A 144,179-nucleotide genomic window follows, 5' to 3' on the forward strand; every position below is an offset into this window, starting at 1 on the left:
CCAATAAAAATTATAAGAAAAAAAAAGCACAGTGAAAAATAAGAATGAAGTAGATTTCTACTGCAAAAAAGGATTGTGCTGGGAATCTGGTCAGAGCACTTCCCAGATGGCCAGTGTACTATGTTACAGCCTCAGGCTAGGCTAATTTTGCACACTGATGGAATAACCAACCCCCATGTATTCAGATTTCAAGACTTCCAGTAGGACTTTCTGCACACAAAAATAATCTATTCCATCTGCACTGATGCTCCAGATTGTTAAACTTTCTCACTGTTTCTGTTTCAAAACTAGATTGTAAATTATTTAGGGCCAGAGATTGTATAATTAGGTACCAACTTTGTTTCAGATGCTAGGCTAGTGCTGAGGAGACACTGTCCCTCTTTCATGGAATTTGCAATCTAGTGGCAGAGAAATATACAACCTAACAATCGCAGAAGTGTATAATTACAAATAGGGAGACATACTATGAAGGAAAAGCAAAGAGTGTGATGAACATTTAAGGGCGTAGGGGGCTGATCTAGTCTAAGATACCCTGAGGAAATAACCTTGAATGACAGTCTGAAGTTTAAAGGAGATAATTTGTTAATGGAATAGGTGGGTGGTAGAATGTCTCCTAGGCACAGAGTACAGCATGTGCAAAAGTCCTAAGGAGGTGCATTCAAATAACTAAAAGAAGCCACCATGATTGCAGCTGAGAGAGAGAAGGAAGGGGATGAGTAGGCAGGGCCCAGACCCTATGTTAAGGATTTTGGTCTTTATCCTAAGGCTAATGGGAAATCACTGGAAGAGTGGAGGAGAAATATAATCATACATGAATTTTTATAAGATCCTTTTGGCTGTGGCACGGTGTACAGACTAGAAGAGGACAGGAATGGATGAAGGTAGATCAGTTAGGTGGAGAGATGATGATAGCAGTGGCAAATCCAGATTTTGTGTGGCCTGAAGCTTATATACGATTTTGGGGGCTCCTTAAGAAAAAGAATAGCAATTATAAATACAAAACTAGATACAAAAGTGTATATTTATTTAGACTGAGAAAAGAAATCACAATGTTATAAACTATTAAAAGTTGAGAACTATTACAAATAATGCAAAATGTAAAAATAACAAAATATTTTTATTAATAAACTGTCAGGCATGCCTCTCCAAACTTTTTTCCCAAATTTTATGGCTATGTACTCTTTAATCGACTCTTCATATGACCATGGTTTGTAATATTTTCTATAGAGAGAATATGAAGATAATTTACTTTTTCTCTAGCATGGTTGATCAGTATTTGTTTTTTTATTATTAATAGCTCAGAAATATTTTTTTCATCCTTGTAGTTCATTATTTGTGTGTGTGCGTGTGTGAAATTTCAGGAGCTCTATCAAATATTTTTAGATGGGCATTTCAAATTGCACCGTTACTGATCTTAGATATTCCTTGCATTGAAGGCACTAATTTAGTCATCAGTGCACTCACTGCAATCACATATTATGAGTTTATATGAATTTCACTGATGTCAGTTTGAGGTCAAATCAGAAAAAACTTTAAATATTTTTAAATGAATTTGTATGATTCACTTCTCTTTACAAATTATCAAACGATTCAAGAGCCTATTTATTACTTTTATTTGCAATTTGTCTCTTCCTCTTAGTCTGCCCTTAAAGAGTACGTGTGAAGGGAAACAAACAGTTGCCTCAGTTTTCTACCTGGAGGCACATCCTGAACCAGGGAGCCAGAAAAAAGGTCCCATGCAGAACAAAATTGAGTTGAAGAGAGAAAGATTACAGTTAAGGGGGGGGCTGAAGTAGCTGGAACTTGTGGGGCAATGTTCCAAAGAGGAGGCTATGTAGGTGCAAAGCTTCATAAATCTGGGTAGATATCTTTGGGAGATATTGTTGAACACAAAGATGCACATGCCTAGGGTGAAGACACCATAAGGTAATGCAATGAATGACCAAGGATATATAATAATTCCCAGAGGAGCTGGAAATGTTTGAGATCCAACCAGCCAGAAGGGAAAGTCTTTCTTGATCACAAGGAGCATTCAGTAGAGAACCCAGAAAGGTTATACTTTTGTAGTAGAGCTAAACTATCATGCGTGAAAAGTACTGTATGCCTACGATGACAAAGTTTAAATACAAGTCTCAAAGTGTCAAGCTGATCTGCTAGAAACTTAACTGCCAAAATAAGGCCCCATACTCTTTAAGGGAAGACTACAAAATCTAGATACTCGACAACATGAAATTTACAATGGCCTGGATCCAATTTAAAAAAAATTACTGGGCTTCCCTGGTGGCTCAGTGGTTGAGAATCCACCTGCCAATGCAGGCGACACAGGTTCGAGCCCTGGTCTGGGAAGATCCCTCATGCTGCGAAGCAACTAAGCTCGTGCACCACAACTACTGAAGCCCATGAGCCTAGAGCCCGTGCTCCACAACAAGAGAAGCCACCGCAATGAGAAGCCAGTGCACCACAACAAAGAGCCCCCGCTCTCTGCAACTAGAGAAAGCCCAGGTGCAGCAACGAAGACTCAACGCAGCCAAAAATAAATAAATAAATTTATTTTAAAAAAAAATTACTACACAGGCCCCCAAACAGGAAAATGTGACCCATAACCAAAAGAAAAACCAGGCAGCAAAAACAGATAATAAATGACGAGATGAAGGAATTAGCAGATCAGTGTGTTAAAACACCTATTATAACCATATGTCATAATAGAGTTTAAACAGATCTGGACATCCTGCAGAACATCATATCCATCCATTACATTGATGACATCATGCTGATCAGGCAGGATGAACAAGAGGCATCTAACATGCTGGAATCTTTCATATGACACGTGCTCCAGAGGGTAGGAGAGAGACCTTATAAAAATTCAGGGACTTGGCACTTCAGTAGAGGATCTTAGGGGTCCAGTGTTATGTCAGGACATTGCCTCCAAAGTGAAAACAAATCGCTGCTTCTTGCATTTCTTATTGCAGAAACGGAGGCACAGTGCTTGGTAGACCTTTCGGTGTTCATAAGCAACCCATTCTACCTAGGAGTACTGCTCCAGCCCATATACTGAGTGACAGGAAAGGATACCAGATTTGAGTGGAGCCTGGAGCAGAAAAGCACTCTGTAGCAGGCAGGCCTGGTTACATAATCTGTAGGGCCCTCCGTGAAATAAAAATGTGGGGCCCTTTGTTAAAAAAGCAGGAAAAAAGTGCCACTGAAAGTGGTAAAATATAAAGTTTTTCATTAAAAAATATTGAATTACTTACAAAATGCAATGGGTGTTATAGTGATACATGAATAACACTGTAATCTTACAAGCTGCAGAGAAACTTTTGGTGTTATAATTTATGTAATACAATAAATAATGATTATTAATGTGATATCTTGATTGATTATATAATTTTTCTGGCTTGCTTTCCTATTAATTCATTTTGTAGGCCTATAAATTCACAATTTCCTACAAATTCATTTCAAAATCAGAATGTGTATTTTTAGCAACTTCATTTTCAATTGATATAACTAAAAGTGATCTCGTGACTCTCAGCAAATGCCTGATTGCAAATAATTTTTAATTTTGAGGAGGATCTTCTGATATAACTGTTACTGGAGCTGTTAAGAGTATTTTATAAGGGTGTATAACAGTGGGATAAACTTTTGACAGATTATTTCAAAATACAAATTTTAGCACAGGTAGAGCTGATGATTGTGGAACAGTTTTTCTAAAAACATTTAAATCTCTCTACAGATCAGTTTTATTTAGATATGAATTTAATTTCAATGTAAATCATAAATTATTATAATTTTGCAATTGTAAAATTGTAACTGGTGTAATAGTTACATTGTAATATTTCCTCCAACATTTCCTGTAACTTGTGAAGGGCCTACAAGAAACTTCAGATGGCTTCAAGTTTTTATATAATTTGGAGTGCCTGTTTTTGCATTCTAACACTGCATCTTCAATTATAAGAAAAAGTTAAAAATTTAAGTTGTTTTCATCATTACTAATTGGTTTATCTGGAGCTACATTTAAAAATAGTGTTCTTTTCCATCCAATGCATTGATCTTTAATTTCTTTCTAAGACTGTGGAAATTTGATTTGCCGCATTGCAGAAGTTTTCAAAACCAGAGACTCAACTCAGTGAAGAATTCTAATAATTTTCTGATATGCTTTATTTCAATATCCATATGTGTGCTGATATTTTATAATAATTTACTAACAAAATGTAATGCCTGAAAACTGGCAGTTCCTGTCCCAGATCTCAAAGATTTGTGCAAACATCACAAAGATGGCATTCAGGAAACAGATGGGCAAGCTGGATCCCCACAGCAGGTCCCAGCACCAGTTTTAAGTAGAAAACCTTTCTTTCTTACTGCTGTTGGCCACCACTGCTGCTTTTCCACTATTCTCTCTACAGTTGATGCCACCAAGCTGGGTTCTGGTCTCTGCCTGCCCACCTGGGGGCCCTGAGGCTCCCTGGACTGCCTGGAGGTACGCACATGTGACAATTTCTTAGTGCTTGGCTGCTGCCTGCTCTACCCCCCAGTCCTGGCTCATCTCTACTGCTCCTGCACACCTTCCATTGTCCCACTGGACTTCATTTACAAAACACAAGTTCAAAGAAAATATTGTTAATAACTTCAAGATGATGACAACAAAGCATTAAGCCAAGTGTGGGGACATTCTGAAAGTGCAGCTCTGTACAAGTGCAGAGGTCACATCTTGAAGTCCATCCTGGTGGCAGGTCCAACCTGTGATGCAGGTAGCCCTTCTGCTTAGGGCATACCTGCAAGCAGACCCTATGGCATTCCAGATGTCAGTGGTGGGAACAGATGGAATGTGAAACACACTCCAACAGGAAAAAATCACAATACAGACCCCTGTGGTTTTGGAGCAAGGTCATGATACCTATAGCAGGAATCACGCATCTTTTGAAAAACAGCTCCTAATGTACTGAGCCCTGAGAGAGATGGGACTCTTGACCATGAGGCATTAAATGATGATGCTACCTGGATTATCCATCACCAGTTGGGTCCTCTAGGATTCCCAAGTCATAAAGTTGGTCAGGATCAGCAGTAGTTCTATAGAAGATGAAACGGTACACCTGGAACCAAGCATGAACAAGACCAGAGGGCACAAGCAAGTGCATGAAGAGATAGCTCAGACTCTCACTCATCATGGTTGCCCCTTACTCCTATCTCAGCTCACACCTGGGGGACTATAGACCAGTTGAAAGAGGAGGAGAAAGTCTGAGCTTTGTTTAAGAATAGAACAGCTTGGTATATGGGTGCAAAGTGGAAGTGGTTGATGGTTGTATTACAGCCTCACTCAGCTTGGCCTTGAATGACAGTGGTGAGAGAAAACCATCTTAATGGGCAGAGCTGACCCTCCAGTTTGTGTAGAAAGAAGTGACCTGAGATTAGAATATATATGGACTCACTGGCAGTGGTGAATGGCCTCTGCTGGCTGGTCACGACCCTGGAAGGAAAATGACTGGGAGATTGGAGATGGGGAGTTCTGGTGTGGAGGCACAGGGATAGACATGTAGGAATAGGCACAAAGTGTGAAGATCTTAGTATGATGTGTGTACGTCCACCAGAAAGCATTCACATGGAAGAGGCACTAAACAATGAATTAGACAAAGCAGTTGAGGCCATTGATGTTAGTCCGCCCTTGTCAGTGGCTACCTAAGACACCTCACTTACTCTCAAAGAATGTCACTTGAATATGGGTGAGAGATCAGAAGTTCAGTTCCCAGCTGATATGCATTGAGCAATCACAACTATTTCTACTCTTGCAAAGGAAAGGTTATATAATCTGTCACTTTGAAATATAGTATAATAATTAATTATTAAGCAGTAGTCAAATAAGATCTCCAAAGTTCCTCTAAGCACTCAAATTTTATGACTTAAATGTCATTCAACATTAATAGCTCTTATTTATTGACTGTCTACTATGGATTACTATGTATTTCCCAAGGTCTAAGGTTTGGTGGCTTTTTAAAGTATGAAAATCCCCTTTTTACCTCTTATCCCAACTTTTGGGATTGAAAAATATGATTCTTCATGTATAGTTATTAAATTGAAAATAGAGATTGTATTGCATTCCAGGGATATAAATAAATTGTAACCAGCAATTAATTTTGAGAGTGAGCTTCTATGAGAAGCTGAAACCCAGCAACGACCTTGTGCATTTCTCCTGTGACTCGAGAATGAGTAATCCCTGAAGGATTAGAGTAAAAGGTTAACTGCTAGATTTTACAAATCGGCCATTCCAAGAATAGTCATAACTTTCATCATAGCAATTTCGTCTTTATGTGTGTTTGCACACGCTGAAAAAAATTATCAATAATGTTGAGAGTCTTAAGGTAGTTTTATTTTTTTAAATAGAATATCATTTATTAAATGGGATAGTAGGGAAAATACTCATAATAAAATGTTGAGCAAGAAAACAATATACAAAATCCATCTTACATAGGTTAAGGTAGTTTTAAATGACAGGTGACAGAAGGTTATTGGCAAGACCCTGATACAGGTTTGGAAATAACTGAAATGTTCATGGTCTGTATCTTGTACACAGATTTATATAAATTATATTCTACAGATTATAGTAAATTGTACTCAACTTAGAGATAGATGCTTCTTAGCTCCTTGTAAATATAATGCAATATTGGACCATATATCTGATACAAATAATATAATTATTTAAATATTAAAACTAAAGTTCCAAACAAATTAAAATGCTGATTATTATTAGTAGCATAGTTAACCGTAGTACATTTACTTTAAGCTATTAATTAGTCGTGATCAGTTTGAAATCATATTCTGTCAGGCCAGTGGTTCCCTCTCATATCCAATTAGTTGGCTTCAGACCTTTAGGGAACTCATTGGGGACCATCCCATCACCGGGCAGCAGTAATGTAGGGTTCAAAAATGGGCTGCTCTTTGCCAACACCTCTTCTAGGACTCTGTTTAATGGAACTCACTTTTCTTAGGAAAGTAGGTAATTGGTTGATCTTTTCTCTAGTTTTCATATTATTCATTCAGTTAATTAATTCAACAAATATTTATTGAGTACATATAATGTGCTAGCATCTGTTCTAGGTGGTGGGCATACATCAGTGAACAAAGGAGACAAAAATTCCTGCCTTCAGGAGTTTATATTTTAGTGGCAGAAGACAGAGAATAAAATAAATCCATAGATGGCATAATATGTTGGAAGGTGGTGAGTGTCATGGAAGAAAAGAGAACAAGGAGGGGGAAGAAGGGAATACTGGGGGTTAGGGAGCTGCAATTTTAAATAGGGTGGTTAGGAAGAATCCACTGAGAAGATGACATTTTATTTTTTTTTTTTTAATTTATTTATTTATTGGCTGAGTTGGGTCTTTGTTGCTGTGCGCAGGCTTTCTCTAGTTGCAGCAAGGGGGGGCTACTCTTCATTGCGGTGCGTGGGCTTCTCATTGCAGTGGCTTCTCTTGTTGTAGAGCACGGGTTCAGTAGTTGTGGCGCACGGGCTTAGTTGCTCTGCGGCATGTGGGATTTTCTCAGACCAGGACTCGAACCCATGTCCCCTGCATTGGCAGGCGGATTCTTAACCACTGCGCCACCAGGGAAGCCCTAAAGATAACATTTAAACAGAGACCTCAGCTGGTGAGAGAAGAGTCACGTGGATATCTGGGCCAAGATCATTCCAACAAGGGCAAAGGACTTTGAATCTGCTTTCCTTGTTAGTTTTTATTTTGCCAATGTTCTGTCCTCAGGTGATTTGGTAATGATGGGTAACAGGAGATGATTTTGGAGTTTGATTAATTTAGAAATGTTGACTGTCAATGACCTACTGTTTTCCCTGGCCTCTTTCACCATCCATTTCAGCTAACTTTGAGTTTCTTTACAGGTCCTGATAGTGATACCCGAGATGTGAATTGTGCTGAAGACTAGTAGTTATCACATCTCTTACTAGAGATAGAGAGAAAGAGCTGGGAAGTCAACTAAGAAAAGAGATCCAATTTCAGCGTTTCCCTTTGTTTAAGTCCTGCTTGTTGCAAAGTTTGACATCTGAAGGAAGGATTTCAGGACTGTATTCAATGCTGGAGACAACAGAAATAAAACCCAAACCTCAAAAAACAAAACAACAATAAAATAACAAATAATTCCATTCCTTCTACTGCATACATTTAAAAGTTAAATGGATACAGTAGTAGTTAACACAGTTACAAAACCATAAAATACTATTTCTAGTATAATTTTAAATTCTGGATACGTAAAGGAAAAGTTATAAAACTTCTGCTTCCCTTATAAGTAACTCCAGTTTCTAAAAGGGTCCTATTGGTCTCACGTTTACATGTATTTTGGTGGTGATGCCAAGGGACACCAGGTTTCTACAGGCTCTATTATGAAAGTGCCTTGAAAAGTAAAAAGTGTGTTGAACAAAAAGTACCACCGTTGTTCACTAGGTGCTCTGCTGTTCCTTTAAAAAATACGGCAAGTATTTAATAGCATTAGGAGATAGACAAATATATACGCATCTGTACTGAAAGCCAGACACTTTAAGCTTTAAAGAAAGTTCACTTTATTCTTTGTAAATTGGCAGTTATTCAGCCTCTCTGTGCTTCAGCCCCCTCATCTGAAAAGTGAGGAAAAAATAGTACTTACCTTTGTAACTATATGGTGACATATGTGAGCTAGACATATTGTGGTGATCATTTTGCAACATATACAAATATCGAATCATTATGTTGTACTCCTGAGACTAATATAATGTTATAGGTCAATTATGCCTCAATAAAAAAGTTGTGCTTACTGCTTTATAGGGTTAAAGTGAGAATTAAATGAGATAATTCATGCAAAGAACTCAGAACAGTGCCTGGCACACAAAAAGTGCTCAAAAACATTGACAATTATTACTAAATTCACAAAAATATCTACAGTGGAGGGGCACCCAGTTCTTCCATTGAGGTGCAGGGTAAAGATACATCTCTTAGGATATCAGGTAAACTTTTGATTTTACTGATAGAGTCAGCTGCATCAATTTATTAGTTTTGCCTTCTCATGACACGTATTAAATCCTCATTCTCTGTTAGGTCTTGCGCCAGGGCATTAGTTGATTTTAATCCAGTACTTGATCTTTCACCGAAGGAAAAAAGTTCACAGCGTTATTAAATCTCAAGTATATGCCAGGTCTTCAGAAAAGTTACTGTCAGAAACTAAACTAAGAAAGCCTTTAAAGGCGCCCAGATTAGGTGGGAAGGTGAGAAGGGCTGGGCATTGTGCCCGGAGTAGGTGAAGGAGGGAGCTCCCGGCCTCGGCCGATTGATGGGCGCTTAGAACCGGCACTATTTCGAGCCGGTGGCTGAATAGGATGCTACAGCTGCCCTCTTTTTGAGTTAATCACGTTCATAAACGTGAAGGTGGCAGCAGCCAGAGCGCCCTTCCCCCTCCGGGCTAAAGGCTTCATCCTGATTCGTTCTGGCCACATCCTGCTCCTGGACGCTCTTCAGAGATCGCTCCCGGGCGTAGGCTGGCCTCACCTGCTGCAGGTGTCCTCAGTTATCGAGCGGCGTGGCCGCCGCCCTATCCTCCCCACCCGGGGCCGAAGGGCGGCGCCGCGCGTGCAGACCCGGGGGCAGGTCGGGCGCTTGGGGTATCCGGAGGCCGCTGGCGCTGCGCCCGGCCCAGGACACCCCCGGTGGGGCCGAGGCCGCGCCTCCTCCCGGAACTGGCCGGCGCGGCGTGGCGCCGCGGGAGGAACGGCGGGAGGAGCGGCGGGAGCCATGGAGGTCCTGCCCGCCGGCGGGGGCCGGACGGGGCTCCCGCAGCCTGAGGTGAGGCTGGAGGACGCGGGCCCCAGAGCGCCCCTGGTTGTAAACCTGCGAGGGGCGCCCCCGGCGGAGCGAGCGCGGGGCTCCCGGGACTCCTGGGAAGGCGAGGAGGACCCGGAGCCCGGCGAGCCTCGGGGCAGCTGCACGGCGTCCCTGGTGAGCGGGTTGCTCACCGAGCTGTACAGCTGCACGGAGGAGGAGGAGGCGGCCGGCGGGGGCCGCGGGCCCTGGGGCCGCCAGCGGCGCCGAGACAGCCTCGACAGCTCCACGGAGGCCTCGGGCTCCGACGTGTTCGTGGGCGGCCGCGGCGGCGCCGGCGACTCCCGTGTGCTACAGGAGCTGCAGGAGCGGCCTAGCCAGCGGCACCAGATGCAGTACCTGTGGCAGAAAGGTGAGGACCGGGGGAGGGGGTTCCCGGGAGCTTCCCGGAGCCGCGCCCCCGCTGGGACAGTCCGCGCTCTCCGGCTCACCAGCGCGCACCTGTGCTGATGGGCCGTGCGACCAGATGTTAAGTTTGGGACGTCTCCTTTGACCTGGCACGGCTGGCCACAGTGTCACGGATTCATGACTAAGTTCTTATTGTACCCCCATCCCTTCTCGAGTTGTCGAGTGAACATCAGTTATCGGAATGGTACCAACGGGCCTCCCGCCTCCCCCCGTCCCCCACCCTCCTTGTGTTTGTGGAGGCCCAAGGGGAGAGGCAGTCCAGGTTCTAATTTCACCAGAACAGCTGTTAAGACAGGTTTGGAGTTTCCGATTTGTCTATCTGAAGTTATCTAGAGGGCCCTGGGAGAGAATAGAGGCGACTCTTGGGGCTGGTTTAAAAAAAAAACAAACAAAATCCACTTTTAAAAATTTTATTTTACATCCACCTTCCTTGGCCACACCACTGGGAGAGTGTTTAACTAGTGAGGCAGAATAATTCAGTAATGCAGTTTCTAAGCAGAACGTGTGAAATCCATTTCTCAGAACGTCTGGTTTCAAGAAGCTCACGAGGTGGATTTTTTGGGTGGAGGATTAGTGGAGGGCCCTAGGGCGTTGTCATTATCACAGCATTTAACTACCAGTACCTTCAGTTGGAGACGTCGATCCCAAAAGGGCCTTGGCTTTCGGGGGAGAGGCTAATTTGGTTTCTTTTGTTATCAGACTCTGATGCTCTGTCCTAATTGAGATTTTTTTTCCCTCAACTGTTCATAATAGATTTCCTTTCAGGCACTGACACAGTTATTACAGTTGTCTTTTTGTATAGATATATCAAGACCTCAATTTACAAAATGAAGTCAGGTGTGGAAAAACATGCTAAGCCACCATAACGTTTCTTGAGTTAATGTCCTTGTGGTAAATTACCAGGAAAGGGAGGAACAAGAATACTATGGATGGGTCTCCTGTCTCCTATTTGTAAAGTCAGTCCAGCTGGTGCGGGGATGGGGTGGGGTCGGGGGGTGGAACCTAACTAGAAAAGGAATAAATTTCCCTGCTTTCTGAAATCTGTGTAAACAGCTTTCAGCTTCCTCTTTTGGCTTCCTGGTGAGGATTTTTTTCCCAGCTGATTGTTACAAATGGCTTCCACCTTCCCCCCTCCCCCCGCCTGGGACTTTAGCTGGAGTTGTGCTGTTTAATTTTATACAATTATTTGGCTGTTCTCAGGGTGTTTATGCCAAGAGTTCTGCAGGGCAATAGTTCTTTCAGAATCCAACAGAATCAATTTTGAAGACGTATGATTTGGCTTTCTGTTTTTTACAAGGTTACTTACTTTTCATTACGGAGAGAATTTTGTGGATTAGGGATTTCCTTTTGGAAGAGGAAATTTGGCAAGCTAAAGTTTAAGGAAGACGTCACAGCACAGCTTTGGAAATACAGATTTCAAATAAGTGACCACTCTACTAATCATTCATCAGACCTGTAAGAGTCAGTTTTGCCCAAGTCTCGGTCTTTCTGCATGGTTAGCTATCTGCTAATCTCCTCTTTCCTTGTAGTCGACCCTATTAGAATGTACATGATGCCATATTATGATAGCCCTACACGCGCAAACACACACATATGTCCCTTTTCCTTCATCGATAAACATCATTAGAGTACTAAGAATAAGGAATCAGGTAATGGAAACAGCCGTCTACTTAAATCATTTTACAGCTTATTAGGTTATTCGATTTTTTTCAGGGTCAAAAAATATCCCTCCTAACATAATATGTAGTTAAGACTCTATAATGCAGATAACCTGTGTATTAATTTGCGCTTCCCTCTGATAGGGATTTCGTTGTAGCACCTATTTAGATATTCAGCATGCGTGGGTTGTTTATTTATGTGAGGCACCAAAATGGTTTCTCAGGAAATCTAGGCACTCTTTTCGCTGTTGTCATTAAGGGCCGTGAACTTTGGAGTTAGAAAGCTTGAGTTAATATCCTGCCACTGTTCCTTACTAGTTGTGTGACCTTGGGCAAGCTCTTTAACCTCTCTGAGTCTCATTTTCCTCACCTACAAATAGAGATAATACTACTACTTCATAGTCAGGCAGAGAAAAAAAAATTATGTCACTTATATGTGGAATCTAAAAAAATAATACAAATAAATTTATTTACAAAACAGTAACAGACACACACAGAAAACAAACTGATGGTTACCAAAGGGGAAAGGGGGTGGGGAGGGATAAATTAAGAGTATGGGATTAACAGATATGCACTACTATATATAAAATAGATAAACAGCAAGGATTTACTCTATAGCACAGGGAACTATATTCAGTATCTTGTAATAACCTATAATGGAAAAGAATCTAAAAATATATATAACTGAACCACTTTGCTGTATACCTGAAACTAATACAATATTGTATTACAATACAATACGATATTACAGTTACAATACAATATTGTAAATCAGCTATACTTCAGTAAAAGAAAATGCTACTACTTCATAGGGCTGTAGTGAGAGTTATGTAAGTTAATGGGTGTGAAGTGCTCAATAAATGTTAGATATTGTTTTTATTATTATATACACTGGAATTCCTTAAAGAGGAAATTGTTCAGTTTGTCAGTTGATGATCTCATTTTTCCTCATTTATTGAACACTGTGTTAGGAGCTATGGCTGATGCTGTGGGACATAATAAAGATAAAGGAGACCTTATTTCTGTCTTCCAGATATTTATATACCAGCAGGTGTTGCTGTAAAAGACATTTTCAAGTTCAACTCTGAAGATTTTTCCTACATTGGACAGTACATATCATTCAGAAAATCATAGAGCTCTAGGTATCTGAAGAGTCACCGAAAATGACTCTTTTGTGGAAGGAAAGTGTAATTTGAATATAAGATGATGATATCCCTATCCCTTTTGTTTCTGTTAATAGAGGGAAAAACTTTAAACATTCGAATTTGCTCTATTTGAAGGAATCTGGGATTGAAGAGTCTCTGGTGTCTTCTTGTTGCTCGATTCCATGTTTAATCATCCTCAGAACCCAAATGTTTTCAGTTAACCTAAGTGTGTTCTTACTTCTCATTATATCTCACCACATTTGAACTCAAGGTGAGAGAAATAGCTGGCTGTTGTTTTCTTCTTAACAGTAATTCCTTATTCTTACTTTAGTGCTCTTTATGTTAATGTTTATAAAGGCTATTCACATCTGTTTTTCAGAATAATCTTGTAGAATTTGAGACTTGGAGCACTGCCTTGCCTGAGATCACACAGATAAGTGGATTGATCCAAAGGCAGTTCTTTTTAACTCAAGGTCAAATGCATTTTCCATAATGAGGTCAATCCAGTATGACGGCTGTTAAAGCAACCCTCACCCACTTCTCTGACACAGACCCCGACAGTTCACTTCCTGTGATATCTGGAATGTTTTTCTTACTTTTGCACACTTCTTTTGTTCTCTTCTGATCCTCTCTAGTTTCTCCAAATCCCTTTGAAAATGAGTAGATCCAAACCCCACACAGGACCCCTAACGAGGGCCTAGCCTGTGCCACGCCGAGTGGAAGGCTTTGCCTGCCTGACAGGTCACAGTATGGTGACTAATGAAGTACGACATTAGTCATACTAATATGCAGTATGACAAACGAAACTCCCCAATTGTAATGATTATTCATATAGATGTTGTGGTCACTTCTGATTCCCAAGTCTTTTTTCATTTGTAGAAAAACTGCTGTTGAGAATATTAGTTTTATAGATGCGAACTGTCTTTTACTTATCTGTTTGAAGGACATATTTTCTACCATATTTGAAAATGAAATGTTGTAGTCAATGTCAAGCTATGGGAAGACTGTATATTTAAAACAAAACCATTATCACTACATTTATCTATATTAGAAAATGTGGTAATATTACTTTGATCATTTACAGAAGTGAGTGCTTTTAAAAAACATTTGTTAACAGCTGTTAGATTTATCATTGATTTAACAGACTAAAGATTCTTTTTCTGTAAGCTTACCGCCTGAGCACTTTAATGATAGAAAAAATACATGCCAATTTTAAGGCAATGAACCAAATTTGAAACCAGAGCTGGATATCATAAGAGTCTTTGCTTACATGTTACAAGTAGCCTCAAGAATAAAATTATCGTACAGTCTTTGCATGGACAGGGCAAGAAATATTAATAGATGAGTGACTTATTTCATCAGAATCTTTCAGCTGAATGTTTACATGTAATCCTGGGTGAGAATCCAGGATTACTTGGTTTAAATGGATGTTCCAGAGATTTATCTCATGATTGGTATCACATTGGAATTTGTATTCCTCTCAGGGTATTTATTGTTCTATTTTCCTTTTTCTTTACTGATAGACACAAATGAACTGAAGATGATCCTTCGAGAGCTAAAGTACAGGATTGGCATTCAATCGGCGAAATTACTTCGGCAGCTGAAGCAGAAAGATAGGCTTGTGCACAAAGTACAGAGGAACTGCGATGTTGTGACGGCGTGCCTGCAGGCTGTGTCTCAGAAGAGAAGTAAGTGCTGGATTGGGGTAAGCCCTTTTGCCACGTGGGACCGGAATGTTAGTGAAGCCACGTCAGTAGTCATTATGCTTTTGAATATATGTATTGAGAAGTTTTAAATGGAAGTCTATACCTTCAGAACTAAGAACGATGAACAACTCAGACAGCTTCCTATATTTTTCAGTTAAAATGTATATTACATGTCTGATGTTACAATGTAGTTAGTTTTATTATTATAGATTTGAGGTAGCACTTCACTTTGACAATGGTTATTTTTGCCTGATGCTACATAATGACTAAAATCTTTATTTTTAAAACAGCAGCAAAGAGACACAACCTAAAAGGCATGTCTCTACTTTCTTATGCTGTGTTGCTCTAATAAGTGAATTAAACAATTGATTTAAAAGAAGGAGACTCTTGGAACAGGATCTTACAACTTGCTCTGAAATCCGAAAAGGACAACATAGTTTAACAAATTAAAACCTGTCTCGTGGGTAATCCATTCATAAGTAAGAGATGCATGGTTTATTAACTGAGTTAAAAACAAAATATTAACTTATTAATCCATGTTAGATACTGGATATAAAAGTTTGTGAATTGATTTTTTAATTCTCCATGCAAGAGTTTTATGTTTTATTCTGCTAATGTTTCCCTATTTTTGTTTTTTATTTTTTATTAACATGCAGCGTTGCAGAACAGTATGTTCAGGTATGGTAAACAGAGGCACGATAATGTGTTTTGACAGAATGCCCGTGGCAGCTTTTTAGGTGCATGTGAAAGTTGCCTTTTCTTTTTCCTTTACCCTGTCACATTTTGTATGTAAAGTGACACTTACTAGAGTTTTTCTTTTTTTTAAATTCCAAATGAAGATGTGTCTGTTTTCATAAAACAATTTTTAGGGCTTGATTAGCTTCAGATAATAAAATTAATGACTTAAATTCCACTCTTATGTTATTAAAAGAAAATACTGTTTTCTTCCTCTCCTTTTATTATATCACTGTTATCCGCAAATTATTATTATGCTGTTTACTGAGGAAAGTTTCAACCTAATGTGTATTAAACGGAATACTTCTTTATTGTTATAATGATGTAATAGTCCATGCAAGAAGCAGGAATATAATTGAGTAGACTGGTTTTGAATAGGGTGTTCCGCAGAGCCAGACACTTGTCTGAAATAGATAGAGGAGGAGGGTAGAGATATATAGATATACGTGTACATATATAGATATACATGTATACCATATAGTACATGTATATCTATATATGTGTATGTATACAAAAAGTTGTCATGTGTTATAAGTATTTGATATTTTCCCACGGATTCTGGTTGATTCACTAGTGTCCAGTAAAAATGGTATTATTTTCCCTTTTTATTTTGAAATGTTTTGATTTTTCTCTTCTCAGTTGTGTTTTCATCTTCCCATTATTATTGTTTGTACCAGAAGTTAAAAGCACAAAGTGGCAAATGCATGGATTTGGATGTGTGGGAAAGTATAAGGGGGGGCGTTGGAGCCAGTGTCAGGAGACAGAGAGGAATGTTGGGCTAGCACAGGATCACAGGCTGGTAAGTACCAGAGTCTGATAATCATTTAGAGTTTCACTTTGCTTGACTGATGAAAGGACTGGCTTTTATGTCTTTTTAGAAAAATGTGTCCACACGCCCCCAATTTAATTTGTGGATTTGTGGGTGCAGCATTCCTATGTATTTTAGATTTTTGTCTCTTTAAGTCCAGAGTTTTGCATGTCAGAGAATCTGGGGTTAATGGCTCCTTTCCTTGGATTTCAGTTCTCACCTGGGTAATAAGACTATTAAATGGAACAGAATTTTTTGTTGAATTAAGAAATAACAGTGTATTAGAATTATCATTCTCATCATGTGATAAAGTGTTATGATGTAGACATTGTTAGAAATTTGACTAAATGGTTATTTATCCATTTGAGAACTCCAGAGGTTAGATTTTTTAAAAAATTAATTAACTAATTAATTTTTGGCTGCATTGGGTCTTCGTTGTTGCGCACGGGCTTTCTGTAGTTGTGGCGAGCTGGGGCTACTCTTCGATGCGGTGCACGGGCTTCTCATTTTCGTGGCTTCTTGTTGCAGAGCACGGGCTCTAGGCGCGTGGGCTTCAGCAGTTGTGGCACATGGGCTCAGTAGTTGTGGCTCGCGGGCTCTAGCACGCAGGCTCAGTAGTTGTGACATGGGCTTAGTTGCTCCACGGCATGTGAGACCTTCCCGGACCAGGTCTCGAACCCGTGTCCCCTGCATTGGCAGGCGGATTCTTAACCACTGCACCACCAGAGAAGCCCCAGAGGTTAGATGTTTAGTGACTAAATGCCTGATTCCAGTACTTACCCATTTGTCCTCTTTCCTCAAAGTCAACTAATAACAAATATGTTTAATTAGATTAGTCACTGAACTTTCAGTTTAGTAGTGACTGTCAGTGATGCATTGCAATACAGCATATGTGTTGAATTGTTTGCATTTAATGTGCAAAAGTCAGATAACCCCTATTTTCCCCTCCATATGGATTCAGTGCTTATGATTCTTTCTATAAGTGACTTTTCGCCTTTTACAACATGCTGTAGAATTAAACAATTGTTTTTACATATACATGAAATATTTTTATTGTTGTTAGTTTTACAAAAACAGGGTCATATTATAGAATTAAACAATTTTAATCTTTTATTAAAATGGATTATTTCCTGTTGATACACCGAAGGGGATATATTGATTTTGAAATAAGAATCACAAGTGGATGATGAATCAGAAAGTGTGGATTATGAACCAAAATGACTAGATCATTTCTATTTCTAACACAGGTGATGTAACTGCTTAGACTTTTTGATTTTCTACACCAAGCCTTATGGTAGAATCCCTTTATTTTCAAACGGGTGAGAATAAGAGCAGGATCAATATTTGCCTTATAGCACAGCAGATTTTTCCCCTAAATTTTACCGTTTATCTAAGGGTAACCATAGTATAACCACTTCAATATTAATCTTAAAATTAATAATAAGAATAGTATCAGCAGCTACTCTTCACTGAGTATGTGCTTTATGCGAAAGTGTTGGTTTTATCTCTCATAGCAATTCCAAAAGTATATTGTCTTTAGGCACATTTTATTGGGAAATTGAGATTCAGAAAGTTTAGGTAATTTGCCTAGTGGTTGAGAAGGAATTTGAAGATAGGTATCTCAAAACTTCACTCTTTGGACCGTAAACATAAGAGGGGTCTGCTTTTTCTTAGCAATTAGATTGATACTTCTCTAATACTGGATTACTGTTGGAGCAATAAGAAATTTGTCACATACGAAGGATATAATACAGAGTTTCAGGTTTATTAGAATATACTGCTTTAGCGCAGTTTGCACGTGAAGTAAATATCTTTTCTTGGCCAGCTGGATTATGGAACAAATGTAGTGTGGTGTGCAGGAAAATCTACCCAAAGGCATTAAGATGATGGGAAGAATAAGGTGAATATTTGGCCGGGAGTTTGATTCTGATGATAAGATTTTTAAGTAGTTTGCTTATCCCGTGGTTTAACTATTTTTCCTGAAAACAGAAGGGAGGCCATCTTAATGATCAGCATTGCCTAGTTCTACAGTTTTCTGCATTGGTATATTAAATGTTTGTTCTGCTGGTTGAGTTTGTGAAAGGTGTTATAGGTCAAGTGATTGATCTAGATGATTCCAATCTAGTGGTGATTGGAAAACTGTGAAAAGAGAAAAGCATGAAAAAAACGTGAATGTAAATGGAAGTATTATCTTTATTTTAGCCTGGTCTCTAAGTACAGGAATTTTAGGCAGCTTATAGACTCATTTTATTAATGTGTCCACCCTGGCATCCTGATAATGTAATTAAATCTTGCTATCATAAATGCCTGGTAGAGACTGATACTTTTGTCAAATAGTGAGTGGCCTTTGTTCTTCTTTTTCTATGGGTCTCTTCTCTACAGTAGTACCTTGTCCTCTGCGGCAGAAGAAGGAATTTGTGTGACGCTGAGTTTGGTATCACTGACATTCAACATTTTCCACTAAGAAACAATTCTCATTGTTTTTTAAAAAATTATAAAAAGTAATGCACCTAACCAGCCATCTACTCCTAGGTATTTACCCAAGAGAATTGGAGATGTATATCCCCACAAAAATTGGTACATGAATGTTCATAGCAGTTTTTTTTTTAATAATAGCCAAAAAATGGTAACCTGAATGTCTGTCAATGGATGAATGGATAGACAAATGTGATACATCCATATGATGGAATATTATTCAGCCAGAAACAGGAATGAAGTTACTAATTCATGTTACAACATGGATGACCCTTGAAAACATGATGCTAAGTGAAAGAAGCAGGCACAAAAGTCCACATACTTTATGATTCTATTTGAAATGTTCAGAATAGACAAATCCATAGAAATAGAAAGTAAATTAGTCATTGCCAGGGCTTGCGGGTAGGGAGAATAGGAAATGACTGCTAATGGCATGGGTTTCTTGCTGGGGTGATGAAAATGTTGTGCTGTCAGATAGTGGTGATGGTTGCACAATTCTGTGAATATACTAAAAATCACTAAATTGTACAGTTTAAAAGGGTGAATTTTATGGTATGTGAATTATATCTCAACAAAAAGTGTTAAAATATAATAATAAGGAAACTTTGGAAAATACAGAAGTGTAAAAAGAAGAGGAAAAACCATTTTCTAAAGACAGTCTCTTAATGTTTTTGAATTTTTATTCAAGTGGTTTTTTAATATGAAGTTTTTCCAGGTCGGTATACTGTATAATATTTCTGTATCCTGCCTTTTTCATGTAACATATTATAAGCTGGTGCCATTGGCATAAATTATCATAAACATAATTTTGAATGATTAATGCACTACTTTTCAGTCTACCATTTTATTTTGTCACCACATTGTAATAGTGACGAATCTCCTTTCAGCTGTGAGTACAGAAACACAACTCAAACTGATTTAAGCAATAAAGGAAATTGATGGGCTTACATAATTAAAAGTCCAAGGATGTGCCTTCAGGTGTAGCTAAATCAGGTAAATAGAGGTGCTCAGAGAGTATCTTTAAGAATATGACTTCATCTCTTAGCTGTGCTTTCCTCTGTATTGGACAACACCAAAATGGCCAACAGCAGCTCCAAATCAGCAAACTTACCAAAAAGAACATCTTTTTCCGTAGCTCCAGAAAGTCCCATAATTTACTTTCCTTGACCTAGTTGGGTCACGTGCTTACTAAGACTCAACCCTTTTTTTAATGTATGTAAGAAGGGGTTAAGGTGATAAGTGCCATAGGGGAAAAAAAAAACCAACGGGAAAAGGCAGATTTGGAGCGGCCAACAATTGGTGTTTGTGTTGTCAGTCCTTTAAATTTTAACTCTTCTGGTGAGTGTTTTAGTGGCTGCGTGATTTTCATTTTCATTTTGCTGATTACTAACGTGGTTCAGCACCTCTTCATGTGTTTACTGGCTAATTGTCTCCTAAGAAAAGGATTGTCTCCTTTTTCTTATAGATTTGTAGGAATTCTTTATGTATTCTGAATATGAGTCTTTGTCCGATACATGTGATGCAAATACCTTCTCCCACTTTTTTGGCTTGCATTTTCACTCTCTTAAGAGTGTCATCTAGAGGGCATCTATGAACATTCCATTGGGAGTCATCCTTTCCTATCAGGCATCTCACCTGCTGCTTTGTGTATTTGGTCAGATTTCTGGCATGTTTCGTTTCCTGTTGTTTAGTAAAGGTGCTTGTTCCTGGGATGTACCAAACCAGGTGATTTTTCTTTGTTTTGATTTTTTCCTTTTGATTTAATATACTGAGAAAGAAATGGGGCTGTCAAGATCAATTTTAGGAGTGGTGTGTGTATTAAATGGTTATTCACTCTGGAACACAAGGACAGGATTGTAATAAAAGGAGATGGAACAGTTTAAAAAAAAAAGAGTGTCATTTGATGAACAAGAATTCTTAGTTTTTATGTAGTCCAATTTACTAGTCTTTTAGCTTCTTGCAGGACCAGCTTCACGGGCATGTGATCTGTGCAGTCACGTGGGGCCCATGCTCATTAGGGCCCTACAATTGGTTTAATGCTCTGCTGTTGCTTTTCTTAGTGATTTTTGAACAAGGGGTCCCACAGGTTAGGTAACCAGTCCTGCCGTTATAGCTGGTGCTTTCTGTTCTCCCATTATATTTTCAGGAAGCTTTATTGTTTTGTTTTCAGATCAAAAGCCACCTAAAATTGATTCATTTTGTTCACATGAAATGAGAAAGGAGTCAAATTTCATTTTTGTCCAGAAAAAAAAATTCATTTTTGTCCATGTGGACATCTAATTGACTCAGCACGGTTTATCAGAGACCATCCTTTTACCACTGCTCTGTGGTGCGATTTTTATATAAATTTCTACATGTGTGTGGGTCTATTTGGGGTCTCTTATCCTATTTTATTGTTTTATTTGTCTATCCTTGAGCCAATGCAACACTGTCTTAATTACTGCACTTTTTTTTTTTTTTGCGGTACGCGGGCCTCTCACTGTTGTGGCCTCTCCCGTGGCGGAGCACAGGCTCCGGATGCGCAGGCTCAGCGGCCGTGGCTCACGGGCCTAGCCGCTCCGCGGCATGTGGGATCTTCCCGGACCGGGGCACGAACCCGTGTTCCCTGCATCGGCAGGCAGACTCTCAACCACTGCGCCACCAGGGAAGCCCTAATTACTGCACTTTATAATAACTCTTACTCTCTGATAGTGTAGGTTCTTACATCTTGTTCTTCTTCAGGACTGTTTTGCTTATTATTGGCTTTTAGGGGAGAATTGACATCTTTACAATGTTGGGTCCTCCAATCCATAACTATGGTATTTAAAATTATTATTCAAATTTATTTGAATAATATTTTACAGTTGTCTATGAAGAGGTCTTACATATCTTTTACTATATTTATTCTTAGGTAATTGAGTTTTCTTGATGCTATTTTAAATTGGTATCTTTTAAGAAATTCATTTTCTATTTGTTTCTAGTACATAGAAGTATGATTGTTATCTGCATATTGGTACTATATCCAGTAATCTTACTTTTTCTTTTGTTGATTCTAATACTTTATCTGTAAAATCATTTTTCTAAGTATATAATCTTTATCATCTGTGAATACTGTCAGTTTTATGGATTTCTTTACCATCCTTTCATTTATTTTTCTCGTCTTATGTACTGGCTAGGATCTCCGGTTTAATCTTGAATAGAAGTAGTGAAAATAAGATGAGAATTTTTGTCTCATGTAAAACCTCAGAAGGAAAGTTTTCTTTTTATCATTTCACCATTAAGTACAATGTTTGCTGAAAGTTTTCTGTAGAAATCCTTTATCAAATTAAGAAAATTCTCTTGTCCAATTTGCTAAGATGCTGAATTTTATCACATACTTTATTGCTGTATTGAGATAATCTGTTGAATATATTTTTGTTGAATGTTAAAACAACTTTGTTTTCTTGAAAAAATCCTACCTAGGTCATGATATATATAGATATATATATATATATACACACACATATATACACACGAATATATACACATATATACACACACACAATATGTATATGTACATACATACATATATACATTGCTAGATTTGATTTGCTAATATTTTGTTTATGATTTTTTATGGCTATGTTCATGAGTGAGATTAGCTTATAATTTTCCTTTCTTGTAATGCTCTTGTCAAGTTTTGGGAGTCTCATAAAAGAAGTTACAGAGTACCCTCTTTTTCTATTCTTTGGAAGAGATTGTATAAGACTGGAATTATATCTTTCATAAACGTTTGGTAGAATTCACTGGTAAAATATTTGGGCCTGAAGTTTCCTTCATAGGAAGGTTTTAAATTATGACAACTTAAAAAATTATAGGATTATTTGTATTTTCTATTTCTTTTTATATCATCTTTGGTAAATTACATACAATTTGCCCATTTCACGTAAATTTTCACATTTATAGGCATAAAAATTTTAATATTTTTTTGGTTCCTTTAGTGTTCCACAATATTAAAACAATATCACTGATTTAAATAGAAATTCACTTACTATTTAAGATATCTATTATAGAATGCATCACCATAAAGAAGAGTATTCTAATACATGTATATATATTAAAACAATAAGTGAAATCTACGTATGATATCTACCTATGAAGATTGAGTAATAAATATTACTGGCACATTAGAAGCCCTTGTGTGTTCCTCCCTGGCTGAAATCTCCTTTCTCCCCTGCGTTTGTGTTAATTATTCCCTTGCGTCTCTTTATAGTTTTTCTGCCTCTTGTACATATCCCTAAACAACATATAGTTTTGAAAAGCTGAGTAGCAAGCCCATGCCTAGTTGTGTAGGGAAAGGGTAATGTTGCTGCCTCTGTTAGAGAAAAGCTCTCAAAAGGTAAACCAAACCGTTTCTGGGTCACAGTCTGATGTTGGGTTCCTCAGAGAATTCACAGGAGCCCCTTCTGGGGGAGTCAGAGGGCAGGTCCTGTGGCATCTGCCAGGGCTGTGTTTTGGACCAGTTGATGAATGATCAGCTAAGCTGGAGGAGTGGACTGCTGCTTAGTTTTGATTTGAAGCTCGCCAACATGACCTTGCTCTTTCTCTCAGAAGTAGGTCCAAGCAGAACACTTCTGTGGGCATGGAGGGGAGTGGAGAACAGGCACTTTATCAGCACACTGTGAGATAAACAAGCACAGATGAGAATCTGGACCAGCTCACCTGGGCATTCTCTCTTCGAGTTAGAAAGAGGGTCCAATAGCAGGAAGCATCTTGTGTTGACTGCAGTCAACACAACTGTTGCCGGTTGTGCCCTGTCTGATGCAAACCCATGATCTTGGGATCTCTCTTCACTTTCAGCCTGGAGGCTCTCTCTTTCTCCTGTGTTGGATCTGTTACTTCCTGTGTCCTGTGTTTTCTTCTTTCTTTCTTTCTTTTTTTCTAAATATCATTGCCCGCATCTCCTTGAGGAAGGGCGCCTGTGAGGTAAATTTTTTGGAAATTGTGCAGGAATGAAAATATCTTTATTATATCCTTTAATTGGCATTTCTATACCTGTTTTATTGCCTTTATTGTTTTATTGCTTTCATTGTTGGTCTAGAGAAGTCTAGAGTCTTTCTGATTCCTTACCCTTTGTACTGGACTGTTTGTTTTTCCTCTTTGAAAGCTTGTGGGATCTTTCTTTGTTCTTGGTCTTCTGGAATTCACGATCATGTTGCTTGGTGTGGGTCTGTTTTAACCCACTGTGCCTGGGTCTCGACGGGCTCTTTTGATCAGACAACTATGTCTTTCAGTTCTGAAAAATTTATGTGAATTAATTCTTTGATGCTTTTCCTCTCTCCTTTTATTTTTTCCTTTTTCCTCTTTCTGGAATTCTATTGTTTGGCTGTCAGAACGTCTGGACTAGTTCTGTAATATTCTTGTCTTATTTTTATATCTGTTTGTTTTCTTTTTTTTGCTTTACTTACTCAGAGATTATCGCAACTTTATTTCCCACTCCTGTTACTGAGACCTCTTTTTTAAGTTGTTAGTTGAATATTTCATTCATATATATGGTATTCTGTTCTTATTTCATAGATGCAATCTATTTCCTTATTGCTCTAAGGATATTAATGATAGAGACTAAAACAGACAAACAGAAAATAACAATTTAGAGGAAATAGATTATCCAGGGAGGAAAGAAACGTTCAAAATGCTGTTATAATTCAAGCCTTTCCCCGGATATCCGGTGATCCTTGACTGTCTGCTCATAAGTGTGAGAATCTAAAAGAATGAGTTGAACTCTGAGCTCGCCCAATAGAGCTTGTGGACTTTGAGCTTTACTGGAGTGTCATCTGGATGGGCTCTTTCTTATAGGGCCCCCAGGTCAGTGTCTCCAGGTTTTTCTTGTGGAGCTGGTCAGAGTCCTCAGGGAAGAGTCCTCTGACTTCCTGCCCGGATGGTGAAGGTCTGTGGAGCTAAGAGCTGGGTCTCTGCATTCAGTATTCAGTGTGCATATGGTCACTGGATTCCCTCTGTTTTAGGTTGTCCTAAAACAGCTGGTTGCTGGACAGCTGGTTGTCCAGCAACTCTCTGTTTTACCCCTTTTCAGAAATGAAACCTTCAGTCTTTGGCAGGGATGGAAGAGGAGTAATTGTCCAGCCTCATGAAGTAGAGGAGAGGATATAGGGATCCAACTGCTTCTCAACAGCTTTCTCCCAGTTCTCCTTATGAAGCCTGGCTGCCTGTCTCTGAGTCTTTTGTGGAATATGTGGTGTAATAGAGGTTGGATTTCCACTTTCCCGTGTGATTTTGGGATTTGGCTTTCTAGGACCTGCTAAGTCAATTTCTACTTGTCCATATGTTTTTTCATCTTCAAAATTCTATTGCTGTTGTCTCTGATGCTTTTTTTTTTTTTTTACTTCTTGGTCCTTGTGGGTTATGATAAACAAAAATCTCTTAACTGTATTTTTAGTGTGATTTTGGTGGGGACCAAAATTAGATGGGATTATTTTTGAATCTTCCTTCTTAACCCAGATGTATGTATTCCTTTTGCATAAGCTCATTTGTTTTGCTGGATGGAAAGAAATTAGTATTTTTTCAGCTTTATTGAGATATAATTGACATATAAACAAGTCAGCATTTAGATTAAGGTGGACGTGCCTTAACTTTGGAACTTGGTTGCAGAGTTGTGACTTTTGGTATAAATTAAATTTGTTAATATTGATAACAGATTTAGGTTTGTTTTGATATATAATTAGCAGTGTTGTCTGCCCTAAAGTAAGACTCTGACTAGGTGAAAGAAATTGGATTATTATTGCTTACAACATATTTTAGCAACAGTTTCCTCTCATTTCCTTTAAACTCTTAGTGTCTTGCAGCTGAGTTGTTTTTTTTATTTTGTCATAATTTACTTATTCTTATCCTTACTGCAAATTTGTGAAATATTTGAAAGTACTGTATAGCTTTTGAACCTCTAACTTCTGAGAGATTCTTTTTTTTTTTAAATAAATTTATTTATTTATTTTTGGCTGCGTTGGGTCTTCGTTGCTGCTCACCGGCTTTCTCTAGTTGCGGTGAGTGGGGCTACTTTTTGTTGCAATGCGTGGGCTTCTCATTGTGGTGGCTTCTCTTGTTGCGGAGCATGGGTTCTAGGTGCACAGGCTTTAGTACTTGTGGCATGTGGGCTCAGTAGCTGTGGCTTGCGGGCTCTAGAGTGCAGGCTCAGTAGTTGTGGCACTTGGGGCTTAGTTGCTCCGCGGCATGTGGGATCTTCCTGGACCAGGGCTGGAACCCGTGTCCCCTGCATTGGCAGGCGGATTCTTAAACACTGCACCACCAGGGAAGCCCCTGAGAGATTCTTGTGGCTTTGGAAAAAAAACAGTAGCTGTTTCTTGTGCACATTACAGAGAGAACTGGTTTTTAGAGAAAAACATCTGAATCTCAAAGTCATAGTAATTTCGAGCTAGAAGAGAACTTAAATCTGATTTCTGTTTACTCCCAACCTTAGGGCTGGGCAAAGTGAGGTGGAAGAGTTAAGAGTGTTGCCGAATATAATCTGCAAAACAAAAAACAAAAAACGAAAAACCGAATCACTATGATGTACACCTAAATCTAATGCAGTATTGTAAATCAACTATACTTCAGTTAAAAACAAAACATTGCGGGAACTCACTCTACTGGTTGGTGACACAGTCAGGGCTCCCCTGGTTGGTGGTGCCCTTGCTATCAGTTGTGACAAAAGAAAACTGTATATACAGCCAGCAGGGGGAGTTCTCTTTCTCTTTTAAGCTTTCCTAAGAACTGTGTTAAATTTACATTCTCTGTATTGTCACAGCTTGAATCCTGGTTCTGCCACTTCCTCAAGGTGCAGTCTCATGTAAGTTCTTTGACATCCCTGTGCTTCATTTTCCTCATCAGTTAAAAAAGGGACATGGGGGCTTCCCTGGTGGCGCAGTGGTTGAGAGTCCGCCTGCTGATGCAGGGGACACGGGTTCATGGCCCGGTCCGGGAAGATCCCACATGCTGCGGAGCAGCTGGGCCCGTGAGCCATGGCCGCTGAGCCTGTGCGTCCGGAGCCTGTGCTCCGCAACAGGAGAGGCCACAGCGGTGAGAGGCCCGCGTACCGCAAAAAAAAAAAAAAAAGGGGCATGATGATAATACCCATTTCATAGGGTGGTTATGAGAACTGAGTGAAATTATATAAAATGCTTATAGAACAGTGTCTGGCCATATTACTTACTATTATTGCCATTATTTCTACTGCGGGGAGGTTTAGAGGCTGCCCTTTCTACCAGCATTTGGATACTTGCCTTTTGAAGGCAGTTGAGAAGGTTGGAGTTTGGGTTCCTCACATTTAAAAAAATTGATGGGATGGGATTGTTTGAGGAGGAGATATTAGATGATCATAATTAGGGATTTTAGACTTCTTTAGCTCTTTGGGAAAGGATGGCTTACTCTTGTCCAATAACATGCAAGGAGATTGCTCCTCTTTTATGTGATTCAGTTGAAAAGATGATAAGTAAACACATTATATCTGAAAGTAGGCAACTGCCTGTGTGTACAAGGACAGTAGGGTCCAAGGTGAGAATCATCCAAATCCTCCTTGAAGCACTTCAAAAAAGAACTAGAACAAGAAGAATGACAGGAATGTGCTACGTAGCTAAGGGTAGGTGGGCTGGGGAAATATTCCAGGCAGAGATAATGGCGCAGAGGCTGCGAGGACATCTGGTACTTAGGATACTTTTAGTAATCTAGTTATTTCTGGATATAAAATTAGAGCTAGAGGGAACCTCAGAATTCTTCTGGTGTAACTGCCTCTTGAACATAGAACACTAGTGTCTGTGAACTGCCTTCTCAACTAGATTGAAAGCTGTTTGAGGATATGGCTATTTGAAAATAACTACTTGATAAGTGAACATTTAGTACATAATACTAACCAATAATGAGAGTGCAGCCTTATCTCTACGTGAGGATGAAGTGAGTAGGGAAAATTAGATGATATCACTCTCGTTAGAAAGAAAGTTTGAAAATGTATATACCAGGCAGCAGGAAAATAGCAAAGACAGATAATTCAGCTGTGTTGTCTTTATAGAATATGTCCTTAACAGCATTGTAAAATTTTACCTACTCAGTTCTAAATATGGATCTGACCTATCTCCCTCCCCAGACTGCAGGACCTTTTTTTTCCTACCTGCTTCTTGGCATTTCTGTCATGATTTTACTTTCAAGGTCATTGAACAATAATGTAATCTTTTTTTCTGGGGAGGGCATGAACAAGTAGATGTTTATAATGGACTCTGTATAGAAATATATTTTAATATCTTATGTTGGAAGAGAATTGTTTCTAATGAATGCTCATCGTTGCCCATGCCTAGTCTTTTAGATGGAGCTCTTTTTCGGTCTCATCCAGTATTGCCTTCTCAACACCATTTGCAAAAAGGAATGTTCCAGGACATGGTTACTAAGGCAACATCAAAGTTTGCTCTTTGGCCTGCAATCTCTTCCGTAAGGTTTCTGCTGTGTATGAAAGTTGCTGTAGCTGGGTGTCTTGGTTTTTTTGTGTCTAGTTCCTCCAGCTAAAGGTGGAGATCTTCTCCTCACATCTTACTGCCACTACCCAGGATTGCCAGCAGAGGGCAGGCTTGCTCCTTTCCCTGATCTGGGACCTGCACTGCCTTCTTCCGGCCCAGTCTGTCGCCTCTGATATCCAGCAGTTTTCTGATTTGTCAGATCACACAGTTTCTAGAATCAGTTATAATATAATTAAAAACTAGTGGAAAAGAGACACAAACGTCATTCTTGTTTTCTCCATACATCTTGATTCTTTGGGGCAGATGTCTTTTAGCCCACGTTGGTGGCCCTCTCTGAGCTTTTTCTGCCCATATTCTCCCAGGATGATGCACTGAAGGTATAAGGGACTCAACCCTCAACGCTTGTAATGTGAGGAGGTTGTGGTCTTCATGTTGTTGTGGCCTCTCCCGTTGTGGAGCACAGACTCCGGACGCGCAGGCTCAGCGGTCATGGCTCACGGGCCCAGCCGCTCCGCGGCATGTGGGATCTTCCCGGACCGGGGCACGAACCCGTGTCCCCTGTATCGGCAGGCGGACTCTCAACCACTGTGCCACCAGGTAAGCCCTGGAGGAGGATTCTTAATAGGTCGTTAAGGAGGCTTCTCAAGCTTGATTCCCACATCGGGGTCCACAATGTTGCAGCGTTCCTACAAAAAGACACAGATTTACATGGAGCTAAAGTCTATACACATCCATATTAATATATTTTTTTGTTGTTATTCATGGAAAGATGTGATAATAATAATTCTCCTTTTTAGAGGAGGAACTAAATTTGCAAACAGTATTGGACTGTGAGTTCAGGAGTCCTGGATTCTGTTTCTGATGTTTCTGGATTTTCTGCAAATCATCTTGCTAGCCTTTGTTCACCAGTTTGTAAAAACAGTATTCTTCTTGGGGACTTACTGGTGACTTTTCTTCAGGGTGTCTCATTGAAGAAAATACATTTTCTCTTTCAAGTTTTAGTCGTTGTATTTGAGAGTGGGGAGGATTCACCCCACATCAGAAAAACATGACAAATTTCCCAGGGAAATGACCATCTCTCTCTGCCCTCCCAGCCTGACCATTAAAAAAAAATTTAGTTGCAATCAATTCATCCCTTTATATGAGTGAAAGTGAAAGTTGAACAATGAGTAGAAGGCATCCTCATTATAGTCGTTGCTAATAATTAACCCACCTGTGGGAAGACCAGTGGCATGTGAAATTCGCTCCACTTGTGTTGACCCGTCGCCTTCAGCATCCAGTGGTATCCATGTCCTTGCCACGGATGGCTGGGACCAGGCTCTCTTAAACTTTCCCATTAAGTTAATGCTCTTTGCACTTGAATTTCAGTCTGTGTTTTACTTGAAACCATATCCAGAGGGGTGTCAGTGCTGTGACTATAGTTAGGGAATGTGAGCCTTAGAATGAGTAAATGACCTGAGTTTTCCCAGTAAATCAACCTAATTCTCCTCTCAATTCATAGAATCATGAAATTTGAGCTCCTTGGGGATCATCTAGTCCAACACACTCATTTTACAGATAAGGAAATTGGAGGCTCAGAAGCGCTAATAAGATGGTTGTAACTACCTCACATCCATTAGGATGGCTGCTATTAAAAAAAAAAAAAAACCCAGAAAATAAGTGTTGGCAAGAATGTGTGAAAAATTGAAACCTGTGTACACTTTTGGAGGGAAAGTAAAATGGTGCTGCTGCTATGGAAAATGGTATGACTGTTCCCCCCCAAATTAAAAATAGAATTACCATGAGATCCAGCGTTCTTCTGGGTATACAGTCGCCTCTAGGTGTCTGCAGCATGTGGTTCCAGGACCAGCTGTGGATACCAAAATCCACAGATGCTCAAGTTGCTCTGTATCTACAGCTCCACATCTGTGGAATCAATCAACTGCAGATCGTGTAGAACTGTAGTATTCATTGAAAAAATCTGTGTATAAGTGGACCAGCACAGTTCAAACCCATGTTGTTCAAGGGTCAACTGTATACCCCAAAGAATTGAAAATAGGGTCTGGAAAAGGTATCTGTACATCCACGTTTATACCAACATTATTCGCAATAGCGAAAAGGTGGAAGCACCCCAAGTGTCTATTGATGGATGAATGGATAAACAAAATGTGGTTTATACATATGGTGGAATCTTTTTTAAAAAATTTATTTATTTTTGGCTGGAGTATAGTTGCTTTACACTGCTGTGTCAGTTTCTCCTGTACAGCAAAGTGAATCAGCCATACGTATACATATATCCCCTCTTTTTTTGGATTTCCTTCCCATTTAGGTCACCATAGAGCACCGAGTAGAGTTCCCTCTGCTGTACGGTAGGTTCTCATTAGTTATCTGTTTTATACATAGTAGTGTATATATGTCAATCCCAATCTCCCAATTCATCCATACGTTTGAGAGTGGTATCCATACATTTGTTCTCTACGTCTGTGTCTCTATTTCTGCTTTGCAAATAAGTACATCTATACCATTTTTCTAGATTCCACATATATGCGTTAATATACCTTTTTTTCTCTTTCTGACTTACTTCACTCTGTATGACAGTCTCTAGGTCCATCTGTGTCTCTGCAGGTGATACAATTTCATTCCTTTTTATGGCTGAGAAATATTCCTTTGTATATATGTACCGCGTCTTCTTCATCCATTCCATTCCATGTTGATGGACATTTAGTTTGCTTCCATGTCCTGGCTATTGTAAATAGTGCTGCAGTGAACATCGGTGCGCATGTATCTTTTTGAATTATGGTTTTCTCAGGGTATATGCCCAGGAGTGGGATTGCTGGGTCATATGGTAGTTCTAGTTTTAGATTTTTAAGGAACCTTCATATTGTTCTCCATAGTGGCTGTATCAATTTACATTCCCACCAATAGTGTAAGAGGGTTCCCATTTCTCCACACCCTCTCCAGCATTTATTGTTTGTAGATTTTTTGATGATGGCCATTCTGACTGGTGTGAGGTGATACCTCACTGTAGCTTTCTTTTTTTGATTGTTCACATTTATCGTATTTGGCCTCACCCATTTCTCAACATTTAGGACTAGTGTTTTGTTTTTTTTAAATTAATTTTTATTAGAGTATGGTTGCCTCATTGTAGTTTGGATTTGCATTTCTCTAATAATTAGTGATGTTGAGCATTTTTTCATGTGTTTGTTGGCCACCTGTATGTCTTCTTTGGAGAAATGTCTATTTAGGTCTTCTGCCCATTTTTGGATTGGGTTGTTTGTTCTTTTGATATTGAGCTGCATGAGCTGCTTGTATATTTTGGAGATTAATCCCTTGTCAGTTGCTTCGTTTGCAAATATTTTCTCCCATTCTCAGGGTTGTCTTTTCGTCTTGTTTATGGGTTCCTTTGCTGTGCAAAAGCTTTTAAGTTTCATTAGGCCCTATTTGTTTATTTTTATTTCCATTTCTCTAGGAGGTGGGTCAAAAAAGATCTTGCTGCGATTTATGTCAAAGGGTGTTCTGCCTATGTTTTCCTCTAAGAGTATTATACTGTCTGGCCTTACATTTAGGTCTTTAATCCATTTTGAGTTTATTTTTGTGTGTGGTGTTAAGGAGTATTCTAATTTCAATCTGTTACATGTAACCATCCAGTTTTCCCAACACCACTTATTGAAGAGACTGTCTTTTCTCCATTGTATATTCTTGACATAGGGTAGAATCTTATTCCTGCTTGAAAAGGAAGGAAATTCTGACATGCTACAACATGGATGAACCTTGAGGACAGTATGCTAGGTGAAATAATCCAGTCACAAAAAGACAGATAGGTACCCCTTATATGAGGCACCTAGAATCGTGAAATTCATAGAGACAGAAAGTAGAATGGTGGTTGCCAGGGGCCTGGAGGAGGGAGGATGGGGAATTGTTTAATGGATTACAGAGTTTCAGTTTGGGAAGATGAAGAGTTCTGGAGATTGGTTGCACAACAGTTCAACGCTACTGGACTACACGCTAAAAATGGTTAAGATGGTAAATTTTATGATACGTGTATTTTACCACCCGCCCCCCCCGCCCCTCACCAAAAGAGCTTATGTCCACATGGACAGTCGGTGTTTCATTTACTCTCAACTATTCTGTGCTTGTCCTAATATGCCATTAATGATATTCTTTCCACAAAATTAATCATGCATCAGACGCTAAAGCATCCTTCCCCCAACCGGTTTGTCACTGCCCAGAAAAATAATTTTCACTGTTGATGTGTGGATGCTGTTCGACTCTCCATCCTCCTCTCTTCAAATCACACCTTCCCACTCTGTGCTCCAGGCAGGATGCATTACAGGTGGTACTTAAAGTTCACCGCATTCTCTCTTGCCACATGCTCTTTGCTTTGGTACTCTTTTCTCTGCTGTATGGTAACCTCTACTTTTAGGATTCAGCTGAGGCATCATTCCCTCTGGAAAGTACTTTTGACCCCAGAGTCTGAATCTGGTGCTTCCTCTGGTCAGGCTTGTCCTGGCCACGTGGAATTGTCCTGCTCTGTTTCCCGGTCTGCATCTCACGCTGGACTGTGCCTTACTTACTCGATGTTCCCAGTGTCTAGCACACCGCTTGCACAGGGTAGGGGCTCAGAAACCTTTGCCGGAAGATGAACTGTGTCTTGGAAGATACTGCTGTAAGAGAGACGTATTCAAAACTGCCCAACACCAATCGCTGATCTGCAACTCTCCGGCTTTTTTTTAAAGTTCATTTTGAATCATTGTGGTAAAATACATGCAACATAAACTTTGCCATCTTAACCATGTTTAAGAGCATAGTTCATTGGTATTAAGTAGAGTCATATTGCTGTGCAACCGTCACCACCATCCATCTCCAGAAGTCTTCATCTTGCAAAACGGTAACTCTGCACCCCTTAAACAATGACTCCCCATTCCTCTCTCTCCTCAGTCCCTGGCAACCACCATTGGGTATGTGTCCTTTTGTGACGTGCTTATTTCATTCAGCATAATGTCCTCAGGGTTCATCTATGTAGTAGTAGCATGTGTCAGAATTGCCTTCATTTTTAAGGCTGAATAATATGCCACCATATGTATGTACCACATTTATGCATTCATCCATTGATGGACCCTTGGTTTGCTTCCACCCCTTGGCTATTGTGAATAATGCTGCTGTGAACATGGGGTAGCTCTGACTTCTTAAGCATGACAGGTCTGTCTTTGTGCCATCCATACAGCACCACATAAAAAACACACCTTTTAGACCCTGAATTCTTACATCCTCCATCCTGAACCATTTTTCTCCATCCATCTGCTTTCTGTCCTCTTCCAGTCTCCCCAGCGTTGACCTTGTGACTTGTTTTCTTCACTTAGAACTGCGTCTGTGATTTCTGTCTGGGTTCATACACAACCCCTTGTCTGTGGTTTCAGATCAGTCATGTTACAGGTCCAGTCGGAAGACTTGCTTCTCTACCTCGTGGAGTTTGGGATCTCCTGACAGAATGTCTCCCCCTCCTCCTACCCCTCTACTTTCTCCACCCCACCAGGCTTTTCTCTTCCGCTTTGCCACCTATTCCCATTGGAGAAGGGAGGCTCCACTGGCAGCAGCCCTCCCATGCTCTGTTTGGTGTGAAGCCCCCCTTCCTTACCCTTGGCCCCTACTGCTCCCCCTTCCCCCATTTCCCATGATTGCAAGGCCTTGGAGAAATGAAAAGTGACCTCTTGAACTAAAGACAATTGCAAGATATAGCCACCACTCCCAACAGCCCTTGTTAGTAGATTGGGTGGGAGAGTGCCTAGTTTCACATCTGTCCTGACTGGGGCCATCCTACTTCTCCCCTGTCACGTGCTGTCTGTCCCCGCAGCACTGTCTTTTTGTTTTTTTTTAAATTTTTGTTGGAGTACAGTTGATTTGCAATGTTGTGTTAGTTTCAGGTGTACAGCAAAGTGAATTAGTTATACATATACATATAGCCACTCTTTTTTAGATTCTTTTCCCATAAGGGCCATTACACAGTGTTGAGTAGAGTTCCTTGTGCTATATAGCAGGTTCTTATTAGTTATCTATTTTATATATAGTAATGTGGATGGACCTAGAGATTGTCATACTGAGTGAAGTAAGTCAGACACAGAAAGACAAATATCATATGATATCGCTTATATATGGAATCTAAAAAAAGGGTTCAAATGAACTTGTTTACAAAACAGAAGTAGAGTCATGGATGTCAAAAACGAACTTATGGTTACCAGGGGATAAGGGGGGGGAGGGATAAATTGGGGGGATTGGGACTGACATATAAGCACTGTCTTTTCACTCTAAACCTGGACACTTAGGTTGCTCCCATTGGAGTGAATGTATTTTTTGCGAATTAGTGTTTCTGTTTTATTCAGATATATACTCAGGAGTGGAATTGCTGAGTAATGTGGTAGTTCTATTTTTAGTTTTTTGAGAATCCTCCACAGTGGCTGCACCAGCTTACATTACCACCAACAGTGTACGAGGGTTCCCTTTGCTCCAAATCTTTGCCAACATTTGTTATTTGTGTTCTTTTTGATGATAGCCATTCTGACCAGTTGTACACCAGATTTTGTAATGCAACTGTTGGACATACAGCAAGGAAGCATCTGAAGCGTTGACTCACTGCATCAAATCTTTAACATCAGTGAGTGGTTAATGAGATTTTTCTGCTATCTGTGATATTGTGCAAGAGTTTTTCAAACACTTTTTTTTTTTAAATTAAAAAAAATTTTTTTTTGTGTGTGTGGTACGCGGGCCTCTCACTGTTGTGGCCTCTCCTGTTGCAGAGCACGGGCTCCAGACACACAGGCTCAGCGGCCATGGCTCATGGGCCCAGCCGCTCCGCGTCATGTGGGATCCTCCCGGACCGGGGCACGAACCCGCGTCCCCTGCATTGGCAGGCGGACTCTCAACCACTGCGCCACCAGGGAAGCCCTCAAACACATTTTTAAAAGTCGAGGCAACTTAGTTTGAATCATCTCGAATGTTATCCTAACTCCGAGACACAGTGATTGTGACAGCTGGCCCCTGCACAAGAGGGAACACAGCAATGGCACAAAAATTATTCGAGACTGATTATACCCCAAGTCCTCATCATTTAACATTTTCTCTCTATGGAGAGGGTCTTTGGTTTGTTGCTTTCTCAACTAATGAACCAGCTTCCTATCTCCTGAAAATTATTTTCAGAGACAAATCATATCTGCAGTCTCTTGGGGGAACTTCAAGGTGGCCCAGATTTTTCCTGGATGAGTTATAGGGTGGGTTGATGCAGAAAGAATTGCCCCATGAGGTCTCCACCAAGCCCCATCTCACTGTGGGTTCTAATGAACTCCTGCATGCCCTGCCACGTATCCTATAGGACACAACTGGTCTTCTGTAATCCTTACCTAAGAGCTTCACTCATTTGCTCTGGCATCATGGAATCTTTCTGTTTACCTGGCAGTGCTGGACTGACCCCGTTGATGCTGCTTCTCTATCATCTCTACCAGTATCTTGTTTGTTTTAGTAGGTAAATAATAAATGGGGAGTTTGAGGAAATTATGGATGTTTCATTCACTTGGTAACATAAATGAGGCTGTGAACAAGTCTCCTTCCAGAACTTCCAAAGTGTTTTTGATCCTGCTCAGATCAAAAATATCTGGCTATATTTTATTGGCTTGGTGTGGCTTTGCAGTGAGATAGACCTGGGTTCAAATCCCAACTCTACCACTTATTAGTTATATGGCCTTGGGAAACTTATTTAACCTCTTTGTTTTTTCCTTCTTTTTTTCCTTCTTTCCTTCAAGAATAAAAAACAAAAATCAGAAAAGCACAAGGAAAAATACAATAAATTCCCATACTCCCACCACTCAGAATTAACTATTTATATTTGATTATATCTTCTTGCCCCCCCCCAAATGCTTAGGAAAAAATTACCCTGATAATATATGAGTGCACTCTCCTTTTACTCCCCATTTCTTGGGGAATAATGTTTACCTTGTTGGGTTAAAATGACATAAGATAATTAAACACCTAGCCCAGTGCCTGATCCATAGCAGACAGCTGGTACATGGTAGTTGTTACTTATTTTTCTCCTCCCATGCTTACTTTTCTCTTGGTGCATCTCCATTAGAAAATTTAGTACTGGAAAATTGACAAACTTAGAAAAATTATTTTTTTGACAAACTCTTTCTCCTTCTAGGGTGTATTTGTAACCCCTCAACCCCAACTCGAGGAATTGATGTTGATACATGTAGAAATGGATAGAATACACCATACAACTTATTTATATGGCAACTAATAAAAATACATTGAAAGACCAGAACTTTCTGATGAATGATGGACTACATTTGGGAAATCCTTTAAAACAAAATGAACCAAATTTTAGAAAACTGCATGCATTATTTTAAAAAGCTGTAATATTGGAGGAATAGAAAGATTGAGAAGAAAATTGCTTACTTAAACTCTGCTGTGAAAGATTGATTTCTTCCCTGTAGTGATCTTGCAAAGCAAGAGGCTGTTGGGTAATTGATGCTGGGGCTTTATTAATTTATGAAGAGCAGGGAAGGATTAGCTTGTCTGCACTGAAGTGAATTCTCCCCAAGTAACATGTTTGAAAAAAAATCAAGATGATGAGAAATGTGAACAGTTTGTCAATTTAAATGGATGTTCCCTTTTATGGGCTTCCTAGACTGGTTTCACACTAAAATATCTGCCCAAATGGAAGGTAACATAATTAAAGTGCAAGATGCTTGAGTGACCAGGTGGCATCATTTATAATCTACAACAATGTTGATGTATAAGCTTAAAATATTTTTCCTTTAAAAAATATTCTGAGTGCCTTTAATACTATATATTAATGGCACAATAAGTCATTTACTATAAGAACTTACTCTAAGACAGACAGCATAAGTGCTTTCTCTGTATCATTCGATCCTTAGAATAACCCTTAAGAAGTAGATAGTTTTCCCATTTTATGGATGAGGAAACTGAGATAATTAACTTACCCAAGTTTAGATAGTTACTGAGTGGTGGAACCAGGTTTCAAATCCAGGTAGCTGGTTCTAGAGTCTGATTTTAGCTGCTATACTATGCTGACTGCCATTATATCTAGAATTTCAAGAGCGTCTTTCACCCAATGAGTAGAGCAACTGTGTGATATTTGAGCATCTTATATTTTGGAAACTTGTCAGGGAGACTAAGAATAGTGATTGTGGATTTTTTTGGGGTACATTGCATAAATGTCAGTCAAAATAACTTTTCATAAACACATCTGCTTATTTCTCTTGTAGTTGAATGAAAAGCCCTTTTTTTTTTTTTAAAAAAGCCCTTTTTTAATGAGTGGGAGGGTCTAGCTCTCTTCTTGATGTGATGAGTTTATGATGTTATTGTTCATGTTCATGTGCTGAGTGTCGAAAGTGTATGAGCCCCATGCTGGCTGCAGGCAGGGAAGGGGAGAGATCCAACAATGAAGAAGTCTTAGTCCTGGTGCTCAAAGCAGTTTATGATCTATTGAGAAGCCTATAAACAATTCAAGGGCATGGATGAATCAGACGTGGGGGTGGGAGAAGTGTGGCATCTGAAATACAGGTTTTAATATGGGTACCATTTAAAAATGTCCAGTCAGCAAGATCCCAACCTGATACTCTTTGTGTCATAGATGCAATTAAAAAATTTTACTGGGCTTCCCTGGTGGCGCAGTGGTTGAGAGTCCGCCTGCCGATGCAGGGGACATGGGTTCGTGCCCCAGTCTGGGAAGATCCCACATGCCGCGGAGCGGCTGGGCCCGTGAGCCATGGCCGCTGAGCCTGCGCGTCCAGAGCCTGTGCTCCGCAACGGGAGAGGCCACAGCAGTGAGAGGCCTGCATACCGCAAAAAAAAAAAGAAAAAAATTTTTACTGAGTCCCTACTGTATTTCAGGCCCTGTGAAAGAAAATTATTCTGTATTTTCCTAAAATACACTGTGGTACTTAGTTTTCAAGTATTAGGAAGGTTTAAAGTTTAGAGAAACCAGGGTTAACTTTATTTAGCCATAATCTATTCCCTCCTTAGGAGCTGGTGTATCTGATTGATGCTGGTGTTAGGCCAGAGTGACATACTGCCAAGTGACACTCTGTGGTAAGGTGGGACTAAAGATGGTGGTAATTCAAGGTGCCAGCGCTGCTATTTTAAGTACATGAATATATAATAGGCCACACTCGTATTGTTTCTCGAAGAGAAGGAGTACATCGGAAGTATATTTATTAAAAGCATCTGCTTTCTTAGGAGTTTTTCTCTAGTACCAAAACTTTAAGTTGACTTGCAAAAACTAGAACACATATATGACCGTTTTTAAGACTACACTGGTGAATTCCTGTATCTATGGAGGTAAAGATAAAAGTGGATGTAAGTCACCCGATATGCTACCCTTTGAAATGCTGAGGCCTGTATTGGCTGACATACCATAAAATTTCTCTTACCTCCAAGTACCTGTCACCCGTATAATTCAGGAGACACGCATTTTCCTTTTAATGTAGTTCTTAAGATGATTTGCAGTTCCTTTCTAACACGTGTCCTGGACTCTCAGACAATGAGAATAATAATATGTAAGATTTTTAGTAAATACATAAAAATTCAGTTTGTTCAGAATTCTTTTTCTTTTGCGGTACGCGGGCCTCTCACTGTTGCGGCCTCTCCTGTTGCGGAGCACAGGCTCCGGACGCGCAGGCTCAGCGGCCATGGCTCACGGGCCCAGCCGCTCCGCGGCATGTGGGATCTTCCCAGACCGGGGCACGAACCCGCGTCCCCTGCATCGGCAGGCGGACTCTCAACCTCTGCGCCACCAGGGAAGCGCCAGAATTCTCTTTTTAAGGAAAGAAAGTATAATGGTACATTTTAAAAAATATCCTTAATAAGGATTGAAGCCAACTGGATCTCTTCTGCTTAAACTTCAGTTTACCTGAAACTATAACAATCCAAACTGTATTCTCCCAGCATTATAGTTGGTCAGGATTTGTATTGGATTGAGGAAATCTTACAGAGTAAGAGACCTGAATATCAGTTCAGTTGCTTTCAGAGAATCATAGTGTTGGAAGCTGTTTTACTGATACTGATGCTTGAACCTCACCTCGTTTTAAATGTCCTTTCACAGCACTCCTGACTGCTGGGCTTGCAGTCTTTGCCTGAGAACTCCAAAGAAGGGACATTTATGATCTCTTGAGGCCCTTTTACGACAGTTATAGTGTCCTTAAATTTTGATGTCTGCCTCTCTATAACCCCATTTAGCAGTTCTGGTTTTGCACTTTGGAGTGAACATGAAGCTGACCTCAGTTTTCCTCCCATTGAGTGAGGGCACCAGGGTAAGAAGGCAAAAGAGGAGCATCTGGTGAGGACCTCAGTGGGGCTGTTCTGGCCAGGCAGACTTTCCCTGTGGGTCAGGTCCTGATCCTGTGCTTGGCAGACTTCTGGATAGACTGCGAGCGGGGCCATTTTAACCTTTATCTTGTACGATTATCAACAAACACTAAGGAGGACACCCCAGTGCACATGTATTGAGTGCCTGCTTTGTACCACTACTGTGTTAGAATCTTGACTTTCATTATGCCACCTAATTTTCACAAGTACTCAGGTAAGTATTGTTAATTCTCAAGATGAGGAAACTGAAGCGCAGAAATTTTAAGTAACTTGCCCAAGGGCATAGAGCTAGTAAGTATGGACGTTGGCATTCTAATCTTGGTCTCCCCGCCACATGGGCAGGCCCTTTCTGATACACCACATTGCCTCCTGAGGCCTTATCTGGTGCAGCTTTTACGAGCTCCCTCATCAGTTCACATGTTCTACAGTCTTCTCTTCTGAATGAATCCATCTGGGAGATCTAAGGCTCCCAGGCCAGCCAAGCCAACATTCATGTTAATTCGAATCTCTCTCCTCTTGCTGACACCTCTCTAGTCTTACCATCAAAGTTAAGCATATTATTTTCAAAGGTATCACCTTTTTTTCTCACTAGGAACATATATTTCTAAGCCAAACTGATCTGCATCAATAGGTATGAGAAACCTCTCCTTTCATATCCCCCAACTGGGTCAAAAAGGATCTCAGAATGGCTTAATATAAAGATTGGGAAATCTTAGCTAAATAGTCATTTGTGACCAGGTTGAACAATGATGTCATCTTCTAAAGTGATGGGTCTCAGTCTTCGAGACTGAGATCCACTCCTGATGTGCAAGTAAAGGGCTGAATGTCATAATTATGAGAAGAACACAGATGAGCTTGGTCTTTGGCCTGCTTTCAGGTGAAATTTAATAGTTCCATAAAATGAAGCCCTGGGAAAACACTGGAATGTATGATACCTAGGAGGAGGTAGAGATAATGGTATCCCTCCAAGTACTTGCATAGTATTTAATTAATTAATTTTTAATTGAATTATCGTTGATGTACAATGTTTATAAGGTACAGATGTACAATATAGTGGTTCACAATTTTTAAAGGTTATACTCCATTTATAATTATTGTGTTTGCTATAATCACACTCCCTGACTTCAGACTATACTATAAAGCTACAGTAAACAAAACAGTATGGTGCTGGGAAAACTGGACAGCTACATGTAAAACAATGAAATTAGAACATTCTCTAACATTATGTACAAAAATAAAGCCTAAATGTAAGACTGGATACCATAAATCTCCTAGGGGAAAACGTAGGTAGAACACTTTTTGACAAAAATCGTAGCAATATTTTTTTTGCATGGTATTTTATTTTTTATTTTTTTTTACGTTTTTATGGGAATATAATTGCTTTACAGTGATGTGTTAGTTTCTGCTTTATAACAAAGTGAATCTGTTATACATATACATATATCCCCATATCTCTTCCCTCTTGCATCTCCCTCCCTCCTACCCTCCTTATCCCACCCTTCTAGCTGGTCACAAAGCACCGAGCTGATCTCCCTGTGCTATGCGACTGCTTCCCACTAGCTAGCTATCTATTTCACATTTGGTAGTGTATATATGTCCATAAATACACTACCACTCTCTCACTTTGTCCTAGTTTACCCTTCCCCCTCCCTGTGTCCTCAAGTCCATTCTCTAGTAGGTCTGTGTCTTTATTCCCATCTTGCCCCTAGGTTCTTCATGACCATTTTTTTTTCTTTTTTAGATTCCATATATATGTGTTAGCATATGGTATTTGTTTTTCTCTTTCTGACTTACTTCACTCTGTATGACAGACTCTAGGTCCATCCACCTCACTACAAATAACTCAATTTCGTTCTTTTTATGGCTGAGTAATATTCCATTGTATATATGTGCCACATCTTCTTTATCCTTTCATCTCTTGATGGACACTTAGGTTGCTTCCATGTCCTGGCTATTGTAAATAGAGCTGCAATGAACATTGTGGTACATGACTCTTTTTTTTTTTTTTTTTTTGCGGTACGCGGGCCTCTCACTGTTGTGGTCTCTCCCATTGCAGAGCACAGGCTCCGGACGCGCAGGCTCAGTGGCCATGGCTCACGGGCCCAGCCACTCTGTGGCATGTGGGATCCTCCCAGACTGGGGCACGAACCCGTGTCCCCTGCATTGGCAGGCAGACTCTCAACCACTGCGCCACCAGGGAAGCCCCATGACTCTTTTTGAATTATGGTTTTCTCAGGGTATATGCCCAGTAGTGGGATTGCTGTGTCATATGGTAGTTCTATTTTTAGTCTTTTAAGGACCCTCCATACTGTTCTCCATAGTGACTGTATCAATTTACATTCCCACCAACAGTGTATGAGGGTTCCCTTTTCTCCACACCCTCTCCAGCATTTATTGTTTGTACATTTTTTGTTGATGGCCATTCTGACTGGTGTGAGATGATGTCGCATTGTAGTTTTGATTTTGCATAGTATTTCAAATGAACCTTTCACACTGTCCTATCACTACACACTTTGTCTGTCCCTCAGTAAACTGTAAGCTTCTTGAGGGTAGAGAACATACTGAATTAATAATTTTATTCCCCACAGGCCATAGCACAATGCCTTTCCCACAGCAGTTGAGGAATAAATGTTTATTTCACTAATGAATGAATGAATAAACGAAGTAGGAAGATGTCTTGTATGGGCAACATAAACCTACCTCAAGTGGTGCTGAATCAGTTTCAGTTATTCTGAAGCAAGAAAATACTTCCTAGAAAATAGAAAATCTTGGGTTAGCTATGCATCTGAAGTTACATGGACCTGGATGCAGGGTTTTACGTGTATTTCCACTATGGTACTGTGAAATGGGACTTCACTCCAGCTAGGAGTTAAATCTTTATATTAGATAAGTTTTGAATTTGAAACTTTCTGGCCTGTAAATAAAACCGGTTATTCTTAAAATACTTCGTCCAAAATATTTGAGTGTGCTTGAGTGGTTTTGGTTTTGAAAATATCTCATTAAAATGAATGGTCCTGAGAAAGCATAAGCAGGGACTATTAGGAGGTAGAAGACGGTGCTGAGTGTGATTCGGTGTTGGAATGTCAAAGCTTCTCTGTTCCACGCTGGACAGCATCCTTTCTCTGTGATAAGCAAAATACAAAAGCTACACCTGATTGTCTTCAAGGATGCCTGTATTTAAGTAGAGAAATAGGTTTTTATGACTAAGAAGGGAAACCATACAAAAAGAAAACAAAATGTCCCATGTACGTCATGTGATGTGTCAGATAATTTTAAGGTTTTTCCTTTCCCCTTTGTTTCTTCCTGCTGTCCCGCTTCTGTCTCTTTCATGAGGGAAAGTGGTTATGATGCTCGTCTCCATGAGCTCATAGTTTTGTGGGCTCCGTCCTGGATAATGAGTTGAAGGAACTGCTTATTAAGGCCCTACTCTTAAGTAGTTCTGAGGAGAGTGTTAGCTTCTTATGTGACTGATCACAGTTTACCATCCATTTAGGAGATATTACTTTTCCTATTTAGGAGTTGCTCACAGACCTTCAGAAATTGTGGGGAGAGCAGAGAGGAGAAGAGTGACTTTTATGCCACCAGACCACCACCCTTTTCATTAGCACAAGTGCCAAGACGTACCATCTCCAGCCCGATGGGAAACAGTGCTGGGCCTGATGTTCGGTACAATCTCTTCTGATCCTTTAAGACTTGTGGGTTGGAGAACAGCTGCCAGGGGCCTCTGAAGCCGTGAGGATGAGTTCCAGGCTCACCTCCTCAGAGCAGACCAGCTCCCTGTGTTTTTTCTCTCTTTGCTGCAGAGAGAGCTTTTTCCGGAGCTTTTTCTCTCGGTAACTGTCACCATTGGCTCTGTTCAGTCCCTGAAGATAAACACATAGGCCCTTTGTATTTTAAGATTTTACTGTTAGGGCTTCCCTGGTGGCGCAGTGGTTGAGAGTCCGCCTGCCAATGCAGGGGACACCGGTTCGTGCCCTGGTCCGGGAAGATCTCACATGCCGTGGAGCGGCTAGGCCCGTGAGCCATGGCTGCTGAGCCTGCGCATCCGGAGCCTGTGCTCCGCAACGGGAGAGGCCACAACAGTAAGAGGCCCGTGTACCGCAAAAAAAAAAAGAAAAAAAAAAAACCAACGATTTTACTGTTAAACGAAAGTAACATCATTGGGAAACCATAGGAATACCAGACCTGATTCCTTTCTGGAAGCCCCGTGGGACATAGCTTTTATTTATGCTGGACTTGCTTTTTCTTTTGGCTTGTCCCCTTTCTCCATTAAAGGAGTAGTTTGCTCTCAAGGAAGCCTCACTGCCAGCAGATAAGCCTGAAGATGCAGGGGTAGCTGAATGACCCCTACTTCCTTGTTTTGGCCTGGGAGCTTAGATCTCTGGGGATGTACCATGGGTATTGGACTCTCTGAGACATTCAGAGTATTTCCTCAAAGCACTCATTTTCTTTAGCAAGCCAGTAACAGATTCTCATCCGATGTGAAGTTTTCCTTTTCCCAAACTCAGCTTAAATCATAACTGCTCTGGACCATGCCAAGGTACGATTTGCCCAAATGTGAATTCATTGGTATTATTTGATTAGTAAAAATCACTCAGTGAAGAGTGATGGTAAGTTGGCTTTGGCTGGAAATCTCACCAGCTGAGATCCTCAAGCAGAGCTCATGCTGGCATTGTTTCCTCTGCAGGTTGACTTCAGATGACTTCTTTTGCTTTTGGAAAACAATAGTCCAGACACGAATAAGAAACTATGAGTCATACAATAAATATAATGCTAGGCTTGTGCCATGGCTGTTTTTAGAGCATTGTATTTTAGTGCTAAATTATCTGTTTGCTACGAAAGTTGGCAGTCTTGGCTTTCCTCTCCAATGTAAACAAAATAATATTATTTAATTCCTTCATTATGTATTGCTTTAATAGTAGAAACTTAAATTTTTTTGTATGAGTTTCAACTTCTATGTAGTTTAGCATGGGAAGTTTTCAAGAAAGCATTTTTTTTAAGTCAGTTTTTCCTTGTAATAAATCTGAGTGAAAGAGAATTTTTATCTTGAAAGTAAACAAGCCCCTGTCACTAATAGTAAGAAAAATGCTGTAACTGAAGAATTTCAGAGACAGGCCTTTTTGTCAGCCATGACACATCTGGGTGGGTTGGCAATCTAGGGTCTAGCTTCAGCTTTGGCAGCCCAGAAATTTGATTTCTTCAGCTCACTGAGAGTTGAGCAAACTCAGGGATATTGACCACTGTTAACTGGTCAGCGTGTCCTCTCCTCAGCGGCAGTGTCTATGGGAAGCCAAATGACAATCAAAAGTTTGCTTGGTGAGCAGGGAGTCCGAGCCAAAGGGGGTAGGATGGTCTGAGTGGTGGATGTCAGCCAGGCCTGTACGTCCTCCTTTCTACCCCAGAGGCAGTGTTGTAAAGCAGAGCCCATTGCTCCTCCTCTTGGCCGGCGAGGCTGTCTTTCCTGCTGGCCCACTGCTAAAACTGAGCATGAACAGCCTTTTTTGTTAAAAGAGAACATGAACCCTCTATGGTTTGAGAAGATGAGAGCTCTGGAAGACGATACTGTGCATGCACTTACCACCTTGGTCTGGATTTTCCCTCTCCTTCCAGTTTTCTTCCTTTAACTATGGGTGTTCATCACCATCTTCACCCAGGGGTCTGTGTTGCCCTCTAAACAACTGTCCAAAGCCAAACATCAGATATCTTTCAATTATCGTTCTCAGGCCAGAGCAGTCAAGGGACATCTTATTAAAATTAAGAGAAAGCTGAAGGAGAACAAACATGTACTGAAACTATAAGCATCGGGCTGAATAAGTGTAGATTTCTGTATCTGAGATTGGTGTGAAATGTTGGGAAATCTAAGCCAAACAGTTCATCACAGCCAGGCTCAATAATGATTTTATCTTCTAAAGTGATGAGGCAGACTACTGCCTGTTTCAAGGCATCTTTATCTCAGTCAGGTGGGCATGACTGAATAGCTTCTATATCCCTATCAGCTGGCTTTACTTCTGCAGATGACAAATGTCATTTTAACAGATTTTTATATGTGAAATGTATATTTCATGCTTAGTGTTATATCATTTCTGACATTGTCCTCAAATTCTGAGGGCAATTCACAAAGTCCAGAATGTGCTGATTACAAAATAAGTGTGCCAGAGTCACGTGAAGGACTTCTTTTTTAGTTCTTTCAGAATATCATAAGAAATGCATTTTTTAAAAAGTTAATACTTTCAATCAATAGCAGCCATTGTTTTTTTAAAATTTATTTATTTATATGTAAGTATAGTTGATTTACAATGTTGCATTAGTTTCTGGTGTACAACAAAGTAATTCAGTTATATATACATACATATAAAATATTCTTTTTCATATTCTTTTCTATTATGGTTTATTACAGGATATTGATTATAGTTCCCTGTGCTATACAGTAGGACCTTATTGTTTATCTGTTTTATATATAATAGTTTGTATCTGCTAATCCCAAACTCCTAATTTATCCCTCCCCCACCTCCTTTTCCCTTTGGTAACCATAAGTTTGTTTTCTTCCTTTTCCCTCTGGTAACCATAAGTTTGTTTTCTATGTCTGTGAGTCTGTTTCTGTTTCATAAATAAGTTCATAAGTTCATTTGTGTCATGTTTTAGATTCCACATATGAATGGTATCATATGATATTTGTCTTTCTGACTTACTTCACTTAGTATGATAGTCTGTAGGTCCATCCATGTTGCTGCAAATGGCAAAAATTTCATTCTTTTTTATGGATGAATAGTATTCCATTGTATATATGTCACATCTTCTTTATCCATTCATCTGTCGATTAGCAGTCATTGTTTTTGATGCTCAAAGTGTTCCATCTTTGGCCAATAGTATCCTATTTGTGTGGCTCTCATGTCTTTTCTTTTTTTGGTACGCGGGCCTCTCACTGTTATGGCCTCTCCTGTTGCGGAGCACAGGCTCCGGACGCGTAGGCTCAGCGGCCATGGCTCACGGGCCCAGCTGCTCCACGGCATGTGGGATCTTCCCGGACCGGGGCACGAACCCGTGTCCCCTGCATCGGCAGGCGGACTCTCAACCACTGAGCCACCAGGGAAGCCCCTCTCATGTCTTTTTGACATGACCCCATTAGTCTTGGAGCACGTCCTTCCTTCCTGAATTCATCAATATATTTCAGGCTCATCTTGTACTTTTTCTGGCCCAGAACTGGAATCAGTTGCACCTCAAAGGAGCCCTGGTTCCTTTTAGTGGGGAACGGTTTTTAGAGACCACATCCTGAGTGCTGGGTGTGTTCACTGCTGCTGGGTTGTCCTTAGTTCTAAACCTATTCAGTGGCTTTATATGTATTTTTGAAAAGAAAAAAGATGAGTTCATACTATTATTTCCATTTAAAATATACTCTTGCAGGATTAAAAAAAACTTAATTTCTTTGGTTGCACACCTGTATTTTCTGTTACACTGAAAACATCTTGGTTTCTTTTGACCTTAACATATTTATTTTTTCATTAAGAAAACATGTAGACTTTAATATTCAAGTAAGAAATTCACAGAAAATATCATATAACTGCTTAGTTAACATACCAAAAAAAGTTCAACTGCACTACTAATAAAAAATGCCAATAAAAACAACAAAATGACAGTTCTCTTTATCAAAGCAGCAAGTGTTTAAATGATAATACTGAGAGCTGTTGAAGATGGAGGATGAAAATGTGTCAATCAGAGACTAAACTGGTATAATCCTTTAAGATTTAATTTAGCAATATATGTCATATAGATGATTATGCCTTTAGATCCAATAACCCCACTGTGGAAATTCATTTTAGGTGTTCAAAAACCTGGTAAAGCTTAGTCAACAAAGATATCCATCACAACATTACTTAGTGGAACATTTAAAATCACCCCAAATTAGCAGACTGATTATGATGTTAACATAATTATTTATTTAGGTTATCCTATAGTGTACATAAGAATTAAGAAATAACACCAATATTATTAATAACAGTAATGCTACTGAATGACATTTAAGATTTCTTTGCAGCTCTTCTTGCCCTTGGAGTCTATACCACCATTGATATACAGGCATAACACTACACTCTAAAACAACTTACTCATCTTTTCTGTGTTCATATGCCATCAACAGGATTTCTAGTTAGGTTCATTTGTTTCCATTCATTTTCAAATTTTAGGTTTTTCTTTTTGCTTGATTTATTAATATTAGTAATATAAGATGTTATTCCAGAGTCAAAACTACATAAGGCACATCTAGAGAAATCTGTTTTCTATTCCTCTCTCTTCTACATTGTTCCCTTCCACATAAATACTTTTTAGTTGTTTTTAATCCATCTGGTGTGCCTTCTCTAAATATTAGCATATACAAATATCTTTGTATTTCCCTCCATATGCTTTCCTTTCTTATGACTTATTCATCTTTATGATTAATATCCACTGGTGAATGTCGTAATGTCATAGTTTAAGAATGATTTTAAAAAAAAGTAATTATCACTAACCATTCTGCCTACTGAAGTCTCTGGCTGGAGAGACGGGGGAAGCACTTAAAAAAAACAACCCTGCTTTTAATGGAACACTTTTATCTTGAAGTCTACTCTTCCAAAAGAAACAACCATTATTATAATAACTATTATATTATAGATTTAATTAATGTACAAAGTGTATATTAATAGTAATATATAATAATAATTTTAACGTGCTTCCTATGCCTCTCTAAGATGCCAAGAAAAAGAGTTTAACACAATTTGGGATGAAGCTGGTGCTTCACCTTCCACCAGCGTTCCCGCCGCGCTGCTAGATTCTTCCTGCGGTCTGTTGACCGACTTTTGCAAGACTGCTCCGCTGAGGTGGGCACTTGCATCTCGCTGGCGTTCTGCACCTGAGACTCGCTCCCTTGGGTGCTCCCTCCTGCACCTCCCAGATCTTGGGAGAGGCACGGAAATCTGTCACTGCTTCTAGTCCCCGGGCGCAGTTGCCCAGCCTCCTGCTCCTGGGCTCCGGGTCTCTGCGGCTGCCCAGCACAGGTGCCGCAAGCTGGCGGGGCGCTCGGGAGCTAAGGCAGCCCCGCCTGCGCACGGTGATGCCGGGATTGGGGGCGGGAGCGTTGCCTCCGTCTCCGCGCGCTCGCTCGCTCCCGCCCTCCTCCCCGCCCCAAGTCCTCTCCTGCCTCAGCCTTGCAGGCTCCGCACTGCAGATCCCTGCCGGCCGCCCCGCGCTTGGCGGCTCCCGCGGTGCTCCGCAGGGTCCCTTGACCCCCGAGCACTTTTGCTGCTTTCGAGAGACCCTTGACTAACCGGTCTTGCCGAGCCCCACGCGTGCGAAGCCGCTGCGCCGGCGGGACAGCGAGGACCCAGGCGGACGGCGGCCGCACGGGAGCCCAGGGCGCTCTCGAATGCGGCAGGACAAGCTGACCGGCTCCCTTAGGCGCGGAGGGAGATGCCTGAAACGGCAGGGCGGCGGCGGCGGCAGCGGCGGCGGCAGCGGCGGCGGCGGCGTGGGCACCATCCTGAGCAATGTGCTCAAGAAACGCAGCTGCATTTCCCGGACCGCGCCCCGGCTGCTCTGCACCCTGGAGCCGGGTGAGGAGCCGGGGAGGCAGATGGGGCACTGGAAAGTAGCGTGGCGCCCCCGGAGCTGGTGCCTCTGCCTCAGCCGAACTCCGCGTAGGCCAGGGAACAGCCGCCGGCCGCCCGGTGCTGGGTACCGCGGCTGGGCGCAGGCGGGGCTGGGTCGGCCTGGGAGGGAAGAGAGCGGACCGAGGCCTGGGCGGGGGCAGCGGCCTCCCACGGCGCGGAGGACTGGCTGCTCCCACCGGCTGCCCGTGCGCCCCCATCCCCACCGCCTGTGTGCGGTCCAGCTCTGCTTGTGCCGGGAGCTGCTGGCGAGCGATGCGCTCGGTTTTCTCCGAGTGGTGGGAAAGTGTTGGCGGCTACCCGGGCTATCAGAGGCCGAGCAACCAGTTGTGCGTCGGACCCACAAGAAGCCACACCTTGAAAGAGGTGTGTGAGGCAGGAGAAAGGCACAGGTCTGATGCTTGTTGTCAGAGGAGGAGGCAGTGACCGCGAAGGAAAAAATCGGGTGCATTTTCTTGAGGGTCCCTGCTTCGTGAGTGCCGGAATCGTCTCACGTGGACCCTCTAATTTGTGTGTCCGGGTGGAAAGCGGGCAGGAAACACTCCTGCAAAGTAGAGATTCTTTCTATAGGTAAAGACTGAGAGTTCTCCTGGCTGTGCTAGGCTAGGCCTTTTCTGCTGTCAGCCTGTGTTTACACATCCCTGCTTCTCCAGGCTGCATAACTCCGCGCTTGCTCCACCACCCGGCATCCCTCCGCAGGGTTTTATGAGGCCGGCCCTGGCGCGCGGGCCCCTGGACATAAGGCTTTCTGGCTAGGGGTAGCCGCAGAGGGAGCCGGCTGTACTCGCACCCGTGCGTAGCGCACACTTGTCCCTGGAGTGGCACCAGCTGGCTTCCAGGTGGGTTTGTCTTCCCCCAACCCCACCCCATCCCGCCTCCCAGCGCCTTTGGGGACCTGCTGTCTTGAGGCTGCAGGGGAGAATCTGTCGAGGCACTGAACCTCAAAGGGTGGAACACGTCGCTGCCTTTCCGAACCTCGTGGTTTCTTTGTTTTTCTCCCCAAGGAAGTGTCTAGTTGCAGAGACTGTAGTAGTTATTCACCGTCTTCCTTTAGCCTTAAAAAAAGAAACCTCCTTCCCACGTTAAAAATGTTTTGTATTTCTGAATCCGGAACAGCCAGTGATTACCAGATGAAACATAAACCTTCTCCCCTCCCTTATTCAATTAGAAGAAAAGAGGTGGAAATGACCTGATTTCAGCTTTTGCCTGCAGGCAGCGAATGATCAATTCCAGTTAAATCCTGTGACTCATTTTTGATAGTGAGAAAATAGTTGTGATTTTGACTAACCCCAGCCGGGTTTCAGCTCGGCAAGGCGATCGGCATCGTGCCCAGCAGGTGCTTCTGAAAAAAGTCAAGGGAGCATATTCGGTCATACATGCAAGGAATCCGAGGCTTTTAGGTCGGTTGAAATAGGAGCGTGGGACCGAATTTCCTGGTCTTTGTTATAATAAAGCAAACGTCATGACTATACGCTCCTCCATTCAGCACCCTGTGTATGGACAGCAACCTCACAAAGAGGTCCGTTTTATCGTGTCTTAAATCATGCGCGCCAGCTGGAGGCACTCTTGTGGTCTTTGTATCATTGTGCTGCACTGAGGCAGGACTTAATTTAAACCATCTCAGAGAATTGGGAATCCGTCGGGGTACTTAATATACCTTCGAAGAAGGAAATCTTATCTATCTAGGCAGAGTATGGTTTTGGCCCTGAAACTCTGAAGAGAATGATCAGGGCATTGGTTGGATGCCTGGGATTCTGTATCACACACAGCTTGACTTTAGAAATCTAGGACCCAACTCATGTATACACAGTATTCTTCTAGGACTCCAAGAAGGACATCTTCATACTGTCACGGGCTTGGGCAAATCAGACACATCTCTTTTCAGCTTCTTGACTCCATATATGTTTTTTAAAAGACACCCACATAGCACAGGGAGATCAGCTCGGTGCTTTGTGACCACCTAGAGGGGTGGGATAGGAAGGGTGGGAGGGAGGGAGACGCAAGAGGGAAGAGATATGAGGATATATGTATATGTATAGCTGATTCACTTTGTTATAAAGCAGAAACTAACACACCATTGTAAAGCAATTATACTCCAATAAAGATGTTAAAAAAATTGTCATGGAATTTCACCTCAGTAATAAAAAAGCCCAATATGAATATAGCGTATAATCTTTATATATTCTCCTATTTATTTACTTCTATTCCATAGATTTGGGATTTGAGTCAAAGAAGTTTAAAGTTGTAGATAACTTGGAATTAGAGTTCAGTTATATTTTTAGCTTGGAGCCTATAATTAAATGTGTAAACTTATCTTTAATGAATAAGTCTATCATGACAGAATTTAAAAATACATGAAAATTGCTAAATAGTCTTGTTAAAATGGATTATTCCACAAGTGGGAAGGCAGTGACATTATTTTTATAACTTTTGATATTTCACTGAAGTTTCCTTAATAGACTTAGTCCATGCAAGTGTCCTAGAAAACAAATTCTGTAAGTAGAGAATTCTCTTCCTAAGTTTCATAAATATTAATTATACTGTGCTAAGTGATTTACAGTTAATTATTGCAACAACTAACTGAGATAGACGTTATCCTCATTTTAAGGATAAAGAATTGAGACTGAGACAGGTTAAATAATTTGTTTGACTCTAGGAACCAAAGGTGAATTAAAGTGTGCATGACTCCAAGCCTGTGGTGTCATTTTTTTGTTTTTGCACTACTCCAGACAGCGGTGAAACCACCATTCTATGTGATAAGCTTCATTCTATTACCATAGGACATTTTTCTATCTTAATAATCAGTATTCTTTTTCTTTTAACAAAATTGACTACAATTTAGTAAAAATAAATGTTTTAAAAATTTTATGATGACTCAGTAGAATCAGGTTAATTTTTACTTTTATTTTTGATGTAACTTATTTTTCCCCCAAATAACAGTTATTTATGTATTTTTCTTTTAGGAGTTGACACAAAGTTGAAGTTCACTCTTGAGCCATCTTTAGGTCAAAATGGTTTTCAGCAGGTAATTTTATTTTTGGTTTTGAAAATAGCTTTATTTTGGGGCACCTACAGGGTACACTGAGGTATATTCTCAAAGTGGGAAAATTAACATGTGCTTGGATGTGCCTAAGAAGATGAGTCAGTTTTTAAAATTATAGATAAAATAACTTGTGAAGCTATAAGTGACTTGGATTTATACTTGCAGTGAAAATTTTTGCACTTTTTTTTAATGGTTCAAGTGTGAAAAAGAATTTAAAAACCAAACGCTGTTATTCTGAATCTGTAACACATGTTTTGATTTCAGAGTTCCCAGCCTTTGTGTGTGTACTGCAATTGGATCACGGGTGTGTTAAGGGTACCTGAGTGGGGGACCTTGGGGCAGTCATAGCCCCTAGACCAGTCATATCTGGCTGAAGGAAGCTCTGAATGTTTACCCCAGTGTTCTGTATACATTTTCTCGTGCTCTACGAACGTCAAGATGGGGAAAAGTTGAAAAGTGCTTAACCAGGTCCATATTTTCACTTTGACAGCTTTTCTTCTTTGTTTCTAGTGGTATGATGCGCTCAAAGCGGTTGCCAGACTATCGACCGGAATACCAAAGGAATGGAGGAGAAAGGTGAGGCGGATTTGTATGGCTAAAATACAAAAGGACCATCACTTTGTCCCTCTTGAAAGTGTCTGGAATGTCAGAAAGGATATTCTAGATTTAGTCATTTGAAATCTGTCTCTCTTCATTATTCATTAATTCAGTAAGTATTTAATGATTATCCATTCTATGCCAGGTACTGTTCTGATGGGTAATGGGGATACAGCAGTGGAAAAAAAAAACAGCAGACCAAAATTTTTGTCCTCATGGAGCTTACAATGCATATAATATAAAGTAGGTCAGATGATGCTAAGTGCCATGCATAAAAATAAAGCAGAGAAAGGAATCAGGAGAGAGGGGAATGGAGGTAAGGAGGTAGCATTTTAAATGGCAAGGTGACATTTGAATAGGGCCCTTAAAGAGGTGAGCCATTGACCACGTAGCTACCTGGTGGGAGAGTACTCCAAACAGTGAAACACCCTCAGCTGAGAGCATCACTGAGGAGTATGCAAGCAAAAGCAAGAGGCCAGGGTGGCTGAAGCACAGTGAATAAAAGGGAAAGCAATGGGGGGGAGGGTCATAGAGGTAATATGATGACCTTAGGGGAATGGCAGCTCATATAGGACCTTACAGGTCCTAGTAGGACTTTTGCCCAATGTGAGATGAGAAGCATTGGGAAGTTTTGAGGAGGAGAATAACATGATATGACTTATATTTTAAATGGACCACTCTGGCTACTAACTTGAGAATATGAAGGACAAGGGCAGCAGCGGAGAGACCAGTAGGAGACTTGAGATAATTCAGGCAAGAGATGGATCAGGGTTGTGGTAGTGTAGATGGAGAGAAGGTCAGATTCTAGATATATTTTGAAGGCTGGGTTGACTTGAATTCCTACTGGATTGAATAAAAAATGTAAGAGGGATGTCAATGACTTCAAGATTGACCTGAGCTACTGGAAGGGTAGAGTTACTATTTTCCCAGAGAGGGGACAAGCAAGTGTGTGTGTTTGTGTGTATGTCTGTATAGTTGGGGTGGCGGTGGATTAGACAGTTGGTTTTGGATATGTTAAGGTTGAGATGCCTATTAGATGTCTAAGTTGAAGATGTCAAGTGAGCATTTTGACATATGATCCTGATGCTTAAGAGAGAAGTATGGCTGGAGATATTAATCAGTGTTATTCCTGCTAAATTATGTTCAAATACCAAAACTTGTATTGCCATCTTATTAATTCATAAATGTAGTCTTTGTTTCCTTTTTTAAAAAATTTTATTGAAGTATAGTTGATTTTCAGTGTTGTGTTAATTACTGCTACACAGCAAAGTGATTCAGTTATACATATATATACATTCTTTTTTATATCCTTTTCCATTATGCTTTATCACAGAATATTGAATATAGTTCCCTGTGCTATACAGTAGGACCTTGTTGTTTATCCATTCTATATATAATAGCTTGCATCTACTAATCCCAACTCCTAATCTATCCTTCCCCCACCCCCTTCCTTTTTGGCAACAACAATTCCCATTCCTTTTTTTTTTTTTTTTTTTTTTTTTTTTTTTTTTTTTTGCGCGGGCCTCTCCCGTTGCGGAGCGCAGGCTCCGGACGCGCAGGCTCAATGGCCATGGCTCACGGGCCCAGCCGCTCCGCGGCACGTGGGATCCTCCCGGACCGGGGCACGAACCCGCGTCCCCCGCATCGGCAGGCGGACTCTCAACCACTGCGCCACCAGGGAAGCCCCCCATTCCTTTTTTTAAATTTAATTTTTATTATATATTGGGGTATAGTTAATTTACAATGCTGTGTTAGCTTCAGGTGTACAGCAAAGTGATTCAGTTATACATATACATATAGCCATTCCATTTCAGATTCTCTTCCCATATAGGTCACCACAGAATATTGAGTAGAGTTCCTTGTGCTATACAGTAGGTCCTTATTGATTATCTTTTTTATATATAGTAGTGTGTATATGTTAATCCCAAACTCCTAATTTATCCCCCCACCCCACATTTCCCCTTTGGTAACCGTAAGTTTGTTTTCGAAGTCTGTGAGTCTCTTTCTGTTTTGTAAATAAATTCATTTGTATTATAAACCAGGTCTTAATACTCCTAGAATCTGAACATTTTGGTTCCTCAAACTGCACATTAGAAATAGCATTATGAAACAGCTTTTCCAGATAAGGTAATGAAAGGAGTAAAAATATCCAGTGATTCCTTTAAATAAGTTATTCATTATAGGAACCCATCTGTCAGTTTTTTGTGTGTGTGAGAGAGGGATGATTTAAAGGCAGAAGCCACTTTATGGTAAAAACAGGCCCATACTCCACGGATGACCAGGGAGCTCTTGCCCAAGCATAGAGCGCCATCCAGAGCCAGGTATAACAAGCTCATAAGCTAATTTAGCTATTCCAATGAACTGAAAGAAAATTTGAAATGTTTTCGTTTTCTTAACAATATCCCTAATGGCTGGATCATTGCTTGGTACATAGCAGGAACTCAACAATATTAATTGAAAGAATAAATGAAAGCCCCTCATTGGTACAGTTTAGTACAGCAAACTTTTCAGTGAGGTTCTTAGAGATTTCTACATGTAGGCTATATCTGTTCTAGTAACAGCTCTCATTTTCTTATTGGATGCAATCATTATTTCCTAATAAAGAAAGATGAAGTTATGTATTTTACTTTAGCATTCTTTTTTATTAATATTTTAGGTTTGGTTGACCTTGGCAGATCATTATTTGCACAGTATAGCCATTGATTGGGACAAAACCATGCGCTTCACTTTCAATGAAAGGAGTAATCCTGATGACGACTCGATGGGAATTCAGATAGTCAAGGTAATGCCCCTAAGTTTGGCTTATTGTCCTAATTTAGAAGAAAGATTCTAAGAGCCAGATGTTTCCTGGACAGAGGATCAAGCCTTATGGATTGAATGTCCGTGTATTTCCTGCTTCCTAATTTCATTAGTTAACAGCTTTTTTTTTTTCTTTTTGCGGTACGCGGGCCTCTCACTGTTGTGGCCCCTCCCGTCGCGGAGCACAGGCTCCGGACCCGCAGGCGCAGCGGCCACGGCCCAAGGGCCCAGCCGCTCTGCGGCCTGTGGGATCCTCCCCGACCAGGGCACAAACCCGTGTCCACTGCATCGGCAGGCGGACTCCCAACCACTGCACCGCCAGGGAAGCCCAGTTAACAGCTTTTTAACGGGGAACTTGATGATGCCTTGTCCTCATAAATTTGTATGTTGCTAGTAAGAAGAAAATGTTTCCATTCGTATTCAACTTATTTATTTTGCTCACATGATAGGAAATTGAAATTCCTTTTTTCTTTAGCATGGGTCAGTGCTTTTAACTGGATTTTAATGTAAAAGTCACTGAGAAATTTAAAGTTAAATCTATTTCATATTAGAATAATTGGGTACTTATTAGGATTTTGATCATTTCTTAACTGTCATTTTATGAAGATAGTTAGATTGACTGATGGGTTTACTTTAAACCAGATGGTCAAATGCTCAAGCCAGCTGTGGTTCACCTACCTGGATTATTACAGTTGATTAGAGCCTGGCACCGAAAGCCAAGGATGCTGGTTTGATTTAATCCCATTATTATTCTCTTACATAAGCCTCTAGCACATGCTTTTTATTTTATATGAGTACATTACGTGTGATGCTAAACTGAGGTTTTAAAAGGAAAGTTGTTTCATCTAAATTTCGGTCACCAGAAGTTGGCTAATGTTTTGGCAGATTTGAAGATATGTTTTTCAGGAGGAGGTCCTAACTAAAATGAGCTATTTTCTCATCTAACTTGGTCTGTTTCAAGCATATAATATAAAAAAGGAACTTTTATATTGTATGCTTGAAAAGCCTTTGCATTGTCCACATTTGAGCTGTTTATTTGGAATTTAGGTGTATGTTTCCCAGAGATGAAGTATTCCATATTTGAAATATTTTTTTTCTATTTAAGTTGTGAATTAAGGCAATGCACATTTTATAACAATCATGTTATTAAGAGAAGTTTTTTTCTCATTGAAATGAATGATATGTCAGTAAAATGACTTCAGCTTCTGAAAATCATAGTCTCTGTTGGGTAATTAAATTATAGATATTGACCTCATTAAATATTAAAGCACAGTAAATGTTTCTGCCTCTTTTATACAAATTTATAAAACAACTTGGAGAGAATGGTTTTTCTGTCTCTTTACAGTACTGGTTACATTTTTTTATTCTTTTCATTTGGTTCCTTAATACTATTTGGAGTTTTGATAGCTAAATATTATATCATTTTTTATAGAAAGAAATAATGTTAGCATCTATCATACATGTGTAAAAATGACTTGTTTTATTTGAGATGTATGATTAAAATAAACTGTCAATTTATTTGGAATTATAATGCAATATTAATTCTGAGTCCCTTTTTGTGTTAACTCTGGAAATACTTGTGGTAGAAAGTTTGCCTGACTGAAATTCCTCTTGAAAATGCCTCAGCATATTAGAAAACTAAAAAAAAAAAAAGTTTTGGTCCATGTGTTTAAGTTGCATATACATATACATTTTTGAAAACTAAAATCCATGTTGATACTCTGACTCTACTGAATGCTGAGGCAGAGAAAAAACTAAAGTTTTTTTTTTTTAGAGAGCTTAAGGAGGTATTTAAAAAAATGTTGTTTCCCTGTCATTTTAGGATCTTCACCGCACAGGCTGCAGTTCTTACTGTGGCCAGGAGGCTGAGCAGGACAGGGTTGTGTTGAAGCGGGTTCTGCTGGCCTACGCCCGATGGAACAAGAATGTCGGGTATTGCCAAGGCTTTAACATCCTGGCTGCACTAATTCTGGAAGTGGTGGAAGGCAACGAAGGCGATGCTCTGAAAGTGAGTATCAGGCTCTGAAGAAGGCAACTAAAATTCTTCAGAGAGTGAAATACTGGAGCTATAACTTCTCTTCCCTGGTGCTCCACCTCCTTCCAGGGTATTGACTACACTTTTCTTATTATCCATGACACCATTTCTCCCAGGTTAAAGCCTAGTCACATGACAGACTTATGTAGCTGCCAAATTTGAGGAGAATGATTATGTTTTTAGTCTCACTTATGAGACATCATATTTTTTAAATTTAATTTTATTCTTTTAACATCTTTATTGGAGTATAATTGCTTTACAATGGTGTGTTAGTTTCTGTTGTATAACAAAGTGAATCAGCTATACATATACATATATCCCCGTGTCTCCTCCCTCTTGCGTCTCCCTCCCACCCTCCCTAGGTCCCACCCTCCCTAGGTCCCACCCCTCTAGGTGGTCACAAAGCGCCGAGCTGATCTCCCTGTGCTATGTGGCTGCTTCCCACTAGCTATCTGTTTTACATTTGGTAGTATGTCCATGCCACTCTCTCACTTTGTCCCAGCTCACCCTTCCCCTCCCCGTGTCCTCAAGTCCATTCTCTACGTCTGCGTCTTTATTCCTTTCCTGCCCCTAGGTTCTTCCGAACCATTTTATTTTAATTCCATGTATATGTGTTAGCATACGGTATTTGTTTTTCTCTTTCTGACTGACTTCACTCTGTATGACAGACTCTAGGTCCATCCACCTCACTACAACTAACTCAATTTCATTTCTTTTTAGAGACGTCATATTTAAAGCAAGCTAAATACTAACTGTATTGATTTTCCAGAGGTGCCTAACAAATTAGTTGCTTCAAACAGCCAACGTGTATTACCTCACAGTTTCTTTGAGTCAGGAATCTGGGTGCAGCTTAGCTGGCTCAGAGTCACATCATTGTGGCATTCAAACTCTCGGCTGGGGCTTTAGTCTCATCCGAAGGCTCGATTGAGTAGGGAGAGCACGCACTTTCAAGTTCATTCATGTGGTTGTTGGTAGGATTTCATTCATCACAGATTGTTGGACTGAGAGCCTCAGTTTTTCTGCTGGCTGTTGTTCTTTGCTATGTGGACCTCTCCATTGTACAACATGGTGGCCAGGGTCCCTCAGAATGAACGAGAGAGTAAAAGAGAATGACAAGTCAGAAGAAATTACATTACAGATCTGTAGCCTAATATCAGAAGTGACATTCCATCATTTTTGCGATGTTTTTTTTTAACATCTTTATTGGAGTATAATTGCTTTACAATGGTGTGTTAGTTTCTTCTTTATAACAAAGTGAATCGGCTATACATATACATATATCCCCATATCTCCTCCCTCTTGCGTCTCCCTCCCACCCTCCCTATTTTATTTATTTATGTATTTATGTATTTATTTATTTATTTTGACTGCATTGGTTTTTTTTTTTAACGTTTTTATTGGAGTATAATTGCTTTACAATGATGTGTTAGTTTCTGCTTTATAACGTAGTGAATCAGTTACACATATACATATATCCCCATATATCTCCCTTTTGTGTCTCCCTCCCTCCCACCCTCCCTATCCCACCCTTCTATCTGGTCACAAAGCACTGAGCTGATCTCCCTGTGCTATGGGACTGCTTCCCACTAGCTATCTATTTTACATTTGGTAGTGTATATATGCCATATATACACTACCACTCTCACTTTGTCCCAGCATACCCTTCCCTCTCCCCATGTCCTCCTCAAGTCCATTCTCTAGTAGGCCTGCATCTTTATTCCCGTCTTGCCCCTAGGTTCTTCATGACCATTTTTTGTTTGTTTGTTTGTTTTAGATTCCATATATATGTGTTAGCATATGGTATTTGTTTTTCTCTTTCTGACTTATTCACTCTGTATGACAGACTCTAGGTCCATCCACCTCACTACAAATAACTCAATTTCATTTCTTTTTATGGCTGAATAATATTCCATTGTATATATGTGCCACATCTTCTTTATCCAGTCATCTGTCGATGGACACTTAGGTTGCTTCCAAGTCCTGGCTATTGTAAATAGAGCTGCAATGAACATTGTGGTACATGACTCTTTTTGAATTATGGTTTTCTCAGGGTATATGCCCAGTAATGGGATTGCTGGGTCATATGGTAGCTCTGTTTTTAGTTTTTTAAGGAACCTCCATACTGTTCTCCATAGTGGCTGTATCAATTTACATTCCCACCAACAGTGCAAGAGGGTTCCCTTTTCTCCACACCCTCTCCAGCATTTATTGTTTGTAGATTTTTTGATGATAGCCATTCTGACCGGTGTGAGATGATATCGCATTGTAGTTTTGATTTGCATTTCTTTAATGATTAATGATGTTGAGCATTCTTTCATGTGTTTGTTGGCAGTTGTATATCTTCTTTGGAGAAATGTCTATTTAGATCTTCGGCCCTTTTTTGGATTGGGTTGTTTGTTTTTTTGATACTGAGCTGCATGAGCTGCTTGCAAATTTTGGAGATTAATCCTCTGTTAGTTGCTTCATTTGCAAATATTTTCTCCCATTCTGAGGGTTGTCCTTTTGTCTTGTTTATGGTTTCACTTCTTGTGCAAAAGCTTTTAAGTCTCATTAGGTCCCATTTGTTTATTTTTATTTCCATTTCTCTAGGAGGTGGATCAAAAAGGATCTTGCTGTGGTTTATGTCATAGAGTGTTCTGCCTATGTTTTCCTCTGAGAGTTTGATAGTGTCTGGCCTTACATTTAGGACTTCAATCCATTTTGAGTTTATTTTTGTGTATGGTGTTAGGGAGTGTTCTAATTTCATTCTTTTACATGTAGCTGTCCACTTTTCCCAGAACCACTTATTGAAGAGACTATCTTTTCTCCATTGTATATTCTTTCCTCCTTTATCAAAAAGAAGATGACCATATGTGCATGGGTTTATCTCTGGGCTTTCTGTCCTGTTCCATTGATCTGTATTTTTGTTTTTGTGCCAGTACCATACTGTCTTGATTACTGTAGCTTTGTAGTATAGTCTGAAGTCCGGGAGCCTGATTCCTCCAGCTCCGTTTTTCTTTCTCAAGATTGCTGTGGCTATTCAGGGTCTTTTGTGTTTGCATACAAATTGTGCAATTTTTTGTTCTAGTTCTGTGAGAAATGTCATTGGTAGTTTGATAGGGATTGCATTGAATCTGTAGATTGCTTTGGGTAGTAGAGTCATTTTCACAGTGTTGATTCTTCCAATCCAGGAACACGGTATATCTCTCCATCTATTTGTTTCATCTTTAATTTCTGTCATCAGTGTTTTATAATTTTCTGCATACAGATCTTTTGTCTCCTTAGGTAGGTTTATTCTTAGGTATTTTATTCTTTTTGTTGCAATGGTAAATGGGAGTGTTTTCTTAATTTCACTTTCAGAATTTTCATCATTAGTGTATAGGAATGCAAGAGATTTCTGTGCATTAATTTTGTATCCTGCTACTTTACCAAATTCATTGATTAGCTCTAGTAGTTATCTGGTAGCATCTTTAGGATTCTCTATGTGTAGTATCATGTCATCTGCAAACAGTGACAGCTTTATTTCTTCTTTTCTGATTTGGATTCCTTTTATTTCTTTTTCTTCTCTGATTGCTGTGGTAAAACTTCCAAAACTATGTTGAATAATAGTGGTGAGAGTGGGCAACCTTGCCCTGTTCCTGAACTTAGTGGAAATGGTTTCAGTTTTTCACCATTGAGGACATGTTGGCTGTGGGTTTGTCATATATGGCCTTTATTATGTTGAGGTAAGTTCTCCCTATGCCTACTTTTTGGAGGACTTCTATCATAAATGGGTGTTCAATTTTGTCAAAAGCTTTCTCTGCATCTATTGAGATGATCATATGGTTTTTCTCCTTCAGTTTGTTAATATGGTATATCACATTGATTGATTTGCGTATATTGAAGAATTCTTCCATTCCTGGGATAAACCCCACTTGATCATGGTGTATGATCCTTTTAATGTGCTGTTGGATTCTGTTTGCTAGTATTTTGTTGAGGATTTTTGCATCTATGGTCATCAGTGTTATCGGTCTGTAGTTTTCTTTTTTTGTGACATCTTTGTCTGGTTTTGGTATCAGGTTGAAGGTGGCCTCGTAGAATGAGTTTGGGAGTGTTCCTCCTTCTATATTTTGGAAGAGTTTGAGAAGGATAGGTGTTAGCTCTTCTCTAAATGTTGGATAGAATTCGCCTGTGAAGCCATCTGGTCCTGGGCTTTTGTTTGTTGGAAGATTTTTAATCACAGTTTCAATTTCAGTGCTTGTGATTGGTCTGTTTATATTTTCTGTTTCTTCCTGATTCAGTCTTGGAAGGTTGTGCTTTTCTAAGAATTTGTCCATTTCTTCCAGGTTGTCCATTTTATTGGCATATAGTTGCTTGTAGTAATATCTCATGATCCTTTGTATTTCTGCAGTGTCATTTGTTACCTCCCCTTTTTCATTTCTAATTCTATTGATTTGAGTCTTCTCCCTTTTTTTCTTTTTTTTTTTCTTTTTTTTTTTTGCGGTACACGGGCCTCTCACTGCTGTGGCCTCTCCCGTTGCGGAGCACAGGCCCTGGACGCACAGGCTCAGCGGCCATGGCTCACCGGCCCAGCTGCTCCGTGGCATGTGGGATCCTCCCGGACTGGGGCATGAACCCACTTCCCCTGCATTAGCAGGCGGACTCTCAACCACTGCGCCACCAGGGAAGCCCTCCCTTTTTTTCTTGATGAATCTGGCTAATGGTTTATCAATTTTGTTTATCTTCTCAAAGAACCAGCCTTTAGTTTTATTGATCTTTGCTATCATTTCCTTCATTTCTTTTTCATTTATTTCTCATCTGATCTTTATGATTTATTTCTTTCTGCTAACTTTGGGGTGTTTTTGTTCTTCTTTCTCTAATTGCTTTAGGTGTAAGATTAGATTGTTTATTTGAGATGTTTCTTGTTTCTTAAGGTAGGATTGTTTTGCTATAAACTTCCCTCTTAGAACTGCTTTTGCTGCATCCCATAGGTTTTGGGTTGTCGTGTTGCCATTGTCATTTGTTTCTAGGTGTTTTTTGATTTCCTCTTTGATTTCTTCAGTGATCTCTTGGTTATTAAGTAGTGTATTGTTTAGCCTCCATGTGTTTGTAGTTTTTACAGATCTTTTCCTGTAATTGATATGTAGTCTCATAGTGTTGTGGTCAGAAAAGATGCCTGATACGATTTCGATTTTCTTAAATTTACCAAGGCTTGATTTGTGACCCAAAATATGATCTATCCTGGAGAATGTTCCATGAGCACTTGAGAAGAAAGTGTATTCTGTTGTGTTTGGTTGGAATGTCCTCTAAATATCAATTAAGTCCATCTTGTTTAATGTGTCATTTAAAGCTTGTGTTTCCTTATTTATTTTCATTTTGGATGATCTGTCCATTGGTGAAAGTAGGGTGTTAAAGTCCCCTACTATGATTGTGTTACTGTCAATTTCCCCTTTTGTGGCTGTTAGTATATGTTTTATTTATTAGAAGCCCGTCACTAGTCCAGCTTGTATTCAAGGGGAAGGGCATATACAAGGGTGTGACTACCAGGAGGTGTAGATCCTGAGAGGTCACGCTGTAAACTGCCTTATTTGTTATGCTTAATTCTGGTTGGATCTTGTTAATAGGTTGCTTTCACATCTGGGGCAAGGTATGAATGAAGTAGGCTGAGAGTGAATGTCTGTTATGAAAGGTGTTTGCGTGGAGAAAGGTTATGGAAGTGAATTATGTTTCTTATCTTTTAATCTTTGGTGTCTAGGGCCTTTTTTTTTTCTTGTGGTTCGCGGGCCTCTCACTGCTTTGGCCTCTCCCCTTGCGGAGCACAGGCTCTGGACGCGCAGGCTCAGCAGCCATGTCTCACGGGCCTAGCCTCTCCGCGGCATGTGGGATCTTTCCGGACTGGGGCACGAACCTGTGTCCCCTGCATCGGCAGGCGGATTCTCAACCACTGTGCCACCAGGGAAGCCCTAGGGCCTTTTTTAGTAAAAAAATTCTGGAAACACTTTGAGATGGGTCGCTAGCAAGTTAAACTTACGGCTCTGAATATGACTCAGTGAGTCACCACAAATAGTCTTTATGAGAAATGAAGCATTTCAGCTGTAGAGGATGGCCACTGCCTTATTTGCTTGGCGTAGTATGGGGTTGCTTATTCATATTTGAGTCCTGAAGCTGTTTTTGATTGCAGTGTTGTGTGATGGATGGGATGAATACTTAGTCTTTGTATTCAAGATCCCCCCCTCCTCCCAATTCTGTGTTTGATTGCAGCAAATAACTTAGTGATATTCTTAATCACTCACTTAATGTCATATGGAAAAATAAACACATTTTCCTCCTGGTTTTATACACATCGTGGTGTAATTAATTATAAATCCAGCATGACATGATCTAAATCTGTACCCTCTCGATTTTTCCATTCATATATTTAAGGAAACAGCTTTGAAGGTACTTGTTCATCAAATAGGCAGGGGTGAAGGGGAGGAGGCAGTGACAAATCAAATACGTGAGTTTAAAACATTTTTTATTAAGAAACAATTTTGTTTATTCAGTCTATCAGCTTTAGTCGTTTTTTTTTTTCTTCTGTGTAATTTGCATGACTATGAAATGAGAGCTGTCCAGTTGAAATGTTGAAATAAACAGGTTTGGGAAAGGGGATATAAATGCCAATCAAATCACAAAATCTCAGTGATAATTGAGAAACTAAAAATTCACATAAAAAGATGGATTATTCAAAGCTGAGAAACTGAATATTTATATTTCTGCCTCTAAGAAAATGAACTCTGTGGAATGAAATGACATCATTATCATTTAGGAATCTTGTGGTTAGACATTTAATATGCAGAGGAAGGTTGGGTTTATGAAGACACTTCCGATACTAAGGAAAATATTGGGTGTCATTGTTTTTCCAGCAGCTCTTTTCACCTCTGCAAGTTGTAGTTATTAGGGAAATGAACAGTTTATCAGAGTAGGTAAACCATTTTCCCTGCTTTTTTTGTGTTTACTGTTTTTTCTTAGTAACTGTTTTGTTTTTAACTATTTGTTAAAAATTTGAAGCTTACCCATTATTTTTTGAATACTTCATTTTTAAGAGCAGTTTAGATTCATAGCGAAATTGAGAGGAAAGTACAGAGATTTTCCATATACCCCTTGGCGGCCCCCCCGCCCCCCCCCCCCCACGACAGCCTCCTCCATTATCAGTATCACTCACTAGAGGGGTACATTTGTTAAAATGGATGAACCTACCCTGACACTTCAATAATCACCTAAAGTCCACAGCTTAAATTAGGGTTCACCCTTTGTGTTGTACATTCTACGGGTTTGGACAAATGTATAATGACACGTAGTCATCATTAGAATGTCATAAGGGTATTTTCACTGCCATAAAAATGCTCTGTTTTCTTCACTCCCTGCCCCCTTCCACTAATCTTTTTACTACTTCCATAGTTTTGCCTTTTCCAGAATATCATATCGTTGGAATCATACAGTATGTTGCCTCTTCAGATTGGCTTCTTTCATTTAGCAATATGCATTTATGGTCTCTCCATGTCTCTTCATGGCTTGATAGCTGGATTCTTGTCTGGACCTACTGGAGGACATCTTGGTGCTTCCAAGTTTTGGCAAATATGAATAAAGCTGCTATAAAAATCCACATGTAAGTTTTTGTGTGGACATACATTTTCAACTCCTTTGGGTAAATACCAAGGAGTGCAATTGCTGGATTGTATGGTAGGAGTATGTTTAGTTTTATAAAAAAAAAAACTCATCAAACTGTCTTCCAAAGTGACTATACCAGTTTGCATTCCTACTAGCAAAGTCTGAGAGTTCTTGTTGCTCCACATCCTTGTCAACATTTGTTGTTGTCAGCATTCCAGATTTTGGCCATTGTAATAAGTGTGTAGTGGTACCTCACTGTTGTTTTAATTTGAATTTCTCAGATGACTATGATGTGGAACATCTTTTCATAGCTTATTTACCACCTATATATCTTCTTTGGGTGTCTGTTAAGGTCTTTGGTCCATTTTTTAATCAGGTTGTTTGTTTTCTTATTGTTGAGTTTTAAGAATTGTTGTACATTTTGGGTGACAGTCCTTTTTACAGATCTGTCTTTTCACATATTTTCTCCCAGTCTGTGGCTTTTCTTCTAATCCTCTTGGCAGTGTCTTTCACAGAGCAGAAGGTTTAAATTTTAATGAAGTCTAGCCTATCAAGTATTTCTCTCATGGATTGTGCCTTTGGTATTGTATCTAAAAAGTCATTTAAAAGTCATACTCAAGGTCATCTAGGCTCTGTTATCTCCTAGGAGTATTATGGTATTGTGTTTTAGATCATAGGTCTATGATCCCTTTTGAGTTACTTTTTGTGGAGAGTGTAGGGTTGTACCAGCACCATTTGTTGAAGAGACTGTCTGTTCTATTGCCATTATGTATCCTATTTTTTTTAAAGATCTAATGTTTGGTCTTTGGAATACAGTAGTAGGTGAAGTAACATAGCTGACATAGTACATAGCTGGCTCTTATGTCTTACGTCAGATTTTTTTTTTTTTTTTTTTTTTGCTGTACGTGGGCCTCTCACTGTTGTGGCCTCTCCTGTTGCGGAGCACAGGCTCCGGACGCGCAGGCTCAGTGGCCATGGCTCATGGGCCCAGCCGCTCCGCGGCATGTGGGATCTTCCCAGACGGGGGCACGAACCCGTGTCCCCTGCATTGGCAGGCGGACTCTCAATGACTGCGCCACCAGGGAAGCCCTTATGTCAGATTTTGAGATACGTTTGGACAGAGAATTTCATTGTGTCACAAGAATTACTGTGATAATCGGAATTCTTTTTCTTGTTTTCATGTAATTTTGAGGGATTGTGATGCCTCATAAAAACTTATAAATTCATTTAAAAATCTTTCTTGGTATTATATAGCTTATTCTAGATGAAAAGTGCAGTAATAGACTGTTACCTTTAAATTTTGCCTTAAGGTCCCATAAATCTTCTCCTTACCTGTAGAGCGCAAGGTCCCTGACAGTGCTCTCTGCTCTGCTGACAATCTGCTCTGCCCTCCGCTGGCCTGTGTGAGGGCTTCCTCCCTCCACAAAGGCTGAACGTACTGCTTTTACTGCTAAGCTCCTATTTTCAGGGTGATGCTGCATTTACCTGGTAAATTCTGACCCTGTGTCAGAAGGCTAAGGCGGTTCCCTGGGCCTGTTCACTCCTATAGTAAAGGCCGTGGGGGGCCTTCTTGAGAGTATGTCCCCAGTCTTACTGACTTAGTCAAAACTATGACTCTAGGGCTTCCCTGGTGGCACAGTGGTTAAGAATCCGCCTGCCAATGCACGGGACACGGGTTTGAGCCCTGGTCTGGGAGGATCCCACGTGCCACAGAGCAACTAAGCCCGTGCGCCACAACTACTGAGCCTGCGCTACAGAGCCTGTGAGCCACAACTGCTGAGCCCGTGTACCACAACTACTGAAGCCCGTGCACCTAGAGCCCGTGCTCCTCAATAAGAGAAGCCACTGCAATGAGAAGCCTGTGAATCGCAATGAACAGTAGCCCTTGCTTGCTGCAACTAGAGAAAAGCCTGTGTGCAGCAATGAAGACCCAACACAGCCAAAAATAAATAAATAAATTTATAAAAAACAAAACAAAACAACTATGACCGTAAAAGTAGAAGTTACAAGCCAAGGATGAGGGGGAAATGGGCCCTTGGCAGGTCTGGGAGATAATTTTTTTTTTTTGAAAATAGTGTTTTGTGATATGCTGAAAATCAAAACATGAGACAGCTACTTCTCTACCAACGTATAGGACCCACTATGATTTTGTTCTTTTATTTTTAAAATTAATTAATTTATTTTTGGCTGCATTGGGTCTTCATTGCTGCGTGCGGGCTTTCTCTAGTTGTGGCGAGCGGGGCTGCTCCTTGTTGCGGTGTGCAGGCTTCTCATTGAGGTGGCTTCTCTTGTGGCGGAGCATGGGCTCTAGGTGGCGGGCTTCAGCAGTTGTGGCACGTGGGCTCAGTAGTTGTGGCTCGAGAGCTCTAGAGCACAGGCTCAGTAGTTGTGGCGCATGGGCTTAGTTGCTCCGCGTCATGTGGGATCTTCCCAGACCAGGGCTTGAACCCGTGTCCCCTGCATTGGCAGGCGGATTCTTAACCACTGCACCACCAGGGAAGTCCTATGATTTTGCTCTTAATTTTGCTTTTTCTGTGCTCTAGGGAAAGAGCAGGTCTTCTAAGGAGGAGGGCATAAACAGAGCATGCAAGTTGACATATAGAACTCACATGCATTTTGCTGGGTCATTCTGGTGGTCCTTGACATCTTAGAAGAGATAGAAAAATCAGATAGAAAAGTCAGAATGAAAATAGTAATTTGAAGAGCATGAGCCAATCTCATGAAAGAAATCCCAATTTAAAAGTACCATTTGCTCAAACGAAACCTTGTTGCATTCTCCCAGGAGAGGAAGTGGACAAAAAGCCGACATCAGTTGTCCAAATAACCCAGGTTGATGGTCAGTGAATCTTGAGACCAGCTGCAGTTGGGATGTTTCATGACAGGCCAGCTCTTGGTTTTCAGGTTAAGGTTGTAAAACTGTGCTGATATCAGGGAGCCGACATTGAGATTCCTGCCGGCTGCTGAGAAAGCACGTGCTCCGTGGCTTGTCAGAGGGAGACTGAGGGGTGTATTTATCATCGCAACTACTTATAGGATGAACTCAGGTCTAGCGGCCCAGCTAGAAGTTTTAGACATTGGCAGATGTGGGGTCTGAGGTACTTAGACAATTATGCCGCCCGCTCCTTACCCGGGGGAGAGGAGCCTTGAAAATCCAGAACATTTGGTTCTGACATATGTAAAGGATAGTGTGCTTTGGCTAACTGCATTTTATCTATTTGAATATGTTCTATTTAGGATATGTTAATATACTGGTTTTTATGAAGCAATCTTTTTTTTTAATAGATTTATTTTGTTTATTTATTTGTTTGGTTTTTGTGGGCTGCATTGGGTCTTCATTGCTGCATGCAGGCTTTCTCTAGTTGTGGCTAACAGGGGCTACTCTTTGTTGTGGTGCACGGGCTTCTCATTGCGATGGCTTCTCTTGTTGCGGAGCATAGGCTGTAGGCGCACAGGCTTCAGTAGTTGTGGCACGTGGGCTTCAGTAGTTGTGGCTCACAGGCTCTAGAGCGCAGGCTCAGTTTTTGTGGCGCATGGGCTTGGCTGCCCCGTGGCCTATATGAAGCGATCTCATTCTTTATCTTTTTCTTCAGATTATGATTTACCTTATTGACAAGGTACTTCCTGAAAGTTATTTTGTCAACAATCTCCGGGCACTATCTGTGGATATGGCCGTCTTCCGAGACCTCTTGAGACTGAAGCTCCCTGAATTATCTCAGCACCTGGATACTCTTCAGAAAACTGCAAACAAGGAAAGCGGAGGTAGTGACGATTCAATGCTATTTTACCTTTGAAAATAGTTTACTTCTCTGGTTCCACTGTACATAAGAGCCTAAACCTTGAATGGAAATATGTGTTTTCAGATATTTCTATTGGTGAGAGTTTAGTGCAATGAAATAGATTTCTAGAGAACAAAAACAAAACTAAAAACAAAACCAAGAACAAAAAACAGAGGGCGAAATGTTGAACCTCTAACTGGTTATGGTTAGGAACTCAGACAAGAACCTAATACTTCACCAGTGCCAGATCACCAAGTATATATTGTACTCTAGGTAAAGAGTCTTGCCATCTAGTTAAACTGCTTTAAGTTGGCACCAAAACTATAGGAGTTCTTTAAAACTGAGCTACAGGTACAACTTAGCACAGACTGTGGTTTTGCCTCAACCATTGATGTTATGGAGAGTGGAATATGTATTTTCATAGAGTTGTAGGAGATAAAAGCAGTCCTTTGGACTGAGTTCCTTTTATTCATTCATGCGAAGGGTATTTAGATTTACTTGAGATGAATGGGCCTGTTCTTGCTGGTGGAGAAGGGCTCTTCTGGACCTCTGTTTAGAACCTGAGCCCTGCAGGAGTGGACTGGGCTGAGTGGGGCGGTGATGGAGACAGCTCTGCAAGCAGCTCTAAGTCTCCTCCATCTAGCCGGCTTCGTCCAGCTTCCCAAGTACCTGAGCTCGTAGCTGTCATTATACCCACTGCTTGCACTTCCCCGGCTGTGCTCAGGATACCAGAAATAGAATAGTCAGAAGTTTGCTATGTTTCCTTTAAATGGTTGCCACTTCCTGATCCATGCATTTAAATCTGGGAAAATACGAAAGGATTTTGAGGACCCTATCTATGATTAAAATACACTGGAAATTTTAGTGACACCTGAGCATCTCTAAGCATTTTCTTCTAACTCATTTGAGCAATCTTACTTAATTTGGCTGTGCAGTATACTTGTGAACCGATGGGGATTTCATAAAGCTTCCAGAGAGACCAAACTTTTCTGTCCCGGAGTCAGACACACTTTTACTGGGCTCCATGTTTCCCCTAAATGCCCTGTACTTGCTTAAGTGGTGACCTCAGATTCTAGTCTCTGAACAAAGATATTCCTTTGTTCATAGGTAAGAAGCAAGAAAATGAGTGCAGGAGAACAGATCTTGTTTTGCTTGTACTTGGGTAACTGCACCTTCTGACTGTAATTTGGAGGGAGGATTAGTCCAAATATCTAAATTTTTATATTTCATTAAAATACACGCTTATGTGATCACAGGAAATGGGAGGGGACTCTTTTTTTTAGTGAATCCAGAAACTTCAAAGTGAGCTGGATCCCAGGTCTTCAAAACTGGGTATAGTTTAGTTAAAAATATTGTAAAATTTCACTTTGCTTGATCTCCGAGTATTTTGGGATTTTCCAGCTTTATTTCTGTTATTGATTTCTGGTTTAATTCCATTGTGGTCTGAGAACTATGTATAAATTAAGAAGTAGACAGGTAACTGCTAATGAGCAATTTTATTTTTATCGGCAGCATTTGAATAAAGGTAGGCTTTAGGAGGTTTTGAAAATCAGCTTTTACTTTTGAGAGGTTAAAATCCTTTCTTTTTATCCTGTTTTCGGTAAGGAAAACATCCTCCTTAATTTTCAGCACCCCACAATAGGTAGAGCCAAATTAAATTTCAGGTTAAGATTTCTGAAATATCACAAAGAATCTGTGAAGTTCATATTATTGAGATTTTTATTAAACACACCTATGTTCTTCCAAAAAAAAAAAATGAAGGACAAAAGAAGGAAGGAACCAGAATTTAGAGATATAAAGAAATCAGTCAGGAAATAACATATTTGGGTGGACATGGGAGACTGAAAGAGGGTATTTTTATATCTTACAAGTTGTCGATTCTGGAGAGATGTAGAGTGTTTGTTTTATTTCAGGTGGATATGAGCCCCCACTTACGAATGTCTTCACAATGCAGTGGTTTCTGACTCTCTTCGCTACGTGCCTCCCTAACCATACGGTTTTAAAGATTTGGGATTCAGTCTTCTTTGAAGGTTCGGAAATCATCCTAAGGGTGTCGCTGGCTATCTGGGCAAAACTGGGAGAGTAAGTGATTTCCCACTGCTGTTCTTTTCTGTGGTGTTGAGGGCCTTACACCATTTTTGTGCTCTAACAAGTAAAGGATTGATATTTAGGTTTGAGGAGGAGAGAAAGTTGTGAACTCGGTGCAATTGCTTCTGCCTTCTGAACTCTCAGCTGGCTCTTCTGTGAATGTTGGGGGCAGAGAGAATCCATTTTACTGAAGGAGGCAAGCTGTTTCAAGCCTGTAGGTCTCCTCCTCCTCAGTGCTGGTGTCCTGCCTGGTCTGAGCTGTCGGCATCTTTCCTGACACTGGTTGGGGAGAGGGAAAGGGATGTAGGTGGAAGAAGAACAGGCAGATCTGGAGAGGACTGGGTGGGTTTGTTGGTTAAGACTGCAATTTGACTTATGTTTGAATCTTTATAATTTATTTTGTGAGCTGTGATAAAATTAAATGAGATAATATGTATAAGGGTATCTAGTATGGTGCTTGGTACCTAGTCAACAGTAGAACTTGTTTCATTTCCTCAAGAGTTAATTCTAGGAGCTTCCCTGGTGGCGCAGTAGTTGAGAGTCCGCCTGCTGATGCAGGGGACACGGGTTCGTGCCCCAGTCTGGGAGGATCCCATGTGCCATGGAGCGGCTGGGCCCATGAGCCATGGCCACTGGGCCTGCACGTCCGGAGCCTGTGCTCCGCGGCGGGAGAGGCCACGGCAGTGGGAGGCCCGTGTACCACAAAAAAAAAAAAAAAAAAAGAGTTAATTCTATGTTGCAATCTATTACTACTAAACAGATTTTACTTACATTCTTGTCTAGTAGCAGAGCTGAAAAAACTAGGGTATTTTCACCTATCTCTAATATATTATGACTATTACATTAAAATTCTGCCTTTGGGGTACTGGAAGAGACATCAGGATGAAGTTGTTGCAGTTAACTGAAGATGCGGAAGATTTAAAAAAAAATTATATTGGAGTATATATAATTGCTTCACAATGCTGTGTTAGTTTCTGTTGTGCAACAAAGTGAATCAGCCATATGCATACATATATCCCCATATCCCCTCCCTCTTGAACCTCCCTCCCACCCCTCTTTGTGGTCATAAAGCGCTGAGCTGATCTCCCTGTGCTATGTGGCTGCTTCCCACTAGCTGTCTGTTTTACATTTGGTAGTGTATATATGTCAGTGCTACTCTCACTTTGCCCCAGCTTCCCCCTCCCCCCACCATGTCCTCAAGTCCATTCTCTATGTCTACGTCTTTATTCCTGCCCTGCCACTAGGTTCATCAGTACCATTTTTTTTAAGTTTCCATATATATGCATTAGCATACGGTATTTATTTTTCTCTTTCTGACTTACTTCACTGTGTATGACAGACTCTAGGTCCATCCACCTCACTACAAATAACTCAATTTCATTCCTTTTTATGGCTGAGTAATATTCCATTGTATATATGTGCCACTTGAAGATGCGGAGAAGTTTTTAATATTTCTTTCCTAGAGCTGTAAATGACTTGAGTGGGTACCCATAGACGACATGGATCAAAAACTTTTTCAGTAGCCTTTTTATCTATGACAAGTTGTTTCCTCGGAGACTTGGCGTATTTTTTACTTTTTGTAAGAAACATCCATTGACTCTCAATTCAGGGATTAAAAAAAATCATTGTTGTGTGGAAGTATTTTTAACTATCATATAGCTATCTCCTTTGCCTTTGTTTTATTGTACATAGCTTTTCAGCTAGGCAAATAAATTCATCTGTGCGGGGTTTGTTGTGCTATTTACTTATCTGATTACTTTCTTCTGATGTCTACCTCTTTCTGCAGTCACATATTTCCAACCCACTCTACACCTCGTAAACTCTTTGAGCTTTGATAATTTCTCTATCAAACACTATCACACTCTAACTGGTGTGATAGTTACTGAGTAATTAGCTTATGGGATTAAAATGCTAAAGCACTTTACTGTATGCTGAGTCAGTTACAGTCCCCTTTTTGTTAGTTCTTAATTATGGGGCAGGAGGAAAAGAGGTGGTTCTCATTTTATTCCCATCTATCCATTATCTGTAGGATCAGAATTTATTCATGTGGTCATAGCAAGGATGGCACACTGTTGAAATAATAATAGCTACACTTAAAATCCAATATTCATGGAGTGCTTGCAATGGACAGGCATGGTTCTAAGCATGTAAAATTAACTCATTTAGTCCTCACCATCATCCTATGAGGTAGGTACTGTTATCATCCCCACTTTATAGATGTGGGCACTGAGGCACAGAGAAGTTAATTGCCCCAAATCACCGAGTTAGTAAGTGGAAAGGCCTGATTTTGAACCTAGGTACCTTGGCTCTAAAATCTGTGCTTTTAATAATGTGAATCTATTGCTTATAAATGGCTCCTGTTTATGAAGTTCAGGGATCTATGAATCAGACTCGTAGAATTTTAATGTTTCATAGTCTTTGCTTATTATAATTATACATGTTTTGAGCATGCAGCTTGTTAAACGAAAGGAAAGGCAACCAACATGGATACAACATCAAGTACCTGCCGTGCCGTCATTGTGTTAGGAAGTTTACACACATCATCTCATTCGATTCTCCCCACAACCCTGTGAAGTAGGTAGGATTATTCTCCCTGTCTTTTCAAGTGAGAAAACTACCCCAGGAAGGCTAATTAACTAGTTCATTGTCCCACAGCTAATGAGTAGCGGAGCTGGGACTTAATCCTGGATCTTTCTGACTATAATCAGTCAGACTCCAGGGCCTGTAATCTTGTCCACAAACTTTGCATTGGAAAAATCGTAAACAGTATGCAGGTGATCTCCAGCTTATGTGTACCTGAGTAACATATGTGCCTTGTGTGTGGTTATCCATGGGACCCTTCCCATCACCCTGCCTCTGCAACGTGAAATTTCCTCCTTTGCTCATACCGGCGGTACTTTTGGAACGTGTAAGCTATAGACCATCTACTTAGCCCCACTGGCATCTCTTTCACATGTCCTTTCTTTTCTGATCTGACTGCCTTGATTCCCTCCCTCGTTGCCTCATGCCTGGCACTGTCCTCCCTGACCTCCCCATTGTACCCCGAAATCGCCATGCCACCTCCCGGGCAACCTTGCCAAGGGCATGTCTGTTCCCCCACTCCATATTAAAGGCCTTTCAGTGACTCTTGTCCTGAGGGGGCTTAGCAGGCAGGGGAGGCCATTGCGATCTGCCCTCTGCACCTCTCTGCCCTCAGCTCTCCCTGGTGCCCCCAGCTGTGCAGCCGCTCCCATGCTGGTGGTGGGGACCTACATGCATGTCCCCCGGTAGTGCCTTCTGTCTCCTGTATCCACACCTTTGGGATGCTTTTTCCACCTTGTCAACCTGCAGAATATTTTTCAAAACCCATCTTAGGCATTACTTCTCTTCCTCGCTCTTCCTGCCACTCACCGGATAAACTTAACCACTTTATTTATGCCCACATGCTACTCGGTATTTTTCATTAACACGTCAGCCGTTTATTTCATTTATTTATTTACATGATTGTGGCGGTGGGATTTGAACAGCACTCCAGAGCATGGAATTTTCCCATCATCCTATTGTTTTTGGATGGCTCTATGGAAATCCCCTAACCTTAGTGTATGCCAAAGAGCATGTCTTATAATTGGTGGGCAAATAGAGTTATCCTCTATACAAAGAATGTCATAATAGATAAAACAAATACACAGGCCTCTTTGCTTTGGGTTATTCCTTCCCCCTCTAGAAGAAGGATTCAAGTCTCACCTGTCTCACAGGATGGGAGGTGACAGATTCTTTATTTACATGTCGAACCAAACACAAGAAACAGGGTGTAATTTCCAACTAGCAGCAGTGTCCTGAGAAGGGCTGAAAAGACTACCTGTGAAAATATCCTGTGGACTGATGAAATATGCAGATAAAGTTTTTGTATATTTCATCTTTCACTTCTACTGTGGTTTGATTTCAGTCTATCAATGCCACTGCAGTTTGCAGATCCAGAGAAACAGATTCCCTCTAGGGAATAATTGTACTTGGGCACCCAATTTCCTGGTTATAATTTCTGATCAGTGATGGGTATTCTGATGTGTAGAATGTGTCACATGGAGACAATAAAGATGCCACAGATGGGGCTGTGAGTCAGCGGAGCACCATAGCAAAGGTGGGAACTCATCCTAGAATAAGTACCTTTACATTGTCCTTCGAATTTTTAAAATCTTTTCTCTGCCTAAAACAGGCTGTCCTGTGAGTGTACCATAGGATTTTGATTTTTGTTGGTTGCTAACTTGGTCAATTTGATGGCAGGAGAAAACGTGTCTTGTTGTGCCTGCAGCATGTACCTGATAGCATGGGTATCCTAAACAGTTCCTTTTTCTGTCCTTTATCTAGGCAGATAGAATGTTGTGAAACAGCAGATGAATTCTATAGCACCATGGGGCGCCTTACCCAGGAGATGCTGGAGAATGATCTTCTGGAAAGCCATGAACTCATGCAGGTGAGTGGGCAGTGCCACCCCCCTTGGCTCGGGGGACCCTGGTACCGTGGGAGCAAGCAGTGCCAGAGCAGCGGTCTTGGGAAATGTATTTTCCCAGTCCTCAGATGTAGTTTTTCAAATGACCAAGAGTCTATATATAATTTGTTAAGCATCTAACTGTGTCACAAGAGGAAGGAAGAAATGGATATTTGTTACGGCTTTCGTTCCAACTGTGTTGCTTAAAAATCATAACGTGCAATACAAAAACAAACCAAAAAACCACCAGAACACCTCCTCCCTCACCCTCCAAATCACCAGGTATTTGTTCTGAATCTGATTCTTAGCTGTAGAGGGAGACTTGTGGGAGGAAATAATTATTTCTGAGAAGGGATTATTGAGGATAAAAAGGAGATTATTCTAATCAGCATTTTGGTTTATTTGTTTTGCCCACATTTGCAACTCATGTTATTACATATGCATCATAAATTTCAAAATGGAAGACTTGAAGGGTTTGGTCATTTTTCTGGCATGTTGCTGTATCTCAAGATTACATTCGTCAAATCATTAAAATTGGCAGTGAGTATAGAAGAGATAGCGGATTTGTTAACACGCTCTCTTCCATTCGGCTCTATAACATGAGTTTTCTGCAGTCTCCTCCCGCTTTTTTTTTTTGGCGGTACGCGGGCCTCTCACTGTTGTGGCCTCTCCCACTGCTGAGCACAGGCTCCGGATGCACAGGCTCAGCGGCCATGGCTCACGGGCCCAGCCGCTCTGCGGCATGTGGGATCTTCCTGGACCGTGGCACGAACCCGTGTCCCCTGCATTGGCAGGCGGACTCTCAACCACTGCGCCACCAGGGAAGCCCTCCTTCCGCTTTTGACCACTGCTTCTCTTGCTAGTTCTTCCTTCCTCCTGCCCACTGACCAACAGTTGGTCTTGTCCAAGGTTGTCCTTGGGCCTTAGTTCCTTCTTTCTCTGTGGTTTCTCTCTCCTTTTTTTTTTTTTTTTGGTGTCAACTTTCATGTTGGGTTCCATGCCTGAGGTCATTTCTGGGTGGTGCAGCCTAGTCAACAGGTTAGAAAACAGAGACTCAGGCCCTGATTTAGGACTTGTCAAGTGAAGAGGTTCCAATTCCTTTGCTTGTATCCTGGTACCTCCAGTTCTTTCTCAGAATCCCTCACTTTTAGCAGACAGCTGCCCGATTCACTGAGAATACTGACCACCTGGTATAACTTCCCTGAACATTCATATTTTGTATTTCATGTTTTCTTTGCATTGTCATCTGGTCTTTCTTCCTGTCTGTCTCAGAGGTGGAACGCTCTATCTGCCCCTGACCTCTGTGTTCTGATTTCAACTCCTATCACACATCCTGGGCTGTTGCTTCATTGCTCATTCTTTCTCTTAGAGGGAAGTGCCTTTTATTGAACATTGTTGTGGATGTGAGGTCCAAGCTTGGCATTTTCCACGTGTGAGATCCTTTACATCCTACAGAATTGCCTGGCTCACATGCCCCAGGCGGGACTGTGAGATCTCATCCCTTCTCCCTCACTCATGAAACTACAGTGACTACTCACTGCCTACAACCCAAAGCATGGATTTCTCAGCTTATCACCCGGTGCTCTTGACTGTCCGGCATTAACCCATCTTTTCAGCCATAGTTCCTATTCCTCCCTTTTGTACCCTTGACCTCGTCTAGTCAAGTCACACTGTCTTCCATGTTCCCGGAAATGCCTGGGAATATGCCTGCTCTACACCTTTGCTCTCTCTGTTCAGTCTTTCTCTTCTCCCTTCACGTGTTTCAGGCCTGCTTCCTGGTGAAATTTCCAGTTCAGATGCCATCTTCTTTGTGAAACGTTCTGATAGTCTCGACTAAAAGCGTCTCCTTCTTTGACTCACCACATTTTCCTTGTACCTCTTTTGTGAGCCTTCATTACATTCTACCTTGATTTGAGGCTGTGTCTTATTTCCTCAGTGATACTGTAAGTTCCTTGAGGACAGGGACTGTGCTTTGCTCATAACACATAGCACTTTGCCTTTTACTGGTGCTGCACAAAAAATGTATTAATTCATTAAGCCAATATCTATTGAGAGTCTGCAACTAGTTTTCTGCCTTCTCTTTCTCAGTAAATGTTTGCTGAATTAAACCACACTCAGAGATGATGGCCCTCCTTCTAGGGTCCGCCTGCTCTAATACAATCCTCACTTTGCTCCCAGAGTATTTGTCCACACTTACTGCTTTGGTCATTTTATTGTTCTTCATAAAACCTTCTGTGCTTCCTTGTTATCAACTGCAGTAAATAAAATGTTTCAGCCTAGTTTTCTAGGCCCTGTATTAGCTTCTCCAAATATTAAAAGAACATCTCTCTCTGTCAGAAGCCTTTCTTGAGGGAATTAATATCTGGTTTTACCTTTTTTTTTTTTTTTTGTGGTACGCGGGCCTCTCACTGTTGTGGCCTCTCCCATTGCAGAGCACAGGCTCCGGACGCGCAGCCTCAGTGGCCATGTGGGATCTTCGTGGACTGGGGCACGAACCCGCGTCCCCTGCATCGGCAGGCGGACTCTCAACCACTGCGCCACCAGGGAAGCCCTGGTTTTACCTTTAAAGATGGATAGGAGTAGGTCGGGCTGTGTGTGTGTGTGTGTGTGTGTGTGTGTGTGTGTGGCAGTGGTGCAGAGCAGACAGGCAGTTCATGGCTGAGGGAACAGCATGAGACAAGGCATTGGCAATGAAAACCTTTATGGTGTGGGAAGGAAGCTACAGGAGTTTGGTATACAGGGGTGGCTCGTGGGAGACCACAACCGATGGTTAGGAGTGCGGACTTGATCCTGGAGGTCAGTGGTTGTGAGGTTGTGCTTGCTGGAGTTCTTGGGCCTCTGTGGAACCTTTGGAAAGAGAAGAAGAAGAGCTGTGGGCCTGAGAGGTTTTAGGGAGAAGGGGGAAATGGTCTCAGTTGTGTCTGATGTTGATTACAGGGGCAGCTCTGTGAAGGGTGGACTTGAAGGGGTCACCATGGGGAGGCAGTGAAGGGTCGAAGCAAGAATGGAACAGAGGCAGTACTTAGAAGATGAAGTTGACAGGACTTGGCCGTGGGAAGTGGACATGGGGTGAGGGAGAAAGACAGGGAGAACCAAGGACAGCCCCCAGGTTTCTGGCTTAGGAAGAAGAGGAAAAGTTCACGGGGGAGGAAGGTGGATTTGTCTTCACACTGGTTGCATTGGAGGTATTCTGTGGTTGCCCCATTTCTTACCTATCCAGAGGCGCTCCCCACTACTTCACAGCCAGGACCTATTGCACTGGCCATAGCTCTGTCCCCACCCAGTCCTCTGTGGGCCTTGCTCATCCCCATGACAGGGCTTGTGGTTCCCTCTGACGCCCTATCTGGGCAGATCCTTTCTGTCTACCGGATCCTACTCAGTCTGTTCTCCCCTCCCGTCAGGCTCTGTCATCTCAGCCCTCGTTGATGATACCTCTTCCCTACTCCTTCAGTACTTAAGATTGTCAGCAACTGACTTAATGTTCATTACAAATTATTTTATATTGTTTGGTATTTTTTCAAATATGTTAATCTTATCTAGCAACTTCCTTAATGATAAGGGCCTTGTATTACCCTGTATTCCCATAACATCTAACGTAGTGCTAAGAATCCACCTGGTTGCTCAGTGCATACACAGAATTATAGAACATTAGAACTCGAGGCAGTGGTTTTCAAACGTGTCTGTGTATAAGCAGCATGTCAGGAGTGTACTAAAAGGCAGATACTTGGCCCGTGGGTGGTTCTGATGCAAGTGGCTCTGAGCTAACACTTAGACAGACACTGGTTTGAAAGAATCTTAACGGTCCACTAACCTAATTCTGTCATTTTACAGAGAAGAAACTAAGACATGGAGAGTGAGCATCTTGCCATATTCTTAGGTTGTCTAGTGGCAGACCCAGAACTGGGGCCCAGGCTCGACACCTGGCCAAGTGCTTCTCCTCACCACCCAACACAGGGCTTCCACCTTATTGAAAACATGACTTTCTAAAAGCTGAAATCCCTTTTAGAAGAATGGGGAACGTTTTATCTCACCTAAAGTTTAAACATTGCCGGAAGGAATGATAGATATGTTGAGGTACTCCATCTTTGTCCTTCAGGAATTTCCAGTCTTAAGTATTAAGAGATGGGCTTCCCTGGTGGCGCAGTGGTTGAGAGTCCGCCTGCCGATGCAGGAGACACGGGTTCGTGTCCCCGTACGGGAGGATCCCACATGCTGCGGAGCCGCTGAGCCTGCGCGTCCAGAGCCTGTGCTCCGCAACGGGAGAGGCCACAATAGTGAGAGGCCCACGTACCACCAAAAAAAAGAGAGAAAAGAGCACCCCTTCTTTACTCTGCTTTAAGAGAATTCTGGAAGGAAAAATGTAGGCTGTGGCTTGATTGATTAGAATTCCATTTTAGCAGCATTTCTCCTGCCGAGGGAAACATCTGGTGAAGATGAATTGAGCCTAATTTTATACAATTTATGTTTTCATGTTTCTTTTAAAGCATGTCAATAATGAAAAAGAGAAATACAGCTCCTTTTCAGCAGTGCCTAAATATAAATGTCTATTTAAATGTGTGTTGGTAGTTTGGGCAGTAAATAGACTTGGTTTTCCTTGACATCGTAGAGTATTAAGGAGAGAAATGCTGAATGTCATTTCAAGCACTCTCTTTTCTGTACTCTTAAAAAAAATTAATTCAATGGCTGTGATCCAATTATGGTAGACTTTTAAGTCTGTCAGCAAACCTGAAATGACTCCAGATGAAAAATTTGGACTGCATACAGATCTTTATTTTCGAGCTGAAGAGATGAAAACGTTCTCCCTGTTTGGTCTTCCGTATTTTTTTCAGTTCTAGGGGCCATACGCAAAATAATCTACTGGGTTTCTCCCCCTGCAAATTGCATCACTCTTTTATTTTACTAGTAATGGCCATTAAAAAAAAACAACGTTAGAAAAAGATATTGGGAGAATGCTGATGAAATAGTGTATATGGATTTCAGTAAGACTTTTGACAAAGTCTCTCATGAATTCTTTAAGAGTAATATAGAGAAAAGTTAGTTAGATGCTGTTTACTAGATGGGTTTTAGGTGCTTAGGAAAACCTAGCCCAAAGTGGTTGTCAATAATTTACTGTTACCTGCGGGGAGCTTTCATGTGCCATGAGGCAGGACCTGCCCTTGGACCGTTCCCTTTTTTGTATCAGTGATGAAGTAGAAATTACATGGATGTGAATGCTTGTCCAGTAGAAGGTTACTGATGGATTAGTTAGTGCTGTCAAAATGAAACCATCTGCCTTGCAGAATTGTGTGTGCCCGCAACTGCAAGTGTTTAAGCAGTGCCTTTATGACCATATGTTGGAGACGCTTTAGAGGGAACTCCTGCTTGGGAGGGAGGTTGAACTAAATTGTGTTTAAATTTCTTTCTAACCCTAAGACCCTATTCATGTACTATACTTTGGTTCTAAGATGATTAGTAAAATTCCTTTCTTGAAATCTGTTGTAAATCTCTGATTTACACAGTTGGAAATCTACAGCTTCTCAGGTATGCTGAGGGCTGTGGTGGTGTGTGTGGTGTACCTTCATGGGATAAACATGCCTGCCGACATGTGAGACCTTTAAATAAGTGAGTGAGTATATACGAAGTACTATTAGCACATTTGTTTCAGGAACACCGATGTATGCTTTGAAGGGCTAACTAAAAGTAAATTATAGAGAAAGGAAGACCAGGAATAGAGAATGCAGCTCAATGGAGCCAGTGTTCTTTTTGGTCCAGTGTCTTTAGTTGAGTCGCCCTTGGAGGAGCTTGGTAAGACTCCAGACTATTTACCCTGGAGCAGGATGGGACAGAGTAGGGGCAAGATGTACTTCCCTTTCTTCCTTTTTCTTCTTTTAATATTTATTGGAGTATAGTTTATTTACAATGTTGTGTTAGTTTCAGGTGTACAGCAAAGTGAATCTGTTATACATATACATATATCCACTCTTTTTTAGATTCTTTTCCCATATAGGCCATTACAGAGTATTGAGTAGAGTTTCCCATGCTATACAGTAGGTCCTTATTAGCCCTTTCTTTTCTTATACACTTCCTTCATGAGGCTGGACAAAGGAGTTTTCTGATAACTTTTAATAAAACTGGCAAAAATAAAACAAGTGAATCTTCAGCTAGACATCCCACTAATTGTCTCCAATGAGGCATCTTACTTTGTAGAGAATTTTGAAATTCCTAGCATTAATAATTTCATCTTTTAAACTTGAATCCAGATGGTGTGGGTTTCTCTTTTATTGAGATATGATTGGCATATAACATTACATTAGTTTCAGATATACAACATAATGATTCGATATTTGTATATATTGGGAAATGATCACAGTAAGTCCTGTCAACACCGATTACCACACACAGTTACAAATTTTTTTTCTTGTGATGAGAACTTTTAAGATCTACTCTCTTAGCAACTTTCAAATACGCGATATAGTATCATTAACTATAGTCACCGTGCTATTCATTGCATGGTATGGGTCTCTTGAAATCTGAACCAGGTTTCTAAATTGTTAAGGAAGAAAAGTCTCATGAGTGAGGGACAGGCTGACTCTTGGCCCAGCAGTGGGACCAACATTTGATGTGTCAGAGACTGATGCTGCTGTACTGAGGCCCAAGCAGAGGTGCCATGCTCTGGACTTAAAGTTGGGGTGCTGAGGTTTTCACATCTCTCCATTTCCCTCAGAAGGGTATGTGGAGTTAAGACAGGTCACAGGAGCAAGGAGGGAAGAATTCCATACTGGCAGTAAAGCAGGTTCTCGGGCGATGAGCTGCTGGTACACTTTGTGGGATCAAAAAATGTGAGGGTGTGCTCTGACCATGTTATTAATGAATTTATATGAAGTATTTCAGGCATACAGAATGCATTAAAATAATAAAACTTACGCACCTACGACCCAACTTAAGTAAAACATTAACAGCACTGGTGAACACCCTCATACCCTTCTCTCTGATCCTGCCACCCCCTCTCCTCTCAGAGGTAACCAGCATCCTGAGTTTCATGCCTTCATTTTTTCAGATGAGAGAAAGGAGGCCTGGAGAGGTTGGGAACCAGCTTAGTCTCACACTCCAGACTAGTGGGAACCACAGGGCGCCTTCTGCTTCTTCCCAGTGGGGAACAGTTCACTGTTAGTAAATTTGTACTGCTTCTCAGCCTTTTGGGTACACAGATCTTCCTGGACTTACGGTGGGGCTACATCCAGATAAGCCCTTCATAAGTTGAAAATGCATTTAATACACCTAACCTACCAAACATCACAGCTCAGCCTGGGCTGCCTTAAACATACCCAGAACACTTACATTAGCCTAGAGTCGGGCAAAATCATCTGACACGAAGCCTATTTTGTGATGAAGAGTTGAATAACTCATGTAGTTTATTGCGTACTGAACTGCAAGTGAAAAACAGAACGGTTGTCTGCGTCCAGGATGGTTGTAAATGTATTGGTTGTTTCCCCTCGTGATCACGTGGCTGATGGGGAGCTGCCTTGCCCAGCATCACGGGAGAGGACCTATGGCGTATTGTAAACCCAGGAAAAGTTCCAAATTCTAAATTCGAAGAAGGGTTTCTACTGAATGTGTATCACTTTTGCACCTTCGTAAATTGGAAAAATCATTTAAGTTGAACCATTGTAAGTCAGGGACTGTCTGTAATCAAGTATGTGTGAGATAATACGACTTGGAGATGACTTTTGTGGTCCCAATAAACTGTAACTTTGCATAATAAGCAATGGAGAATCAAAGGGAAGGAATTTTAGTCAACACTTCCTTGTTTGGAATCTTGGGATGTTACACTAAGGTATAAGCGGATACCACAGAAGTTTGGGGACAGTCAGATGTGCAGACTGTTTAGAATCGAAATTATGGTGGACTGTCCCGGTGGTGGCTCTGAGCTGTGGGGTGAGGCTGCAGTGCTAGGAAGCCCCTTTCAGAGCCCTCCTTTTCCTACCTGTGCAGATATTAGACATCTCCTAAGCCTTCAGGAAAACAGTACTGTTGAAATGAAAAATACCACTTCAAAATATTGTCCTAGGAAAGTGTTATCAGGACATTTGAATGGCTTCCTGGAAGAAATGAAAGTTAATGTGATTAATATACATTTTCTGGTGAATAAGAACCTGCAAGATTGAAGAAATATGTTTGGAGCAGTTAAATTTTCATAAAATTAAGAGAACAAACAAGATGATTTTCCTCCTGCTGGTAGAATGATACATAATCTTAAAATCCTGGAGGAAACACGGGTGCTTTTCCCAATTTTATTTATAGATTTTTAACAGCCTGTGCTTTACACCCTGTCACTATTTTTCTTTCTTTTTTTCTTTAAAAATAACAGTTAACAATTTTCACCTGGAACTGATTCACAGACATTTGAAAAGGTGGTATCTTTGGAGAAAGCTTGCAGGTGATCACAAGATTGTCCCCCGGACATAATTGTATCTGGAAGGCTGACATTTAATGCCTATAGCAATCATCAAGCAAAGCTTTGAAAAACGAGTGGTACATATGAAGAAGATTGATGGGTTCACTGTGAAAGAAGTAATAGGGAGCTGTGAATTTCTGAATTAGCCCATCTATCAAATGAGCAAGAGAACGTCAGACTGTCCCCATTTGCCCACCCATGTTCACCAGTTGGAGTGCCCAGTCCCAGCTGGGTTGATTTGGGGACTAACTGTTGTTTTATCAGTATTCTTTTGTCTTTCTCTAAAACGATATTGAAGTATATTCTCTCCACCTGCTGTGTAAGGAGCAGTATCTACCTCTTCACACCCAAATCATAGAACTTTAATGTCTTTGCAGGATTGATAAGAGTTGTTTAAGGCCACCATTTCAGACTTGGCATTTTTGTTCTTGTTTTCCAGACTGTGTATTCTATGGCTCCATTCCCTTTTCCACAGTTGGCAGAGCTGAGGGAAAAATACACCTACAACATTACACCATTCCCAGCCACAATTAAGCCCACCTCAGTTTCTGGGTAAGGTCCTTTTTTTTTCTTTCTTGTTTTCATGATGGAAGACTTAATACCTTAATTTGTTATTAATATTTGTTAAACCCCAGAAATACATTTGAAGTAGTTTGGTGCTTAAAATCTGAATATCTCTTTCCCAAAGGTTTTGATTTAAATTCCAGAGGGAGATTTTTGAAAGTGTACTTTCCAAAGAAGGTTGGAACATAAACTGAAGGGATATTTAGCAACCCCACAACTTATTTAAAAATATCAAATATTAAAAATCTCAGTAATTAAAAAAGGGTAGAATCAAAAAAGTGTAGACAGATGAGCTAGTTTAAAATACTGTGGAGACCAGAAATTAACAAATACACACACACACACACACACACACACACACACACAGGAATTTAATATATGAAAATGTAAATCAACACTGAAAAGATATACTATTTAGTAAATGGTGCTGGGCCAATGAGACTCAGTCTGGAAAGAAATAAAGTTAGAGGCATACTTTACACCATTCATCAGGATAAGCTCCATAGAGATGAGACAGTTAAATGGAAAAAACTGAAATAATAAGCAGAAGAAAATGTGGAAGGATGTCTTTAGTTCTTTGGAATTGGGAAGGCCTTAATAACTGACTCAAAAAAAACAATAAAGGATAAAAAAGTAAGTACTTTAAAAATAATTTTCTGCATGACTAAAACCAAAACAGAGCAAAAGAAAACCTCCATAAGCAGACACAAAAATATTTGTGAAAAAATATTTGTAAATGATTCCTCTCATATATAAAGTTCTTAGAAGTCAATAAGAAAATGACCACCATCTGAAAAATGATGAAAGTATGGGAATAGGCAGTTTACATAAAAGGCAGCTTCACTTGGACTAAGAGAAATGCAGCTTAAAGCAAGATTGAGATTCTGTTGTTTTCACCTATCAGGTTGACAAAAATTCAAAAGGTTGATGTGCTCTCTGTTGATAAGGCTATAGGGAAACGGGCACTCTTACACTTTGCTCATGAGAGGTTAATTACCATGGGATTTGGGGCAGGCAATCTGACCGTATTTTCCCAAATGACTATTGCATATATCCTTTGACCCAGCAATTCTACCTTTCTGAATTATCCAACAAATGTATCTGTACACATGCAAAACACAGTAGGTATAAGGTAATTTATTGCAGTGTTGTTTATAATAGTTTAATATTGGAAACCACTTGAGTGTGCATCATTTAGCAGCCTGGTTCCATAACATGGGCTACATACATACAACAATAATGTATACATACAGTACAGTGAGACATTAAGAAAAGGATGAGGAGGAAGCTCTGTGTGAATATGGAGAGATTTTTTTTTTTAGGTGAACAAAAGCAAGGTGCAGAAGAGTGTACTTATATATAGCATGCTAACACTTATGAAAAAGAGGAGAAAAATAAGACTATAGTCATATTTGCTTATTTAACTGATAAGGAAGCTGAAGAACACATCAGAAACTAGTAACAGTGCTCACCTGTGGGGATTAAGTGGGGCAAGAACAGGGTAGAAGTTGGACAGGGATGGGAGATGGACTTTCTATATATGTATAAATTATATAAATATATATAATTATATAAATATGTTATAGAGATTATAATAATGTATATACTTTATATATATGTCATTTAAGTCATGTGGCTGTATTGCTTATTTAAAAATAATACCACTTTTTGAACAAATATTCCTTTTTCTTTTATGTTTTCCAAGACGGCGCGGTAAGGCCAGAGACAGCGATGAGGAGAATGACCCAGATGATGAAGATGCTATTGCTAATGCAGTGGGGTGTCTCGGACCTTTTAGTGGGCTCCTGGCACCTGAACTGCAGAAGTACCAAAAGCAAGTTACAGGTAAAGAGGTGGCATCTATTAGATACTCACAGTGTGTTGGTTCACTATAGCAAGGGTCGTAGTATTGTGTCCTATAAATTCCTGTTGTTTCCCGAACTGATTACCACTATTAAAGGTCTTTATTAAAAGTAACTTCTCTTATCATTTAGGAGGATCTCTCTGTTATGTGTTACATGCATAATACATATTTCTTTTTCTTTATGATTCGTTTCGCCTCCCACTCGTCTGATTTAAGTTTGTGTGCTCAGTTCCTTAGCACCGAGCCTGGCATATAATAGATGCTTACTACATTCTGTTTGAGTTAAATTGAATTCATTATAGACTGGCTTCTTTTCCACTGTAGAAGTACTCTCTAAAGCCAAAATATTATGGTACCTCTACTTGAATTTCAGTGATCAGAAACTCATTATCTCATAAGACATTCTGCTAATTCCTCTGCTTAGCCCAGGGTTTCTAGTTTTGAAGAGATAAACTCCACTTACTAGTTCTATTAATAGTTCTTCTCTTCAGAACAAAACAGAACAAGTCTGCTCCCTCTTCTGCTGGATGTCTCCTTTGAATCTTGAGGACAGTCATCACATCCCCCAAAAGTTTCTTCATGGTCCAAATTCAGAATTTCTCAAAGATATGTCTTCCAGAACTTTTAAAGTTCTATAAATTCACCTCTAAATGTCCTGCAGTTTGATAGTATCCCCCTTAAAAAGTGGTGCTCTGTATTGAATGTCATGCTATGTTTGTTTTTTTCTTGCAGAAAATAGATGGACGTTATTCGTGTAATGAACTCTTTTGAAACAGTTCGCGGTTCCCCCACTGTGATCTTTCCTATCTTTGGTGGCAGCTCTTCCTTTATGACATTTATTCTAGTTTGAAGACCATTCTCCTTGCTGAAAGAGGACAGAAACAAAAGATGTCAGGCACCTCTGCGTTCTCTTTGCCATCTGCTAGCTTTATACTGCCTTCTCAAAGTCATGGGGCTATTTTCTTGTTTTTGTTCCTCTTGCTTAGAAGGCTTCCTTTTTGTTTGTCTGTTTGTTTTGTTGCTGTTGTTTTGGTCGTGGTAGTTTTGAGTATGTTCTGCAAGCCTTAGCTTGTTTTGAGTTTTAACCTGCTTAATGTTCGGTTCATGTCATTTTGTGTGTGTGTTCTTGGTATGCACTCCCCTGTCATCTTTTTAAATGACTTAAAAAAAATCTGAACTCAACAAGAATCCTGTTGGTTTTGTAATGGTTTCTATCTCCTCTTTAGTTGCCTGAATTTTAGCTTTTGGTTTCTAGCTATGGGATCAATTAGTATTTTAACTCTAATGTTTTTGAATCTGCTTTCTGTCATCTGGGTCTATGTTCCATTTTTTCCCCCCTGTTATTCTTTCTGTGCAATTATAGGCTCTGGGATGACATGGTCATTTTCTCCTAAATTTCATCCTTAGTCTTTCTTGTTGGTTTTACTTTAGTTAGATTAGAGGTCCTCTTTTAATTTTCTTCTCCTTAGAGAAGTATTTTCAATAAAAAAGTTTACCAGATGTTCAGTCTTTATCTGAATCACACTTTCAGCAGATGTTAGGATACTTGAAATCCCCTACTAATCTTTTTTTTTAAGCTTGTCCCCAGGCAAGTTTTACATATCGTGTTAGAAAAGTCTAATTTTATCCCCTGTTTACCTGTGTGGCATGTGAGTGTATTTTCACATGGTACTTATTTCTGTTTCTTGGAGGTAATCTCAAATTTATTTAAGGGATAAATCTACTAGTTGTTGGTGTTAACAGGAGCAGAAACCACATCAGACATAACACACATAGTAGACAGTCAGGAAATGCTTGTTAAATGAATAAAAACATTTCGTTTCTAGTGATACCATGATCTAAAGTCTTGATAATCTTATAGAATGTCTTGCTGTTTTTAACTTAAGAAAAACTCACTTTTAATGACTGACTAAACCCTACAGTGTAAAATTTACAAATTTATAGTTGTGAGTCCTCATGCAGTTAGTTATATGGAACCTTGTAAATCCTCATGTAGTTATATGGAAATCTGTACCCTGACTTTAGACAGCTAGAGTTATATTTTTCTAAGGGAATTTTAGAAAATGGCAGTGATTTTTATCTGGAAACAGCGGATCTTATGTCCATATAATGAACAAAGGGGTAATAAAATCAAACAATGAACCCACACAGCTCGTTTCAGACTCACAGTTAGCCTAATAAGAAAATGCAGAAATATTTTCAGGACCAAATAAAAACAAGTACTAGACAAATTCTAGTGTACATGTTTTTTATGGTTCAGAATTTCCTGGAGGTTAAGATACTACCCCAGGTTATATAGTGTAAGCAATTCCCAGTTAGTCCCGTTCTCCTCCTGTGATAGTGTCTCCTTGTCTCTATTCCTTGGAATATAGAACCAAATGGGGACCAGAATCTGAGATCCAATAACATTGCGGAGCTGAGTCCAGGAGCGATCAATTCCTGCCGAAGTGAATACCATGCAGCTTTTAACAGTATGATGATGGAACGCATGACCACAGATATCAACGCGCTGAAGCAGCAATATTCTCGGATTAAAAAGAAGCAGCAGCAGCAGGTTCATCAGGTGTATATCAGGGCAGGTAATGTACTTCTTCGTTTGAGTCAATTTCAGCTCCATGTCAACTTGTGAAAGGAAGACCGAGTATTCCCAGGATGTCCTGGGAATTACTGCTCACTCTGGCTCGGCATCCACCAACACAGCTGGCAGGAGACAATAACATCTTTATCTTCTCACTTTTTATTTTATCTTATCAGGCTCTAAATAAGAGAAAGGTCCCAAGGACCAGGCAATTGATGGTATTCAATACTTCTTTACTCTGTATGCTTGTGGAGAAGGCTTTACAAATGATTAGAATGTTGCAAAGCCATGCAGTCCTTGGATTTGAGACATTTTGGAGCTATTGCCTCTTAAATTTCAGGCATTTGGAAGTAGAATTTAGTCATCTGTATACTGGTAAATAATATTGCTACCATTTAGGTAGTAATATAACAGATGTTGTGATCAGAGGAAAAGGAAACAGCCATTACTGTGCCTGCTAACTGGGTTGGCGGTGTCTTGGGAGTCTGCTGAGAAGAACGCAATTGTACTGCAGTTGGAAATGCTCTGTTCCAAGGATTGTCAAGCTTCTTTTTTCCTTTGAATTCCCCAAATCCCAGTGAACAGTCTGATTTATTGTTTAATGTATGCTGATTTGGGAATTGGTTTGTCTTATTTTAAGTGAAATCCTAATGAAAATGATGCCGATCCAGGATTAACCAAGATATAAATTGGACATGTTTTTAAGAGGCTTGTGAGCATGTGACTGATCTTGCATAAAAACTGAATTTACCTTTCACTTGTTGGGGAGGAGTAGGCAACTTCTTAAAGATTCTTACTTTATCCTGAATCATTAAAGAAGCAATCACAAAAGGAACTAACAACTCTAACACTTTAATTTTCAAAACATTGGCACATACATATCCTCATTTGTCCTTAAATCTGTGAGAAAGGCAAGGACAGATATTCTTATATCCTTTTAAAAAATGAGGAAATGGTAATTCAGGAAGGCTTAGCAACTGTCTAGGATTATATAACTATAGTGAGTGGTCAGGCCAGGGCTAGAACCCCCATGTTCTGATTCTTTATGTAGTGTAGTTCTTTTCCAACCACTTTCAGAAGCTTTAGGTGGAATGGTGAACAATTGCCATTGGGTACTAAATCAGCCCAGTGTCTGTACTCTAGTCAGGGGTCAGCAAACTATGGTCTGTAGGTCAAATTCTGCTCACTGCCTGTTTTTATAAATAAAGTTTTGTTGAAACACAGGCATGCCCATTTGTCTACATATTGTCTATGGCTGCTTTTGCACTACAGTGACTAAAATATTTATAGTCCGGTCCTTTACAGGAAAAGTTTGCTGACCTCTACTCTAGATCAGGGTTTATGTGGTTATTTTTAGGGAGAGATTGCTGCTCAAGGGCAAAGTTTGAGAGCATTGTTTCTCAAACTTTAGTGTGAATACGCATCACTTGGGGATGTGTCAAAATGAGGAATCTGCTTCAGTAGCTGTGGGTGGGACTGAGATGATGCATTTCCAATAAGCCTCCAGGCGATGCCACTGCTGCTGGGTGGGGATTGCACTTTGAGTAGCGGGGGGTTTTAGAGGAGATGGTGTAGGATAGGATCAGCAGCACAGGCTGAGAGACTGAACTTGTGCTAGAGGCAAAAGTCCTCAGCTTCTGAGATTTAAAGGAAGGTGGTAAGGATGGTGGTTGAGGTACCAACCTCCTAGGTTAGGGAGGACAGGAAGTTAAGGCTTTTCAGTCCTGATAGCTTCTGTTTGTATGAAGAAATTGGAGGAAAAGTTGTTTGCTTGGGAGTAAGTTGAAGGTTGGGTGGGAGCTTAAAGAAAGTAGTGAAGATTTGGATCGGCCGTCGGAAGCAATGGGAGAGGGAAAGAAAGTTTGTTCAGCGGCATTGCGGACCTAACAAAAAAAGGAAGTTATGAATTTAAGGGATATCAATCCACATGGCTGTGTGATTTCCCCCCATCCGCATCCCCACCCCCAGCAGCTCTTAGCAGCTCCTGTTTTGGAAAGGAGAATGTGAATTGTGGATCTAGAGTGGAGTTTTGCCAGGCCTGTGTGATAAAGCCATAGGGATGCCTGGATGTGTGGTTATTGGTGAGGTGTGGTCCAAGGGATCCACCGTGCATCTAGCAGGGTAGGGGTGTAATTGAGCTGAGGAGACGGTGAGAGGTTATGAGAAGATTGAGGGATCAAGGAACGGAAATCTTTATGGTTTAGTACCAAGTATAGTTACATCGAGAGTCTGAGAGCTGGAAGAGTCAAAGAGAGGAATATGAGAGTTAAATATTTTTCACATGAGGCAGATCCGAGTGATGAGGTTTAGGATGGAACTGGGCAGGTGGAGGATGGGTCAGTCACCGAGGCAGTAAAGTAACCGAGGTAGGTAAGAGGACATAGAGTGAAGAGGAAACAGGTGTCAAAATTTCAGTGAAGATTGGACTGTGACCAGAGGTAGGTAGATAGGAGCAGTCGAGAAGCACAGACGGGCGTTCAGCCACGTGACCTAGATATCAGGAGGAAGGCTGTTCACACAAAGACGGCGGGGTCTGCTCTTGATACTTCTGCCCGCAGCTGTCGTCCCTGGGGCCATGAATGTTGAAGCTTCATTGGAAATAGGGGCTCGGTCAGCTACAGGATGAGGACAGTAATACTGTCAACAGTGCCTTGCAGGAGAACACAGCTTTTGGTGCTTTCCTGTTTTCAATTTGCTTTCAAAGTCAATTGAGGACACAGGAGTGGAACTAGAGCCAGGCACTGGATAGCTGTGATGTCACTGCATTTTTACCACCTTCTTATCACTTCTCTCATTCTGCTGTCTCTCAGTAATATGCAGTGTGTTGTTTTTCTGCCTCTCAGAAGCTGACAGCTGGTAATCTATATGGTCATAGTGTTTGACCTATTATTTAAAAAAAAAAAAAAATCTTCAAAGATTTCCTAGATACAAGACCTCCGAGGTTGCTTCTCAGACACAAGGCTCTCTGTAAAAAACATTAGGGAGGCTGGGCTCTAATTAGTAACAGCGGGTCAGAGTCTGTTCCTTTTTGTATCCTCAGCCGCTTGTCTCCTCCTCTTTGAAGAGGAGGGAATCCGTACCCCCGGCTCTAGGATTGAATTCAGTTTCTGCTGACTTCAGTTACATGACTCTGCCAAGACCTGGGAAATATGTGGGCAGGGTCCGGGCACAACCTGTGTGTGACTCCTGTTCTGTGATGGATGTCTTTCTCTGTGGTACCTTTCACACGACCTTTCAACATTTCTTTCAGACAAAGGGCCAGTGACCAGCATTCTCCCGTCTCAGGTAAACAACTCTCCAGTTATAAACCACCTTCTTTTAGGAAAGAAGATGAAAATGTCAAACAGAGCTGCCAAGAATGCTGTCATCCACATCCCTGGTCACACAGGAGGCAAAATATCTCCTGTGCCCTATGAAGACCTTAGGACCAAACTCAATTCTCCATGGCGAACTCACATCCGGGTCCACAGAAAGAACACGGCGAGGACCAAGAGTCAGCTGGGCTGTGGGGACACCGTCGGGCTGATAGACGAGCAGAATGAGGGCTGCAAGACTCACAGTCTGGGGGCAGTGCAGGCGTTTTCCTCCGATTGTGCGGGGGCAGCTCAAAGGGAAGGTGGCAGCTCCGACGGCGGCACTGGGAGGACCATCGAAGGGCAGTCTCCAGAGCCGCTGTTTGGGGATGCTGATGCCGATGTGTCTGTGGTCCAGGTGAAGTTAGAAGCCTTGGAACTGAATGCAAGGGATGCTGCTGCTGAAACTGATCCCAAGGTGCACCTGCCCTGCCAGCAGCACCTCCCGGGGCCGCCAGACGCACCCGGAGGAAACAAGGCCCCTGGCAAGTCTCCCCAAGGCAGCCACCCGAAAACTCCCATCTTTAGCCCCTTTCCCAGCGTCAAGCCACTGCGGAAGTCAGCCACTGCCAGGAATTTGGGATTATATGGTCCTACAGAAAGAACCCCAACCGTGCACTTTCCTTACATGAGCAGGAGCTTCAGCAAGTCCAGCGGTGGAAACAGTAGTACTAAGAAACGGTGACATCTTTCAGCAACTGTGTACCCACATTCACCTCTTCACGGTGGCAGAAGGGTTCCAGCTGGATGGCTCCAAGAGAGCTTCAGTTGTCCATTGAAAATGAAGAGATAGGTTCAGAGATGAGCAACGGTTCAGAAAAATGGGAACTGGAAATTTTATAATGGGTGCTAGAATAGGGATGTCTTCCAATCATCGATACAGTGGGTTATTGTGGCAAAATAAATATTGTGGTTTTAAAGTGTGAAGTTTTCCCAACTTTTCATTGTGAGCTGTTTAGAAAAGACTTTGTATCTAGGCTGTTAACCCCTCTTCCTTCCTCCTGTTCTGAGGGCCTTCAGGGTGCCTGTGACAACCCCCCCACCCAACCTTCCAGTTCTCTGGGTGTTATTAATACTCAAGCATGCACACACTAGCTTGCTAGAACAGAAACTGTTAAAAGAAAGTAAGTTTCTTAGTTGCAAAGAACTTCCCAATTTCCCTCTTCATGCCCCACTGGGGGGAATGTTTGTATGTGTGAGTTTTCCTTCAGTAGTTTCTTTCAGCCAGTCTCAAAACTGGTTTTTATTCTTGTGCTAAAATGCAGGAGAAAAATCTAGATAGCCTTTCTTTCACTTTCTATTTCTACCCGCAAAAGGAAGAAAACCTTTATCTGTTGAAATGTAGCTTGATCATCAGCTGGAAGATCTTATGAAGAGGACACAAATGGGCTATGCCTTAAGCAGTTGCTCTCAACAGCTTGCTGACTCCACTGAGCTTTCCTCGAGCTTCGTGTTCGCTTCTTAAGCAGAGTTTTGGTCCTCATTGGTGAGATGATCAATGGGCTCTATACAGAGCTTGTCTGGCCTCCACCATGCAGCTCATTTACCTATCAGTGCTCCACTGCAGATGCGAGAAGCCTCTGCTCAAAAGCCGGAACATGGCATCTGCAACTCTGTTACTTGAATTTTGTGCTTTTTTAATGGGTGGGAGTACTTTGTTGAGTACTTTCTTACTTGAACACTGCCTTTCCCTGGAGAAGGCCCCAGTGCTTTCTAGCTCTGGCTCGCCCATTCCTCCCCAGAGACAGCACCTGTTATCTCCACCATGCAGATGGGAACTCTGAGCCACACAGAGGTGAAGTAGTACTTCAGATACTCAAGGTAAATACTCCCGATACTCAATGTGACTCAGCCACATTGCCTCCAGTTCAATAGATGGGTTTTATGCTCCTTGTACCCAGGTACATTGGCTACATAGGTTCTAGAAACCAAGACTGGGAAGCTATTCACTGCACTCCCTCCTGACTCAAAGGACCTTTCTCCAGATGGTACAGAGTCCTGTGATGGCGTTTCATAAAACCAGCTTTGACCTTCTTATCCGAAAACGTAGTTCATTTAAAAAATGCTTCATGCAGCTGTCATTTTGGCTGGACAAAAGGCTCACTCCTCAATCCCCTTCTCCCACCAACATTAGAAGATAGACTTGGCATTTTTATCCTCGTTCCCTGGAAGACCTCGGCTAGGCTTGCCGGCATTTTGATGAGGCAGTCAGTATTCATTTGAGCTAATTGGATTGCTAATTCTGAAACCAAAGCTATAGTTTTAGAAAGAGTTTTTACTATGAGAGGCACTAATTTTTATAATAAAACAGAGAATGTGGTTGTGTGGGCTTTTTTGCACAGAAAACACAAGAATGATATATACAATGAGAAAAGTTATCCCTTTTGTGGTATTTTTACCCTCCAAAGAACTGAAGATGGAAACTATGACTAATAAGTTATTGCAGTTTTGGTCTTGCAGGAGAATTCTGTGCCATCTGAAGTTAGCATGCAGCTTCTTAAAAAGCAGCCACTCCCACAGCCTGTGTCTTGGGAAGGGTGTAGGTGGAGTCGGGATTACTTTGCATACCACCCCCAGGACGAGACCCACTGCATTTTCCAAAGTTAGGGCAGTGATACGATTTTCTTCCATCTGCTGAACTTTACATTCCACCTTGTATTCTTTCCTCCTCCCCCTTCCCAAGTGAGTCAGAATAGTCATTTCCCCTTGAGGGATGTCTGACTTGAATAGAGAATTTTTCTTTTCTCTCTTGAGTCAGCTCCCAGCTCCCGGAGGGTCTGGGTTTGGGGAGGTGGGTAAGGCGGTGGAGGGCACTTACTGCAGTTCTTAGGCGTGTGCCATCGCTGTCTGCCACCTGTCTTAGGGTTAGTAGCACATGCTGTATCTGTTTCCTGGGGTTGGTCTTCCTGAGAAAAGAATGGATGTGATGGCACACGGCTTGGGATAAGTATTTGTTGAATGAATGAATAAACTACTGAAAGGAAAATAGTCCTTTGAGGTAAAAATGACCTCATCAGGATTTCCAAACCTGACAGATTCCTGTTAAAGCACTCTGTCCTGTTAAAGTGCATGCGTTGTACCATGTAATCACCATGTGTATCGGTCAACTTGTGAGCTTTGCCTACTTTAGAGAATAAAGGATCTGCAGTAGCCTGTAGCACACAGCATGTACGAAGAGACCAGTATGGACTTTTATCTTCTTTGTATTGGACACTGTATGCCAGCACCAAGTACTTACCAAGTAGCGGTTTCTTCATTTTTAGATATGTCTGTACCCCGTCAGCACTTAGGCCAGAGCCGACTCCTCATGTCTCTGCACCTCGGTTCTCTTACAAAAGCCTCCAGATACTTTAAACCTAGTTTGTAATGTCAACCTATGGGGCTGTAACTGTTTGGAATATTGTATTCCCTTTTTCAGTCTCTCTTGTTCTGAAGAACTGTACTGATTACAAAGATATATGCATAAAGATTCTCATTATTGTAGCTATTGTGACGTTGTTTATCTGAGCGCCTGCAGAGAACGCTGTTGTGACTTTCCCCACCCCCTTCTCTTACCCTGTGTCAGCTTTACCCCACCTTGGTCACGCGAACCAAGAGAACAGCCCAATAAACTCCATCTCCGCCAGTCTAATCACTGGGTTGCTGGGTGGCCCATGACCTGCCAAGATCTTGGCAAAATGGCGAGTTCCCGAATATGAGTAAAAGTTTATTCAGGAATGTGTGTATGTGTGTGTGGAAGTATGTGTGTGTATAAAAATAACCTGTGGATCTGTCATTTTTCTTTGTTTTAATAAAATAGAACAATAAGAGTGCCATTTAGCTTCCTGGTCTTATGGATTCTAGATAACGGAGAGCCGTGGTCAAGTGTACAGCCTGCCATCTCCCCTCATAAAATCTCCCTTTACTCTTTCTGAGCCACTTTTTTTTTTTTTTTAACATCTTTATTGGAGTATAATTGCTTTACAATGGTGTGTTAGTTTCTGCCGTATAACAAAGTGAATCAGCTATACATATACATATATCCCCATATCTCTTCCCTCTTGCGTCTCCCTCCCTCCCACCCTCCCTATCCCACCCCTCTAGGTGGTCACAGAGCACCGAGCTGATCTCCCTGTGCTATGCGGCTGCTTCCCACTAGCTATCTATTTTACATTTGGTAGTGTATATATGTCCATGCCACTCTCTCACTTCGTCCCAGCATACCCTTCCCCCTCCCCGTGTCCTCAGGTCCATTCTCTACATCTGCGTCATCTGTTGATGGACACTTAGGTTGCTTCCATGTCCTGGCTATTGTGAATGGAGCTGCTGAGCCACTTCTTTTTGCTACCTACAGCTGTCATTTGAGGCAGCATTTTAAATATATTAGTTTCCTAATTAGAAAAATGACATGTGTTAAGAAAATCTGGAAAACAGAAAGAGCACGAGGAATCATTGGTATTCTGGTATGGGTCTCTCCACTATGTTTTTTTATGTGTGTTCGTGTATATACACACCACTATCTACAAAAAGGTATATTGAGAAAACTAAGCTTTCTTTCCACTAAATGCTCTTTTACAGTATCATTTTCAGTAACTGTTATTTCATCATGTGTTTATGCCAGAATTCATATAACCAGTGTCTCGTCCACGAGGTGTTTTTTTTTTTAAATTGAAGTGTAGTTGATTTTCAATATTGTGTTAGTTTCAGGTATATAGTAAAGTAATTTGGTTATACATATATGTATGTATAATTTTTTGGATTCTTTTCCATTATAGATTATTAAGAGATATTGAATATAGTTCCCTGTGCTGTACAGTAAATCCTTGTTGTTTATCTGTTTTATATATGGTAGTGTGTATCTCAAACAGGTATTTTTTGATTGTAGATAGTACTGGAGAGAACATCCTAATACTTATAACTTTGTACACAACCCTAAGAATTTTCTTAGGGTATGTTCATCCAGGTGGAGTTGCAGGGTCAGAAAGTATGTGCATTTTTAAAACTTATATATATGTATTGCCAAATTGCCATCCTTGAAGATTGAACTTACTATATATGCAAGCAGAATGCCTGTTTCTCTACACCTCCGGATGAGGCAGTAGTTTCTTTCTTTTTTTTCCCTAGGACCTCCATCATTGATAGAAGCAGTGATAATGGGCATTCATATCTCATTCCTGACTTTTAAGAAAACCATTAAGTAAGATGTTTCCTGAGATTCCTGGTAGGTATCTTTTATCAGGTTAAGGAAAGTACCTTTTATTCTTTGCTCACTAAGAGATTTTTTAAAAATCAACAAATATTTAACTTTATCAAATGATCCCTAATTGCATCCTTTGAGAAGGAAGTGGTGCTTGAGATTTGGTATCTTTGAACTTGAGAAAATAGCCATTTCTGGGTTTCATCGAAGCATATTAAGATATTTTAGAGTTGCAAGTGATAGCAGTGAAAGTTTTATGTGCAAATTTTCATTGCACTGTTAAATTTACTAGAGGAAATTTAGAAACAGTATAAATAATGTAAACATCTGAGAATAGGGGTAATGGTTACATTAATTATGGTTGATCTACAGGATGGAAGTGCAATGGCCCATGAGTGTTGGGGCCATTGAAATGGCAGTTATCTCTTATCCACATGAGGCAGTTCAGATGAAAGTTTCAGTGAAGTCTGGAGTCATAGAATCACTAGGATACAGCTACAGATGGGAAGCCCTTACTGGATGATGGCTAAAGCAGAACTGTGCAGTGTAGCTCTTCCACAAAGGCAGCCTGGGCTCAATAAAATAGGGACCAAATGGGGACCCATAGACTCTGGGGGTTGGATCAGCTCCCATGAATTTCCTTGCTGCCTGTGTCCTGAATCTGAGTCTACTTCTTTCCTGGTGCTCAGCTCTGATCAAACCCACTGACCTTTTCCAAAGTCACCCTCAATCCCATTCTTTTCATTCCTTCCAGCACAGGCAAGCCTTATCTGACTGCTATACCCTGCATCCCAGGGGCCTCGAGAGTCTTCTGTTTAAGGTTAAAAAACCAGAAAGTTGACTGTTTCTTAATATTTGCATTCCTTCTATATATTCCTGTAGCACTTCTAGTTTTTCTTTAGGTGATGTTGATCCTTGGGAAGGAGGTGGATCAATTTCCCTAAGGGGCCAACAGCTTTCTGGGTGGGACTTAGCTGATATTTCAACCCAGGTGTCTCCCAACCCCTGGAGAGTTTAGAAATCTGTATTAAAACAAAATAAAGCAACAACAAAACACAAAAACCTCCCCTAGAAATTTTGATACTGAACTAGATTTGACAACCACTGGTCAACCTATTTTACATGTCCTTCAACTAGTCTCTCCCATCCTACCCCACCTCTCTCTGTTGCCGTGGCTACACATTGCTGCCAGAGTGATCCTTCTAAAATGAAAAACTGATCAGACCATTCCTCTGGACAAAATCCTTCAATCGGTTCCCATCTTCTGGAGTATAAAGGCTAAAACCCTTGTCTTAGTTTGATCTGGCCCGTGGTTATTTTTCCAGCTTATTTCCCCACCATCTTTCCCATTCATTGCCTTCTGCAATCTATCAGCAGCAGCAGAATAACATCAACCATTGGTTGAGATCCTATCTGCTAGGCACTATACTAGCTCTTTTATATATGTTATCTTGCTGGCATATTCCTCCCAAGAACCCCACAAAGCATATTATTCCTGTATTAGAGATGATAAAAGTGGGGTGACTTGTTATGTCCTTGACCACGTTTACCTCATGGCAAATAGCAGGGTCCTTATCCCTCTGACACGAGAGCTTAAGCTCTTTGCCCTGCACTGTCTGCACTGTCTGAGAACTTTGCATACAGCAACCTGAAATTCCCTGAAAGCTCCTTGCTCTCCCAGCAGCCTGTAACTGTGTATTCATTAACCTCTGCCTAGAGCACCCTCCTTGCTCCAGTCTGCCTGGGAAACACCCACCCATCCTTTTAGTCATGTCACACACATCAATGGGGTCAGATCCAATCCCTGCCACTTTCCAATAGTATGATGTTGTGTAAGCTTCTTAACATCTGGGACCTTCTAGCTCCACATCTGTACAAGGAGGATAATAATTTCAACCTCATAAGGTTTGTTGTGGGCTTCTGCTATTTTTGCTGCCTAGAATTAACTACTTTCCTTGGGCAACAATGCCCTGGAGAGCTTTGTTCTCTAACTCTCTCCATGTAGTCTGGTGAAGTTGATGCCCCAGGAGCACAGGGACCAAGCCATTCAGCACTTTCCCTCTTCCCTGCTATGGTGTCTGACTCATGGTCAAGCACATGGGCAAAGAAACTCAATTCCTGGGCTCTTGTTTTGAACTCTTGGGGAAGATGATTTGCTCGTTTTTTAGTGCATTTGAACCTGAAGGAAAAAGCCCAGGAGTTGCTGCTGGCAGCCATCTTGTAACATCTCCCCATGAGAGGAGAGTTTCTTGGAGAAGTGAGTCAACACTGGACAAGCAGAGCTCAGAAACAGAAACCAGGCCCTTTTCATATCAGATGACCCCTGGATCAGGCCATACCTGAAGTTAAATTAATCTCTCTACACCATTTATTACATCAGCCAACATTCCAGTTTTTGGTTTTAGCCTGTTTGGTTGGGTTTTCTATCATTCATATTAAAAACCTGTCAATTGGAACAGGCATTTTATGAAGATTACAGGTTAAAAAGGCAAAATAGTGGTACAGTCAGTAAAAATTAGCTAATATTTCTAGTTTAGTTTAGTGAGTCAAACCTCTCTTGAGCTCTGTTATTTTTTCGGGGCTCTGTCCTCCCCATCATAATAATAGATAGTGTAAGCTGGTGATAGAGTCAGGGAGAGTGGTTCTTGTTTTACAAAGAGGGTTCTTTCCTCCAGCCTTTGGATCTTCTTTGGCCTTGTATCTCCTTGTGGCAGAAGGACAAGTGATTCTGAGTATGAAACGATTTTCCACCAATCTTACCTATTGTTCCAGCCCCATCTGCATTCACAGCTGAGTCCTGTGAAGAGCAGAGAAACTATATGCAAAACATAGAAGGGTTGTTTTAACCGAATTCCATAAAATTTGGGAGTCCAACAGCATATTTGTGGAATTGCTCTCACCGGCTATAATGGAAACTGAGGGCACTTCCCTTCCCTCCCTCAGGTGCTCATGCAGCTCTCTGACAGAGAAGGCTCTGGAGCAGCTCGGGTGGCATCTGATGGGAAGCAGCAGGGCTGGGTTGGGGAGTGGGCCTCTTGGGGAGCTGAGGTGTCCAGCAGAGTTGTAGGAGCACCCGCTGGGGAGCACACCTGTTTGGGAAAACAAGAGAAGCACTTCTTGAGGATTTCAAGAAAACCTTGCCCTGTGTTAAGAGGATAGGAAGACTTTATGGGCCCTACCTCAAAAGATATATGTGAAAACAGTGGTTTGAGTTGTTGCTGCTACAGGGACCCTACCTGGATGAAAAATTTGCTGAGGTCTGTGAAAAGTCAGGTTACATATAACTGTTACCTGATAAACTCCACATATGTATATGCAACCAAACTAGCAGATGGTGAAAAGCTTAAAGTTTTTTTTTTTTTTTTTTTTTGCACGTGGAACTATGGACCAGAGTTTCTAGTGCATTTTTTATGTGGGAAACAAATCACAGAATCCTAGAATTATTTGACTAAAGTGTTTGTATTGGAATAATGGAATTACTAAATGTCAGACCTAGAGATCATGGAGCTCAGTGGTTTTCAATATCTTTAAGCAACAGGACATTTACAAAATTATTTAAACTTTCACTTTGCACATATTTGCACATGGTGAAAATTCAAAATGTACAAAAAAGCACATGGTAAAAACTAGGTCTCCCTCCATGCCTTGTCTCTTAGCCATCCAATTTCTCTACCCACTGGAAACCACCGCTACTATTTTCTTGCATACCCTTCCAGGAAAACTTTATGCATATTCAAGCACTTTCACACGTACATATTTATAAGTAGCAGCATAATAACCTTCTGAACCTTTTTTAAAAAAATAAATTTATTTATTTACGGCTGCGTTGGGTCTTCCTTGCTGTGCACAGGCTTTCTCTAGTTGCAGTGAGTAGGGGCTACTCTTCCTTGTGGTGCACGTGCTTCTCATTGTGGTGGCTTCTCTTGTTGTGGAGCACCAGCGCTAGGTGCGCGGGCTTCAGTAGTTGTGGCGTGCAGGCTCAGTATTTGTGGCTTGTGGGCTCTAGAGCGCAGGCTTAGTCTTGGTGCATGGGCTTAGTTGCTCCATGGCATGTGGGATCTTCCTGGACCAGGGATCGAACCCATGTCCCCTGCATTGGCAGGCGGGTTCTTAACCACTGTACCACCAGGGAAGTCTTGAACCTTTCTTTTTTTTGTTGTTTTTTTTTTTGCGGTACGCGGGCCTCTCACTATTGCGGCCTCTCCCGTTGCGGAGCACAGGCTCCGGACGCGCAGGCTCAGCGGCCATGGCTCACGGGCCCAGCCGCTCCACAGCATGTGGGATCTTCCCGGACCGGGGCACGAACCCGTGTCTCCTGCATCGGCAGGCGGACTCTCAACCACAGCGCCACCAGGGAAGCCCTGTTCTTTCTTTCTTTTTTTTTTTATCCTTATTGATACCAGTTCTTTATACACTATGAAAAATGTCCTTGTCTGTAATATGAGTTGTGATATTTTTCTCATTGCTGATTATCTTTAAATTTGTTTATGCTACTTTATTTTTTAACAACTTTATTGGAGTATAATTGCTTTACAATCGTGTGTTAGTTTCTGCTTTATAACAAAGTGAATCAGCTATACATATACATATATCCCCATATCTCCTCCCTCTGGCATCTCCCACCCTCCCTATCCCACCCCTCTAGGTGGTCACAAAGCACCGAGCTGATCTCCCAGTGCTATGCGGCTGCTTCCCACTAGCTATTTATTTTACGTTTGGTAGTGTATGTATGTCCAAGCCACTCTCTCACTTTGTTCCAGCTTACCCTTCCCCCCCCGCATCCTCAAGTCCATTCTCTACGTCTACGTCTTTATTTCTGTCCTGCCCCTAGGTTCTTCAGAACCATATTTTTTTGGATTCCATATATATATGTTAGCATATGGTGTTTGTTTTTCTCTTTCTGGCTTACTTCACTCTATATGTCAGAGTCTAGGTCCATCCACCTCACTACAAATAACTCAATTCCGTTTCTTTTTATGGCTGAGTAATATTCCATTGTATCTATGTGCCACATCTTCTTTATCCATTCATCTGTCGATGGACACTTAGGTTGCTTCCATGTCCTGGCTGTTTTAAATAGAGCTGCAATGAACATTGTGGTACATGACTCTTTTTGAATTATGGTTTTCTCAGGGTATATGCCCAGTAGTGGGATTGCTGGGTCGTATGGTAGCTCTGTTTTTAGTTTTTTAAGGAACCTCCATACTGTTCTCCATAGTGGCTGTGTCAATTTACATTCCCACCAACAGTGCCAGAGGGTTCCCTTCTCTCCACACCCTCTCCAGCATTTATTGTTTGTAGATTTTTTGTTGATGGCCATTCTGGCTCGTGTGCAGTGATACCTCATTGTAGTTTTGATTTGCATTTCTCTAATGATTAGTGATGTTGAGCATCCTTTCATGTGTTTGTTGGCAACCTGTATATCTTCTTTGAAGAAATGTCTATTTAGGTCTTCTGCCCATCTTTGGATTGGGTTGTTTGTTTTTTTGATATTGAGCTGCATGAGCTGCTTGTAAATTTTGGAGATTAATCCTTTGTCAGTTGCTTCATTTGCAAATGTATTCTCCCATTGTGAGGGTTGTATTTGATCTTGTTTATGGTTTCGTTTGCTGTGCAAAAGCTTTTAAGTTTCATTAGGTCCCATATGTTTATTTTTGTTTTTATTTCCATTACTCTAGGAGGTGGGTCAGAAAGGATCTTGCTGTGATTTATGTCATAGAGTGTTCTGCCTATGCTTTCCTCTAAGAGTTTGATAGTGTCTGCCCTTACACTTAGGTCTTTAATCCATTTTGAGTTTATTTTTGTGTATGGTGTTAGGGAGTGTTCTAATTTCATTCTTTTACAGGTAGCTGTCCAGTTTTCCCAGCACCACTTATTGAAGAGACTGTCTTTTCTCCATTGTATATTCTTGCCTCCTTTATCAAAAAGAAGGTGACCATATGTGCGTGGGTTTATCTCTGGGCTTTCTATCCTGTTCCATTGATCTATATTTCTGTTTTTGTGCCAGTACCATACTTTCTTGATTACTGCAGCTTTGTAGTGTAGTCTGAAGTCCGGGAGCCTGATTCCTCCAGCTCCGTTTTTCTTTCTCAAGATTGCTGTGGCTATTAGGGGTCTTTTGTGTCTCCATACAAATTGTGAAATTTTTTGTTCTAGTCCTGTGAAAAATGTCATTGGTAGTTTGATAGGGATTGCACTGAATCTGTAGATTGCTTTGGGTGGTACAGTCATTTTCACAAGGTTGATTCTTCCAATCGAAGAACATGGTATATCTCTACATCTGTTTGTATCATCTTTAATTTCTTTCATCAGTGTCTTATAGTTTTCTGCATACAGGTCTTTTGTCTCCTTAGGTAGGTTTATTCCTAGGTATTTTATTCTTTTTGTTGCAATGGTAAATGGGAGTGTTTCCTTAATTTCTCTTTCAGATTTTTCATCATTAGTGTATAGGAATGCAAGAGATTTCTGTGCATTAATTTTGTATCCTGCTACTTTACCAAATTCTTTGATTAGCTCTAGTAGTTTTCTGGTAGCGTCTTTAGGATTCTCTATGTATAGTAGCATGTCATCTGCAAACAGCGACAGCTTTACTTCTTTTCTGATTTGATTCCTTTTATTTCTTTTTCTTCTCTGATTGCTGTGGCTAAAACTTCCAAAGTGATGTTGAACAATAGTGGTGAGAGTGGACAACCTTGTCTTATTCCTGATCCTAGAAGAAATGTTTGCAGTTTTTCACCATTGAGAACCATGTTGGCTGTGGGTTTGTCATATATGGCCTTTATTATGTTGAGGTAAGTTCCCCCATGCCTACTTTCTGGAGGGTTTTTATCATAAATTGGTGCTGAATTTTGTCAAAAGCTTTTTCTGCATGTATTGCGATGATCATACGGTTTTTCTCCTTCAATTTGTTAATATGGTTTATCACACTGATTGATTTGTGTATATTGAAGAATCCTTGCAATCCTGGGATAAACCCCACTTGATCATGGTTTATGATCCTTGTAATGTGCTCCTGGATTCTGTTTGCTAGTATTTTGTGGAGGATTTTTGCATCTATGTTCATCAGTGATATTGGTCTGTAGTTTTCTTTTTTTGTGACATCTTTGGTTTTGGTATCAGGGTGATGGTGGCCTTGTAGAATGAGTTTGGGAGTGTTCCTCCCCCTGCTACATTTTGGAAGAGTTTGTGAAGGATAGGTGTTAGCTCTTCTCTAAATGTTTGATAGAATGAGTCTGTGAAGCCATGTGGTCTTGGATTTTTGTTTGTTGGAAGATTTTTAATCACATTCTCAATTTCAGTGCTTGTGATTGTTCTGTTTATATTTTCTATTTCTTCCTGGTTCAGTCTCAGAAGGTTGTGCTTTTCTAAGAATTTGTCCATTTCTTCCAGATTTTCCATTTTCTTGGCCTATAATTGCTTCTAGTAATCTCTCATGATCCTTTGTATTTCTGCAGTGTCAGTTGCTACTTCTCCTTTTTTGTTTCTAATTCTAATGATTATGCTAATTTGTTGACACCTATATATATTTTAAAACATTTTTTATCTTTTCAAATTCATCAGCCTTTTATTTTATAGTGTCTGGGTTTTGTGTGATATTTAGAAAGTGCTTCCTCACATCTTTGTAATTATTTGAAAATTCTCTAATGTTTTTCTTCTACTTTTATAGGTTCCATTTTCATGCTTAAATATTTTTTGAAAAATTGAAATGTAGTTTATTTACAACGTTGTGTTAGTTTCGGGTATACAGCAAAGTGATTCAGTTATACATATGTATGTATGTATATATAATATACATATTCTTTTTCATATTCTTTTCCATTATGTTTTATTACAGGATATTAAATATAGTTCCCTGTGCTATATAGTACAAGGCTATACAGGACCTTGTTGTTTGTTTTATATATAATAGTTTGTATCTGCTAATCCCAGACTCCTAATTTATCCCTCCCCAACCCCTTTCCCCTTTGGTAACTGTAAGTTTGTTTTCTGTGTCTGTGAGTCTATTTCTGTTTTGTATATAAGTTCATTTGTATCACTTTTTAGATTCCACACGTAAGTGATATCATGTAATATTTGTCTTTGTCTGGCTTGCTTCACTTAGTATGATAATCTCTAGGTCCATCCATGTTGCTGCAAATGGCATTATTTCATTCCTTTTTTATGGCTGAGTAATATTCCATTATATACATGTACCACATCTTCTTTATCCATTCCTCTCCTGATGGACATTTTGGTTGCTTCCATTTAGGTTGCTTGGCTATTGTAATTAGTGGTGCAATGAACATTGGGATACATGTATCTTTTCCAGTTAGAATTTTGTCTGGATGTATGCCCAGGAGTGGGTTTGCTGGTCATATGGTAGTTGCATGTTTAGTTTTTTAAGGGACCTCCATACTGTTCTCCACAGTGGCTGCACCAATTTATATTCCCACAAACAGGGTAGGAGGGTTCCCTTTTCTCCACACCCTCTCCATTCATGCTCAAATCTTTGATCCAACTGGTATTTTCTTTTGTGTAAGATATGCATTAGTTTCCCTCTTAACATTTTTTTTTTGATGACAAAATTCAAGTTTATTATAAAAGTCTTCCTATGTGGCTATATCTAGTGCATATTGAGTGTATTACAGTATGGGGCCACCTTAACAAAGTATCACAGACTGGGTGGCTTATCTACTAGAACTTAATTTTCTCCCAGTTCTGCAGGCTGGGAGTCTAAGATCAGAGTGTGGACTGGTTTGGTTCTTTCTGAGGCACTCGCCCTAGAGGTGAGAAAGGATTAGCACCAGGTAGCTGTGTACAAACTTCTTCCCAGTGAACCAGCTGTAAGATTCTTCAGTTGTTTGACGTTAAATTCATGTTTTAATGAATTCAACCAGGTGCTTTCTTCTTGAAGTCACATAACCATTGCTAGACAATGGACTCATTGAGGAGGAAGAAAAGCCTTCATGATCCTACACTATATGGGCAAATCTCGGACATTGTCACAATCAGATCTCCAGAAATAACCACCTTAACCATCAGGCACAGGGGTATACGAAGTATAGAAGGCTGTCATGTTGAGGCACAAATCTAAATGCATCAGTGCTTTTTAATCCATCTGTGCTAGAAGACCAGTTTTGTTTGCCTTTATTTTCACTTCGTTTTTGATATTGGTGAACTGATTTTTCACATTTTTTTCTAAATGGTTACCCAGTGGTCCGAAAACCATTTATTAAATAATTCATCTTCCCTTTACTGATTTGAAATGCCATTTTTATCCCATACTAAGTTCCTGTATGTTTTACGGTATATTTCTGGACTTTCAGATCCACAACAGAACCTTGTATTCAAAGCAAATCTCCTGAGCAATAACAGAGCTACTCTGGTTGGGGGTTGAGGGGTGGAGAGGCCAAAGCCTTCCTGACTCGCTTCCCCTCTTCTTGCCTGAGGTCACCCCCAAGCTGCTCTGTGGAGGCTTTGGGGTTCTGGAGAGCAGAGTTTGAAAACCACTGATCTGGCCTAGTCTTTTTCATGGATGACAATGGTACCATTGTACCATTACCAGAACACCATTGTATGTCCCTTCCCTCCCCATGTGCATGGAGTGTACCATTGGCAGAGGAGCTGGAGGGAGTCACAGGAAGCCGGTCAGAGAGCTCATGTTGTGGACCACTCCATTGTCACAGGTGATCATGTTGGTGTTTGGGGGAGAAATGTCCCAGGTAGAAGGAACAGCAAAGGCAAAGTTACTGGGATACATGTGTGTAGATAGGGACATAGCTATAGGTATAAAAATAGGAATAGGCACAAGACAGATAATATAGGAGACAGAGATGGTGATAGATCTAGAGATTAGAATATGCTTCACCTAAGAGTAGGAAAATTTTCACTTAGTGTCCTATTTATATTAATACAAATGTGTTCCTGTGTTAAAAATCTCACAGCCAGCAATTGAAACATCATACTGTTTTTATTTTCATAGTACTCCTGAACTGAGTGGAAACACTGCAAGTGTTTTCAATAAATGAGCATCTCCTTCAGAAATCCCTCTCCACTTGAGCCGCTTTGCTTTGGGTTTTGCTGCCAGCAGCTCAAGGTGTTGACAGATAAGGTAACTTTTCAAGTTTCTACAACTAGTGGGGCTGGGGTGGGAGGAGATAACCTGTGTTTTAGAGCCTTGAGGAGGGTGAAATGTAAGCTCTGCACCCAGAGTCAGTCCCAGCCTGGTTCTGCCCTCCTTTTGAAAACTCTTTGAGATAATCTCTGGAAGGAAGCCTCTCAGAGAGGAACCATTCCACTGGGTGCAGAGAATAAACCATTGCTTGAGTTTGCCTCATATGGGATTTTGGGTATCACAGAGGGACATAGTAACTATGATGTCACCTCGTAGTTACACTGAAGTAGCTTGAAAGGTCAAGAAAGGAAAGAATAAATAAAACACTTTTGAAAAGGTCTCACTCAGCATCAAAATTTGTATAAAGGCTTGCCACAAACAACAATTCAACCTGTAATGGTGTAAAAATAACAAATTAATGATTAGGTCACACCCAACCACTGGATTTCCAGATTTTAAAAGAGATATTTTCTAGAAAGGAATTATACCAAGTGAATATCTTACTTTCCTTGAAATCACTCTCTTCCAAAAAAAAAAAAAAAAAAAACTAACACAAACAAGAAACAAATAACAAAAAACAACTGCATACCTTGACCCAGAGAAATGGATGGATTCCTGTAATAATATTATTAGTCAGAGCCCAGCTTCATCTGTGCAGTAGAGAAGTAGGGATCTGGCCTTCTGCATGGCCTGGGTCTGAGCTCCTGAACCAGATGGTATGAGTTAGGCTTGGGATGAAAGGCCTTCCTGCCTCCTTTCAGCAGGGCAAGGTCATGGCTGCGCCAGCAATTGTGTTTTCATGTCCAGGTCCATTGGTCTTGTAGTCTACAAAAATCCTCCCAGATTCTGACTTGTGACCAGTGATTCTGCCATACTGATCTTTTTTTTAAAAATTATTTTAATTAATTAATTTATTTTTGGCTGCATTGGGCCTTCATTGCTGTGCGCAGGCTTTCTCTAGTTGTGGCGAGCGGGGGCTACTCTTTGGTGTGGTATGTGGGCTTCTCATTGTGGTGGCTTCTCTTGTTGTGGAGCACAGACTCTAGGCGCATGGGCTTCAGTAGTTGTGGCACGCAGGCTCAGTAGTTGTGGCTCGTGGGCTCTAGAGTACAGGCTCAGTAGTTGTGGCGCACGGGCTTAGTAGCTCCATGGCATGTGGGATCTTCCCGGACTAGGGCTCGGACCCATGTCCCCTGCATTGGCAGGTGGATTCTTAACCACTGTGCCACCAGGGAGGCCCCTGCCATACTGATCTTGACAGCAGAAAATCTGGACTGGTGCTATGGGCTACAACTGCAAACCTCAAAGTGTGGTCTGGGGACCCTGTGGGTCCCTGAGGTCCTTTCATGGGGTCCCTGAGGTCAAAACTATGTTTATAACAACACTGAGACGTTATTTGTTTGTTTCACTCTCATTTTCTCATGGGTGTACAAGGAGTTTTTCAGAGGCTACATGATGTGTGATATTAGAACAGACTGAGTGCAGAAGCAGATATGGGAAACCAGCTATCTTAATAACCAGACGTGAAAGAAATTTGCAAAAGTGTAAAGCAATGCCACTCTCTTACCAAATATTTTTTTTTTGGAAAATGAAGCTATTCTGTGTAAAATGTTATTTATGTTAATGGATTTATTGTCATTTAAAAAAGAATTCAAAGATTTCAAAATAACTTATAATACAGTAAATACCAAAAAGTATATATAAACTTTAAGCTCTTTAGGGTTCTTATAATTTTTAAGAATTTAAAATTTTTAAGAAGTTAAAGAGGTCCTAAGACCAAAAGTTTGAGAACTGTTGATCCACGGGATAGTGAAAGGAGATAAACACAAGATAACAATAATTATTTATTGAGTGCTTCCTGTTTGACAGGTTCTGTGTTAAGGGCCTAACATGGATTACCTCATTCAACTCACATAACCGCGCGCCCGAAGAGTGGGTACTAGTGTTCCTTCTTAGGTTACAGATGAGGAAGGAACCTGGGCTTAGAAAGGATGAGGAACTTTCTCATGGTCATAGAGTTTGAAAGTGGCAGAGAGTTGAGTTGAACCCAGGAGTGTGGTTCCAGCTCTCACACCCTAAACTAACAAGTGATAGTGCTTCTAGAAGCCTGTGCATTCATCTGCCCTCTTGCACCCCTCCCCCCAGTTAAAAATTGGATATGATGAAAGAGGCAGAACTAGGAGGCAACTGGAGAAGGGTACTATGGACACTGACAAGATCTCCCCACCTCTGAGTCAGGGTCGACTGGAACAGGGGCTGGCCTCCCATGGTGTGCGGGATGCCACATGGGCAACTAGCTCCCCAAATACTGAAATCCACCCTGGTGTCTCTCCCTTCTTAAGTTAGTTTTGGAGCTGAAGGGTCATGATTATAAAAAAAAAAAGTAATGAGAGACAACTGTAAGAGAAAAAACGCCACAAAAATCAGTGGAGAGAATCTTATTTCCCAAGTGTCTTAAGATTCTCAACTATTTAAATAAACAAAAAATGGATATTGTAGGTGATGTATGATGTTTGATTTATGCAACATAAAATAGCAATGACTTAGTGGATCTACCTTCAGGAAAGAAACCTTGGCTATACATCAATGGCTAAATGAAGGTATAGTTAGCTATATTAAGTGTTTAGGAAGCTCTTCATGCATCATTTTAATGATTCTCTGTTTTACTGACTTTCTATTTTCCAACAAACTTCCCATCAGGTCTGGTTGGGTAAGAGGTATAAAGGGAAGGGGAGAACAATTGGGTTTTTATTGTTTTTTTCTTGCTTCAGCTGAGCATGGGTGTGACTAATTTATGTAACCACTAGGTGCCACTGTTGCCTCATGCAATATCGCCAGATGCTTGAGTTCTAGCGATATGCTGGGAATTTTACCCTAAAGCATTCAGGGTGTTTGTGTGAGGGAGGGACCAGGATGGCTCCTACTGCTGCGCACCTGCCCCCGCCCCCTGCCCCGCCCCCATACTCCCATCTTATTAATTTTTTAAAGTATGTACAATTGGCTATTGGATAAGGAGAGCTCAGGTACAAAGTTCCCAGCCAAAGATCATTATTTCTTGCAGAATGACTTCAAAATCAGCTTCAAGTAGAGTGTGAAGCACGGCAAGGGAAAGCAAGTGGTATGGCCGATTTAGGCATAGGGCAGTACCCAGTGTCCAGTGCCGGTGACTCTATCACAGCAAGATGCCCCACAGGGCGGCTGTCCTTGGCTGTGCGAAGGGTAAGGTTGCAGCCTGGAGCCCAACAGCATCCCTCTTTGAAGAAGAGGATGCAGAGTGGAGGCTCACAGTGGGGAGGGGAGTGGACTAGCCATGGCAATACCCTCTGTAGGCCCTGGCTTCTGTTCCAGAGACCCCAGAGCTGAAAGAGCTCTTGAAAGTCATTCATTTCAATCTCCCACTTAGTTCAAGTGATTCTTTGGTAGCACCCCTGGTAGATGAGCTGGAATACCTGCTGAAATACTCTCCATACTAAGATTCTTACTTCGTTGGGTGTCTTGTTTCATTGTGGGGCAGCTCTGTTAGAAAGTGCATTGTGTTAAGCTAAATAAAGCCCACCTCCTTTCGACTTCCCTTAATCATTTCTCATGTGATTTCCAGACTCTACAATATCAGGGTAATACAGTACTTACTTATTGAGCAGCTTTAGGTCCAAGGCCCTGTGCTAAGCAATCTAGGGCATCCTCTGGAGAATACTGGGGTTGCCAATGTCCTTCTTACCATGTCTTTCCTGGAATGAAACATAACATTCCAGGTGAGGTCTAATTCATGTCAAGTATAGGGACAATTGCTTCACCTGATCTGAAAGCTTCCATCTAATAAGATTGTATTAACTTATTATGTATTATAACAATGCTGGATCATTTGAATTTGAGTTGGATTTCACTCCCCAGGGCTCTTTTCCCAGGATCTGTGTCAGGGCAGTTTTTTCCATCCTGCACTTTTTTTCATAGACATTTTCACTAAAACCCAGGTTTTTATTCATCCATTCATTCAATTAGTGGGTACTGGGGACCTCACAGTTGTGCATGTCACTTGGCTAGGAGATGTGACAACTATTCTACCTTTTCTTTCATCTAGCGTAGCTGACCCTCCCAGGACTGTAGCATTCTCAGATTCAGAACGTAGGTCTGCTCTGACCTCATCCTAACTGCTAAAACGTGACTGTTGGTGCTTGTTTACTCTACAGGAACTTTAGAAGGACCTGAATTATTTTTATGAAGTCTGATTCGTCAAGGAATATGAATGAAACCTAGCTTGGGTTTGGGATTTATCCTTGTGTTGTAAAAATGGTGCTTTAAAAAATTTCAAATGGTTACTTAATTTCACATTTTAAGACCTTGAAGGCCCTTTTTAGTATATCCTCAAGAGCTTCTGATTTCAAAGGGTGATCAGAAGCTAAGAACAGGCAGTCTCCACTTTATGGGGGAGTAAATGTTTCCAAGAAGCCTTCTAGAAATGACATCAGGCATCTCTTTTCTTGCAAAGACATTGACCTGAGTTCCAATTCTCGTTTCATTTGTGCCTTGCTATCGTAAGGTACTAATGCCACACTTGGCCAGATCAGTACTCACCTCTGTTGCTGGAAGAAATAACCAAGTCAGAGTGGTTCCAACACTCACTAAGTGTTGGGCTACACCTTTGAAATTAACTGACTAATTAATATATTATCTGAACAAATACTACATTGATTATTAAATGGTAGCCATTTTGCGTTTAGAGGGTTTCGTAAGGATGAAGTTTCGAGTTAGGAACAGCTCTTTCTCCCAGTTTTGGTCCTTAGCTACTCATTTTGATAAATGACACGATTAATAATTAGGTAATGTTGCAATTATTACATTTCATATGTTACTCATACATGTTGATTCGGTATTTCTACATAAATATGCCCTATTCACGTACCACCTAAGCTTTCAGTTTATTTAATTAGACTGCGATACTGTCATAAATAGGAAAACAGATGGAAGTTAAATGGAGACAAGGCTTTGAACCATAAGAACTGTATGTAATAACTTATTGAGCAATTAAGCATAGTGATGAAAGAAATATTTACATTGCACACTGCATTTTGTTACGCAAGTAGACTATAATTTCCTAGAGAAGTCCCTGAGATGAGTTTAGGTTTGGAAAGAAACCTTTGACTGACAGATTCTAGTTCATTGATAGACTGTTTTCACTTAGCTCGCAGGACACGATGCTCTCTTGGCTTCCCTCCTGCCTCACTTATTGCTGTTTTCTGTCTCCTTTCCTGGTTCCTCCCCTTCTTTCCACTCATTTAATATTGGGGTGCCCCAGGGCTCAGTCCTTGGTTCTCTTTATCTATATCTACTCCCTTGGTGACCTGCTCCAGGCTCATGTCTTTAAATGCCATCCATGTACTAACAATTCCCAAATTTATACCTCCAGTCAAGAATCGCTCTGAATTCCAGATTTATAGATCCAACTGCTACACAACATCTTTGTCTAAGAACATCCAAACGTGAACCCCTGGTTGTCCCTTCCAAACCTGCTCCCCTCAGCTTTCTCATCTCAGATGGTGATAACTGAAAGTAGCAGTTTATAAGATCAGCGAGGTAACAAGCAGCCAGATCTCGTAAGAACTTGTAAGGACTTTGAGTTTCCTCTGAGTAAGGTGAGAGGACAGTGGAGGGTTCTAAGCAAGGAATGAAATGATCAGACCTAATATTTTAAAAGACTCATTCTGGCTGCTTTGCTGAGAACAGACAGTAGGGGTGCAAGGATGTGACCAGGGAGACCAGTTAGGAGGCCTTTGCAATGACCCAGGTGTGAGATCATGGTGACCTGGATTGGGGGGAGTAGTGGAGGTGATGAGAAGTGGTTGGGTGCTGGATGTATTTTGAAGGTGGGGTCGGCAGGATGCAGGGTGTGGAAAAAAGAGAGAAGTCAAGGATGGATCCAAGATGTTTAGTCTGAACAAGGGGAAGGATGGAATTACCTTCAATTGAGATGGGAAGACTGTGTATTGAGTTTGGGATATGCATTAGACATGGAAGTGAAATATTTGAACGCAAAAATGAATAGTCTGGAGCTCAGGAGGGAGGTCTGGACTGGGTATAAAAATTTGGGAATCATTGGCACACAGATAGCATTTAAAGCCTAAAGACTGGAAGAGATCACTAAAGTCTAAAATATTTAAATGAGAGACTTCCCTGGTGGCGCAGTGGTTAAGAATCTGCCTGCCAATGCAAGAGACACGGGTTCGAGCCCTGGTCTGGGAAGATCCCACGTGCCGCGGAGCGGCTAAGCTCGTGTGCCACAATTACCAAGCCTGTACTCTAGAGCCTGCGAGCCACAACTACTGAGCCCACATGCAACAACTACTGAAGCCCGCATGCCTAGAGCCCGTGCTCTGCAGCAAGAGAAGCCACCACAACGAGAAGCCTGCGCACCGCAGTGAAGAGTAGCCCCCGCTCACCACAACTAGAGAAAGCCCATGCACAGCAACGAAGACCCAATGCAGCCAAAAAATAAATAAATAGGAAAAAAATCACTTAAAAAAATAAACTAAAATATTTAAAGGAGAATTTCCTATAGACCTAGGTTCTCAACCAGAGGTGATTCCCCACTCCACCCAGGGAATATTTGGCAATGTTTGGAAACATTTTTCATTGTCACAATTGGGGGGAAGGGTTGCTACTGGAATCTAGTGGATAGAGGCCAGAGATGCTGCTGTATATCTTACAGTGCATAGGATGGCCCCCTACCACAAAGAGTTATCTGGCTCCGAGCATCAGTAGTGTCAAGTTGAGAAAGCGTTGTGTAGATGGAAAAGAGAAGACCGAGGACCAAGCCTGGGACACCCCACAACATTTAAAAGGTGAGGTGGGGGGCTTCCCTGGTGGCGCAGTGGTTGAGAGTCTGCCTGCCGTTGCAGGGGACGTGGGTTCGTGCCCCGGTCCGGGAGGATCCCACGTGCCGTGGAGCACCTGGGCGCGTGAGCCATGGCCGCTGAGTCTGCGCGTCCGGAGCCTGTGCTCCGCAACGGGAGAGGCCACAACAGTGAGAGGCCCGCGTACCGCAAAAAAAAAAAAAAAAAAAAAAAAGGAGGAGGTCAAATGCATCCGATAATTCAAAGATGAGAACCGAAAATCAATCATTGTGTTTAGCAATGTGTATATCTTTGGTGATCTTGACAAAAATTTCAGTGCCTGTGGTGGGTGGGTTTGAGATAGAACAGAAGGAAAGGTTTTGGAGACAATCAGTACTGAGAAGGGTTTGAGGAGTTTTGCTGCAAAGGGAGCAAAGAAATGGGGCAGTGGCTGACCAGAGGATGTATCAGAGAATTGGGCATGAGTTTTGAGAGCTAACTATAAGACCATAATCAGGAAATGAGGCAGGAGCCCCATAACAAAGGCCAAGACAGATCCAAATTGAACTGATTCAGGACACAAGTCAAGAATGAGGCAAAAGTCTAGGGATCAATTATTTTGAGTTGTTGGCTTCATGGGTCAGAGGCAGACCTGCTGACTTGGGCTAAGCCATACTAGTCAGTTCTGTGCTTGCTGTCCTTTCAAATAAAGGACTGGAGTTGGCTATATGAATTTTTCACAATTACTCCACCCCAAATTCCCTGTTATCTCTGACTTCTTGGGGTGGACTTATTTTCTATTGCTTTGAATGTGGAGATAAATTTCAGGGCAGTGGATGTCTAGACTATTGTGGCAGCCCTTTATCCGCCTCCAGCTTTCTCCCCTTTGCTCCCTTCTCTACTTCCACTGTGATCTTTCTAGATGCTAATCCAACTGTATCAGTCCCCCGTCTAAAAACTGTTTATAGCTTCTCACCATAGTCAAGATAAAAATTTAGGCTCCCTTGTGTGGCATACAGTGTTATCCTGGATTTAGTTCTTACCTGTTTTCCAGCCTCACATCCTGCTTTTCTCTGCCCTGTAATGTGTACTGGAGTTCTTACTGTCTGCTTCGCCACACACCACGCAGTTGCACACCTCCGTACCTGTGCTCACGCTGTATGTCTTTCTGGAACATCCTATCTATTTTTCTGCGCTTTGGCCAACCTTTGTTCATTGTTCAAGATTCATTTCCTTTAGGAAGCTGTATTAATTCGAATTATGTTTGGTCGCAAGTGACTAAAAATAAGAGTGGCTTTCCTACTGCTCTGGAGTGGGAAGATGAGGAAGACAAGGCTATAGAGGTCCGTGGAGAGGAATATCAGATGCTCCCACAACTATTTCAAGATAGTAATCTTGAAATAACTATCACCTAACTGGAACTGGCAAATCCCTACCTGGACTTTCTTAGATTCTGAGTCTATGGTATTGTTGCCCTCTGTTATCTGCCTTCAGCTCTAGGGGATCAAATAGTCATACATTTTTGTTTCATTTTGCCTTAAGATTCTTCCTGAGCCTTGTTTTAGATGAATTCATTAGTTCATTAATTCATCAATGACTGTTTGATTCACATGCTAGTTCACTGTAACTTCCTATCCAAAAAGCCTCCTTCTTTTGGCTTAATCATCAGGGTTGTGGAGGTATAGAACAGCAGACCAATTATCCCTCTGTAATCGCTTATGTTCTTGAGATGAGTTACATATAGCTTTAATTCTTCTCTGCTCATTCATATGATTATTTGTTAAAAAGTAATTATTGAGCACTTGTCATTTGTCAGGCACAGTGCTTGGTGCTCAGGGTGCAGAATGAAAGAAGGAGCTGTAGCCTAGTGAGGGTAGGCAAGAGAAGCGACAGACTGGAGTGTGGTAAGTGCTTGGATCAAGGTTTACCCAAAGTGTTATGAGAGTCCAGGAGAGGGGCATGTGATCAAGACTAGGGTGTCAGGGAATGACCTCCAGAGAAAGTGATGCTTGAACTGAGTGATGAGAGGCTGAGTCATGAGGAGTTAGCAGAAGCTAAAGTGGAGGTAAACCAGGGTGGCCTGATGGGACTAGAATGCCCCATAATTTCCATCAACCCTAATTCACACCACCCAAGGGAATATACAATCAAATTAAAACCATTGTGCTTGGTGGGCAGACACTGTTTTATTACAACACCCCTAATCCGCATCACCCTACCCCAAGTTATCCAAAATTAATATAGAATACAAGTTCCCCAATTTTAACTAGATTTCTACCTGAATCCCCTCCTATAGAGACTTCTGGAGGTGTCACTGCCCTATATCCCTCACCCAACCCACCCCTCGACTTCATCCCCATCCCTGATACCTACAAACCAGCCTCATCCTTATGCTCATCCAAACAGAAGGAAGAAGAAAGAGTGGAGTTGAAGGACAAGGCAAGGTTTAGGGGAGGAATGGGGCTTTGGGATGAGTAAATACCAGGAATAGGGTGGGATGACTACTTCAGATGTTATGTGGTGTTACATGGCATGTCTCCTCTGCCTTCTACTTCTGAAGAACTCTTTCTATGTCTGGTGGTGGTGTAGAGGTGAAAGTGGAAAGGGTCTTATTCACTAGTGAGGGAGTTATGGAAATAGTTCCTGTGAAACATGATTGGTGGAGGGGGTCTTGCTAAAGGCTATGGTGAAGAAGGGGCAGATTTGAGAAGTATTATATTATTTTTTACTGCATTCTTCTGATTGTAGAAGAAATACACACTCATTATACAAAATTTGGAAAGTATAGGAAATTATAATAAAGGAAAATAATTACCAGAAATTTCAACATCCAATGATAAGACCTGCTCATATTATAGAATATTTTCCAGTTTATTTTCTGTGCATATGCAGATGAATTATATGTGTCATCTGCCTATTCTATATAGTCAGGATCAACTTTACGTACATTTTTCCCTGGTACTTCTTTTTTTTTATTGTGGTGAAATACACGTCACATAAAATGTGCCGTTTTAATCGTTTTTCAGTGCACAGTTCTGTGATGTTGAGGACATTCACATTGTTGTCCTTTCCTGGCACTCTTGAGTTCTAACTGCAGACATTGGTCTTCTTTTAATTCAAGACAATGCCCTTCTGGCATTTCTAGATCATTTCTTTGGTTCCAAATGTTGTATGTGTAAGTGTGTGTGTGTGTGTGTGTGTATGTGAATCTACATTTGGAGGAGAGTGCAACAATATGGATTCTAGTGGCTTCTCCATTTTTATCCTTTTGGGCTGCTTCAGAATGTAGGTGTTTACTTTGATGAGGGTGAAGACCTTTATTTGGCAGGCAGGTCAGCAAAATGTTCTGCAGGTAAACCATGGACTTAGAATGCAAAAGGCTTTTGGTAGCCTGCGCAAAGAACCAGAGCCCTGCAGGGTGTGAGCCAGTGCCCACAAAAAGAATATCCTTCCTTTCTCGGGTCACCTGCAGGGAGAGAAATACTGCCTCTCAACAGGGAATCATCCTTCTGTTTGATGATGCTTGCATCTTGGCATTTGGAATTTAATCAACTCTTCTCTGTCTTAGAGCCAAGAATCTGGAAAGTGGGTGAGAACTTCAGATGTGATTTGGTCTTTTACAATGGCACTGAAGAGAACTTATCAACACTTGGTTCACAGCTTAATGGCACGATGATGAAAACTGGACATGTGTGAGGGTGCAGTGAGGAAGAGGCTGGGATGGGGTTGCAGGAGACTGTGGCGATGCCTAGCTCAGTGCTGGGCACATGTTCTTGCCAACTCTAAGCTGGGTGTTTCCTTAGTGAGAGTCTGATTGAACCTGATTTTAAAGCAACTGTTTGCTTTGTTCTTCTAATTTTTTTTTTTTTTTTTGGCCGTGTCGCGTGGCATGTGGGATCTTAGTTTCCCGATCAGGGATTGAACCTGCACCCACTGCAGTGTAAGCGAGGAGTCTTCACCACTAGACTGCCGGGGAAGTCCCTAGTTTTGTTATTTTTTAATAGATTGCTGGGGAAAATCAACCAAATGCTAGTCATATACATTGACTAATCACTTTATAGATAATAAAAACACAAGCATTAAATACTTGTGTGCTCCAGAGATAACCAATTAATTGTAACAATATTTAGACTAAAGGGATAGTTAAAGACCAACAGAATGTTGGGAAGGAAGGATTTCTTTTTCACTTTTTCCATAGAACGTTTTTTTTTTTATTTGAAGTATAGCTGATTTACAATGTTGTGTTAGTTTCAGGTGTACAGCACAGTGATTCAGTTATAAATATATATATGTATACATATATATCTCTCTGAAAAAGAATCTTTTTCAGATTCTCCTCCCTTTGTAATATGGGTTATTACAAAATATTGAGTATAGTTCCCTGTACTCTACAGTAGGTCCTTGTTAGTTATCTATTTTATATATAGTAGTGTGTATATGTTAGGAAGTATTTTTTTAAGTTAAAAAGTAGATTTGATACTCAGGAGACAGCATGTTATGAAGAGAGGGCTAAAGCCCGAGATTTGGAACATTTGAAATTATAAATGTAGGTTGAACTAGATACCTTGGAAGAGGTCTTCTTTCTCTAGGATTCTTGAAAGCCTCCTTTCCTTTTTCTTGTTTGGGTCAATGGCATCACCACCTGTATAGTTCCCTAACTAGAAGTCATGGAGCCCTCCTTGAGTTGTTTCCCGTCCTCACCTCCCGGCAATCTAAGCAGGTTTAGAGGAAAGAGCCAGGTTTGGACCCCAGACAGGCTCAGGGAGACCCAGCTTTTCTGCAGACATGGAGAGCTCTGTGACCTTGGTCACATCACATATGTCTCCAAGTCTGTTTCCTCTTCTGTTAAAAGCACTTGCCATTGTGGGTAGAGAAAATGTATGTAAAGCATGGAGCTCAGCAGCAGGCTCAGAATCGAGCCTCCATACATGTTAGCAGTTATTATTGAATAAGGGCTAAAGCTTAAGAACAGCTACACACGAGCTCTTCCTAGATGCTAGGAACCATGTTACATGCATGTCACATATATTTACTAATTTAATTTTTATAACAATCTTTTAAGATGGATACTATTATTACCCACATATTTTTTGCAGATGAGGAAACTAAGGTAGAGAGAGGTCAAGTAACTTGCCCAAGATCACATACCCAGTAAGTGGTAGAACCAGGGTTTGAACCTTGAACAGTCAGGCTTCAACATCTATGCTCAGCTACCAAGTTCTTTTGATTCTGTCTCTGAAAATATGTCTTTTGTTTTGGTCCACCCCTCTCCCTTCAGTGCTCTAACTTGGATTATTGTCGTAGCTTTCAGACTGGCCTGTTTCCAGCCTTATTACTCCAATCAATTCTCCTTGCTGCCCAAGAGCTGACTTTCTAAAATACACATCTGTCCACATTTGACCCCAACTTAAAAACTGACAGCTTCGGGGCTTCCCTGGTGGTGCAGTGGTTGAGAGTCCGCCTGCCGATGCACGGGACACGGGTTCGTGCCCCGGTCCGGGAAGATCCCACATGCCACGGAGCGGCTGGGCCCGTGAGCCATGGCCACTGAGCCTGTGCGTCCGGAGCCTGTGCTCCGCAACGGGAGAGGCCACAACAATGAGAGGCCCGCGTGCCGCAAAAAAAAAAAAAAAATTGACAGGTTTCTATCCCCTTACAGGATTAAGCGGATAATGCTGAGTGTGCATTCAAGGCCCTGCCCACATTTCCAGCCTTATTTTCTTCCAGACCCTTTGCTGCCCTCTGTGTGTTTTTGGGTGCTTGACTGATTCTGTTGCCTGGACTTGGAATTCTCCTCTCTATTTTGTCTGATCATCCTTTAAGGTTTGATTGAAATATCCTCCTCTCTAAAGCCTCTCCCATCCTCCCAGGCCCCACTGTGATCCCTTCCTCAGTGTGGCCAGTCTTCCGCATGCCCTCCTGGCACTGCATGCAACTGCACGTTTACCTGCGGCAGGGAAAGCCACCTGATTTATCTTTGTACCCTAGCATGTAGTAGAAGCTCAGTAAACCCTGATTAGGTTATAATTGAAATTTTAAAAGGTAAAAGAAAAAGCTTTACTGTTTTTGCTCATTTTACAAGTAACCAGGCTCATTGGGATGGAATCATACACCCTCAGCCCACCACTTAGAGAGAGCCACTCTGAATACTTTAGAATATTTTTCTCCAGACCTTTTGCTATGTTTACAGGAACATAGAGGTAGAAATTTTTCTAAATAAAATTGGGATCACACTGTGATTCCTTCTTTGTAAGAGGATCTTTTGGTTCAGTGTGCCGGAGGCATCTTTCTGTGTGAATAAATATGGAGCTGGACTATCATTTGTTTAACCAATCACCGTACATTGGAATTTTAGGCTTTTTCCAGTTTTTCCCACTACTATAAATAATACTGGGCTAAATATCCTTGTATCTACATCTTTGTGCCTTTTTTCAGTTATAGTTACCTAATCACTGTTTTTAAAAAAATTTAGGTATTTCTAATATTTTCCTACTACTATAAATAATATATACTATAAATAATACTTGGATAAACCTCCTTGTACATACACCTTTGTCCTCTTTTCAATTATTTTCTTAGGATAACTTATTATAAGGAACCTCATTGCTTAGCATTTGGTCAAAGGGCGTGTACTTTGTAAAGATTTTGGACGCACATTGCGGAATTACCCTACAGTAAGGTTATGTCAATTCACACAAACATTATCATTACCCTTTTACCTCTCTTTTGCTCACACTGGGGTTTATGAAAGTTTAAAAACTTGATTAGGTATATTTTGTGGACTGGTGTCCAGCCTTAACCACAAATAGCACAATTTCCCTAGGAAAGTGTATAGCCTCTCCTGTAAGGAAGTCTTGTGACATGCACCCCCATGACAAACATTATCATGTTGTTCTAGGGGATATTTATTATGCATTTGTGAGGTAAACAGGTCAGTGGTATTTAGAACTGTACCCAAGACCCTTTGAAAGGATTCAGGACAGGAGATTAATTTGTGAGGTCCTTCCAAAGATGGCTTTTAGTCTGGCAAATTATATTTAGACAACCGGCATGAGAAATATGTAGACAGATGGAGAGAGTTCAGAGAAAAGCAATAAAAATGATGAAGCAAATGTGGGGGGGGGCTGATTTATGAGGAGAACTTAAAGACATCAAAAACACAGAGCTGAGACCCAGAAATGACTTCAGGGAACATGATAACAGACAGAAAATACTTGAAAGGTATAACCCACCGAAGTGAAGACTTATTTAGCTTGATACCCAAAGCATAAGCAATGGCAATGAGGTGAAATGAAAGAGAAGACTTGGACCCACTAATTTACTCAGGAGTGTCTCGAGAGAGAGGTTAGAAGTTCCCTGACTGGAAACATTTAGCACCAGACAGCACTTAGCCCCCCCCCCCCCCCCAAGGAGAGGGTTCTAGACCGGAAAGCAGGAAAGTAGACTTGCAGGTTAGATCATGCCAATCTTTGGAGCCCTTCCATGTTGTTACCTCATGGTGACCGTAAATATACTACCTGGGGCCCCAAAGGTAGAGTAATACGGCTCATCTCTTTTTCATTTCCTGCCTTTAATGCCTCTTGAAGTGCGCAGGTTTAATCATGTCTGAACATATGCTGCTTCCATCAAGTCTGTCCACAGGGAGGCTTAGTGACAGAGGTGGGGAGCTGAAGCTATTGTTCAGGCAGACAATGGTGGTAGCCCTCGTGTCCTTCCCTGCCTGTTTGAAATCCTGAAGGAGGACAAGGGAAAGAGCGCAACAGTCAGGCATGGAGCCCACCCTCCCCAAACCAGAAAGGATGTCTCTCACCAGTGAGGCCTCATCATTTTTGTCCCAAAACTTACCCTCATAACAGAAATGTAGGGGCTTTGTCTCTTCAAGATTCTCACAGGCTAGCTGGTCCCAGGGGAGGAGGAGAAAGCGTGTGAGGACCTGTTTGGGGGATATGGTCCTGATTTTGGTCTCCTAGCTCTGCCGTCAATAATAGAAAGTTAATTTGCTTGGATTTACTCCAGCCAGTACTCAATTATTCATAAAATGGGGACCAGAACTATAAGGATCATTGAAAAACACAATAACACACACACACAGAGCCCATTGTTTAAAGCATTTTGCCCCCCATGACAAACCAACAAGTGTTTCGTAAGCACTTTTCATGTGCTCGATGCTGGCATGGCTCTGTGAGTAAAGCTGAAGCTGCTTTTCGTAGAATCAGCGCTGGGACAGCTAGAAGTGGCAAAAGAAAGTGAGGAGGACAAAGGCCGACTGTGCTGCCACCTCTCTCTCTCTCTCTCCCTCCCTCCCTCCCTCCCTCTCTCTCTCTCTCTCTCTCTCTCTCTCTCTCTCTCTCTCTCTCTCTCTCTCTCTCTCTCTCTCTCTCTCTCGAGAGAGAGAGAGAGAGAGAGAGAGAGAGAGAGAGAGAGAGAGAGAGAGAGAGAGAGAGAGAGAGAGAGAGAGAGAGAGAGAGAGGGAGAGAGCGGGAGAGGGAGGGAGAGGGAGGGAGAGGGAGGGAGAGGGAGAGAGAGGGAGAGAGGGAGAGAGAGAGAGAGAGAGGGTGGGAGAGGGAGGGAGAGGGAGAGAGAGGGAGAGAGAGGGAGAGAGAGGGAGAGAGAGGGAGAGAGAGCAAGCCAATCTCTGAGGTGTTCATGTTAGGAGCTCCGGCTTTGACCCTAGACAAGTGCTTCGCTGCTTGCTAATTGTGACCTGAGTCAAATGATTTAACCTCGCTCAGTCTCCATTTTTTCATCAGGAAAAGCAGAGCTAAGAGCAGCACCCAGCTCATAGGATTTGGGAGGAGGGTTAAGTAAATAAAACGTACAATGTGCTTAACCAGCCTTTTACAAAGACAGCACTCAATAAATGTCAGCCAAAACATCCCTGCTCTCCTCCTGCATGCACGTGCACACACACACAGACACACACACAGACACCACACACAGACACACAGAGACACACAGAGACACAGAGACACAGACACACAGAGACACACACACGGATGCACACAGATGTACACGCACAGACACACACCACACACAGATGCACAGACACACACAGACACACACAGATGGACAGACACAGACACACACAGACGCAGAGACACACACACACAGACACACACAGACACACAGAGACAGACACACACACAGACACACACAGAGACACACACACAGAGACACACACACACACGGATGCACACGCACAGACACGCACACAGACACACACAGACATACAGACACACACAGACACCACAGACACACACAGAGACACCACACAGACACACAGACACATGGATGCACACGCACAGACACACACACAGACACACACAGAGACACACACACAGAGACACACACAGACACACAAGACACACACAGAGACACACACACAGATGCACACGCACAGACACACAGATGCACACGCACAGACGCACATGCACACACACACAGACACCACACACAGACACGCACAGACACACAGACACACACACAGATGCACACACACGGATGCACACACAGGTGCACACGTACAGACACACACAGACACCACACACAGACACACACAGATGCACACGCACAGACACACACAGATGCACATGCACAGACACACAGAGACACACACAGAGACACACAGAGACACACACACAGAGACACACACAGAACACAGACACACAGAGACACACACCAGAGACACACACAGACACACACACACACCCGACACACAGACACACAGATACACAGACACACACAGAGACACACACAGACACACACAGACACACACAGATACAGAGACACACAGAGCACACACACACAGACACACACGGACACACACAGACACACACAGACACACACAGAGACACACAGAGACACACAGACACACACGCAGATGCACATGCACAGACACATAGACACACACAGACACACACACAGACACACACACAGACACACACACAGACACACAGAGATGCACACACACAGACACACACACAGACACACACAGGCACACACACAGAGACACACACAGAGACACACAGAGACAGACACACACAGACACCCAGAGACACACACACACAGACACACAGAGACACACACAGAGACACACACACAGAGACAGACACACACAGACACCCAGAGACACACACACACAGACACACAGAGACACACACAGAGACACACACACACACGGCATCTCCTGTCACAGAGTCCACAGGGGCCTCTCTGGGCCCACCTGTGAGAAAGGGAAAGTGAGCTTCACCTCTGAAGGTATTTCTGAAGCTGCAGCCATGAATTCCCAGGAGATGCAGTGAGAAGTTATAAAGTTTTATTTTTTTATTTCAATGCTTTAATATTAAATATATTTAATGTTTCCATATTTTAAAAAGTGGAATTTTGGATCATATCTGTGATCACCTCATATCCAAGCACTGCCATTTAATTTTAGTGCCCACATTTGCTTCTAGGTTCGTAACTAGTGACGATAGGAAGTGACAGCTTTAAACGTTCTCTTAAACTGGGGTATGAGTTCATCGCTCTTTCTGTACGTTTCTCAAGTTTGAGAAAAGCTTAGCTATACTAAATAAACACCATGGCAGGTAAGGATGGGGAAGATGGGCGGGCCTATGTGGGAAAGTCCCAGGAGTACCTGAAAGAAGGAGAAAGTTCTGGAAAGAGCAGGCAGCATCTGGTAGAGGTTAATTATGAGCTATGAGCTAGGCTGATTTGATTCAGAGGCCAGCTCAGTCACCTGGGCTGTGACTTTAGAGCCTAGAGGCCATCACAAATGTATGAGAGTTAGAGAAACATTTATGTGAAATCCCTTGAGACATGGACTCATCTCAAGCACCAACATCTCTTCAACCACATCCACAGCACAACATACAACCTACGCACACAGGAGTGGATTTACACTGTCCTGTGCAGACTCTGGCCAATGCACTCACTGGGGTAGCGGAAGTGTTCCTCAGGTTACGTGGCTGTGAAGACATCACCTGACTCTGCCACCACGAAGCAAAGAGATTGTGCAGAGGACAACTTCTGTATAATGAACACAGAATCAACAGGGACCAGTTACTCACCAGAGAATGGCAGTGGCAGAAGAGGTTTTTCAGGGAAGGAGACAGGACAGTGCGCCATCTGAGACTGTCATAGGGAGGGGTGAAAGCAATTGCATAAAATATCTAATATTGGGACTTGGAGCTCAAGCAGGAATTATAGTGTTCCTGCTGTGACTGGCCACCCTGATGTCATATAATGTGAATCTTTATTCCAGGAGGTCAGGCATCTCTCCTCACACGCCTGGGGCAGGAAACCCACAGATGCATTTGCCTCAGCCTCTGGACCTGCTGTCCCACAGGTCTGAACAGCTCCTCCTCCGCTCCTGGAGAGCACACAGAGCACAGACTCCTGGTTGACTAATGCATGGCCAGGAGGGCAGCAGCAGGTTTTGGAGGGAGACCAATGGACCAATCTTGCCGAGACTCAGCAGTCATATCAGAAAAATAGGGATAATTTTGAGGATGTAAGAAAATCACGGGGAGGGGAAAGTGTAAGCTGGGACGAAGTGAGAGAGTGGCACGGACATATATACACTATCAAATGTAAAATAGATCGCTAGTGGGAAGCAGCCGCATAGCACAGGGAGATCAGCTCGGTGCTTTGTGACCACCTAGAGGGGTGGGATAGGGAGGGCGGGAGGGGGGAGACACAAGAGGGAAGAGAGATGGGAACATATGTATATGTGTAGTTGATTCACTTTGTTATAAAGCAGAAACTAACACACGATTGTAAAGCAATTATACTCCAATAAAGATGTTAAAAAAAAAAAGAACATCACATAGTCCAGCCCCTTGCACCCAGCAAATTGTAGCTATCACCATTATTTAAATTCAGCAGTGGATAGAACAGGATGGGGAAGCCTGGCTTCCAGCCCAGAGAATATAGAAGAAAGCTTCAGTTGCTCAACCGTTGAGGCTTTTTTTTTTTTACCTCAATGGGTTGTCCTGAGGATATCTACTGAATAGCTCATTGTCTCACTGGCCCCATGTGTGCAACTGAAGATTTTGCTTGGAGTGTGTGAAAGTGTCTGGGAGAAAGGGCCACCCTCAGTTTCCTGGGACTGGCCGTGCCATCTTCTCTCCAGCATGGTTTTGGACATGACCTTATCTGGCTCTCACCAAAGGATCCCTTTTCACTTTCCATGTGTAGATGATTAAGGTGACCTTAAACTCTAAACAGTAGATTTTAAATATGTGTATAGGGACCAGTATCTGTGCGTGATGAGTGTAGCTCATCACCCTGGGAAGAGTATGGACGTTCAGATTCTAGCTCATCCTGACTATGTGACTGACAGAGGCTTGGCCCCTTCACTGTTTGGGGCCTTCCCTCAGGAGACTGGATTAAATGCTGTCTAAGGATGGACCCTTCAGTGTTTTCAGCTGATCTATGAATACCTTACTGGAGTGCCTGAATGGTTGCTGATTTTCTTAAAGGTCTTGGAGCTGACCACCGTATTCATAGAAAGGTGAGTTCAGGAGAATCTGTTCCATGAACCCTCACTTATAGAGAAAAAGTATTTAATTTGAGGATCTTCTCAGCCTTTAAATTCACCTTTTCCTTCTACTGTCTACTTTTTTTTTTGTTTTACTTGGTTTTGGTTTACTAGTTTTGTTTTTTTTTTTAATCTTTATTGGAGTATAATTGCTTTGCAATGGTGTGTTAGTTTCTGCTTCATAACGAAGTGAATCAGTTATACATATACATATGTTCCCATATCTCTTCCCTCTTGCGTCTCCCTCCCTCCCACCCTCCCTATCCCACCCCTCCGGGCGGTCACAAAGCACCAAGCTGATCTCCCTGTGCTATGCGGCTGCTTCCTACTAGCTATCTACCTTACGTTTGGTAGTGTATATATGTCCATGCCTCTCTCTCGCTTTGTCACAGCTTACCCTTCCTGCTCACCATATCCTCAAGTCCATTCTCTAGTAGGTCTGTGTCTTTATTCCTGTCTTACCCCTAGGTTCTTCATGACATTGTTTTTTCTTATATTCCATATATATGTGTTAGCATACGGTATTTGTCTTTCTCTTTCTGACTTACTTCACTCTGTATGACAGACTCTAGGTCTATCCACCGCATTACAAATAGCTCAATTTCGTTTCTTTTTATGGCTGAGTAATATTCCATTGTATATATGTGCCACATCTTCTTTATCCATTCATCCGATGATGGACACTTAGGTTGTTTCCATCTCTGGGCTATTGTAAATAGAGCTGCAATGAGCATTTTGGTACATGACTCTTTTTGAATTATGTTTTTCTCAGGGTATATGCCCAGTAGTGGGATTGCTGGGTCATATGGTAGTTCTATTTGTAGTTTTTTAAGGAATCTCCATACTGTTCTCCATAGTGGCTGTACCAGTTCACATTCCCACCAGCAGTGCAAGAGTGTTCCCTTTTCTCCACAACCTCTCCAGCATTTATTGTTTCTAGATTTTTTGATGATGGCCATTCTGACTGGTGTGAGATGATATCTCATTGTAGTTTTGATTTGCATTTCTCTAATGATTAATGATGTTGAGCATTCTTTCATATGTTTGTTGGCAGTCTGTATACCTTCTTTGGAGAAATGTCTATTTAGGTCTTCTGCCCGTTTTTGGATTGGGTTGTTTGTTTTTTTGTTATTGAGCTGCATGAGCTGCTTATAAATTTTGGAGATTAATCCTTTGTCAGTTGCTTCATTTGCAAATATTTTCTCCCATTCTGAGGGTTGTCTTTTGGTCTTGTTTATGGTTTCCTTTGCTGTGCAAAAGCTTTGAAGTTTCATTAGGTCCCATTTGTTTATTTTTGTTTTTATTTCCATTTCTCTAGGACGTGGGTCAAAAAAGATCTTACTGTGATTTATGTCATAGAGTGTTCTGCCTATGTTTTCCTCTAAGAGTTTGATAGTTTCTGGCTTTACATTTAGGTCTTTAATCCATTTTGAGCTTATTTTTGTGTATGGTGTTAGGGAGTGATCTAATCTCATACTTTTACATGTAGCTGTCCAGTTTTCCCAGCACCACTTATTGAAGAGGCTGTCCTTTCTCCACTGTACATTCCTGCCTCCTTTATCAAAGATAAGGTGACCATATACATAGAGAATCCTAATGATGCCACCAGAAAACTACTAGAGCTAATCAGTGAATTTGGTGAAGTAGCAGGATACTAAATTAATGCACAGAAATCTCTTGCATTCCTATACACTAATGATGAAAAATCTGAAAGTGAAATCAAGAAATAACTCCCATTTACCATTGCAACAAAAAGAATAAAATATCTAGGAATAAACCTACCTAAGGAGACAAAAGACCTGTATGCAGAAAATTATAAGACACTGATGAAAGAAATTAAAGATGAAACAAATAGATGGAGAGATATACCATGTTCTTGGATTGGAAGAATCAACATTGTGAAAATGACTCTACTACCCAAAGCAATCTACAGATTCAATGCAATCCCTATCAAACTACCACTGGCATTTTTCACAGAACTAGAACAAAAAATTTCACAATTTGTATGGAGGCATAAGAGACCCTTAATAGCCAAAGCAATCTTGAGAAAGAAAAACGAAGCTGGAGGAATCAGGCTCCCTGACTTCAGACTATACTACAGAGCTAAAGTAATCAAGACAGTATGGTACTGGCACAAAAACAGAAATATAGATCAATGGAACAGGATAGAAAGCCCAGAGATAAACCCACACACATATGGTCACCTTATCTTTGATAAAGGAGGCAGGAATGTACAGTGGAGAAAGGACAGCCTCTTCAATAAGTGGTGCTGGGAAAACTGGACAGGTACTGTCTACTTTTGGGCTTACTCGGCACTGGTATTTCCATGATTCAATGGAAATAAAAAGAAGTGAACACCCTATGTATAGCAGTGAGGAAGATCTCTGCTGCCTTTAGCTAAATCAGAATTACAGTACATGAGCTTGCTGGAATTTAAACCCACTTGGGTATGTTCAGAGAAGAGACTACAGTGACCTGGAGAAGCAGTAGGAAGACAGAGAACACAGGACTAAAGAATTCCTCTTTACAGAGCTGCCAAGGGCCTTGGGGTGTTCTCATGTGCTTTGAGATAAATGAAAACACTTTTGAGTCCACCATCCCTGCAGACCTCTAGGTGCTGCTGGGACTACTGCAGGAGGGCCAACTCTGAGAGCCAGTCCTCCCCTGCTCTTCTTCCATCACACTAAGTCAACTCAGGATGGGGGAGAAGTAGTTTACGATGAAGTCCACAGCCCTGCGATGGCTGTTGAGGTGTGCTTCTGTCGTAATGCCACCTTAGGTCCACGAAGCATGAATTGACATTTATTTGGATGCAACTGGCTCTAAAGTCTGAGGCAGAAAAGCAAGAGCTAGATTTTCTGTAACCCGAGTTCTTTCAACATTTAAGTGTTTTTTGTGCAGTTGGAGGAATGGAAAAAGCACGGGGTTAATGCACTTAGTGGCCTCTCTAGTTCTTTATGGAAGCAGGCAGGCACATTTCCAGGAGTGACCAAGGGTAGAGAGAGAGGGAGAAAAGCGAGTATGTGGGAACTCTGTTATTTTCTGAGCAATTTTTTTGTAACCTTAAAACTGCTCTAAAAAATCTGTTAAAGGAAAAAACCACAGTCGGTGTTGCGTAGTTCACTTTGAAAATTACCAATCATTTATCTGTATTTGCCCCCCCTTTTCATTGTTACTGAGCTAAAAATCATTTCATAATAATGATGAAAAATATAATATGTTTTTTAAAAAGCTTAGAGGGATGGGTCATTGCTGGCCTGGGTTCTGGTGGGGTCACCAAGAGGAGAGGTGAGCCTGGAACATGACACATAATAGATACTCAGTAAGTATAAAATGAATGAATAGATAAGTGAAATAAATGAGGTGACCTGTCTGTGTTGGGACACAGGGATCTTTCTAATGTTATGCCCTGGGTTACCACTCAGGTGCAGGCTGCCTCTGGGGACCAGCCTTGTCCCCTGCCCCAGGCAGGGAAGCTGCCATCACCCACTCTATTCCTGGACTCCTCGAAACACAAAACCATAAGCTTGCCTCTTCCTCATCAACCCTGAAGGCAAATGATTGGGCTTTTTTTTTTGACTTAAGGGTTTTGCTGTCAATTGTAGGGGAATAGAAGCAAATCAGAATTTCGTTCTCTAAGTTGCTAGAATATTGCAAAATTCTTATAGTGTCCTAGGCCCTGGCATAAAGTTCTTGCCATGCACCTACAGTGGCAACTGGATGAGCCTTTGATCTTCAGTGATTGGTTTTTATTTCCTGTCACATCACCCCACTTACTGTCTCTAATATTATTGGTCTTCTTGGTGATTATATGCCTCATTTTCTCTGGATGTAAATTCCTTGAGAAAAGGTTGCTGCCTGTCTCATTCCCACTATCTCTAAAGCTTAGAAGGGGCCTCTACTATAGTGGGTGTTCTGGTTGGAGAATGAGTGAATGGAAACCCAAGAGTCCAAGGCAGTTTAGAGAGGAAATTTGAACCTGAGTTGAAGATGTTAGTGGCACTCAGACGCGTTTGGCAGGCATTTGGAGATATGGACAGCTGACTTATTCATTCAAAAACTGTTACCTAAGCACCTACTATGTGCCAACTACGATGTGGGCACTTGAAATACAGATTTGGCTTTCAGCCACAGATTCCAGACCCAGGAATAGAATCTCTAGACCAAGTTCTCAAACTTACTTCTTCTGCCAATTTGCTATGTGGGTTGGACCAAATCTCTTAACCTTTTTCTGCACCGAGTAGGTTAGCTGATATTCCATTGCCTCACAGACAGTTGTAAGGATTAACTGGCGTTTATAGAGTGCTTTGGGATCCGGAGATGAAAGGTCTATTTCATCTGCCAAATCGCATGGTTACAGTAGCATGGTGAGGATGAATGATTTAGAAGGATTTTGAAGATGAAAAGACACTAAGTCTTATTATGATTTCTTTTAGCTTCTGGGCAATACCGGCCTGGAGGTTTATGTGCCCCCAAGCCTTTCTGGCACCACTGGGATTCTGTCTTTTTTTCTTGTTCTTCCCAAGAAGTTACATTGGCCCTCAAAAATTTTAATTTGCAGTTTCCAAAAGAAAAATCAAAGGCAGCATCCTGAATTATAGAAACACAACCTCAATGAGCCTAGAGCTAAGGGAAGAGGAGGAAGACACAGAATAAAAGTTTCTCTAACATTTTCATCCCTGGGCTTATATCCAGTTGCGCACTGATTATTGGCACCGGTGAACTCTACTGAGAGTGACTCCCTGGACAAAAATAAGTCTAAGTAGTAATCAACCTAAAGGATGGCTTGAAACATCAATTTGTTTAATGTTAGATTTAGAAATATGTTCAGAGATAAAGTCTCTGAGGGCACATTAAAACTGCTTCCCATGAAAGACAAAACACTTACCTATATCCTGTGCATTTCTGGAGTGTCCCTCCCTCTTGAGGACCCACAAGACCCATTTCTGGAGGTGGAGAGATTCCCCCTGGTACGGCAGGGTCTCCCACAACTTCCTTCCGGGTTCCCAGGACTCCAGAGGAAGTTGCCACTGGAATGTAGACTAAAGCAGGGTCATACCTTGGAGGAGGGTTCTGGGCTTGGAGTAACAAAACCTGCATGGAGTTCACCCTGAAGAATCTCACCCGAAAGGAGTCCACTCTGTCACCATTTTTCAAAGCCCTCTTGGGACCAAAAATTTGCAAAGGATGTTAGTGATATTCAGAAGAGAGGATATGGTGCAGTGCCCTAAAGCTTCCTGCCCACCCACCCCTTAAATGCGGGGTCCAGAGTTGCTGCCCAACCTGTCCCACCCAAGGGATAGGTGTACACAAGAGGATGTAGGATTCAGGTGGTGGATGCCTTCTGATTTCCATCTGCCTGGGAGGTTGTGCTGAAGACATTTATATGGTGTTCCTGATACAGAAGAACTTGATCCTGGAGGCAGTAGCCCCAGATGGGACCTGGATCATGGTTAAATTCCTAACTCTGTTCAAAAGAAACCTACAAGACCAGAAGGAGTTTTCAGTTTCTTAATTCCAGAAGAGAGTTAAAACTTAACCTTTCAAAACCCGGCTGGGGCCAGAGATAGTTGTCTTGATCCTTCCGTGCATTCTCACGTCTCCTACCACTTAATTTCCTCAAGCCTGAGGGTCTCTTTTTTCTGTGCTCTTTTAGAGTGTGTACTGGTTAGTATCAGTCAGGAGGTGGGGCGTGATTTCACTGATACGTCACCTCGCTTTCTAGCATATTTACAGGCGAATGAGAGTTTGGCTTTTGAAAAACACAAAGAGTGTGCAATTTAACTCAACACCACCAAAAACACGAAGTCTCCCCCTGAGACCCACTTCTGGAAATTCTTATCACCATATAAAAACCACTATTGTGCTAAGCTTAAAGTAAACGCTGTAATCCTGTGTCTTGCCAGGAAATACATTTGCACAGGCATTTCTAGACAGAACAGTTTGCATCGGAAGGACGTGTATCTGAGTGCAAAGTACAGAGAGCACCGTATCCGAGTGAGAGGGGACCTGAGAAGAAAGTTTTCATGTATTCTTTCAAAGCCTTTTAGTAATTCACGAACAGGCAGACCATTCAGTGGCACACCTGAGTTTTCCATTTCTAAATAGTGATATAATAACATAGTAGTTTGATCCACAATTCTGTCCCTGAATGTCCCATTTCTTGGTGGCGATTTTCAGTGCTACAAGTGAACTTTATTGGCTTTGGGGAGTATTTCCCATTCTCTCTCCAGTGCTTTCTGAAGCTGTGCGATTGCTCGATGAAAGGTGCTTTGTGAAAACACTGCCTTGTTTTAAGAAAACATTATTCAACTTTTATGCCATGTCTCTTCCCAGTATTTGCATTAATAGATTGCCCTAGGTATAGGTACAGTTGCACAGTTTCTATATACATTTATTATTACATTATGTTTTATCTTCCCTGAAGATTGTCCCCAGTAGTCTTCTATATGTCTTGTTTTTGTTATGTCTGATTCTAAATTTATCCAGAGATGGCTGTGGTTTGATGAGTTTAAATCATAGGAAGGACATGTGCTGAATTAAAGGCTTGTTGGTAATTTTTTTTTTTTTTGGATGCTGGGTGTTTTTAACCCTCCCCTCTTGCAGAGGAGAAATCGGTTTTTATAAGAATGTGTATTTAAAAACATTTTTTGACACATGACTTCTGAAGCCTGAGAATTCTGTGATACGGGAAAGGGCCGGGGGATCATTTGCAAGAGAAACATAAAAATGAAATATTAATATGATCAGGCACTAGCTTCAAGGCATTTGTTCTCTAGAAAATCAATGCTGCCACATTTCATTTCTTTAAGCCCTCTGTCTAACATAGCTCATATCTCTGTCCTCATTATTAAATTATAGGCCTAAGGAGTCAATGGAGAGGGAGGGCATCTGGTCTCACGATTGATTTTATTTATTGGTTGTGGTCAGGTTGCAGACCTCTGGGAATCAGGCAGTTTCCAAGAATAGCAGATTTTAGTTGTTACTTAGTCATCTGTTCAAAGAGCTGGTTATTTAGCCAGAGTTCAGTAGCTGCCTGACTGTCCACAGTCATTCTCCTTTTCCTGTGTCTGGGACCCCACCCCAGTTCTGAATCCATCCTGCATAGCAGGACGTGTCTGAGCTGTCCTGCCTTTCTTCTTCTCACCTCCAACCAGTGGGCATTTGTAGCCACCGGTGTAGAAGGACTTGGACTGTTGTGTTCCATGTGGTAGCCAAGACCATCTTGATGGCACAGTGACTTAGGAAATGGGGAAGACCTGGTTGTGAGTGCTAGGCTGCCCCAGGGCATTAGAGTACATTGGAGCGTCTGAGTGGCCAGATTTAACTGTATTGGACCTATAACATAAGCTGTAAACCTACTATTTGTACTGGTGTAGTTAACGGTAGCCACCTCTCATTTGTTGGTTCACTTCAGCAGCTGCCTTGTTGCTGGTCACCTTCTGGGTGTTGGTGTTGTCGGTGCTGAAGCCAGCAGTTTATTCACGGCTCTGATTTTCAGATGAGACCGTTAGAGGAAGATCACTGGATTTGGCTCTTCTGTCCTAATGCGCTACCTCCATCTCACTTCACATCTGCTCCAGTGTGAACCTTGGCCTAGACTTTAAATCTATAAAATGTAAAAACTTGCATTAAGAATTCATGACTTTAGTGTTTTTAAAAATGATTTCAGAGTGTCAATAGGAGTTGCCACGTCGCATAGTATGTAGACTTCCATCATCTCACTTGTTTCTCTCTTATCTCCTCCTCACTCCTTCCTCCTGGATTGCCTGTGAAACTTCAAAAATGCATTCCTCTTTAAATACACAATAATCCAATTCTCATTAACTTTGGTTCTAGCCAGCATATAGGACCTAACCAGGTGTATTAATCCGTTCAGGCTGCTATAACAAAGGGCCATAGATTGGATGGCTTATAAAAAACAGACATTTACTCCTCAAAGTTTTGGAAGCTGGCAAGTCCAAGATTAAGTTGTTGGCAGATTCAGTGTCTGGTGAGAACTGCTTCCTGGTTCATAAAAAGCCATCTTTTTGCTATAACCTCCCATGGTAGAAGGGGTGAGGGATCTCTCTGGGGTCTCTATTATAAGGGTACTACTCCCATTCATAAGGGCACCACCTCATGACCTAGTCATCTCCCACAGGCACCACCTCCAAAAACCATTGTGTTGAGGGAATAGGTTGCAACGTATGAACTTGGTGGGGGACATAAACATTCAGTCCATTGCACCAGTGGAGAGGGGTAAAATGGGGAGAGAGGAGAGGGTCTCACTGTGCACTCCAGTCTTTGGTAAAATTATTTTTCAGACCAAACTATTTCCCTTTCCAAGATTCTCATGCCAGCTGTGCAAATGATAACATATTTTCTCTGTTCTATACATTTGGATGCTTTATTCCATCCACCTATGTGTAAGAAGCACACATTTATTGTTTATTTGTGTATTCCTTCCACACCTGTTTCTTAAGTGCTCGCTCTGTGCTGGGGAATGGGCTAAGCACTGGTCTACACAGGCCTTACCTCAAGGAACCACTGTTTCGGTGACAGGCAGAAAAGCAGACAGACAGGTCAACCTTGTGTGTTTTGAGTGCAGTGCCACTGGATGTTATGGATGCACAAAAGAGGACTGTGTAGTCCATCCTTCAGAGGTCAGAGCGGCCCAGGTACGCTGAATGATGGTGCAGTCTTGAAAGATGAGCAGGAGTGAGCCGGGTGAAGGAGGAGGGGAAGGGAGTTCCAAGAAGATTGAGGAGCACTTGCAAATGGATAGGTGAGACCTGTAGCACACGTCAAAGAACATCAATCCTAGCCATGCTCGAGTGGCTTGCTTGGGATCACGGCAAAGCCTCTTCCCATGAAGGCTGAGTGCACCCAACTGTACTTTTGTTCTACAAGTAAAGGCCCATGTAGTTTGCTTATGGTATTTGTTCAGCAAAGCCTTTACCCTTGGTATCAAGAGCTTGATTTTTCTCATTTCCCCGTTGAATTGCCATTCTTCCCCTTCCTGCTGTCTTGGCAGCACTTAAGGAAATGGAGATGTTTGGGGAAGCTCTTCTGAGATCTCATCTCTAAAGTAATAACAACCAGGATTTTGCACTGTGGGTTTGCTCAGGGTCGAGCACCTTGGAGTTGAGTAGATGTACGTTCATAGCCCAGTTCTACCATTTCTAGCTGCCTACCCTTGGGCAAGTTATTTGAGGCTCAGTTTCCTTATCTGTAAAATGGGAATAGAATAATACCTATGTTATAGAGTTATGGTGAGGTGAGGCAATGCCCCATGTAGCAAAAGCATTCATCAAATGGTAGCTTTTGTCTTAATCCTCATTAAGAATGTAAAATCCCACTCACTGAATAGGGAGATGGTGGCTGTAGAACTTTATGCCTATGTGGCAAAAAATGGTTGAGAACTGAGTGCATGTGAGAGAGGAGGAAGGAGATCCCCTGGTCTCATTTCCTCTATTTGTTACCAAAATAAGAAAATAAAGAAGCTGTTGCAAGGAATTTGCCAGGCCTCAGTGTCCCCTTCTCCAAAATAAGGGATGGTTTAGATGATGTTTTAAGTCCCTTTCAGACTGTAGCACTTCATTTCAGTCTCCTGAATAATTGCTAATGGAGGAAATCAATTATCAAGGTACAGGTCTTCTAAATTATGGTTACATATTACAGTCCCTAAGAAATTTTAAAAAATCCTGATGTCCAGTTCCCACCCAGACATGTTAAATCAGAATCGCTAGTGGGGTGGTGATTTTATGGGGCAGCCAGGGTTGAGGGTTACACTAGTGGCTAAAGTAAGAGTCTTGTCTTTGATTTCCAGCTTACGGCATCCTTTATGGCAAATCACCTAAGTCGGAGAATTAGATGTCAAAAGTGAATATCGCAAATTGCTTTTGCTGTTGTTTGTTGAAAATTTTCTGTGTTACTCCTTAAAGTGAATAATTAGCCTTCTGAGAGATGGATGTAACTGCTAGTCTTTGAACCTCCTTTACCAAAATATTCCTAGCATAAAGACGTGTGACCAATTATGTTTTTAATTAGAATGGAAATGTGTGTAAAGCTCTTTCATAGAAATGTGTACTAAATCTGTTTTAGAGAAAATTACTTGTCAGTCTTTTTTTTTTTCTTTTTTACTCAATTCCAATTCAGGCTTTGGCCTCCAATCAAGAGAAGCCACTACAATGAAATATTTTCTGACACTATGTGGAAATAGCTGTCCTTGATGTGTGTGTCTTTATTTATGTCAGGGCTCCTACCAATTCCCACAAATAAAACCTGTTTTTTCAATGAAAAACATTTCAAAGCGGAAGAAGAACGTATGTCATGTTGACCAAAATAGCATGAGGATAATGAGGCCAACATTGAAGAGGCTTTAAGGGCCCAAATCTTCATGGGAAATATTTGTTGATTTTACCTCACTGTAATTGGAAGAGAAAGCATAATGGTATTTTTGCTTGACAATTGCTTGATTTGTATTTATTGAACTTCAGTATGTGTGGTCTGTTAAAAAGAATTTCATAGGAGACATTTCATAAATCATATATATGTATATACATAATTTTAGAGAGATAATAACTATATACATTGTTTTGTAACTTGCTTTTTTTTTTAACTTACCATAGGTAGATGTTCTTCCTTGTCAAAACCTTTGATCTCCATCATCATTTTAATGCCTATATAATATTCTTAATTTTCTATACACAAGAATTTGTTTAACCAATCTCATTACTGGGCATTTAGATTATTTCCAACTTTTCCTATGCCCCAATGAACATCCTTGTTCATATATCTTCTTGCCTTTGTACAATTATCTCTTTAGGATGAATTAATAAAAGTGGGATTACTGGGTCAAATAGTGTTCATAATTTTAAGAATTTTGATACATATTGCCAAATTGTATTGACGGCTGTACCAATTTATACTCCTACCTGCGCAGTTGTTTCTTGTTCAGCAAATTCTTTTCAGCAGTAGAGTGTTGTCGTCTGCACAGTAATTTGAAATCCAGAGTTAAACGCTCCCCTTGTACTAACTCGGCAAATACCTTCCTCACAACCCAACCTCATTCTGCAACGTAAAATGCTAGCGACAGCTAAACACGTATTGAAGCAACAGGGGTGGAGGCCAGGAGAATGAAGAGGAGAAAGAGGTTGTCAACAATGGGCTTAGAAGAAATTCATCTTTTTTTCTCTTGCCAGTGTCTGACCCAACCTCTTGGACGATGAGCTTCCTTCTAAAGAAAAGTTGAGGTTGGAGAGAAGGGAAAACTAGAAATTCCACTTAAACTTCCTCCGGGACTCATATTTGAGATTGGCAGTCCTGAGGCTTTCCAGATGACTTTTATGCGTTTGAACCTGTCTTTTGATCTTTTTAAAATTTCCTCCTCATTTCACCTGTTCTGGGTTTATTGCCTGGAAAACAAGCAGATGAACATATTAGCTCCTCCTTAAGGTGCCTCTAGACTACAGGAACTTTATGTTCAGGTCAGGAATCGTATAACATGACTACATGCTCCAAGTTTATGGGCAAGTTAAGCAACAGGGAATTTTATGCTGGGATTTAGGACACAAACTTGTAGTAGACACATTGTGAGGTGGGAGGGAAATTTAAATAAGCAAAAACTCTGCCATTAATACTGATTCAAGTTCTCCAGTTGATGGAAAAAACACGTGAGGATTTTCTTCTTGAAATTGCCTGTGAGTTAGACAAGGGTCAGGAGAACAAAAATATTACAAACACATCTCCCTTCCTTCCCCCATATATTGATTCTCCTCTTTCAGATGAAGTCAGTTTTCTAGTCAGTCTGTGTACAGGCCAGAATGATCTAAAACCTTTTAATTAGATGCTTTAGCAATCTCGATCCCCATTAATTCCAGGAGGGAGGGGGGAAAAAAAGAGAAGCATGTGTCGAGTTGAGAGGGCAAGACTTCTACATTCTCTAAAAAACTGACCTACACCTTATGTATCTGTCCTTACAGCCTGTAAAAGCTAGCACAAAGGAGAGTACCAGCTGGAATCATTCAGGGAAGGCAATGGCTTTCAAAGCCCTGGCTAGCAGCAGGTGGAATATGCATTAGGGGTTCTTTTATTGTTCAAGTAGTACTTATTTTCAGTGGGAAGCAATATGGTTCTTATGCAGTCAATAAAGAGCAAATTCAGGGTGTTTGCCTTTTAGCCAGAGTGGCTGATGATTTGTGATGACTCTGGCATCCATCACCCACAGAGCTCAAAAAACACTGGACTGAAATACTGATGGACATGGGTCCCGGCTTGACAGACTTGATTCTTCAGACCCACGCTGAGGTCCATAGGTACACAGCCTAATGGCCAGTGTGATTCCAAAGTCTTGGGCTCCTGGTCAGTGGGTGCTTGGGACTGTTTTTCCAAACGTGACTGGCCTCTCTCTGACCCTTTCTCATTTGGCCAGCTACACTACTTTGCGTGGATATGCTGTGTATGGTCCAGGGGCGATTTGAGTAAATTGCTTTGTTTCTCCTGATAACATCTCTGCTTCGGAGTCATAGGTATTCCCATTCTAAATGTAGGTGGCTGCTGGTGGTGGGTGGATGGAAGAGGAGGGGATTCCTCACTTGTCCCCCTGCCTTGGGAGTTCAGGGATTCTAGGAGAGGTCAGTGGTGTCCAATGCTGGGAGAAATCAGATCATATGCTCCTTGAGGGGACGATTTGCTGGTTTTGTTCCCCACTGTTCTCTCAGTGTCTGGCACACAGTAGGAGCTTCTTAGATACATCACGTTGCCCGAGACCAAGTAGCACGGTAGAGGGTGACACTAACTGGTTGTGACAAGAGCAACCAGGAAAGCTTTACTGTTCTCTAAGGAGAGATGCTCAAGGGACTTAAGAATATGAAAAATGGTTCCCATCATTAATTTCCACTTTTCTTCCCTGCGTGCACCTTGGGCAGAAGTGGGGCAAGAGGTAGCTTTTTTAGGATACCTTGACTCATCATTGCTAAGAATTCAGTGTAAACTCACATTCAGAGCCCAAGGGCTTTCTTCCATGCTTTTTGTTAAATACAGGGTAAGGAGTTGGATCCTAATTGAAGAGGGAACCCATGGCATAGAGCAGTGGTTCTGGAACTTGCACGTACGTCAGAATCACCTGGAGGGCTTGTTGAAACACAGATGCCACGGTCCCACTTCTGGAGTTGACGGAGGGGCTGAGAATGTGCATATCTAACAAGTTCCCAAGTGCTGCCGATACTGCTTGTCTGAGACCGAACTTTGAGAGCCAGTTGGCTTCGAGGAAAAAGCACTCACATTGGAGTCAGATAAAGCTGGACTCCTGTCTTGCTGTGTGACCTTGGTCAAGTCCACTTTGAGTAGCCTCAGTTTCCTCCCTTGCAAAATGGTGACAATTTCCACCTCACCCACAGGACTGTTGTGAGGGTGAAATGGAATGAAGTGACCAAGATGGCTGGTCCACGGTACTCACTCGCTCCAGTGATGTGAGACCTTTCTCCCTAACTCCTTGTGTGGGCTCCTCAGACAATACAGGGCCTGTTTGAGGGCTTACGCCTTGTGAACTGAGCATCTCCTGTATTAACTTCACATTACCCCTGGTTTACATTTCCTGAGGGTTGCACTGTTACTGAACATTTGCTATGTGAATGGCACAGTGTGAGATAATTTTTACAGTATGTATAACATTGGATATTATTCCTCTTTAACAGATGAGGTTAAATAACTTGCACACAAACCCACAGCTAGTAAGTGGCAGAGCTGAGCATTCAAACCAAGGCCTCCTCACCACGAGGCTCTTGGCTTCTTTGTTAGAGTGGTTCCCATGAGTCCCTGTGGGCAGAAGATGCCAAGATTATTAGGTCCTTTCCTCTAGTTACTCACTCACAGGGCATATCTATCTAGATAGGTAACACATCTGAGAAAAGTAAGCAGTTATTCTGAGGATGTGAGTGAAAGGGGTAGGATTTTTTGTGTATCTTTAAGCCCAGCACTCTGTCTCATTCATCGCACATGCTGCCTTGTGCACAGAGGACTCAGCAAATGCTTGGGGAATTAACAAAGGCAGTGAAGGTTCAGGTCAAGTGACACCCTCATCTGCCTTAAAATTACTGGGTCCCCTCCTTAAATGACCAGTAAGACTTGCCTCTATCATTTGTACACACCAGTTGGCACTGGTTCCCGAACAACTGATGAAGCGTCTCTTAAGTATTGATTTAGAACCTTTGCTGAAAATGATCAGCAGTTGTTAGTAACTACCCTTGCCTGGATGATTTGCACTCTTGATTTGATTTACCAGAATAATTTGGAAGAGCAAACCAGGGCCCCTTGTCAGGACAGGATCACTTTTGAATACTTGCAGGTAAAATCGCACCTCGACTTTGCCTAAGGTAACCTTGAATCCGTCCGTCCTGAATCCTGTGCCCCTGGAGAGGTAGTTCTCACACTTTAAAAAAAAATATCAGTCACTTACTCCGCGATCCCTTGCTTCTTCCATAAAAACCTCCAACAGATCAGAAGAGAAGAGTGCTCTGCGCAAGTAAGGCCACAGGGTTGGCCCGTCTGGGTGGGAAAGCTGCAAACAGGGCTGTGGATTGGCGATCATCCAAAGATGCATGGCAAACTGCCCACTCCTGCTACTTGGCATTCCTGAGGGCAGTGGTGGCTTTGGCGACATCTGCAAATAGCAGGCAGGGATGTAGTAGGGGCAAGTGGGTTACATACTCTGAAAAGGGTGGTGGCCCTTATGCTATTCTTGTCACATGCACTGTAGGTCACTGCTTCCTACGTTGGAGCCGATGCAGTCCTGCTGCTTTGTCAACACAAGTATCCAAGGACAAATTTTAATTGTGCCATAAGTATCGGGGAAGATAATGAAAAAATTTCTCCAAAAAAATAACAATTTCCAATAAGCAACATTCAGTCAGCCTAGGCCAGTTAATTACTGTAGGTATCTGTTCTGAACGGTCAGTACCTATAACTTATGCGTTGTTAAATATTTTGAATATCACTCCCGTGGTTTCTGTAATAGAGCAATTTTGTATGTACGCTTTGCAAGATCAGTGGGCGGATGACAAGGTGTGACTTCCTAAAATTGTCAACACTATTTCTTGTTTGCTGTTGGGTTAAGAATGGGTTAGTTGGTGATTGTACTTGAGTTACTGGACACAGAAGAATGTCTAATGGTGTGACACAGGCCATGAGATGTGCAAAAGGAAAACTGTTTTAGCTCAGACTCCAATCAGAAAACAATTCTTCTGCAGGCACTCTTCTCCGATTCTTCTTTCCCACATCCAGGTCACAGCAGCAGAGAAGGCAGACCCAGAATACTCAGATTAGAGACAAAATCCATTCCTTGGCTAACACGTAAGGCAGGCAGCCAATATTTTATGGAGGATTTTAGAGAAAAATCATTTTCTATAGAAATCAGTTGGCAAAGATTATTCTTAAATTGAACTTTGATCAGTTGCATTGCATATGAAGAGACTAAGAATATTTGAAAATAATTGAAAGAGCCTGAACTCAAGGTCACATTCATCTTAGCCCTGACTGGCATAGATGAGCACATTGTGTGGCAGAGTGTCAGGTGAGCAGAAGCTGGGAGAAGAGGAATGCAGTCCAGGCCCACCATGCAGTAGGTGCTCACCTCCATAAGCTGCTTTCCTTGACCACAGCAACAGAGCTAGTTCATGCTCCGTGCCCTCTGCCAGCCTGGCAGCAATTACAACAGAGACAATTTATCGGACAAGGGATTTACACCAGCTGGAGCAAGCAGAATAAGATATCTTTTCTCTTTTTAATAGAACTGAGTGAAGAGTGGAAAGCAGAACTACTGACATGTGTATAAAAGTAAATACATTCATTTCTCAAAAGTATAGCATATTTCCTTAAGAATATAAGAGAAGAAAATCGCGTTTCCAAATGTATACTTTCATACCTAAGTTTTGGACTCACATATAGAAGGCAATTAATCACTCATTTATTTACTTGAAGATTCTGTCAAATTGCAACATGGCTTCAATTCTTAAGAGATATTTGGAAGCAAACACAATTTTTTTTTTATTAAGAAAAGTGAACAGATTTAAAGTTCTCTTTGTCACTTGTTTGATGTCTTACACAGATGGAATTTTTTTCAATTTAATTCAACATGCATTTATTGGACTGTTGCTGTATATTTGGAATCATGTTAGTTGCTGGGGTATAGAGGTAACGCTAAAACCACATATCGGAGCTCTTTCATTACCAAGGTATCTTATTAAAGTGTGTGTGTGTGTATGTGTGTGTGTTTGTTTACACCGTAATTCTTACTTTAGGTTTGTATATGTGGATGGGAACAGGGGTGGAGAAAGTTTTTTGTTTTAAAGAAAGTATCATTGAAGTTCTCTGATTTCAAAAAGATGAAGAAAAATCCTTCTGAGTGACACTAGTGGAGTTTTCTTAAAGGATAAGTGGACATCACAAAGGACTTCCTAAACCAATCCCACTCCTGTGTTGTCCCTTCCCATGCACCCCAGCACACAGCAGTCTCCTTGGGAGAACGTGCTTCCCTCTGGCCTAACACAGGTGCTTCTCGAACTTGGAGTCAACTCAGAACCTACACGCCAGTCGGCCAGTCCCAGGGATCCACTCAGCCTCAGTGACACTGGGTTGAATGTTCTCAGAGAGTCACTGTTCTCTCTCTCTCTCTTCCTTCCTTTCACACACCAACCAAAATGAACCCCAAGGCAATTTTAAAGGGGAAGAGAATGAAATTTATCAAGTTCTAGAAAAGAAAGGATTTTAAAAAGGCAAGAAAAGAAGTAAACGTTGGACACCATACCTATCTGACAAGTCCAAGCTAAATAGTAAATAGATGGGAAAAATGGAGATTCCTCTGATCTGGTAAGGGATAGCTGTGACTGCCAAGGTGAGACCATAAGCCTACAATGGGCACAGTTGTTTTCTCAGTGTCACTTGAGCACTGTAGTTATTAAAAACAACCCACCTGAGTAATTTGGGGGTGAACTGAATCAGTAGAAGGTATCCTTTCAGTCTGACAGTTGCTTTACATCCAAGTCCCTGTTGGCCACCTGGGGGCAGCACGAGAGTCCCAGGCCTTACAATTCAAGTATCACCTGGTTTCCTTGTCTCCATAAGGTTT

The 144,179-nt window shown here is 41.3% G+C and overlaps 1 protein-coding gene across 2 annotated transcripts; it reads left to right on the forward strand.

Annotated features, from left to right (window-relative positions):
• The first annotated feature begins 9,693 nt into the window (after positions 1-9,693).
• TBC1D30 (TBC1 domain family member 30) lies at positions 9,694-96,821 on the forward strand. 2 transcript variants are annotated; one of them, XM_022571617.2, is made up of 13 exons: positions 9,694-10,191; positions 14,574-14,738; positions 52,198-52,259; positions 52,788-52,853; positions 55,531-55,656; positions 57,496-57,681; positions 68,904-69,072; positions 71,003-71,171; positions 75,522-75,627; positions 84,516-84,628; positions 86,346-86,485; positions 88,877-89,083; positions 92,333-96,821. In XM_022571617.2, the coding sequence occupies exons 1-13, from the start codon at positions 9,753-9,755 to the stop codon at positions 93,118-93,120; spliced, it is 2,736 nt and encodes a 911-aa protein (XP_022427325.1). In that variant the 5' UTR covers positions 9,694-9,752; the 3' UTR covers positions 93,121-96,821. The 2 variants fall into 2 exon arrangements, with proteins under 2 accessions (XP_022427325.1, XP_022427326.1); XM_022571618.3 differs by lacking the exons at positions 9,694-10,191; positions 14,574-14,738 and adding an exon at positions 48,833-49,180.
• Positions 96,822-144,179: the final 47,358 nt, after the last annotated feature.

This window comes from Delphinapterus leucas, chromosome 11 (assembly GCF_059928025.1).
Source record: "Delphinapterus leucas isolate spDelLeu-1000000601 "Yukka" chromosome 11, BTC_Dleu_Yukka2, whole genome shotgun sequence".
Classification (NCBI taxonomy): Eukaryota; Metazoa; Chordata; class Mammalia; order Artiodactyla; family Monodontidae; genus Delphinapterus; species Delphinapterus leucas.

Excerpts from the sequence above, each read along its gene's own strand:
- TBC1D30 (XM_022571617.2), top strand. The coding sequence starts at position 9,753 with ATGGAGGTCCTGCCCGCCGGCGGGGGCCGGACGGGGCTCCCGCAGCCT. Across the intron at positions 69,073-71,002 it reads TGCAAACAAGGAAAGCGGAG|GTGGATATGAGCCCCCACTT; the intron begins GTAGTGACGATT and ends GTTTTATTTCAG. Across the intron at positions 75,628-84,515 it reads AAAGCCATGAACTCATGCAG|ACTGTGTATTCTATGGCTCC; the intron begins GTGAGTGGGCAG and ends CTTGTTTTCCAG.